General features: G+C 46.3%; 8 protein-coding genes across 10 annotated transcripts; 6 read left to right on the top strand and 2 right to left on the bottom strand.

The window, feature by feature from the left end:
- The first annotated feature begins 2,213 nt into the window (after positions 1-2,213).
- Positions 2,214-10,403, top strand: EloC (transcription elongation factor elongin C). Its single transcript, XM_089551634.1, has 3 exons — positions 2,214-2,364; positions 4,444-4,663; positions 10,176-10,403. The coding sequence occupies exons 1-3, from the start codon at positions 2,241-2,243 to the stop codon at positions 10,315-10,317; spliced, it is 486 nt and encodes a 161-aa protein (XP_089407760.1). The 5' UTR covers positions 2,214-2,240; the 3' UTR covers positions 10,318-10,403.
- A 4,209-nt stretch (positions 10,404-14,612) lies between these two features.
- Positions 14,613-23,739, bottom strand: LOC149334954 (ribonuclease H1-like). The gene is made up of 9 exons (XM_089551633.1): positions 23,368-23,739; positions 22,489-22,613; positions 20,896-20,958; positions 20,746-20,799; positions 19,357-19,468; positions 19,235-19,289; positions 18,243-18,327; positions 15,585-15,709; positions 14,613-14,752 (listed from the first exon to the last, which is right to left on the bottom strand). The coding sequence occupies exons 1-9, from the start codon at positions 23,472-23,474 to the stop codon at positions 14,660-14,662; spliced, it is 819 nt and encodes a 272-aa protein (XP_089407759.1). The 5' UTR covers positions 23,475-23,739; the 3' UTR covers positions 14,613-14,659.
- A 2,763-nt stretch (positions 23,740-26,502) lies between these two features.
- On the top strand, positions 26,503-32,600 carry Gp93 (heat shock protein 90 Gp93). The gene is made up of 7 exons (XM_089551632.1): positions 26,503-26,699; positions 26,961-27,066; positions 27,164-27,305; positions 27,379-27,495; positions 29,035-30,873; positions 30,977-31,090; positions 32,436-32,600. Exons 1-7 carry the CDS (start codon positions 26,654-26,656, stop codon positions 32,457-32,459), a joined length of 2,388 nt encoding a protein of 795 aa, XP_089407758.1. The 5' UTR covers positions 26,503-26,653; the 3' UTR covers positions 32,460-32,600.
- Positions 32,601-32,848: 248 nt separating this feature from the next.
- On the top strand, positions 32,849-55,288 carry LOC149334952 (copine-8-like). 2 transcript variants are annotated; one of them, XM_089551630.1, is made up of 14 exons: positions 32,849-33,097; positions 35,573-35,660; positions 36,271-36,374; positions 36,441-36,480; positions 38,163-38,239; positions 39,747-39,778; positions 39,844-39,872; positions 40,871-41,121; positions 41,186-41,261; positions 41,882-41,935; positions 41,997-42,058; positions 44,256-44,612; positions 45,566-45,726; positions 47,970-55,288. In XM_089551630.1, exons 1-14 carry the CDS (start codon positions 33,018-33,020, stop codon positions 48,206-48,208), a joined length of 1,650 nt encoding a protein of 549 aa, XP_089407756.1. In that variant the 5' UTR covers positions 32,849-33,017; the 3' UTR covers positions 48,209-55,288. The 2 variants fall into 2 exon arrangements, with proteins under 2 accessions (XP_089407756.1, XP_089407754.1); XM_089551628.1 differs by having other exon boundaries at positions 41,174-41,261.
- A 1,226-nt stretch (positions 55,289-56,514) lies between these two features.
- LOC149334951 (copine-8-like) lies at positions 56,515-78,237 on the top strand. The gene is made up of 14 exons (XM_089551631.1): positions 56,515-56,815; positions 58,809-58,896; positions 59,464-59,567; positions 59,650-59,689; positions 59,840-59,916; positions 61,441-61,472; positions 61,538-61,566; positions 62,327-62,577; positions 62,639-62,714; positions 65,633-65,686; positions 65,829-65,890; positions 66,035-66,391; positions 68,156-68,316; positions 71,698-78,237. The coding sequence occupies exons 1-14, from the start codon at positions 56,736-56,738 to the stop codon at positions 71,934-71,936; spliced, it is 1,650 nt and encodes a 549-aa protein (XP_089407757.1). The 5' UTR covers positions 56,515-56,735; the 3' UTR covers positions 71,937-78,237.
- A 1,313-nt stretch (positions 78,238-79,550) lies between these two features.
- Positions 79,551-95,251, top strand: LOC149334950 (copine-8-like). Of its 2 annotated transcripts, none has more exons than XM_089551625.1 (14): positions 79,551-79,813; positions 81,634-81,721; positions 81,812-81,915; positions 81,987-82,026; positions 82,089-82,165; positions 82,935-82,966; positions 83,049-83,077; positions 83,558-83,808; positions 83,886-83,961; positions 85,472-85,525; positions 85,594-85,655; positions 86,536-86,892; positions 89,418-89,578; positions 93,381-95,251. In XM_089551625.1, the coding sequence occupies exons 1-14, from the start codon at positions 79,734-79,736 to the stop codon at positions 93,608-93,610; spliced, it is 1,641 nt and encodes a 546-aa protein (XP_089407751.1). In that variant the 5' UTR covers positions 79,551-79,733; the 3' UTR covers positions 93,611-95,251. The 2 variants fall into 2 exon arrangements, with proteins under 2 accessions (XP_089407751.1, XP_089407750.1); XM_089551624.1 differs by having other exon boundaries at positions 83,874-83,961.
- Nufip (nuclear FMR1 interacting protein 1) lies at positions 94,883-96,703 on the bottom strand. Its single transcript, XM_089551626.1, has one exon. The coding sequence runs from the start codon at positions 96,466-96,468 to the stop codon at positions 95,284-95,286; it is 1,185 nt and encodes a 394-aa protein (XP_089407752.1). The 5' UTR covers positions 96,469-96,703; the 3' UTR covers positions 94,883-95,283.
- Positions 96,704-97,081: 378 nt separating this feature from the next.
- LOC149334948 (adiponectin receptor protein-like) lies at positions 97,082-102,049 on the top strand. The gene is made up of 2 exons (XM_089551627.1): positions 97,082-98,546; positions 101,896-102,049. The coding sequence occupies exons 1-2, from the start codon at positions 97,524-97,526 to the stop codon at positions 102,010-102,012; spliced, it is 1,140 nt and encodes a 379-aa protein (XP_089407753.1). The 5' UTR covers positions 97,082-97,523; the 3' UTR covers positions 102,013-102,049.
- Positions 102,050-104,662: the final 2,613 nt, after the last annotated feature.

Below are 104,662 nucleotides of genomic sequence, written 5' to 3'. Positions count from 1 at the left end.
GCCCTCTACGTTCGACCGCTTCCGACTAAGATGAACAAGGAGGGCCATAATGGCCGGCGCCAGGCGCGGGCGAATGCCCTGCACTGCCACTATGGCTCAAAAAAACACGTCTTTTACGTCGACATTGCAGGACCCTACCGCTCCAGGGGGGAATGGTACACGGCTGCAGTCATACACGAGGGAAAACAGGTGGACGGCCTCTCGTTCAGAGCACCCAACTCAACGCATGCGGAGGAGGTGGCGATCGCCCTCGCAGCCTCCCATCCCGACTCTAAATTCATTCTAACAGACTCTCGCGGAGCCTGTCGTAACTTTGAGTTCGGTTGGATCACTCCACTCGCTCAAGAAATCTTACACCGCAGTACTCGCGACGGCGATCCAACTCATCGCTCAATCATATGGGTCCCCGGCCACCAAGGCATGCCAGGTAACGAAGCCGCCCATGAGGCAGCCCGCGCACTCACTCACCGGGCACCAGGCGTCCCTTGGGAGGAGCTTAACCCAGATCACAGCCCTCTCCTTTCTTTTAAAGAAATTACTGAGCACTATCGTGCCGAACACCGGCGATACCCAGTTCCTATGAATGGACTGGGTAAAGCTGGCGAACGAATTCTCCTCAGGCTCTTTACAAACACCCTGCTGTGCCCGGCGGTTCTCAAGCACTTTAATCCTTCTTTTGACGGCCGCTGCTCATTCTGTGGGGAGGTGGCCGACACCTTCCACATGGTTTGGGCATGCAGAAAAAATCCTTCTCTCCCCCCAATCACCCCTTCCCCTACCCGAGAGGACTGGGAGGCGGCCCTGCTCAGCTGCCAGGAACTATCGGCCCAACAGGCCCTGGTTCGGCGGACTTGTGTTGCGGTCTCGACCAACGGGATCCCGGAATGAGGGACTCCGCCTAGTATTGTAAGGGGGAGACCCATTAGGGGCCTCTCCCCGAGCACCTCTCTGTAAATTACTAAATAAATGCTCTTCATCATCATCTTCGAAAGGAATCCATCTTTCTAAATTTTAAGTAGTCGCTTCCGCGTTACCGCTCGAAGGTTTGGCACGGGTAAAGTGAGCTAGCACGGGGCTGTCCAGCTCTCGTCATGGTGATTAGGTCGTGTTCGAGTCGTGCTAGGTTAGGTTTATCTTTCCGCTTCATCTAATCAGTTGTTGCTGGGCATGCGCGTTTGGTTCCTCGAGCTCGGGAATTCGCTTCATATTTTTCATTTGTAAGTTAGCGCTGGTCCTGTCTCTCTCGTCCCTGTCTTTTTTCGCGCTACGCCTCCCTTAAACGTGCTTTACCAACTGGCTCAGAACACCACTCTGCTCTTTCTTGAATGTCTCTACAAATTTTGGTCGTTGGTTCCAGTGCAGTGCACAGTGTTGCGGCCAGTGTGGGGATAGTCCAAGTGCCTCACGGCTGTTTCATTTGTACATGTTGAGAGTAAAGGCAATTTCCTTCACAGCCCACTGTTTTAAAGATGGCGGCGCCCATTGGTATTCGGAGAGAAGATAAACTTTATTGCAGTGGATTTTCGCTGTCGAGGGTGAATGCATTAGTTATTTCAAATGTCCAATGCTGGCTGAGAGCTCCTGCGCATGGAGTACTGGCAGAATCTCGTGGCGAAGTAGCCAGAGATTTCAGCGTAGTGGTTTAGGGCTGCTGCTCGGAAATGTGGGCTTTGAACCCTCATTCGAAATGGGAAGAATGCGCACGGCCTGAGGTAGTTCACATATCCGTGAACACCAGCTACTAAATGATATTCGTTTCATTACACTTGGGTGACTGAGGGGCAGGTGAAAAATGTCAGTAGTGCGCATACAAAAAAAAAAAAAGGTTGGTCCTGCGTCGTCGTTTTAAAGGTGAGTTTCAAAAAGGCTTTCGTACAGGCCGCCGACTGGTGGACAGTTTGTGCTCGCATAGTGGAAATCAACGTTCTTAGTTTCAGCGTGGCCTCCGCGATCGAAGCGCGCTTTTGCGCGCCGCCGGAGCAGATCGCGGCGGCCACGGGGTCTCGAGGGGGGAGCGCGACGGCCGTGCATGCCACAGCTACAGTGAACTAGAAGTCAATACTTCTAGTTCACTGTACCACAGCCCACGGCCGGACTCGAGGGGGGGCGCGCGCGCCCCCCTCTAGACCGGCCGTGCACAGCCCTGGCCACGGTTTCAGTTTCCCGCTTGGTGGCGTGTCTATCGTGGACGTCGCTGGAACTAACGGCGCTGCAGTCGCGGCTCCAAAAAATGTCACGTGATGACCTCTTCTTTGACGTCGGCGATCGCCGCCAGGGGCACGAGCTTCGCCTGCCGTCCATACCTGCCTGGCACACCAGCGCAGCGCCCCAGACCCCCCTCGACAGAAGGCTGCTGCTGTCTGCGTAAGTACCGACGTGATTCTTTTGTCTGGTGCGCCGTATTTAATCTGTAAGTTATCATTTTATGTGTAGTTTGTTGCACAGAATAAACACTGCTCTCGCATATGACAAGCGGTATATTCTGTCCCGGTAAGTAATAGAGCAGATACCGAAGCATATAGGACTAACTTAGCGACTGTCGTCGTTTTGCATTCGATTCTGTCGTTTTCTTTGGAAAGGCGCGGTCCGTGACAAAAGGCGTTTTGAGAGCTACGGAAAAGAAGTCGAGGCTTAGCCTGGGACAAGCCGAATTAGGCGGTACTATTGCTTCACGCGAAGCCATTGGTACCACCCGAGGTAAAGGCGCATTGGCTTACCGCAGGTCTTGCGTCAAAACAACGCATTTTCACGCGTTCTTGCCCGGTAAAGAACATTTGTGTGTGACGTTTTATCTACCAGAGATGCTGTAGCAATACTGTCGAAATGCCTGCTTCTGCGACAGTGACATGGCATTGTGCAGGGCTTTTGCTTGCTCGTATACCGTCGTATACTACGCCTGCGGCGATGTCATGCGCTGGTTACTCAATGTAACGAAAGAAAGTATAGTCATGCTATTGCGCTGACCTTTGCGCTGGCTTCCTTTTTTTCTTGCGTACCTCAGCTTGCGCCATGTCCACCAAAGAAAGCGGTAAGCAGTCGGTACGGACACTGTGTCTACCTGCGCAGCCTTTTCCACTATTCGAGGCTATCTCTACTCCTCTAGGCGCTTCTTCTGTGCAATTCACGATGCCAGCAGTACCTCGGAGCAGTATTGTTAATTTTAGCGTCCGAAATTCTTCCGTGCGCCGGGAAACGGAGTGAGGGGCGTACGAACTTAACCGACTAATGACAGAACTGCAGATGTGCGGCATAAACGGTGGTACAGAAGATTGTGCATGCTCTTCTTAGTTGACTTCGTTCCCGCCGAAGGTTTCGGGCGTTGAATTGCCTCACAGCCATACGCTCGACAACTTGGCATGCCGCTGTGTGTGAAAATCAACACCGTTCAAGGTTCATGCATCGCAGGGCATGAAAGATTCTTAAATTCTTAATATGTAATTTATTTGTTAAGCTCGTTCTGTTAAATGTAAGACAGTTGCTTAGATTAACCAAGGGTAATACCGGTGCCACACGGACAGATTTAATGCCATTAAGTGCTTACTGCCTTAAGTTTTAATGGCATTCGTGCGGTGCCGCATGCATAAATTTAATGGCATTAGCCTTACTGCCATTCGCGACCTACTGAGTTCGCCACAACTCATTCGCCCGTGAAATGCGTACTCGTTTACATTCCACACGCAGAAAAGCATGCAGCTTTGTTAGTAGCAACTTCCTAACCAGTAGGAAATGGTTAATTCTTAACTTTCAGTCAGATGAGGCATCTTTACCGCAATTTCGATGCGAAGAGCGCCTTTTTAACCAGCCTTATTGACAGGTACTCTCGACTTGTGTGCTGACATGCGAGTTTATGGCTACTTTTTCGACTTGTAAAGCAGGAACAGCTGTATTATCTGAAAAATCGTTTTTATATTACATTTGGACAACATTTCCCTTATATTGTGCTCATTAGCAATGGTTATATTCAGATGAAACTTTTGACTACCTTGCAAGCGTTATCGTCGCCGTCACTTTCGATAATGGCATTAAATGTGGACGTGTAGCACCAACTCCGAAAATAGTGGCATTAACAAACTTAAGGCCTTAAGCATTTACTGCCATTTCTTGTGAGCGTGTGGCACGGGTATAACCTCGAAAGATGCATTGAAGACTGCGAAGCACAAGTTGCATAGGTGAAAACGGGATTAGTGTTACAGAGTTTCTGTGGGAAAGGTTAAGTGTGAAAGACGAATCACTGGGTTAATTCCACATGCTTGAACTTGCCACAGTGTACAAAACACGAGTGCAGACGGACAGAAAGTACAGTTGTGGTGTCAGTCTGTCGGTTTGTTTTTAGTGCACTGTGGGGAATTACAGTGTGAAAGGCTGCAAACACACTGTGCGTGCCTTGTGGCATTCTGTTGTGTTCCTGTGCACTGATGGCAGTTGCATGGGGTTCATCGTCAGGTGCCGCCATGTCTGAGGATAAGCCCATGGAAGAAGGCACAGTGTACGGCGGCTGCGAGGGGCCGGACGCCATGTACGTCAAGCTGATCTCGTCAGATGGCCACGAGTTCATCATCAAGCGCATGCACGCGCTCACATCGGGCACCATCAAGGCCATGCTGTCGGGGCCAGGACAGTTTGCCGAGAATGAGACCAATGAGGTCAACTTCCGAGAGATACCGTGAGCATTTTGCCATCCTTGTTCTGTGTTTTTTGCGAGTGCGCACAGTGTGTCCACGCTTCAGGAGTAGCTGAGAAGGATTAGCCTCACTTGTCAAGTATTGCGTATAAATAAGGATGTATGAACAGAACACCGACAGCGTTTGTTACGATGATGCTATGCTGATATTGTTACGAGGCTGGGTTATACTATCTGGTGGCTGTGCATTACAGTGCTAACATTGGTTGCATATGTAGTACTCTTGATTGCTCTGTGCGAGGATTGAATGCAGTCATCTGAAATTGCAGGGAGGAATTTAATTGCATTTGACATGCAATGCAAGCTTTTTTTGCTGTTTTTTTACTGGCTGTTGCATTTGGGGTAATTCATTAGTCATGAAGTGTAGTGGAAGAGGATTAGTGCAGTTGTTCTGACAAAAATTAGACTAAATATTTTGATCCAGAGCAGGATTGAACACAAAATGGTCAATTCTCAGCAGTCTTGCAGGCATTGCATGACCAGGATGTTGAAGAGGCATGTTTAAAGGTACTGGAAAATAGCTGTAGGGGCTGTGCAGTGACAGTCATTCACAGAGAGAGTGAAAAAAGCCCATTCCGGAAGGGCATCAGGCAGGGAGACTGCAGGTGGCCAGGGAACTGCAGGGAACTGGACTGGGAAGGGCCAGAGATAAGTTATTTAGTAATCTCGTATTTGCTGAAAGCGTTGCCTTGCTGAGTAACTCTGGACGAATTGTAAAGCATGATGGAGGACCTAGACAAAGCAGGCCGGTAGGACTAATATGAAAAAAACCAAAGATAATGCTCAACAATCTTGAAAAGGAACAATAGCTTGAGGGGCTGTGAAGTATTGCAAGTTGTAAGGGAATACATCCACTCAGTACTGGTAATGACCTAAGATCTGAACTATGGGGGTGAAATAACTAGAACAAGATTGGGGTAGAGTGCATCTTGCAGGTACTCGGGTCACGAATAGTGGTTCACCAGTATCCCTCGAAAGGAAAGTGCATAACAGTTGTATCTTGCTGGCACTCGCCTATTGGACACAAAAGGTAGAGGCTAACGAAAAGGGTTGAACTAGATAGATTGAGGACAGTGCAGCGAGCTGTGGGAAGGAAACTGACTGGTGCAACGTTAAGAGAGAGGAAGAGGCCAGAGTGGGTCAGGGAACAAATGCGAGTTAACCACACTGTAGTAAAAATTGAAAAGAGGAAATGGGCAGGGCATGTAATGCGAAGGGAAGATAACCAATGGTCCTCTGGGACAACATAGTGGATTCTGAGAGGGCATGTGTAGCCAAGGGTGGCAGAAAGTCAGGTGGACAGACGAGGTTAGGAAGTTCGTGCAGATAAGCTAGCCTGAGCTGGCACAGAACCGGGTTGATTGGACACATGGGAGAGGCCTTTTCCTTGCAGTGGACGCAATTAGTATGACGGTTACGCTAAAGTGCATGTGATGATGCTTGGACTTCGTGCAGGCCATTGATGCCTCATGACAGCACTCTTCACTTCACTAATGGCAGTGTTATCACCACTGTCAACCTTCTGGCAGAAACAGTCCAGTGACGTACTAATTATAGCTGTGTGCTTTATCTTTGGGATACATTTAAGCTTGCTTTAGGCCTCTGTCTCCGTTTAACTTTGTTTTTCACAAGAAATACACCAAGAGGTAGGGCTTGATTCTCTAAAGCACCCACATTCGCTAAAAGAAGCACGCAGTTTTTAGTTCGTTAGCATTAGAAGCTCCAATTTGAGCGCCCGCTCGTGTCTGCATAGGTAGGGTTGCGTGCACGGAAGAGCCACCTGCCACAGCTGGTAGGTGGCAAAGTGGTGAGAAGTTAGCAGGTGGCTGCCACAACCCCCCATCTTCCCCCTGAATGTGGTCAAAGAATTCACTATATCAGCTGCAGTCAGAACTACAGATGGAATAGCTGCAATAAGAAGTCTCCTCCCTCCTTCAAGGCACTCCTCTGCAAGTTCGCATAAGGGCCGCCGAAAAAAAAAAACGGTAGCTTTCTGACAAATGAGCAAAGTCCGCCAAGAAGCTTTGCAGCTACACAAAAGTTTCTAATGCTTACACAGTGTAAATGTGTACTGCACAAAGGTTGCTTACACAGTAAAAACGAGTACTGCAATTAAGCAGTCGTTAATCTTTTTTTTATGTACATTAATCAAATGGAATGTGATAATCATACCGTTGTTTTGTGATGTCTAACCACATTTATTAGTTACCTTTTGCAGTGACTGCTTCTTTCCGTGTCCTAGCTACTTTGCTTGAACCTAGTTACTGGCTATTTTGCACATACCAATATATACTAGTGTATTCGAATTCAGAGATGATGTTGGTTCTGAACGAATGAGCATTTTGACTCTTGTAACATCAGCTTCATGATGCATGCATAGTGGGCACTGGCCTCTTGGTATCTGTAAGAGGGTGCTGTAGGTCACATACTTTATTAAGGCGGAAGCCTTTAATGCCTCATCGTTGTAAGCAGGAGTTGTCGACAGAGATGTCACGCTTTTCAATTGGTCGAAATAGTCGTGACGTCACAGTGTGCGAATTTCGAGCAAGGCCAATTGTATTTGGCTAGTAACCATGCAACCAAATAAAGGCATGGTATAGTGATGCTCCAAGTAAGTGGGACTGAGTTTAGTTAGTTAGTGAATTAACCAATTAGCCTAATTAACCTTTCTAGTCAGACCAGAAAGATAAATAAAACAGAGTAGAAAATTCGTCCAGTTGGGGAATCGAACCAGGGCCTTCAGAGTGCGAGGCGAGCATGGTAACCACTCCGCCATGCCAGCTCGATGGTTTGGAAGGAACAAAGGCGCGTCTAGTGAATAGGATGTCTTCCTTCACTCCCATCATCCTCCCTTCCCTTAAACCGAAAAATGTCACAGATACATTTCCTTTCCTCAAAAACCAATTTACCGACGAGCAAGGCCTAGCGCCGAACGGGCGATGGCGTTCTGTGGACTCCCTGGCAGCGTTGCAAGACGCGGTCAGGTTCCACTCTAAGAGGCGAAGCTTAACATTTTAACCACACATCAGTGACACAAGCAGTAACACTGCGCTTATGGCTCTCGCCTCACCGCACTTTAGGCCAACAAAGTGCCGTGCTGATTTTTTTTTTTATATTGGACAAGCACAAAAAGTGACTTGACGAAAGAGGAGATCAAGTGCCGTGCTTGTTTCCTTCCTTGCCTTCATTCTTGTTTAATGCTAGTTGCTCAGAATATGAAACCATGCCAAATTGTCCTATGTGTCACGTTGACTTGTTGAAGACACACGGCACATTTTCCAGCTGCATATTGGCACCGCTGTCATAGTACTCGAGGCACTCTGCATGCTCCATGCTTAGTGCTAGCTTCATCCAGCTCCTACATGGACAGCGAAGCAGCTGCTCTGCTTGTTCAGTGTGGGCCGAGGAATCCGCCTTTTTTTTTTCGCAGCCACAGGGTGCATGTGTGCCACTCCTCCTCTGTCCTCTCATGTGCTCCGCTGGTTGAAACTGTCATTCTGTAGCAGCTGAATGCATGGGAATCTGGGCATAGCCCCCATGCAGTGTGCAGTGCCTGATTGCTCCAGACATTTCATCCATGGATCACTAGCGAGTGTCTGGCTTTGTTTTTGTTTTAGCAACGCTGGCCATATTTGTATAGCCCCCTTGTCTTCGCATTGTCATCAGCATCACTCTGTTGAAGGCCAACCTAGGCAGCCGAATTCAAATTGGAGGCCTTAGCCTAGACCAGGATGCAGAGTATATCCTTCCCCTCAGCCACAGATCCACTCAATGATTCGTGGGCTACTAAAGCTGTGTGTTTGCTCAGTGGCAGTGGCAAATGAGCTCAATGGCAGTCATTTGCAGTGCCAGCATTGCGTTAATCCTTCCGCAAACAAGCTAGCGTTGATCACTCGTTGTACCTCGAGCAGCTGTAATTTTTAAGGCCTTACTTGCTCCATGAAGCTAAAATCTGCGCACTTGCGTGCGTGCGTGTGGTGGCACTCAATGGTGCCCATAAAAGATTGCGTCCACATGCAACCTCGCAGGTAGTGGTTAAATTAATGATTGGTCGCGCGAGGTTGCTCGGGAAGAGCAACCTGGATTGCACAAATTCCACTGGTAGGTAGCGCCTGCCATCCCAGGGTAGTGGCGCACCACTTAACCGCTGCACGACTGCACCAGGAGTGGTACGAGGACTCCCAGGGATCTAGAATGTTCAGTAAAGAAAGACCAATTCTCCATATATGGATATTAACCCATTAGCTATTGTGTCATATCCTTCAGGCGTATCAGCGCACAGATCAAAAAGGATGCGGCGCTGGCTACGTAGAGCCATGCAGAGGTAGAATTCCGAGCTGCGTGGCATCGGGTTACATCACCTAGCGACAGCCGGGCTTACACCTTCTCGCATGAAAGCAGTCTTACTTCAGTGTCTATGCCGATATTTAAAAAAAAAATTTAACTTTACTGCAGCATGCATTTTTCAACCCGCTCTGTGTGTATTGTAGAAATTTTCATGGTTCCAGAGGGCTCCACATGTGAAAAAAAGTGGCACCGAGGGGCCTCGGGTTTCCATGCCACAATGGTGAATTTTTCTTGTGGCATACGAGCTGCGTTCTAGTTAAATACGTGCGTTAATTTGCCCTTGTGGGGCTCCTTGGTCTGCAGCCACAGGAATGCGAGGGCTAAACATGTTAACAAGTAACAAGGGGGTAAATGCCCTGTTTTGTGGGAAACGTGTGCCCCCTGTTGCCTTTTCCAGTGCCACTGACTTCGGTTCGATAAGAAATAAGCTGTGGCCTATATTTCACGTCAGAACTAAGCCAGGTACACCTTGATGGAAAGGTCGGGGCTTTGAAAAGATTTCTTGGCTAGGGTCCTCAACAAAATTGGAAACAGAAGGGCAGTTGTAATTGAATTATGGAGAACTGTGACACTTCAGAGCACCTACTATAGGCTACAGTGTTTATTGGGTTTGTGGCCATTCACTCTGCAGTTGCACTTTTAATGTTAATATTCATACATCATGTTCCCGCATTAAATGTTTTCGAGGTTAACCTGTTGCACTGGAACTTTTAGTGTCTTTAGTGTTTTTGGTTTTCTTGCGACTTTCCATTCCTGCGCAAACTGACTTCGAAGCAGTTCTGTGCTGTCAGCTCAGGCGATGTCTCTAACATTACCGGCATGTTGATGCCCAATCCCTCCTTTGCTGAACAAAATTCCAACACTTGTATTAGGTCGTCTAAGGCATTTTGCTAACACAGTTATTTCCAGCCACTGTTGCAGCCATTCATCACACTTACAGAAGATTTTTCTAGTAATGCTTGTCACATAATTGCTATGTCTAGTGGAGGATTGTTGTGCCTGGCCATGAACAGTGATCAGGTTTGCTGTTCCTGCGTTTTAGAATAGTTTTATGCCCCTTTTATTTGGCATTCCCTTTTGGTATGTGGGGTGTGTGGTTCTGCGTGAAGTGCTTGGCATGAGGCTGTTGCACCTTGTGACGCCGCAGGTCTCACGTGCTCCAGAAGGTGTGCCAGTACTTCACTTACAAGGTGCGCTACACCAACAGCTCCACCGAGATCCCAGAGTTCCCCATCGCGCCAGAGATTGCCCTCGAGCTGCTCATGGCAGCAAACTTCCTCGACTGCTGACGCCTCCTCTTCTGTTGCCTTTATTCTGTCTTCATTTCACTTAATTTTTTTCTTCCCCCGAGAATAAAGTTTGTCTTGCTGCGTTGCCTGTGATATATTTCCTGTGTAGCAAAATAGCAAATATTTTGTACATCCTGCTTCACTGGATAGTTTAGTGCGAAACTTCGTGCTTATATAAAGAGTCACCGACTCTCACAAGCGTTCAGGAATATCAGAATTCACTGCTGAGGAAATGTTGAGCACATATAAGTAGGTACACACCAGTTGAAAGGACAATAACCAAAGCTGATGTGTTAATCATTGGATGCACCAACTCAAGCACTCATCATTGTGTGTTTAGCTAAGTTTGAATAAAATTATGTGCACCCCATAACCAAAGATTGTGCCCTCCTTTGTTTTCAAAGGTATTGGTTTGCTTACTGTGCTATGTTTCTGTGTGCTGTAGCCCTGGCTGTTACAGCTACTTTAGATCAGTCAAGTAAACTATTGCCAGTTAAAGTTGCGATGGTGCAGTTGCACTCTGATATCTGTGCTGCTGATCTCAAACCTTGTAATGCTTAATTCGTGAGACTCCACATTATAATTGAGTGTTTTGGGTGACAACTAGTGCGTTACTCATGCAGCAAGATGACAAGATAAGTGCATGTGTACGTTAAATCGGGTCTCATTGTTGGTGTCCTTTTGTTCTTCAAATTCCTCAGGCAATTCCTTACTAGAAATATGCGTGAGCTGAAGCAAATTTTAAAGGTGCAGAGTGTTTGGCTTGTGCTCTTTGGGAACAATACAGATGAACTTCAGTGCATGGTGCTGGCACCTTTGAACTTTTTATGCCAGTCATTTTCTAATGCATCTTTGGCATAGCGAAGGAGCTGGCTGATCTTCTATTGCAGCTATAAGCCTGTTTACATGAACTCCATAGTGTCGAGTTTGCTTGTCAGGTAAAAAACCAGCTGTCGGGTCGAGTAAAATAAGCGGCAGATCGAGTTAACTCGCTTGACCCGCCTTTCTAAAAACCTCAACGCTAGGCGCCACTGTGATACTTACGTGCTTGAACCGAATCCATGTAGACTCAAAGCGGGGCGAATCGGAAGAGACACCTAGCCGACGCTGTCTCTACCCAGCCCTGTTGGGTTCATGTAAACAGGGCTTATGCAAAACTACAAAACTGTTGGCTAGGCAACTGCTTTGGTGCTCATTGCATAAGGAATCAAACTACTGCAACATTTGTAGCTTAAACTTAGCACATCTTGCCTTTGCAGCTTCTGGACTAGTATTCCTGTATATGCTGTATATATTCCTGTATATATGCAGAGAGGTGATCACATTATTTTCGCGACGTCAAGTGTTAACACTCCGCAGAGAAGCTGACTTCACAGGCAGTGCCGAGCGAACCCTTGTCAGCTCGACGCCTCATGTGAGCCCGTGCTGTGGGCTACATTTCGTACATTTACCATGCACACCTGTGGCGTCACGTTTGGTGTTCTGCACTGGTAGTGACTGACGCAGTCGTCAGCTATGTCTGGGTGCAGTGCGCCAAACTGCAGAACCGCACTGGAAACTGCAAAGCGTTCTATGCAGTGCCATGTGGAAAGTCTGCAGCTGAAGTGGATTTCGAGAATGGACTGCAATAAGCGCATCCTAAAAGGAACTCTGTTATAGCTCTCGGCTGCTGACCTGAAAGACTCGGGTTCGATCCCAGCTGCGGCGGTCGAATTTCGATGGAGGCGAAATTCTAGAGATCCCTGTACTGCGCACTGTCGGTGCACGTTGAAAGAACCCCAGGTGGTCGAAATTTTCAGAGCCCTTCACTACGGTGTCCCTCGTAGCCTGAGTCACTTTGGGACGTTAAATCCCCCTAAACTATTTGTTTGCCTATGCTATAAAGTATTGTTCTTAGTAAAAATGCCCTTAAAAACCCTCTGACAGGGATTATGCGAGAGATTTGATGATAGGACAGGCAAAAGTTGCATGTAAACAAGTTTTGCAAATCTTGATGCCACGAATAATTTGAGCTAGAAGACAGCAAATCAGCCTATAAACTTTGAATGCAAAGTGGAACGTTAAATTATTTTTTCCAAACAATAAGGATGAGGCAGGCAGAAAAACCTACCACAGTGGACATGCCTGTGGTGCCATCGGTTTCTAGGCAATCGTAACGAAGTATGGCAGCCCAACACACATGAAATGCCAGTAAGTGTCTACGCAAGTTAACTTTGCATGTATCATGTTACTTGGACATGACTCTTCTGCTGGCCGATGTTTGAGCATAAACTTCGTGATAAACCTTGGGAGTACAAAACAGCTGGTTTTTATGCTGGGCACTTCCTTGTGTATTACTGGAATGCTAAATGAACAAGCGAATTTTTCACTGCTGTGCACTTGTGTAGCAAGTTAATTTGGGCTGGCCAAAACCTCGTGGTACGCAATTCATGCCGCTGTGAAGATAGACAACTGCTCTGGTATTACTCGCATAACAGATCTTGAAGTCTTGTACAAAAAATGTCAAACCACCATTCAACTGAAACATTGGCTTGTATGCAAGCTGCTGCCTGAGCTTCGAAGATTCGCTGCCACTGGTAGTTTTAGACCTGTTTGCTTTGCTCACACTACAGTTATAAAAGGCAGTAGTTTTCAAACATTGTGCTTGATGTAATGGTTAAACGTTCAAATAAAAGGTAGAACCACGTATAGTATTAAGGTGGTAACTGCGTGTCCAAATATTGTTGCCACATTTTGAGTGATACCTGCATGCAGCAAGGCGTGCAAGTGACCGGAACTCTTCTCCTTGTTACAGGTGTGAAGCAGTAACTACAGTGGATAACTTCTATTAGAAGTTGCCATCTTACGGTAACTTCTATTAGAAGTTACCGTAGACCTTTTGCCAGTAACAAAACTGTTCGAAACAGTCTTCCATGACAGACTTCACGGTAGTGAGCCACATTCACGAATGATGCATGTGAGCACATTAGTGCCTACACAGCACCTCTCTCCTTACCATGGTGCAAGTGCAATGTGGGGAAACAGCTTTCAGGCGATTGTGAAGCCACCAACTTGCGCTCCTGCAAGCTCAGGCCCTCGCTGCAAGATTACAGCTGCAGTCTGACAAGCGCTAATTCTTTGCCACGTGGACTCTACAACCACCTTGTAGCCAACTGCCCTGGTGACCTCCACAGTCGGGTAGGTGGTGGCTGCCTGGACAGTACATATGCATAGCAGTACTATTCATACGCTGCACTCTATGGCACTGAGAGCAGCCACACCACTGATGGATTGAGTGACTGCCATACCACAGTGAACTAGCTCCAGCCACAACTTACCTGCTTGAACTAGTTGCCCTGCCCTGGGTTTTTTTTTTTTTTAATGAGATAGCATCATAGTTGTCATCGCAGCAAAACCCTGCCTATGTCTGGTATCTTCGTTCGCTGATTGATCAAAAGATGTTGCATGACCTTACAGCATCGCAACCTGCTCACTAGTTTGCGAACAACCTAGCCAGCATTAGCATTCGCATCAGGAACAACCTGGGGGACTTCTGGCATCACGAAATTCGCCAATTGGTCAAGAGAGGTACAACATCTCCAGGTTTAACAAAGAACATAAAAAAAAAATCAAATCAAAAACAAGAAAAAAATGATATAGGCGAATGTTGACGCCGTCGCAGCATAGCGGATGCCTGCTGCTGCAGCTAGCAATCCAAATATGGTGCTTGACAGACTGACAATTCCAAGAGAGTGTCCCTAGAGTTTTTGTTTTCTCACTCTCATTTACTGCTAGCTTCTGTTGCTTTTAAGTGCCAGGGTAAACCATATGCAGGTCAGCCGTCTAATACTGGGCCTCCAATGCACATTTGTAGCAGCTGTGCAGAAAAAATGGACATGCAGCCTACCATACTGCTCAGGAATGGTTTGGTTTATGGTGGTTTTAACGTCCCAGAGCGACTCAGGCTATGAGGGGCGCCGTAGTGGAGGGCTCCGGAAATTTAGACCGCCTGGGGCTCTTTAACGTGCACTGACATCGCACAGTACATGGGCGTCTAGAATTTCTCCTCCATCGAAATTTGACCGCCGCGGCCAGGATCGAACCTGCGTCTTTCGGGTCAGCAGCCAAGCACCATAACCACTGAGCCACCTCGGTGGCTCTGCTCAGAATTGCCGATGAAACAAGTGGGGCTAGGTGGTGAATTGTCTTGTTCTGTGTATCAGTGCATTTTTTACGACTACTACCCCGCAGCGAAGTTGTCTTAAGGAAAGCACATACTTTGCCACTGCCTGTTATGCATGAATCAGGAGTGCCACTAGAAAGGAAAATCGTTTTTAATGTAGGAAAGGGAAAATGGCTGTGGTCATCCCGGTGGCAGGGGCAGGTCCAGCGCAGCCACAGCCAGACGGTCGGCCTGTTCATTGCCTGGCACACCGCTGTGGCCTCGAACATGCACCTGCGCAGTCAAGCACCACTGCAATGCTAGTACAATAACTTGACAATGACTGGATGTATCATTCCTCTTTTCTACAATAGTGGCGCCCTCTGGGGTGTGCCCGAAAATTCATCTCCTAGACAGATAACCGGTTCAAAACAAGCAGTGTGCCTGCTGCTGTCGCCATACATCATTTGTGCCAACATGGATTACGCATGTGCGGTACAAGCTGGCAGTTGGTTTTCACCAGTCAAGTTCGGGACAGGGCAGAGCAGGAGAATGGCTCAGTGATCCAAAAGTAACAGAAAAGGCAAAAATTCAACAGTTCAAAACTATAGGTAGTAGAACAGTGTTTTTTTTCTTCCCCACAGAAATGCACGAAAAAATGGGATTTTGCATACTTCAAGTAGGACTGCCCCACCACCTGCCACCACATTCTAGAGTGGAGTAAAAATAAAAAAGCAAAGTCCAGTATTGTTGAGAGAGCATGCAAGTTTGAAATGCTACGCATTGTTAACTTGGAGCCAGCTGATGCTGGGCAAAAAAATTTGGCAATGTGGTTTCCAACGTGGTGTTCATGCTCCTGCAGTAGCTTTTCCGGCTGAGTCTTTCGGCTGTTCAACCAACCAATGTTCCAGTGTCCTTCTCCATACACCGCTGGTTTGACTATGTTATTTCGAACCTCCTTCAATATGACTATGATGGTCACATGGTGAGGAAACTTTAAAGCTGGGTAGTGAAGTTCTCCCTGGTTTCATTCACTGCTCCTCAACTCATGAAATGGAGCAGGTTAGTCAGCCAGACAAGTGAGTTGAATGCACGTGGCAGGCAGGAAGGGATCAGCTGCACTGACCCACTTGACACGGAGTCCCTCTGCTGCCTTGAGCAGATCCAAGAAATCCTCCTTGTTCTTGACAGCCTGACCGTCGGACAACTTCCAGCCCTTCTTGATCCAGCCGTCCATCCACTTGGTCACACCTGGTGGACAAGAGAGGGTGTAGTCACTATCAAACATAGAGTTTCTTACTATTACCTAGAGGGAAAGCTGGCAGCCCATCTATGGGAGTTTGCATGGCGACCCCTCGAGACCACTTCAGCCACCATGGGCGCTCAAAGCATCATGGGGCGGTGAGCTACTTGTTGCGGAACTGCAACTTTTGGCCAAAAAATAATAGAAAAATAAAGCTGTTTGATAACTACAAACGTCCTAACATTCAATATCTTGTCTAATGATTGCAACCAACGAGCAGAAAAGCGTTTAAGTGCAAAGTTTGCCCAAAATAGGAGACGACTCACTCTCCTATTGGCCAAGTATTGAATATTATTAAAAGTAATATTTCGTAACTAACAGGCGCATTTTTAAAAGTAAATATGTTTTCAAAAAAAATGTTGTTGCTTAGATACTTTAAGAAGTTTTTTAATGGCATTTTGAAACAGTGAAACCTTTTATTGGCATCGTGTGTCTATGCGTTTTTACTACTATGGTTTTTGTACACTGCGTTTGCGCGAAGGTCGTCTGCGTACACACGAACAGCGTTTTCGGAATGAAACAACTTAGTAGTGCCACTCCGTGTTCCCGAAAAACTACGACTGTTCCGCAACAAGTAGCTCACCGCCCCATGATGCTTTGAGCGTCCATGGTGGCTGAAGGGCAGCGCCGCCAGCTTTCCCTCTAGGTAATAGTAAGAAACTCTATGCTGTCAAACAAGACCACGTTCAGCAAGGGGGTCAGCATCCATCCACCCAAGTGCAGGCCGTAATAAGTAATCGCTCCTTTATTACAAATTTACTACGTGGGAAGGGATAAACTCCTTTTCCGCCACCCTTATGAGGGGGCACTGCTTTTGAGGGGGGGGGGGGGGGGGGGTTCGCAAGTGCAGTGTGCAGTGGCTGTCAGTACCGTGGTACTGCAAGTCCAGGATATCCAATGTCGCGGCATGGCTCCTCAGGTTGCGTGTGCCGCCACAGGAGGTACTCTCGTTTGCTCGGTTATGCCAGCGGCAGACGTGATTCAACCCATGAATGGGCATTTAACAGCTGCGCTGTAAAATCGGATGCCAGGAAGAAAGCTATTGCCGTTTTCACCTCGGCTCTATGACAGTCGATATGAGCAGAGGATGGCTTTTGGAAAGTACAACCGACCACATCCCTGGTTCCGGGGCACTATCTACGAGTGCGAGAGGCGCGAACAGGTGCCAACTGCCTGGCTGCTAGCTTTTCTCACTGCTATACATTCTGTGGCGCTGTTGGTGACTGATAGATAACGCGTGAACCGTGCCACTAACACTTGCCGCACCAACACTAGTTGCCCGTGTAGTGAGGCACACCCTTCTGCCAGCAATCCAGTGGGCAAGCTTGGCGCTTCTCGTTTGATATATCCGTTTTATGGCAAACCGCGTTTGATACATAAAGTAAGAATTGCATGCGTTTGTTGAAAATAATTAGAGAACAGTTAAATGTGGCTAATAATTCGTAATATACAAATACGTTACAAAAAGGTTTGACTGTAGTCTTAAAGGTGCACTGAATAGGAATCTGAACTTGTTTTTTTGCCACGGGAACTCGATCTACACGTTCCAAGCTTTCTTAGAAATGGAGATTTACTGCCCTGTGTGGCCGATTTCCCCAATTAAATAGAATTAACGTCCTGCTCCCGCCTTTTTTTTTTAATTCTGCCTTGTACGGTGGGCGGAGTCGACCAACGCGGGGAGCGCCTTTCACCGAGTCCCGTGGCGGCTTGCCGCTCTGCCATCGGCGGAGTAATACGTAGTAGTCCGTAGTAGCAAATAGTCTGCGCGTATTTTTATTTCTTCGGGCTTATTTTGCGGCTATATTATTTGCGAATGAAACTATTTATTCATGGAAACCTAAAAAATAAAATGAAGCGAAAGCAAAGCCTCCACGGAGCTGGCTGCAAGGCACTCCACACGTTGGTCGACTCCGCCCACCGTACGAGGCAGAATTAAAAAAAAAAGGCGGGAGCCGTACGTTAATTCGTTTTAATTGGGGAAATCGGCCACACAGGGCAATAAGTCACTGTTTCTAAGAATGCTAGGAACGTGTGGATCGAGTTCCCGCGGCAAAAAGACATGTTCAGAATCCTCTTCAGTGCACCTATAATACTCCATCTTGGAGGATTCCCTTAAACTCACTGGGCTAAGGCCATATACGAATTTGACAGTTCTTTTTGCTTCACAGAGCAGGTAGATTCTTTGTTTTGTACAGCTGTCACTAGTGCGAACTTGACTGACGGTGCAACATTATGGTTAGCCTTTCTTCGTCTATTTACTGCAGAGACACTATGGAGTTTCTTAGGTGGCCTCAGCAGAAAATTCCAGGCAGTTTTGAACCTTTACTTTGATCCAGCGACGGATGCCTTGAATTCGTTTGCCCAAGGCTATCGCCACGGTTAAATTCTCTCTAAGCATAATGGGATCACAGTTTTTGCGGACTGATTTCATACTTCATGGGAGTAAATTGGCCAGGCCTGTCACCGTGTCCCCAAACTTACTGTTGATAAGAAAGGAACTGTCCGTGTAGATGGTCACATTGCGCGCGCCAACACTGCGGGCTTGCTGCAAGGCACGGACTGCAGCCTGGAAAAACCAAGAGTTCAGCATCAACCCTTGTAGTAATCACAGGCCACACTTGAATGGCCTTCGAACTCTTAGGACAAGGTTTCTCTACGAGACCTTATGAGATGTGTTTCGCTATCTTGTAAATGAATAAATGAAATTACTGAGGAAAGAAAGGCACGCAGCCGCTGGATGGGGAAAGAGAGAAACAAACTCCGTTCTTGAGCTTCTGCTAGCTCCAGGCCTTGCGTTACTCATGTTACCAAATAGCACTTGGAGGCTCACGGATGTTTCGTCCAGGTCCTTGTTTACTCCAAAAAACAAACACTACTGTTATCATCTGTAGCATGTCATCTACACTTGGGCAGGTTTGCAAGCATGTACAGCCCATGCAGGTCGGTCTCTGACAATGCCTCTCAGATTGCATGCAGATGACTATGCAATTTGAATGACCATGCACTAGCAGCATTTAATGCTCTCAGATTGCATGCAGATGACCATGCACCAGCAGCATTTAATGCCACCAAGTGATGGCCGCATAAAGCATGTTATCTGCCTAGTCTCTGACAACAGGATTCACTTCCAGCCTAACAGGACACTGAGGACAACTCCATCCAATTTTTGTTCCTGGTAAAGATCAATTCTATGGCTTTTCCACCGTCATTCAGTCCTAAACGGTGACCACAGAGTCCTTTTCAGTGTAGATGTCACAAACTTGAATCGTGTCACCAGTAAGCATCTCTTTCACTTCCAGACAAACAGCCAGAAAGGATCATAGCATTCGATTTTCACTGAGAACAAAAACTGAATGCAGTTGTCCCAGGTGTGCTCACAATTTGAAGCCTTTTCGTTAACCCTCCATGTTTCAGCTCCAAATTGACACGTGAATCCAATCTGTCTGAAAGAGGAGTGGTGTGTGGTGACGTACGTGAATTTCTGCACGGTTGTTTGTTTGCCGGCCTGGCAGTCTCTCACTGACGTTCCTGCACACAGAGCACAGCGGGGGCCCCTTAGAGCGTGCAGAGCCCGACCTCTGAGGCGACGCCTTACATTGGATGGTTGGGTCCCCAGTAGACTCCTATGCCTGCCTTCGGAGTCCCATTGATGCCGCCATTGTGGGTGCAGGCACCGTCCGTGTACACGTGCAGCATGTCACTTGGCTCTGAAAGAAGTTCAAATCTGTTCAAATGGGCTGCAGAGATGGAAGGTAACTCAACAGAAGGTTGAAGAAAAGGCACTCACTGGTGGCATGCGGTTGCCTTTCTTCCTACCTTGTGCTGAATTAATTTCTATATAGGAAATTGTTATGCTACTAGTTTCCCACTTTGATCAGACACCACCATTCAAGACGAAAAAAATTGCCGACGATCACGTTACTCCCTAATGTGAAATTTGAGCGCAGCTCATCAGCTGTTTCAGCTTTTCGATAGATTGAGGCAAAGAATTCGAGCAAGACATGTATGCACAATTACGGACAACTTGCTTTTTTTTTTTCACACGTACTCCTTCTTCAAGAAACACTCCACTAACAGTTCTTGATTGTCATGAAAGAAGCTTTGTGGTCGGAGAAATAGATGGATATATACTCGACTTGCTGCACCAATGCCTGGTTCTCAAAGACGAGGTTTGCGCAAGTATTTCTCGAGGTTGTCACAGCTGTGGGAGCCGTTACAAGCGGGAGGAACAGGATGTTCTCCCACATAAGTGGTAAGAAATTCCCACTTGTCTTTATGTCTACATTAAAGTCCCCACCCACCCTGGCAGGTGGTAGCCTTTCTGGCACAAGGTCCCACATCTGTCACTGCCACCACATAGCTTAAAGCACGATTGAGGTGTCCACTGTTCCAAGAGGGCAGTTATGCACCTTCCCTCTGGTACAGGTGTCCACCGAAATATGTGAGACAGATACTGGGCATTCCCTTTCCTCAAAAACCAATTTACAAATTTTACCCTCTGCTTTCCAATGGTTTCGCAGCTGTGGGCCACAGATACTGCACATTTCCTTTCCTCAAAAAAATACCGAAGACACTGTGGAAATTCTAAAGTGTGCTTGGAGAAAGCCTTATGGTCAACCCTCTGCTTCCCGGAACCGCTGCAGAATCACAGGGCCGCTTCGGAGCTATGCATCTCACCCACTCGACTGCAACGCAAAGGATCAGTGGTGCAGCTGCCACCGCCGACGAGCGCGTTCTACCGCTACTGTGTGACATCACGGTTGCTATGCACAGCTGCGGCCCCCACCGGTTGCTAAGGAGGGGAGGAGGTTGTGCTTTTACTTTCTCCTTTCCAATCTCCGGCTCCATTGCTTTCCCAGCTTAAAGGGTGTCCACTGCTGGTTACAAGGGACAATAGCCACACCTAAGAGCTGCACTCTAAAAGAAACATTCCCATACACTTTCCTTGGCTTCAGGGACTACTGGCTTCTTCACGTATGCTCACCATCGGGGTCTGGGCAGAAGCGCTGGGCTCTCAGATCTTCGGCAGGGTCATAGCCTGCAAAGAAAAAAATAAATAATAAAAATGGAAACGACCTTCGGCTGATGTGCGCACACGCAGAGCCAAATGGTGGGGACATGGAGTAGGACTCACCATGCTTGCGCTTGCGTCCCTGTAGTGATTTTCCCACCGAGTGGCAGCTCACCCCACAGCCGCCTGCGCAGAGAACGTGGGGATACAGCATGGGCAACGATTCTACTCACCTGCATTTCGCAGTGCAACAAGTCATCTACCACTCAGTCATAAGAATGTCTCATTTTCAGACCAATGATGCTCTACGCCACAACTGAAAATTCACTTCATTAGATTCCTGGTCTTTTTTTCCTGCAGATCTTTAAAAAAGCCAGCAATTAAAAAAAAAAAAAGAAAATTTCGGTTCTTAAAATTCCCTGAAAGCCCCTGAAGATTCTCTTTTTACCGAATTTTATTCCCAAACCGTACTCCTTAGACAGGCAGAGCAGAACAATGGGTCTAAGAATTAATATACAGAAAACCTGTGGTGGACGAAGCACTCTTAAGAAACACCCATATACGGTGGCCCCTATTTCCCATCTAGGCAATTTTGAGAAACTGCCATGACTGCCTGGTTGGCTGCAATTTTAGTAATTCATTGTACATGATGGAATACATTTCGATCAGCTATATCTTTAAACACAGCCAGTACATGCAATGCAGAGGTCAGATAACAGATGATCTGTTAAGATGAATTGCAAGGAAGAAAAATATGGCAGATCACTGATTATGCGTGATAATGCAATAGCATGCACAGACAGACACTCGTATGTGCTTTTCTTCTGTCCATGTTCACACGGTTGGCAGGCGGTTGGGGTGAGAAGGATTTGGCAAGTGACACGGAACATGACCTGATGAAATCCTGTCTCAACAAATCAGTGAATTTTATGACAGACCACAATGTTGGATTTTTCCATGATAAGGCTTCTAATCCAGCGAAGGGGTGAGGACGATGGCAGGTGTAGAGGGTGGGGGTGGGAGGTGGCAGGTGACACATCAGGTGACCTGATGAAATCCTGTCTCGACAAATCAGCAATTTTTATGACACACCACAATGCCAAGTTTTTTTTCCTGAATTTCATAACAGACCTCTGGGCTGGCTTTTTTTTTTATGATGGAGCTTCTCATGCTAGCACATTAATAATCTGACTGACTACGATGACGACCTCAAGAATAGGCAAGACAGCAGAGAAACAGATGTGACATTTGTGATGACATCTATGTGCATGAGCTAGATACATTTTATGCCACTGATGCACAAAAAAAGGTTACTTCCCACCAAGAAAGAAACACGAGTGCATTTTTTGACTGTGTCCTCAAGCACTTGAGAAAGCCATAACTGCTGCTGCAAATAAGGTCACAATACTCATGTACTCCCAGAGCATGGTGACGATGTCACTAAAAAAAAAAAAGAGCAATGAATCTATGTGGACTGGGAGGCGCACTATGGCTGGCACACATATAAACCTGTTTCTCAACACCTGCAGTAGCAACCACTGTGAAGACTCATTGCTGGCAATGAACAAGGTAGTAAACATTATGCATTCACTTCTATCATGTCCCAGAAGACAAGTGCGAATGTGTCCACCTCGTTTGCATCACTTTTTCATGTGCGCTCACACACCTCTACGCTTGGAAGTGGCATCATGGGACCTAGAATCTGCTGCTCCTTACCTGAACCGCTCAGGGTCACCTCTCCATTTGGGTCATTGTTGACGAAAGCCCAGGCTTCTTGCTCGGTGCTGAATTTTTTGTAGACCGGTCGGGGGAAGCCCTTGACCTGGCTCTCACATTCTGGCCTGCAGGCACCAGGGGGCAAACAGCAGAGAGATTAGTGCATCTGCACATATGAGAGAGAGTGACTCAAGGTCTAGCTGTGTCAACAGCGAAAAGAAGCTGTTCACCACTAGATGAATGCGCCCACATTGAAGAAACATGTATGAGGTGGGTTAGGGGTATGCCACAAGTGAATGTGTGACACAGGTGTGCTTCTTGTGCGTGGGACGGATAAGCACAGCATACAACTCTGCTAACAGTCCAGTGTATTTAGGGGAATCCCCCAATGTGGAGCAGATTTCAGATAAAGGAATATACTGATTAGCATCCACATTAGCTCAAGAGGAAAACTTTGATTTCTCTGACACTTCGCTGCCGAAGAAAAATTCATCCCGGTCCAGGGCGTGGATACACGAACTGAATTATCCAAAGCACTCCGCCGTGAACAGACCAGAGACCGGATTTCAAACTTTTGGCGGCTCTGTGTTGGAGTGCGCTTCCATATTTATTCAAAGCGTGAGATAGCGTCTGCCGATTTCAGTGACAAAGGGCTTTGGTCGATAACCGATAACACAGAGTGACAATTGAGAACGGTGACAGTGGCGGCCGAGAAACGGACTTTGGATGAGCAAGAAAGCAGCGCTCAATCCGTGAACTTGTCGCGCGTCAACTCGCTAATGTGTCCCAACAATTCGGCGTCGCGTGCTGCAGGTGAGACACGGCGAGAGCGTATCTGCGCAGGGCACTGCCAAAGTTGAGCGTCGAGTCGCAGCTCACCATGTCAAGAAGACGCCTTTCTGACGACCATTGCGGACGGCATAGTAGAATTGCCCTTTCTTCGGCATCAAGTCGAGTGCCAAAGTAAGTAGACGTCTGAAAACCATGCAAATTTTGTGCTACTGAGGTACAGAGCTGCGCCGCCTGCGCCCGTGTGGTATTTGTCAACAAACCAACCAAGCCAAACGAGCGTCGGGGCGCTTCCGTTCACTACACCTTACCGCACGCCCAGCAAGTGATGTATACTGTACTTTGACGAATAAACGAATGAGTATCAAATGACTGAACAGCTAAAGTAAGTGACACTAATGCTGGAATAATTATAAACGCCGTTACAGCATTACGCTGCTCTGGTTATTTTGTCTTCTCGCAGCGAATAAAAGGGTTCTTTGTCTCACGCACAAAAATAAAAATATCGTCTGCACTGGCAGGTTGCGGTAAAGTTTAGTGAACAAGTAGTGATGCTTACAACGATGGTGATGCGGTGCTTGATTTTTAGTTCGCATAAGCTTAAGAGGAGGCATAAAATCTTATAAGTGAATATAAATATAGCCAAGAACTCATTAAAACACGTTGATTGCGTTATACAACAAATCCGTAGAGCGCCAAAATCTGAATTATGACACCAAGAGGAGGCAGACACGGTCAAGCTACGAAGGCATCGGAAAATAGCAGTGGAAAATAGTGTACGTCAGCTATCATTAAATAAAAGGTTTCAAATTTTCAAAAATGGGTCTAAAATACTCCGCACTCTTCGCAAAAGCACTTAAGATATATAATATGAGACCTAGAGAAGGAGTGCACTCATCGGATATGTAAAAAAAAAAATTAAAATGTGTCTGGCATATTCTTTAGTCCTTTGTCTTTGGGCGTACTACTTCACCATGATCCATATATCCTCCTGAGACCCGTGTATGGCAATTTGTCCAATATATTGGACATTAGCTTTTAAGCCAGTACTCCCGCGCCGAAAGATTCATCTTCATAAAACCCACTTGTCCAATACATTGGACAACTGGTAGCGCCATCTGTGCACCTTTTTCGAAATTAAACTGCTCACTTTCCCGCCAAAACACTTTGAAAACGGCGGCGTTCAGCGGCGCGGCGTTCTATGGCACCTGCCGGAGAAGTAAGTGTTGTTTCTGCGATTTTACCTACTTTGAACGAGTAAATTTTGTTGGATATCAAAAAAAATAGAACAGAAAACATGTAGATATCATAATTGTAACTCTACATGATCTAACTTTTCTGTGCTTTCAATCTGATTTCACGTGTCCAATACGTTGGACGCTGGGACTCAGCCCGGTTATTTTGACCGCGCTTTTGAGATTGCTTTCGCAATAACTGTAAACGAATACTGCTGGTATTTAACGGCTGGGGACGAAATAACGTCTTTTTTTTTGTTGTAGGATACATGCCTCGCGTTCCTGATGAGACGGCCGAAGCAGTTTTACAAAAAATTGCACAAGCCAACACATCAGTTCGTTGGTTTAGTTGGTTTATGGAGTTTAACGTCCCAAAGCAACTAAGGCTATGAGAGACGCCGTAGTGAAGGGCTCCGGAAATGTCGACCACCTGGGGTTCTTTAACGTGTACTGACATCGCACAGTACACGGGCCTCTAGAATTTATCCTTTAAAGAAATTCCAGCCGCCGCGGCCGGGATCGAACCCGCGTCTTTTGGGTCAGCAGCCGAGCACCTTAACCACTGAGCCACCGCGGCGGCCTCCAACACATCAGACATTGACCTATCGGACAGCGACGACACTATTGTCGATCCAAAAACAGCGAGAAACCCAAGAAACGTCAAGAAGCAAGAAACGTCAAGGAAAAAAAAAACAAGAAACAGAGAGTGACAGTGAAGTTGAGTGGAGCCCACCATCAAAGCAAGCTCGACGAGGAGAGACCAACAAAAGTGCCTACCACTTCCCATGGCTGTCTGACGCAGCTAACGCTGTGCTCTGCCGGTTTGAGGGGTGCACCAAGAAAACAAAGCTTTTTGCACAAAATGTCGGCAGTTCTGCATAACAAAAGACAGAAGATGCTTCGAAAAGGCACACAGCAAGTGAGCACAGCGAAACTTTTTTATTCAGTTGACGTATATTTTTCTACTTTGACTTTTGTCATAATAAAGTATTTTTTTCGCACAACTTTCACAGCTTTATCTGAAGTATTTTGTGGCACGCCCACTGGGTGGGAAAATACGGCTAGAGTCCTAGTGTCCAATATATTGGACATCGTGCTGAGCTGAAACTATTAGTTCTGTTGAGAAAATATCTCTCACTTTTCACCTTTGTACTCCTACCAGCTTATTTTGAAACCCTAGAAAGTTTTTGTGCACTCAAATTCACTTCGGGTCTCAGGAGGATATATAGCGACTAGCTGGCTCGAATAACGCGCAAATGTTGACGCAGTCGATCGAGTGTCAAGCAGTTGAACGCGTGAGAGTGCACCCTCCACTGCAGCAAGAGATGGAGAAAAGGGCAGTGGTCTTGCAACCGAGATGTCACTAAAAGGAGAAACAAATAAAATAGAAAGCAATGTGATAAGTTCGAGTCAGACACGATGAACTTTCTTTCGCGGCGCCACGAAGAGATAATTCCGTGGGCTTATCTGTTCGTCAACTTGATGGATGCGGTATGCAAGTGCACTCGAGCGCGGTTTTCTACGAAGAAAAAAAAACCTTCGTTATCTGAAGCTTTTAACAGCCTGTACTTTGTTGGTAGTCGTATCTACCTTTGTTCGTGCATAAACACCAAAGAACGTGATTAATAATACAAAGAACGTGATTAAGTTTTGTCGATTTCTGAAGCATACGTTCGTTTTTAACGCAGTTGTAAACTTTATTTTTGTCGCAGTTCTAAGCTTTATTGCGGGTGCCTACCACCCACTGGTAATTTAAATGCAAATGCACCCTATAATGGCAAGGAAAACACGAACATTTTTCAGTAGACGCCACGTCGGACCACCGCATATTTCACATTCACACATGCTTGTCGCGCGTCGACAGAAACCGAACACAGAGGTAGAACCAAAGATTTCCAGTGCCATCGGGATCAGCGGACCAATGGCGGTGGGACAACACAGCTGGTGTCTAGTCCTAACGGGATTGGCCAGCGCGAAGCGCGTGTTGTGCTCCCATTGGCGGAGTACGTAACATTGGAAAGCTCGCCGGCCATTGCTCCTGTCATTCAGTAGCCGGCGTGCGTCGTGAACATTCCCGGTGATCGAGTTCTTGCGGTTGAATTCCGCACTCGTGGCTCTGTGCCGGTGAGGCGAGCATCAGGATGCGAGCTCTACTACTAGGCATCGTTGTTGTGGCCCTCTTTGCGGGTAAGTTTTCTCGCACGAACGTTGTAATTTGTCGTCGTGTCATTACTGCCGCCGAGGGAGCAGTTAGCGTCTCGGCGTGAAGATTTGCCCTCACAGAGTTCGCGAACTCTGTGTTGGGCTTCAAACTGATCCGTAATTTTTTTTTTTTTTCACACTGTGTGAACAAGTAGAAGCGTCTTCTTACCGTGCTGACGTAGCGTTGTTGCTGACGTTCGACTTGCAACTGCCTGGTGGTAACGTTCCGGTCATTTTTCTTCGCAGGGCTTACCTCGGCAGCAGAGGATGCCGAGTCCAGTACACCGAAGGTGGATGATGACCTGGGCGCCACCCGAGAAGGCTCGAGGACTGATGACCAAGTGGTGGAAAGGTGAGAGCAAACGAGCCTCCGGCGTTCTGCTGCCGCCGTCTTTCGCGAAAAATCTCTGCCGTGATTCAGCGGTGGCCTTGCTTTCTGATTTGCGCAGGGAAGAAGAGGCGATAAAGTTGGACGGCTTGAACGTGGCACAGATGAAGGAGATGCGAGAAAAAGCTGAGAAGCACGCCTTCCAGGCGGAGGTCACTCGTATGATGAAGCTGATCATTAACTCCCTCTACAGAAACAAGGAGGTGAGCCGAAGTCGCGCCGCCGCCGTTGTTTTCGACGTCCTAACATTCTTCCCTCCTTCTGTGAACGTTGCAGATCTTCTTGAGGGAGTTGATATCGAACGCCTCCGACGCCTTGGACAAGATCAGGCTTCTGTCGCTCACCAATCCCGACGTGCTGAATTCGAATCCGGAGCTGACGATACGCGTCAAAGTGAGTACCGGTGTTTATGCTAATGCTTTGATGGCGGCTTGCTTCATCCTGTAATTGTGGTCGATTCGAGCTTGCAGTTGCATTCGGAACTGGTTTTCATGCACCTACTCCCGCCGGTATTAGACGACTTTCGTCGCGTCGCTGACGTGTAATAGAACGCGGCGGTTGGGCCAGCACTTTCGTGTGACGGCATCGTAGCAGTGATTAGCACCTGTGGCACAAGATTTCGCTCCTCATTGTTTGACCTATTCAAAGATTGATAGCTGTTGGTCACCTGCTTCCTTTGTCCGCGTTATTTAAATGTTTGTCCGCACGCCGCTGGCACACGAAAAAAACCATCTTTACTTTCATTCCATTTTATTTGCCGATTTTGTTTCTGTTGCTACAAAATACTTTTTTTCTAGTCTGTACATTTTTCCTATGCTGTGACACAAATTGAATTTGTCATATGTCACGGGATCTTTGTTATGTCAACTCTGTAGAGCTTTTGTGTTAGTTTCGTGGCAGAACTGCTGGCCTAGATCTGCTTGTGCTCTTTTAGTCTGAGCACTTTTAAAAGTTCAGGCGAGTCAACCTATTGTCATGTCACTGCTGTGACGTGCATTGGTCAGTCATGTCCTTTCCTGTCCTCTTCACCCTCCCTTTTTGTTGTTAGAGAACCTCACTTTTTGATATTCACATTTCATAAATCTGCATTCATGGATTATTAAACATGCAGTAGTCACCATTTCTCTATTTAATATAGTTTCCTGGAAGCCAGTCTACTGTGCGATGTCAGTGCACATCAAAGAACCCCAGGTGGTCGAAATTTCCAGAGCCCTTCACTATGGCGTCCCTCATAGCCTGAGTCGCTTTGCGACTTTAAACTCCCACAAAACAAACCATTATCGTTTCCATCAGAGCAGAAACTGATGTTTAGATTTATTGCACATACAACGCATGAGCCCATTTAACCACGTTGAGTCGTGGGTGATAAATTGGGTAGTGTTTTTCAGTCTTCAGTTGTCCCTATTAGCTTTACTGTAGGTATTTAATGAATGCAGGTGGGCAAAAATCTGAAATCACTGCCTCATTCGTACTTCACTCCATGTTGAGTGTTGCTAGTTATACATCTAGCTCGTAGTATGTCATAGTACCGGTATCTCGGCAGTGGTTGGTGTTCAATTAGGCATCAGTTTGTACTGGCTAGTGAATTTGAGTGTTGGTGTTGAGTGTACACAATAATAGTAGTACACACGGGAGGCATTGCTTTGTGGCCAGTCCTATTTGCGCAATGTAATTTCAGGAAAAGAAAATGAGGACGCCTTGTGGTTCTCTCAAATTTCTAGCTCAATGGAGGTGGTCACACTTCACTGCGTATCTACACACATCTGCTTACCATTCATTGCCAGGGAACAAGTTTGTTCTGTTAACCAGAATTTTTTCTTGTGGTTATGATAGTAATTTGAGCTCTATACACATGTTCAATATTTTTTAACTTGCCCTTGCTTGGTTTTGCAACAGTTTACCCACAGAAACGCCCTTTGTGTTGTCTTGCAGAGTGACAAGGAGAATGGATTGCTGCACATCACAGACACTGGCATTGGCATGACAAAAACAGACCTGGTCAACAACTTGGGCACTATAGCCAAGTCGGGCACCGCAGAATTCTTGCAGAAAGTTACTGAGACAGTTGATGCACCCAAAGAGCTGAATGACCTCATCGGCCAGTTCGGTGTGGGCTTCTACTCTGCATTCCTGGTTGCTGACAGAGTCATCGTCACCAGCAAGAACAATGAGGATGAGCAGCATGTGTGGGAATCTGACTCCGGTGAGTTCACCGTTGTCAAGGACCCACGGGGCAACACGCTTGGCCGTGGCACCCAGGTCACCCTACAGCTCAAGGAGGAGGCCCGTGACTTCTTGGAGCTGGACACGCTGAAGAAGCTGATTGAGAAGTACTCTCAGTTTATCAACTTCAACATCTACCTGTGGACATCCAAGACTGAGACTGTGGAGGAGCCCGTGGAAGAGGCCAAGCCTGCAGACACTGAGGGCAAGGAAGAGAAGGATGAAGACAAGGTTGAGGAGGAAGAGGATGATGAGCCCAAGACCAAGAAGGTCGAGAAGACCACGTGGGACTGGGAGCTGATCAACAGTGCCAAGCCCATCTGGACGCGCAAGCCGGCAGAAATTGAAGACAGTGAATATGAAGAGTTCTATAAGGCTATCACCAAGGACACCAAGCCACCGCTGGCTAAGACCCACTTTATTGCAGAGGGAGAGCTGACCTTCAAGGCTCTTCTGTACATTCCAACACAGCAACCAACCGAGTCATTCAACCGGTACGGAGGCAAGGTGGACCACATCAAGCTTTACGTGCGACGAGTTTTCATCACCGATGACTTCCAGGACATGATGCCCAGCTACCTGAGCTTTATCCGTGGTGTTGTGGACTCCGACGACCTGCCGCTGAATGTTAGCAGAGAGATGCTGCAACAGCACAAGCTGCTCAAGGTCATCAAGAAGAAGCTGGTGCGCAAGGCCTTGGACATGATGAAGCGCATCCCTGCTGAACAGTACGAGCAGTTCTGGAAGGAGTACTCGACCAACCTGAAGCTGGGCATCATCGAGGACACTACAAACCGAACCCGCCTGGCCAAGCTGGTGCGCTTCCATTCTTCTAACAGCGACAGGCTGACATCTCTTTCGGAGTATGTCTCTCGCATGAAAGACGGTCAGCAGATAATTTACTATATGGCTGGTGCATCCCTCGATGAAGTGAAGCGGTCGCCCTTTGTGGAGCGTCTGTTGAAAAAGGGCTACGAAGTGCTTTTCCTGGTGGAGCCTGTGGATGAGTACTCCATTTCGTCACTGACGGAGTTTGAAGGCAAGAAGTTCCAGAATGTTGCCAAGGAAGGCCTGAAGGTGGATGAAGGAACACGGGCACGGGAGCGGCACGATGCTCTTGTGCGAGAGTTTGAGCCATTGACTAAGTGGTTGGAGGACGACGTGTTCAAGGGTCGCATTCTCAAGGCCATGGTGTCGGAGCGACTTGCTACTTCGCCTTGTGCCCTGGTGGCCAACCAGTTTGGCTGGACGGGCAACATGGAGCGGTTGGCACGAAGCAATGCTCACGCCAAGTCGCACGACACTATGCGCGACTACTACCTGAGCCAGAAGAAGAACATGGAGCTGAACCCAAGGCATCCACTCATCAAGGAGCTGTTGCAGCGAGTCAAGGATGACAAGTCTGATCCACTAGCACGTGAGATGGCTGAGTTGGTGTACGAGACTGCAACCCTTCGGTCGGGCTTCCTGCTTGAGGACACTCTTGCCTTTGCTGAGCGGGTGGAGACCTTGATGAGGAAAACGCTCGGTCTGCCAGAAGACCAAGGGGTGAGTTACCCAATGCTTGGGTTGATTTTGGATGGAGCTGGCTGGAGAAATTTCCTTGTCAGAGAAATGCATGCCTTGTCTAAGCACATGTGGCTTCTTTCAGGTGGATGAGGAACAGGAGGAAGATGTATTTGAGGGCATTCCCATTGACCTCACGAAGAAGGATGAAGGGTCTGAAGGAGCTGAAGAATCGAAGCCAGACGAGGAGGAAGAACCGGTATGAACAGTGTCTAGGGAGAGGTTTCGTGGGTGCCTTATCCTGAGTTGAATTTACTGGTCATTTCGCTCTACTGTGCCTAGTCACTTTTCGATGGCATTCCGGTTTCCCAAGTCTAGCACTACTTTGCTTTTAATGTTTAATATATTTAACATAAATAAGTTAAATATAACCGGATCTTGTGGGATGTGTTCAGTGTTTGAAATTGGAGCAAGGCCTCGGTGGAGTGACATGCAGTTTGGTCGTATGGCCAGTGTAGCAACTGTGCGGCACAGTAACGAGGCCTTTTCATGATATGGAGCCCATCTTGCTTTCACTGTGGATGGTTTGAATATCACTGCACTTTCAAAAGTGCTGTGAAATCTGAATGTGGCTGGCTTACTTTCATATGATGTGCACATCGTAGTTTCCGGCTTCTACACGTGCACATAAAACTGCTAAATGCATGCTGAACTGAATCTATGCTGTACACTCCTGGTCATGTCTATGAGCAATGCAGTTGCTCTTTTTGTGTTTATAATCCTATTATCAAGATCTGCATTGGCCTATTCAGATCTCTTGCATTATTTTGAAATGAGACTTCAAACCCCCATAAAACCAAAACCATTCCTGGATATTCACCTTGCCCCTATTATTGTGTTTAGGCAGTACGAACTGAAGAACACTAGCTGGTTGAAATTTAGTCTAAAGCCTTCCACTACAGCATGCCTCGTAGTCTCTAGCATTATTTCGGCTAGTAAAATTGGTTAACATGAGTTCTTTGGGCTTCGGGGACCAGACAAGGGCTGTAGAATGCTTTGTTTGAGGTGCTAGCTCTCAAGTTTCCTATTGGTTTGTTGAGTTCTTGCACTCATTTTACAAGCGATTGCGCATGGTTTGTCCAGGAACTGCTGGTGAAACTGCTGTGGCCACTGTATTTTTTGCTTGCCTTCTAGCTGCCTGTGTGGTTTTGCTTGTTGATCTTGGAACGTAGCACTCATGCTTTGTGAATGTGTAGTCGTGTTTGTACAGTGTACCTGGGAAACTCCAGGATTATATGCTCGAAACTAGACATCTCGTAGCTGTAGCCACCGTAGCTGTGTTTTGTAAACGGCGGCCATGAAAGTTTAATTTTCACTTGAAGTCTGAACCACTGTGACCTGAGCTTCCTAAATGTTGTCAAACTGCTATCACTTGCAGTGGCATGCAGGCTTGTTTGAACATTTTTTTTTTTTTGAACAAGTATTCGGAAATGCCTTGCACAATATCCTGCAGTGAGGCCGTAGTAAGCATTACCGGCTGTCACAAATAACTTCATGGAGAGCCCGAACCTGAAGTCTTACATGTTGCTTGTTTTATCTTGCAGAGGGATGAGCATGAAGAACTTTGAACAAGGGACATGTTTTTCACATACAGGTCAACACCAATCACCAGTCATGACATCATCACCTCTGTATATTTATGCTGGTTTCTTGCCAGTGTCCTTTTTTTCTGTTCTGTGAAATAAAACCTTTGTTCGTGTTTTCCAAGATTGGTCTCGTGCTGTGTGTTGTATTCACTGCCTGCTGCTAGTGTAGTCTCAGGGCAACATTTAGCTTAGTTCAATCGTAAGCCAGACCTTACTAGGCAGGCAGGCAGACCTTCCTTACAATGCAGGCGGCGCGATTTTTAAGCAAGCTGGAAAGATTGCACAAGCGAAATAGCTGTCTGTCTGGGTCAGGGCGCCAGGGCCACGCGATGTGTCTGGAGGGCGCCAGTAGCGTTCAGCGATGACGTCGTGGTGACGTCTGTGGCGAAGTCGGTCGTCGCACTACAATCGATCTGTTTTTGTGTCGTCGTCGCTCGTATCGTGTCTGTTACCGCGCGTAGTGCGTCCCGGTGATTTCGGGATGTGAAGCGAGTCAACTGCGCAAGCTTGCGGCACTCGGATTCTGGATAGCCGCGCGAAATGGCGAACCCGACCCAGCCGTTCACTCCGGCCGCCGCGTGCGTGCCCGTAACCAAAGTGGAAATCAGCGTGTCCTGTAGGTAGGTGCCACAGTTTCAACGTAGCGTGTTTTCTCTTCTTTTCCGTGGGATATTCCAGTCGTAACTGTGTGTGGATGAAGTATGTGCATTAACCGGAGCTCCACATGTGGTTGCTCCCTGAGAAAACAAAAAAAGTCGGCTGGGCGCAGACACGCCTTCCTGCCAAGCGGTATGATGCAAGTACTAAGTCGATCGTACGGATGATTGTTAGTTTTAGTGGCAAGGTATTTATGTGGAGGTATTTACGCGCCCTCTGCTCGCACACTTGAAGAGATTGGAGCACAAATAACGGCACACTTTTCATGCCAGTTTTTTTTCTTTTTTTTTCTAATGTTTATCCTGCGAGGTGCAACCATTTAATCGCCTCAGTTCGCCGGTAGAAATGCCATGTTCTCTAGTAAGTTTTTGCTGTGTCACAGGCAGTACTTTATGGAGCCAGTTCGGCGAAAATCGGCACATTGCTTAAAAGAGGTCATTTAAGAAAGGCTGCTCTGATGTGGTACCTGCGTAGAAAAACACTTTCATATTCTAAACGGCATTAATCCTTCAGTGTCGTCTGCATTTCCTTTGGTGTTTTTTCCATTGTTATCATCCATGGCAGCCTTCATTTAAAAACCCCCATCATAAATGTTTTCCATGGTTTATTTTGTCCGTTTATAGTTTATTTTGCTTCTCACCAATAAAGTTTTTCTGAAATTCGCCTGCAGTAATGCACTTTGACCAGGCGGCTTTGACCATTGTAGGTATGGGAATAATGTTAGCTACTCCCCAAAAAATTCAAAATGTTCAAACTGAAGTGAGCAGACACCCATTGCTAATGGATCCGAATTATAATGGATGATGTCAGTAGTTTGCGAAAAACGGCGTGCTCTCAGTAATTTATCCCTTTTTCGCGGTCTTATTGCACACACTGGAATATTTGAGTCAATATTCATAACATGTTATTTAGCCACACTCCTCATTTTATCAAGCTCATTGTTTCAGTTCTAGTGTGGAAGCGGGTAACCCAACTGACATACTTGCTAGGCCTGTACAGATGTTGATAAGAGCACATTGGTCTCTCATATTCGTTGTGACATGAGTGAGCAGCACGTAACATAGCAGTGTTGGGTGTTGCTCCTTTTAGGTGTTCATTTTGTATGCTTCATATCATATAGGCAGTGTAGAGAAGAATGAGTAAATAGGGACAAGAGTTAACAAATATAGCACAGTGCAGGTGAAAAAAAATGGTTACAGCAATTCTGAACAAACCCCTTCCAGGTTGCTACGTATACACGGTCACTGTTTACTCAGTTGTATATGTAGTGAAGTCATAGCTTTTTCTGAGAGATATGCTACATGCCTTGACGTGATTTCATTTAAGGTTCATTTCATTCAGCGTTCTTCATGTCACAGTGTATCATAATAGCTAATTAATGCACGCAGCAAATGATAATTTTCTATACAGTGAGCTTGGCAGTTGTGTCCATTGCATGGACACAGATTTTTTCACCTGTAATACAAGGGATTTCCATAATCCGTTGAGGGCTTATTTAACCAATCCTAGGAATTTCATTGTTGCAGACAATTTTGAACCATTTGATTCATTGCGTTCAACTTTGTACATGCCTGTAGGAATCAACATCCCGTGGTTGCAGCGCGACAGATGGGACACAAAGTCGCACTGTAACCATGGGGTACAGAAATCAACTTGCCTAACAACTCGTCTTATAGAATTAATTAACAGTTGCTGTTCTGAAATGCAACCCTAACTAGTTGCCTTTCTTTGGGCCAGAAAATTTTTTTGACAGCAACTGCAAGTGACAGTTGAAAAAGATGGTGTTGTCTGTTATTGCGGCAGCGGATATGGGAGGGTGGTTCCACTCGAATGCTAGTAATTTTGGCATTCAATGCTTTGAGGTGCAAATTTCCCTAGTTGCCCTTTGTATTGGCAGTGACTTTTCAACGAGAGAGGATGGCTGTGCAGAAAAGACTTAATAGGAGTTTGGCTAGGATAATGAATAAGCAAAGATAAGGTATTTACAATGGAAGGGTAGAAGTGGGAAATTAAAAGCATGCTGGGTGACTGTGGCATTCAGCTCCTTATCCCATGTTCATGGGGTTGAATCCTGCCTTGGTAGCCACCACATTTTGATGGAGGAAAACGGCAGAAATGCCCATGTGCTTTGCAGTCAGTGCATGAAACCCTACGCGATTGAAGCTAATCCTGAACCCTCCACTACAGCATCGCTCACAGTCCGCATGCAGCTGTGGGATGTTAAATCGCTCACACTAAGTGTGGAACGCCACTTGGTTGCTTGCTTTTGCAAGAGTGAACGGTGGTGGTGTTGCCATCTTTCATACTTTAGGAATTTGGTTATTTTTGCTTTCATGTCCAAAATCAACTCAGTGAAGCAACTAAGTGCGAAACCAGTGCAAAACTCTGGGCAAGTCTCGCAGACATACGCTTAAATCTCTCACTTTTATGTTTTTCAGGCAGCTCAAGCAGAAAGATGTCCTCTCCAAATCGGACCCAATGTGTGTGCTGTTCATGCGAGCTTGTGAGACTGACAACTGGTGGGAGGCAAGTTCGCCAAGTTCAACCCCAGTTTTGGGGTGTCATTGCCGTGTGCCAAGATAATCATCATCATCCATGTCCACTGTATTCCCACTGTATCCTGCCACTTTATCCCCAGAAACTTCTTAGTCTCCTGTGCCACTTGACTCACTTTTCCCCGTGCTACACTTGCCTTCTCTTGGAATCCACACCGTCACCCTAAGGGCCATCGTTTATCTTGCCTTCGCATTATATGCCCTGCCCACACCAATTTCTTCTTTTTGGTTTCAGCTAGGATATTGTTAGCTTTCACTTGTTTACCGACTTACTCTGCTCTCTTCCTCTCTCTTTAACGTTGCACCAGTCATTTTCCTTTCCACTTGCTGCCTGGTCTTGAATTGTTCAAGCCTTTCATTAGCCTGTAGGTTATTAGAAGAAACAAGCTTGTAATACAAGATTCTTTTTCAGTCCAACCTGTTTTGCTTTCTGTGATTGGCTCAAGTGCTGATTGGCTCGACCACTGCTGTGCCTCTGTTATTGCTGAAATAATCAGCATGCAGGCATAGCGAGTGGTAAGAACGGAAAATAAGTGAATAGAAAGAGTGGTGCTAAAATACCGGCCGTGGTCTTCTTCCAGGTGGGGCGCACAGAAACTATGCAGGACTGTCTTGACCCAGACTTTGTCACCAAGTTTCTGGTGGACTACTTCTTTGAGGAGCGCCAACAGCTCATCTTTAAACTGTAAGGCAATAGTTGCTCACCCTTTTTAGAAGATCATGAGACTTGGGTTTGTTCTCTGTGGTGCAGGTATGACGTTGACAGCAAAAGCACGAACCTTCAAGATCATGTGAGTGCTCATGCAGGAACTGACCTGCATATTCAGACTTATCTTAATCTATGGCTAGTGAAAAGATTTGACTATGATGCGAGAATTCTGTGGGGAAAAGAAATTTTTACTATTCTTATCACTCTGTAGAATTCTTGTTTTGTGCACAGTCATGAGCAATTTGAATTAAGCAAGGCTGTATATTTGCATAGCATTCTGTCTTTCTTGAAGGAAGGTGGCAGGTTGTGTTTAAGGGGGGACACTGGTCTTGAAAAAAAAAAATTTTATTAATGAAGTCACAGTTACGAAATCTTCAGGGCATGTGTATTTTTTTGTGCTGATTCTAAATATGTCATTTAATTTCATATAAAACAATTCCTTGAGCACTTATGCAATTTTTATGCTAGTATTTTGCGGAGAGTTTTGAAGAAAATTTGCTGCGGGAAACTCGCTGAAATGTATGCCATTGGGTTCTCTTGACACCAAGGAATACAATAAGGGTAAAATTGTCTTCCTGCCTATCATAGAACTTAAGTTATAGAGTTTTGAAGGTGTCGCTTCAGAAATGAGAAGGAAAATGTGTATTTCTGTGTGTGAAGTGGCAGCTTCAGTACCCTATGACTCAAGTTCTATGATAGCCAGGATGATAATTTTACCCTTATTGTATTCCTTGGTGTCAAGAGAACCCAATGGCATACATTTCAGCGAGTTTCCTGCAGCAAATTTTCTTCAAAACTCTCCGCAAAATACTAGCATAAAAAGTGCATAAGTGCTCAAGGAATTGTTTTAGATGAAATTAAATGACATATCTAGAATCAGCGCACAAAAATACATGTGCCCTGAAAATTTCATAACTATGACTAAATTAATAAAATTTTCTTTTCAAGACCAGTGTCCCCCCTTAAGACAATTTCAAAGTCTATAAGGAACTTAATTAGCGAACACACTTTGTTATATTGAAAAGTTTATAACATGCGCTGCTTATTTTATTGGGTATTGTTTGTTAAGTGTACAGCATGCAAAGGAATATTGACAGACTGAACAGCTAAAATCTGTCTGTAATGATCTGACAGGTAGTTAACTGTGTGTGACATGTTGTGATCTGCTAGGAAGAAAAAATATTGTTTCACTGAGAGTGCAGGGTAGTTATTTATTGTCACTTTTAACACTAACAGTTATATTTCTTCATCGCAGTCTAATTGCTAGCATTCAAAGCTAATATGCCAACAGGTTCCTTGGCCTATCAACTGCCACAGCAGTGATAATCATTTGGTCATACTTTATTTGCTTCTGTATTCTGAATGGTCATGTGCTGTAGCTTCAAAGGATTGGCCATTGCCTTCTTCAAGGGAAATATTTTTAATATGTGATCGGAGTATGCTGGTTCACTGGTATGTGGGTGCTGAATCGAGATTTGTGTATGGGTCTGGATTGGCAAACTGCATGTTGTGGTTTGGAATTTTGAGTATTTCAAAAGTTACATCACAATTCTACTACAGTCAAGCTTAGTGCTTATGTGAGTGAGATTTGGCATTAACTTATGATCAGGGCAATCTTTGATGTGGGGAAAAATGATTGCTAAGAAAAACACTTCTTTGCAATTTGCAAAACAAAGACAACATTTGGTATATTAGAAGGCTTGTTTTGTTTTTGTAATGATCGTATAGAATGAAATATCTGTTTGTGCTGGCACTTTACTGCAGGATTTCCTTGGCCAGTTGAGTTGTACGCTGGGAGAGCTGGTATCCTACCAGGGAAGACAGGTCAAGCACCAGCTGACGTGAGTATATGGCCAGATTCATGTTCCGCGACTGTTCAGGGTCGGTATATTATAATGGCTCTGAAACTGATTCCATTCCCTTTTTGAATTTCCCACCCTTCATCACTGTCTGAAGCGACACCATGCTCTCACTATCTCTGTGCTTTAGCCAATAATGAAGGGCAGACGCAGGGCATTGTGCCACTTCTGCCATTGACAGAGTGCGAGAAATTAAATATGGAGTGGGACCAGTTTCAGAATCGTTGTATTATCCCGGCCAAGATGTCTGCTTCTCGACACATGTCTGCTACTTTTCACCAAAGCTGCAGAATAGTTGTTACAGTGTTGTTGGTTGTCCCTCAGAGAGAGGAGATGAAACCAAGTGCGGGTGATGTCAGGGTTTACTGCAATGCACCCTACCAGTGAATGTGTGAGGGTGTGACAAAATATATACGCAAGTTAGTACAGATGCACCGGGAACTCCAACGCTGCACTTGGCGACAACAAAAGCATCTGTAACTGTGTCACTCCACCAATAGTGCAGCCACAGGAGCCACCTGACATGTTCTTGATGCAGGGTTGCTTCACTTCGTCACTGGTGTAGCTGGCGCCATCTATGAAAGCTTCTTTTAACCGGTAGTGCCTAACAATTCATTGCAATCAAGCACACTGGTGTTACTGTGGCTCTCTAATGTTGCATGTGGTTTTGGTTCAGCGTACCTCCTGCGGGATGGCACTTCACTGTGCGCGCAACCAAAGCCCTGACTGTGTGCTGCGTGCCTGCAAGGAGTTCTAGCAACATGTTGAGGTTGTTACTGGCAGTACTACCCATCCATTGCATATCTGGCAATTGCGATGCTATACAAGCAGTGTAGGACAGGGTTAATTGGAGAGATATGGGAGAGGCCTTTGCCCTGCAGTGGGCGTAGTCAGGCTGATGATGGGGATGACAGACAGCGTAAGCATATGTCATATAGATAATGTTACCATTTGTGTGTCAGTCCTGTGTTCCAAAGGTACTTTTCACCACATCTGTGACTGGTATTTATGGACGCAAATTTGCTCTTTCTTTTTCAGACAGGGAGCTCTTAGTGGAGAGTGTCATTATTATTATTATCATGCCTAATTAAAAATTAAAAAAACAAGCTACGAATAATATGCCAGGATGTAAAAGCATTGTCTAATGTTTGGATTCTGCTTGAAAATGGTTTATGGGTGTTTAACGTCTCAAAAAGACTCAGGCTATGAGGGACGCCGTAGTGAAGGGCTCCAGAAATTTCGACCCCCTGGGGTTCTTTAACGTGCACTGACATCGCACAGTACACGGGCCTCTAGAATTTCACCTCCATCGAAATTCGACCGCCACGGCCGTCTGATTCTGCTCGCGATTCTGCCTTAAAACTTTATGTTGTTTATGGCTAGGGCTGTTAAGTTGCCATGAATCAGTTGCCAATGATATTGATTAGATATGCTTAGGGGCATCTAGGCTACCTGTAACTGTAATGTGAAATGCTTGTTGTGCTTGCAGGGGACACCCAGGCAACTGCGGCACCATCTTGTGTGAGTCTCTTTGAGGAGGGCCTGTTGTGATGGCCACCACACTATTCACGTGCACTTCCTTTCAGTGACTGTGGAGGAGGTGATTGACTGCAAGGTAAGCTCCCACACAGCTGATGCATGATGTGCATCACTGATCGGCATTGATCTCTGATCTATTCAGGCGGAGTTGGGGGTATATTATGCAGGTAGCCAGTGAGGAATCAGGCCAAGCATTTATTCGAGAAATTATTTTATAACGACGGCTACTAAGGGCGCATTTCGCAGTTCTGTGGCATTGGCATAACTCAAAGGAATGCAAGTAGTAAAAAAGTGGTAGAGTGAAACAGGTACACTGCACTACTCTGTTTGGTCAGCAAGAAGTGAAGTCGCTGCAAATTGCCATGCTGAATGGTTTAAACACAGTGATGTCGTGCCACTCTATTAGAGAATATTTTATTGGCTGCTGCAAACAGCTGTCGCTGAATCTTGCATTACACTGTGGTAACCATCCTGTGAGTTTTTTATTCATCATACCCTCTGAGCGAAAGGCATTAGACTGGTGAGTTTGCCACATTAGCGGAGTAGCATGAAGCAAAATGCAGTGATTATTGATGCAGTGAAAAATTGGATTGCCGTGACATGTACACAGTTAGCTAGGTCATCATTAAATTTTTTCTTTTTTTGGTAGGCGGTGTTGTATTTTTAATTTGTCTTCATTCTTATCCGTACAACTTAAATGTCCAGTGGCTTTTTAAAGAGAAAAGAGGAATTTATACAGCAGACAAATACCTGCATGGAGCAGTTACCCCTGCATACACAGCTAGTTGCCTACGTTATAAATAATACTGTGCTATTTTTATCAAGGGATAGCAATACAGTGAGGATAATAAAACTCAATTCAAATGTGCTCTCATGAGTAAATCGAGGAAGAAGCCTTACTTATGGTGCTGGATACGGTTGTGTGAATCCAGCACTTCATCATAAGCTAGTTGTGGTCGGTGTTTGAGCCCAAATAGGCCTGTAGTTTGAGCAGGAGGATTTCTTACAACCCACATTGATAAATCCAAAAAAAGCGGCATTGTAAATTCTAATGACACAATCTGTCTCGCACAGCGGGTGATCGACATGCAGTGGCAGGGCAAGAAGCTTGAGAAGAAGGACTGGTTTGGCAAGTCTGACCCCTTCCTGGAGTTCTACCGCATCAGCGAGGACAACAGCTACACGGCGGTCTTCCGCACGGAGGTGGTCAAAAGGAGCCTCAACCCGACGTGGCGTCCCTTTACCATCCAGATGCGGCAGCTGAGCGGCGGTGACGATGACCGCACCATCCGTGTGGCCTGCTACGACTGGGACCTCGATGGAGGGTGAGTGACTGCTACAAGTGACAGCGCGATGCTAAGCCCATCATACATGCAGCACGTCTTGCAGCCACGACCTCATTGGGGAATGCTACACCAACGTCCGCTCCCTCTCCCAGGGACCTGGTCCAGCAAACGAGTATCAGGTACGGCACTGGTGCATAATCATAGTTACGTTTAGGTTTATTGGGGTTTAACGTCTCAAAGCGACTGAGGCTATGAGGGACGCCGTAGTGAAGGGCTCCGGAAATTTCGACCACCTGGGGTTCTTTAACGTGCACTGACATCGCACAGCACACGGGCCTCTAGAATTTCGCCTTCAAGAAATTCAACCGCCGCGACCGGGATCGAACCCGCGTCTTTTGGGTCAGCAGCCGAGCGCCGTAACCACTGAGCCACCGCGGCGGGGCTAATCATAGTTACGTGTTACGTGTGGCATCATTTAAATTCTGCTGCTTTTTTAAATGGCGATATGATTTCCTGCTATGTTATGACCACGCTTGCGGTGATTACTGTTACTGCGAATGCTCGCGCTGAATGATGAATATCACTGAGAGTACTTTAAGAAAGGATTGCCTTGTTGTAGCATTGCAGTATTTTGACAGCGTGCGTAATGATACCGGGCGTTGTCCATAAGGCAGAAATGTACCACGACGGGATGAGGTGGAATGCAATGTAAACTTGCAGCTGTGTTCCTTTCAGCTGGCGATGTGCTGTGTTTGTTGTGATGGATGATGCCTCTTACCGGGGCATTTTTGTATCGCAGCTGATCAACAAGAAGAAGCAGGCCAAGAAGAAGAGCTATAAAAACTCTGGTGTGGTGAGTAGTCCGTCGTGCATGACGGACTTCGGCTGTACTGATACCCTTCTCACATTCGCAGGTGAAGCTGGTTTCTTTTATAGTCCGGGAACAGGTCAGCTTCCTGGACTACATTCGTGGCGGGTGAGTTGGACTTGGTGTTGAATTTTGATCACAATTAAGGTTTTTGTGAAGCTAGGTGACTCGGAAATGTTAACGATGGCGTGAGCTGTAGCTATGAGGGTGAGACTGAAATGGGTCGGTCAGGAGGGGCGTTGGTTTCAACATTTGCCTCTAAGCACTGTGCTACTCTGCTCTGCTCTGTGCTACTCTGCTCTGCTCTGGGCTCTGCTTCTACTGGGAAAGTGGTGTTTTGTAGAGGAAAGATCCATTACACAATCCATTGTTTCCTTACACTTGTATCACCATTATTATTGACTTTGGATTGGTCAGTGATAAAGCACAACATGTGCATTAAGTTCTATTTTTTTTTTCTTAATAGGAAATAGCATCAGAAACTGTCACAGTGCTGCCATTCATTTTCATTTTCTAATCAAATTTTGGAAATGTTCCAAGAAATGTACATGTTTCGAAAAAACAATTCTCATCAACTTCATGTCCCTCAGCGTATGTCATGTAACATTTTGGAAATTGTTGCAGTTAATGTTGAAGTAAAGCTTGATAGAGTAGCTTGAAATAACACTGTGAAGCTCATTGCATTTCTGCAGTAGTAGCCACCATAGCTTTGTTAATGGGAGACTGAGGACACCGCCATTCAGTTATTTTTCCCAGTAAATATTGGTGCTAAGTCTCTTTCTGGCAGTGTTGATGTTGGAAGCAGAAGTTGCATTGATGGCTTTGGATTTTAAAATGAAACGTTTTTTTCTCGCCACTTGAATCAAACTCTTGGCATCTAGACTGAACAGGACTCTGGGACCACTGTTCAAAAGTAAATGGCAGTGTATCCAAGCCAAGCCTCAAGGCTCTGTGCACAAAAAAACTATCTTGATGTCTCCATAGTTGATGTCTCCATAGTGCTTGCAAAACAGTCAGTGGTGGCAATACCTCTACTGCATTTTTTTTACCTTTTCTAGCTTACAAAAACATTATTTTCAGTTACATCAGTGTCTTTGCTACTAGAATGCCGTAATGTGTTGACACAGGCCAACTTTAAGTGTCCCCATTGTGGTGCTGCGCCCGACCAGAGTGATGAAAAACACTTGCTGTGGACTTGCCCGGGTACAGCTTCCGTGAGACGACGTTTACTAAGAAAGGTTGGCCTGCGATGGGACGTTGCAGACGACTATACCAAGTGGACTCTAGATAATCGCTATATCACGAACTTTTGCCGCTTTTTAAGCAAGGCTTGTTTGCACTCCTTTTTATAACTCTCTTTCCTTTTTCATTATGCCTGATGGCAAACAGCTCGAATAAAAAAAAAAAAAAAGGGACACTGAGGAGAAATTAAAGTTGGCTTGTATCGGCAGAATACCAGCTCCTGATTACAAAAACGCCACTCATACTGACAACAAAGCTCTTGTAATGCTTAAAAGAGCAAGAACCAAAATACAGCTTTCGCCGCCACAGGCCAAACTCGCAAGTACAAGCGTGATGACGTCATAGGACAAAGCAGTGTTGCTAGAACCAATGGTTCTAGCAACTCTAGGACCCGAGAAGCCACAAATCACTGAGGTGCAGCCAATGCATGCGCAAATCTTCTTGACGTCGCCAGATGGCACCACGTGCCCGGCAGCTACGCGCGCGCCTGAAGCATCGGGACCAATCAGCGCCTGCTCAGCGGCGTTAGGGGGGCTCCCGGTATTCCGCTAGCGGTAACAAGGTACACGGTATGCTAAAGGTGTCTATTTGCGAGAACTTCGTTGACGACTTCGAGAACGAGATCCATCGTAACGCTGGCAAAACGCCAGTGCAAACGTAAGCGAAGCGACTGTAGCGACGGCCGCAATAGCCGATAGATGCCTTCAACGTGCGGCCAGCGGTAGCTTTCGTTTCGGCTGCTGCTAGGCCGCACTGCTGGCCTGCAGAAATCACGGAGTCTGCGTTACGTCATGTGCACGTCATGTTTCATGTCACTTAGTCCTGCGTCGTCATAGGAGAATCCCAAGTTTGAATCAGAGCGGCGGGAAAAACTTTGTCAACTTCGAATCCAAATATCTTAGAAATAAATGCATCTTTCGCTGCCGGCCAAGTGGCAACAAAGCCATGACATGTTGAACTATCGGATTTTGCTGTAAAAAAAATATTAATAGTGCTCTCCTCAGTGTCCCTTTAATCTGTTCCCGGTGTCCCTTCAATGCATGCATGTTTCGGATGGCTGCAGGATGCAGATGCACTTCACGGTGGCCGTGGACTTCACAGCCTCCAACGGCGACCCCCGTGACCCTGCCTCCCTGCACTTCCTGGACCCAATGAGGCCCAATGCTTACGCAATGGCAATCCGGGCTGTGGGCGAGGTGATACAGGACTATGACTCGGACAAGATGTTTCCCGCACTGGGCTTTGGAGCAAGGGTGCCTCCTGATGGCAGCGTCTCGCATGAATTTTTCCTCAATGGAAGTGCGACGGACCCATACTGTGCAGGCATCCAGGGTGTCCTCGAGGCCTACCAGAGGACACTTCAGGCGGTCCAGCTGTATGGCCCAACAAACTTTACGCCAGTCATCAACCATGTCGCAAGGTAATCGCCACTTTCCCCTCCAAGGACATGTCTGAGGGTTGTGTCATCGTCATCATCATCAACCAATGGCCATTTCAGGGCAAAGGTCTCTCCCACATCCCTCCAATGTGAAGTGGCCACAGCAAAGAGCTTAAAGGGACTATGAAATAAATTTATTGAGATTACGTAAAGATAGGCAATTCATCACTCGTCACCCCAGCGCAAGAATTTTTGAGCTAGCATGAATAACAACAAAGTTATAGACGATTAAAAATAACGCTCCTCCTCTCCCCCTTCAATTCGTACACGCGGGGTACCATAAAAAAATAAAGAAAACAGCTCCGGGACTGGGCACTGCCCATGAATACGCCATTGGCTGACGTTCGGTTTACGACTTCCGGTTGTTGCACTCCCGAGGAGCAGCGTGCGTTGGCAGCGTCTATCCGGTCTCTGCGCTTTCTTGGCTCCCGAACTTGCGACAGAAAGAGGCGGCAGAGGTAAATTGAAACCATATGCGCGAAGGCAATGCCTAGCTGGCTCGCGCTTGCCCGAGGGGGTCGCGCGGCGGCTCGAGCAGACGATTTTCACCGCTACTGGAAGTGTGCCCGTGACGTCGTAGCTGCCGCGGCTCGAGCGAATGACAGCTTGTGGTGGCCTGCCGGCGTCATGGGACTAGTGACGTCTGTTTTCCCGATTTTAGTTCCAAAATGGCTCCCTACGAAGACACCAAACGGCCCGCGAATTTTAAAAAACACGATTTTTAAAAATTCATAATAAATTGCCGGCTCAGTTCCGAAGACTCATACTTGGTGTCAATGCTTTTGAGCATCACTTCTAACATTTACAAGCGGCTTTTAATTCTTTGCATGGTCCCTTTAACTAGTCGAAGAATTTGTGACCGCTAAAAATTTGCTGCAAAAAGCAGAAAGAAATAGAGATTTAACTGTGAGTAAAGCTATAACTCTTTCTTCCAGGTTTGCAAATTCGTACCGTGATGGCAGCAGCTACTTTGTGCTGCTCATCATCACTGACGGAGTCATCAGTGACATGGCACAGACGATGGAGGCTATCGTGCAGGCCTCTTCGCTGCCCATGTCCATCATTATTGTAGGTGTGGGCAATGCTGACTTCACAGGTGAGTGGAGGGAGGGGTGGTCACCATGTCAATGTCAGTGGCAGTCAAGGACCCGCAAAAGGTGTTTTTTATGTGTGCATTTAATCCTCTAATGCCTAGTACACTGCGTGTGGTACTGAGTGTAAAAATGGGAATAATTTTCATTTCTGCTCGCAGAACTGCTTGCATTGCTAACATAAATGCAGAAGCGAGCTTTTTCTATATAATTATTAAAGGTGCACTGAAGAGGAATCTGAACTCGTCTTTCTGCCGCGGGAACTCAACCTAGACGTTCACAGCATTCTTAGAAACTTCGATTTATTGCCCTGTGCGGCCGATTTCTCTAATTTAAATCAGATTAACGTCTGGCTCCCGTTTTTTTTTTATTTTTTGTAATTCCCCGCATACGGTGGGAGGGTGGGAGGAGTCAGCCAACACATGGAGTGCCTTTCAGGCAGTCGCGTGGAGACTTTGCTTTCGCTTTTATTTTGTTTCTTTTAGGTTTCCGTGAATAAATGGATCTAGTCAGAGACTACATAGTTGCAAATTAGGCCCACGGAAATAAAAATACGAGTGGAGTCTGCTTTCGCCGATCACTACATATCACTCCGCCGATGGGAGAGCGGTAAGCCGTCACGGGACTGGGTGAAAGGTTGTTCGGCTCCTCCCACCGTCTGCGGGGAATTCAAAAAAAAAAAAGGCAGGAGCCAGGCATTTAATCCGATTTAAAATTAGGGAAATCGGCTGCACAGGTCAAATTCGAAGTTTCTAAGAACACTCAGAACATGCAGATTGAGTTCTGGCAGTAGAAATACAAGTTCAGATTCCTCTTCAATGCACCTTTAAGGTCAGACATATTAAGGTGAAACTTCATTATCACGAAAACAGCACTCAAAAACTCAAGGACCAAAACAAAGCAAGACAATGCTATGAATGCTGATAATGGATCATTACCAACTCACCCAACTTGCTTTACTTCTATGTACAAGGTCAATATGTCGGCTGGAAGATATCCAGGAGGGCTGCTGAGAATTAAAATCATGCAGGACATAACTCCAGGGCTAAACAGCCTAAAATTCTTGTGGCTGTAATGTTGTATAACCAGGCGATGGAGCAGTTTTTAATTTTTATACTGATTTATTGTATGCAGCTGCATGTCTGGCCAGTTTTGTTGTCCTCAGAGATTCCGAAATGATTTAAAACTGACAAAATGTAATTATGCTCTAACCATCTCTTTATTTAATAAACCTTCCAGTTTTTTACATTTCTGCAGTAAAGGGGCATTAGGGATACAACCCATGAAGATCGTAACTTTTATCCAGCATTGTCAATTTTCAGTGCCTGGGAATCTTAGAGTTAAAGATATTAAAGCGGGGACTTGTTAGATGTCCTGCATCCTGCTGTTAAGAGTGCAAATGAGGTTACAGTAGGGACTTACAGTAATGACCATGGTGTCTCATGTTCTCTGATTTTGGTTACAGCTTTGTGACTTCAATAAAGCTTTTTCCTGCTGCATCTGCCGAGAGTTACTCTCATCGTGGTGAACTGTCTTGGCTAGTTTAGCGGGGCTACAGTCTTGCCCAAAGATGTTCACTAATGTTCCTTCTCTGGGGATAACTGTGCAGACAGCACTAAACATCCTGTATGCATTATACTAAAAATGTGTTGAAGCTGGGGAAGCGAGCTGCCGTTTGTGGGAGCCATGAACTATCCCTGTGGCTGCATTGCATCTGATGTGCTGAGAATTATCTTGCCCAGAGTTGGTACATAATCACGACTCTGTCCCTGATTGTGTGATAGTATTTTTGATCCCTGTGAAAATTCTGCAACAGTGTGCCACAGTCTGTCCCAGGAGTTGTCAATCTTTTATGCTTTAGGGATCCCGAGTGGCTTTCAAAAGGGGCTGAGAAACCTCGTTTTTCATGGCAGCCATCCCTTCCTGCCGAACATGCATGCAAAACAGTATGCAGACTCGCAGCGCCTCAAGAAATGTCAAAATTTCATAAATAATGACTGTCCATATAGAGAAACAGTCTGCTGCAAGCGAATTCATTATTGCTGACCCCCCAAAAAAAGCAGGTAAATTAGGGGTTGGTATTAAGGCATGCATGGATTTAGGTGCTCAGGAAACCCGCAAAGCTCTCCGCAGAACTGAGTTTGAGAACACCTCGCCTATCTAATGCCATGCCCGTATTGTGTGCATAGTGACTTTACTGCAAAGGGAGAGAGTCGTGCATTCTTCATGCCTGGTTGGTTGTTTTCAGCCATGGAAACCCTGGATGGCGATGTGAGGCAGTTGAACTCGGGTGGCCGCACAGCTGAGCGGGACATCGTGCAGTTTGTGCCCTTCCGCAAGTTCCTACAGGGTGGAGGCAGCTGGCAAAGCAGCCAGATGCAGCTTGCAAAGGAAGTGCTGGCCGAGATCCCCGGCCAGGTCGTTGCTTACATGTCCAAGCGCAACATCAAGCCTGGGCCAGGCCCGGTGATTCAGGCCCCACATTGAGCTTTCACCAAGGGAGTAAGCGGGGAGTAATCAAAGCAGTAAGGGGAGGGGGGGCAGCTTCAAGAAAGCTTGCATTAAGAGGGTAGAATTCCTGTTCCGGGGACTCTGAATGGGATGAATTATTTTTCTTCAGACAAAAAGTTTCTGTGAAAGCTGTGTAGTTTTCCTTAGCAGCCGAATGGCTATTCTTGAGTGGATGCTAATGAGTAATTACTCCCTTGTTGCAAATTTACCCCACCTTGGGGAACTGCTCCAAACACATTGTACTTGAGTCTTCATGTGCATCTGTGTGTGTACGTAATGTTCATCTTTATCGTGAAGATTTAAAAATTTTCCCAACTCATCCACTGGCTTGTTTGCTGTGAAACTGCACACAGATCTTGCGTATTGTGGTAACTTTTGTCTTGTAGTAAGCTTGACAATGATACTTACCTGGTCCAGCTACGCATGGCACAAACCCATAATCATCTGCGCCGAGATCGAGGAACCAAGAGCCACCAATGCCGAGTTTCCGCAAAGGGCAGTGGTGGCACCATCGAAGGACCCACGCACCTAGCAACACTCGCCTCAGCACCTTTTGCGTTGTGGCCCTTTCCTCTGCAGATTAAGAGATGGCGCTACCGCTACCCGTCGGCAGAAACTTGGCATTGGCAGCCTTCGGTTCCTCGATCTCAGCACAGACGTTTACGGGTTTGCACAATGCGCGGTTGAAGCAAGAAACTACCAGTGTCAAACTTCCTACGCAACAAAAGTTACCGCAACACACAAGCTCTATGCACAGTTTCACCACAAACGAGTGAGTAGTTGGGGAGGGAAAATTTAAAAACTCTTCACGAAAAGATGCACAATACTGTTATGTTTTTATCATGCAAGCCACTGCTGATCATTAGCACAAAGCCAGTATTTCTCGTCATGCTTCTGCGGTCCAGTTTCTGACTCTACTGTGGTTATTGCTTAGCTGAGTAATCTTGGAGTTATTGCGCATTTACAGCACATGGTCAAAGTTAAGTCTTTCGGTTGAGAGCCAGAAAAGAATGTGCCAAATGCAACACACCGAAGAGATGGATCAAAGCATACTTCTCTGCCGGCACCATTTGCTGCTCTGATGGCAAAAAAACTAGATGCATTTAGCTGCATGATTAAGGTACAACTTTGGCAGTTTGAGGGGCACAAAAGGCTCGTAGCCAGTAGTGAATGCTATTGTCTGAATGGAACCTCCATCCATACCTGCTTGTGACCCTTGCTGCAGTCTTTTAGCAATGAGAGCCGTTTCCTTTTCGAGACCGGCAAGACATAGCGCTAACTCACAGGGCATTCTTTTCGGTCATAATGTAGCAGATAAATCTACACTGTACTGTCTCCTTTTGGAATTGTATTCACATTTGTGGACACAACCCGAACACTGCCAAATTCCTCATTTACAAGCTCCAGTGTTCTGTAATTTGGGTGCTGTAAAATTTCCTGAGACCTGGAGAACCATTTGTAGAAACTCACGAAGCCAGGCATGCGAAGTCGACACAGAAAATTGTTTTTAAAATGGACACCTTCGTGCTTTACGGTACTGTTGATATGGCTGAAGTGAGTGTGTGTTTTTGCTTGTTTGTTTTGCCAGCATGGCTGCTTTAAACCGCCTGAAATATGCCAATTTGCTTGCGGTATGGCTTCATCTGATAGGATTCAGTCAAAAGAAGTAAAATTAAGACACTAGTCACAACGAGAGTATATGATGACGCAGCAGAAATCACACGACTAACCGTCCGGAGAAGGTGTGAGTTTTAGCTGTGGATTCTCCTTGTGCTCCTTACAAAAATTGAAAGAGCGCATGAATATATACTACTCACTACACCTGCTATAGGTGCTAGTAAGTCTGTACTATGATGAGCACAGAAGGCAGCAGTCATCTGTGTAGCAGTAATGGGTCTGCACTATTCTCTCATTCGAAGATCATTTTCTTCATGTTCATTCACACTGATTTTTTTCACCGCAAACTTTTCTTACACTTCCACTGCCTATGGCTTTGTCATGTGGGGCTCCTTTGACACAATGCCAATCATTTCCACTGGAGGACTTGCATTTTTACTGTTAGGCTGGATTTATAACATACCGTATACTGCCGTGCGTAAGTCGACTTTTTTTTTATGCGAAGCATACTACTTTAGCTACCACTTCAGCCCTTCACTGTGGTTGTGCGCCTCCAAATCACGTGATACATGACGTCACACCACGTGACACGATGACGTCACGACAGTGGAGAAACGGGGGCCCACCTCGCGCCGTCGCTGTGGTTGTGCGCCTCCAAATCACGTGATACATGACGTCATACCACGTGACACGATGACGTCATGGCAGTGGAGAAATGGGGGCCCACCTCGCGCCGTCGCTGTGGTTGTGCGCCTCCAAATTACGCGACACAATGATGCTTCGCATTCTCCAGGCTTAACCAAGTTAAGCCTCAGCCATTTTTTAAATGTGTTCCCAAAGTTGTGGGTGGACTTATAATCGGAGTCGACATATATGCGGAGTCTTAAAGTCGGCCTATATGCGGGGTCAAAAGTAATTTCGACCAAGTCGCGGATAATATCACGTCCCATGCGCTCGTAATTCCATAATAGTTGTCAGGCACGGTGTGAAAGTGGATCTGCTTAAAAAAACGAATTTAATTGAGATATGCACCAAAAGTTTGTTCTAATACGATAGCAACTTGTTATTGACAAACCAGCGGCAGCAGTGGCTCTTAAGATGATGATTGCGTCCTCACAAGCGACGACGAGTCAGAGATGTCTCGTGAACAAATAAATGTTTCTTTATGACTCGGCCTTCTGAAAAACTTTTTGGGCAAGCTAGGACCGCAGGGTGTGGCAGCGTCGACCTAAATTCGGAGTATAGCTTTTTTTTGCCCAAAGGGGGCTACGAGTTGGGGGATCGACTTGTAACCGGAGTCGACTTATAATCGGCAATATACGGTAGGTGAAAAACGCTGATGTGGCTAAGCTTGAAGAGGGTGCTGAGCTGCATAGTGTAAGTCCATGAGGTAAATTTAGATTGCTCGCTGTGTGTTGCATCCCTCCCTTAACCTTTACATTTTTTCTACCTTATATTTCTGAAATCTCATTTTAGCACATTTTTCTCATTCGTCACAATTAAGGTCTTTGAGATTTCATTTTTCTGGAGAGAGGGGAAAATCTGATTCTCCAGTATCTCTGCAAGCCAGTCTGTTTGGCTTTTTGATTGCCAGTTTTTACTACTTAATGCTGCAGTCTATGTGATTGCATTTTAAACTGCCATCACTGTTGGAAGATAGTGAGGTCTAACGTACGGTGCTTTGTGGTTTACTCACTGCCCCTTGTTCTAGACATCCTTTACACTTTCATGGTATTGCTCGTGCTACATGAAATTAGCATGCCAATGGCCAGCATGGAAGTCAAGGACCTGTCAATGATTAACACTAAAGCAAGCATCAGTTAAGCTGCGCTTTCTTGTTGCTTGTGCCAGAGAAGTGCTTGGTAAGCACCTAAAACTCCGTTTTTGATGTAACAAACTGCCCTGAGGCTTGAATCTATCCATCTTGCTTTAAGCTGGAAAAAATTTATTCACCTATTTGTTTCTGCACTTTGTCTGATGAACTTTTTATTCGTGCTAATTCTGTGAGCCAAAAATGGAAGCTTGTGTCTTAGTGAAAATTGTTTCGATGAGTCATTCCGCTAGTAATATATTTTGTGTAACTTGACTTGTAGAAAAATGACACATGTGTGGCTCTGCACTTAACGGCAAAACGGCTGTACTGTCATCCTCGTAGTCATATGAGCAGTTGACCCTGCAAAATGGCACTCAAGGGGCGTTCGCGACACTGTCGAGTAAAGAAAAAAAAATAGTAACAACCGCTTCCATGCAAGAAAACACACCCCCACAAGTTGGCTTGCACATAACATCGCTCAGTTGTGTGGGGAAGCTGTCTTGTGGGGGTGTGCTCTTTTGCGGGGAAGCTATCTTGCCGATGCGAAGAAGGCAGGGCACTCGCGCTCCTGTCTGCGTGCAGTGCAGAGATTGCCTTCAACTCATTTCATGCATAGTGCAATCAGTGCTCTATTTGCAATTATGCTCTCTCTGAAAGGCTAGTTTAGTTATTGTTTTCATACAACATATGCATGGGCACACCGAGCATACTCGCATATCTTTTTTAGCCGCACTTCTGTTAAGATGAACAAATTTTCTGGGCCATCCACATTTGTCTTTAAGGGAGTCTACTGTATTTTGAGATGTGTGCGAGTAGAAGGTTTCGCGAAAGTCTCGTCCATTGCATTGTTGTAAAATGCTCGTTGTTACCACCCTGCCATACGTAAATCTGCGAGTCTGACTGGTCGCTAAGTATCTGCTTTCACGAAAATGAATCGGGGCCAAAAGTCAAGGCCCGAAAGAAACGAAGGGACAGTAACAGGAGCACACTCACTTGTCTTGTATTGTTTCCTGTGCCTGGCTCATGTTTCCAGTTCGTTTGTGAAACCTAGCTTTTCTGTGTACACCTTGTTGTCGCACTTGTTTGTGCTTGTAGTTTGTTGTGTGGTGCAAAAATAGCTGGCCCACCCATACTCTTTCAGCTTACCGGTGATCGGCCATTTGGCATTGGTTAAAAATTTCTTTCGTTATTATTATTTCTTATAGGCTAAATCTTGGCATGCTTGAAGTGGCCTGGGTAGTTTCTTCAGATTTTAAACATTTGCATGGAAACAGAATTTAAAACAGCATTTAAAAGCTGTTTTGGAATAGAAGAGGTTAGCCCAAGGTGGTGAATAAACTGGTAGCTTTTTCTTTGGGAAAAAAAAGGCTACTATTGAACCTCGTTAATTTAATCATGTCTGTTCTGAGATGCCGTCAGCCAGCCATGTTTCAATATCTCGGGCCAATTTATGGGATTGAAATTTGCTGTTTCTGGACGTTTGTCATGCCACTTTGTGGTTATGAAAAAAACTGCTCAGAACTCCTCAAAGAATGTAATTACCCATCAGCACTTTATGCAAGAGGTCGTAAGTGGTGCGGGGATGTGGAAACCGGCTGGTGGAATGCAAGTGTTCTATGTTGGAGTGCAGTTATAATCTTGGCACAAAGGTTTGAATGCTGGCTCATTATCCTGACAAATTCTACAACCGTTTTGATAAATATATGGAGTTGTTAAATAGAAGTGGCAGTTTTTAAGCTGGTACTTTTATGTTGTGTTTAAGTTTCGCATATTTTATATTGTGATTGCATTTGCGCATTTGTTTATATGCTCAGATGTTTATACGTTAGATGCACTATTTTTCCTATGCGTTAGTGATCTGAAGTGTGTGTCACGTCGTCTGTCATTAAGTGACCCCATTTTTCTACAGTGTTTTACGTTGACTCTGTTTAAACAATTTTTTCAACTCTTTGGTGACATTTTTGGGTTTAGAAGGGTGGAAAGTATGGATAGGTGTCATGGCTTCATCATTACATGGCCTGAATCAGACAGAAAGCTTGCGTGAAAGTTGACTTTATCCTGTTCTTTTACTTGTCCATTGTTTTGCCGTGCAACAATGCTGCATTTACTTGCACACTGTCTCATTATGGACTGCCTGCTTGTCCTCTGGTGGGCCTCAGCACTGCCATTGTAGTTCTTGTAGTGCAATGCCTTTTCATTGCCTTCTTGTAATTGTTTGCACAGTTTTCTTTGAGTGCATTGGAAGGTTCACTGTAACAAGATTCTGTGGTGTGAAAACCTTCGACGTTTCTCACACCATTTTGTGAAACTTGACAGCACTGCCTTTTGTAGTCTTCTTTGTGTAATCATTTAAACCTTTCCTTAGCATGTCTATTCAAACCTATCAATTTGATCGACGGCGCGAAACAGCCCATTCAATTCAACATGCTTGCAGCCAATTCTAGGTGTGTAACGCCATCCTGTATATAACTGGTAAACTAAATACTATACTCCAGTTTCAGATTTAGTTTTCATATGTTCTGCTGGAGAGCTTATTTTTTGGATAGCTTCAGGTGATGGCTTGCAGGACAACTCTCACTGTTACTTTTTTGCCTTGGGTGGGTGCAAAGCGTATAGGTGGTGATATTACGTGTGGGTGACCTAGTGTGCATGCAAGTAAGGCTAATGTGCTTGGAAAAAACTGGGATCAGTCCCTGAATGGGGGCAAAAGTACAGAAGTGCAGCGTGGCTTTTTAGGGTATTTTTGCTGCTATAGCAGGGCAGAGTAGTTTTCATAGTACAGATTGAGGTGCAGTAGCTTCCAGTGCCTTGTGCAAGGTGCCCGTTTAGTTGAGTGGTTAGTTTCATCCATGGGTTGCATTTAAGTGTGAATCTTCAATTCAAGATTAAAATCTATTAGGCATGTGAACAGTAGGAAGGGTAGTACTGTGCAAGTTGGCATCGATATGCAGTTATAGAGTTTTTTGCACTTGGCAGCCTGTGCTGTCAATATGATAACCAGGAAGCCATGCTTCCTGGTTATCATATATGAGACAGCAGCTGGACGCCAAAGCCTCTGAGCCACTGCGGTGGGCACATTTATATCCTGCTCTTAGTTACACGCTTGGCAGGTTGCAGCAAAGTTACTGACAGGGCGTACATAAGGAAAACGTGAGGGGGGGGCTGCCAGCATAGCTCAAGTGAGAAATTTCTGTCGAAAAACTTTTTCAAAGTCGAAGGAATCCCTTGTGAAACTATAGAACCCCCACCCACAATTGTACTGCCCCTTCTGGTGTTGCCCCACAAGTCTGTTTCTGGTTACTAACTGCCATTAAATAAACTTCCAAGTCTGTTGCTTTATTATTTTGTTAGAACTTTAGTTTTTCTGTTTACCTATGCCAGCAGTGTTCTTGTAGCTGAAGCTTTCCATACAATCTGTAGTATGCTATGCTCACCTGTTCATGTAGATGTATTCGTGTAGGGCAGCTCAAATTCAGTTTTTTGGTACTGGCCTTTGCACTCGCCTTATCCTTCAGCCAGGTCTTTCTCTATTGTCTACCTTCTGCTTGAACTTGTGTGAAAATTTGTATTTTGGCATATTGCTGAATGCATTGCAGTGAATAAAATACACAAGCATTGATGTCTAACACTGTGTCCTGATATTATTGGAGGCAGACAAGTGCCTGTAATGCTGTTGTGGACGGCGATGTCACTTTTTCCTTTTGGACAGTGACTTGCCTGCCAAGTGATTGAGAAGCAACCGAAAGGTCATCATAAGCCAGTGTGACTGTGGGGAGCAAAACAAATATTCGACATGCTGAATCCTTTATTCTTTGTTCCTGTATGTTTTGCACAGTATAATTGAGGCTAAGAGCATGAAACAGTAGTATGTTCTTAACTGAGGAAGGCTTTCGTTGAGTGTAAGTCAAGTTCATCACCAAAAGGTTTTGATAAAATTTCTTATTGCCAAAGAAATTCTCACTGGCAGCATGTAGGGTGTCAATGTAGTTGCTCACTGAACTATTACTTCTCCATCCCATGCACTATTGAGGATTTTGCTTATAAATCAGGCCACTGTTGAGAAATTTAAGTGGTATGGTGTGGAATGCATGTGAGTTAAATTAGTGGAGTAACATTTGTGGCCACTAAATAAGTATATGCTTTCATTTATTTTAACTTCTGGAGTTATTTAAGTAATTAGTTGAGGGGAAGTTTTGAATTCTATAGCTGCAATTTCAAATGCACACTTTCAAATAATGCAAAATAATTAGGGGGGGGGGGGCATAGAGAGAGAGCTAGAGAGGGTATAATTGATTGGTTTTGAGGAAAGGAAATGGCACAGTAACTCTCACATATCTCGCTGGACACCTGAACCGCGCCCGTAAGGGAGGGGATAAAGGAGGGAAGGAATTAAGAGGTGCCTTAGTGGAGGGCTTATGGTTTCGCCTCCATCGAAGCATGGCTGCTGCGGTAGGTCGGGTGCCGGGTATTCCTTCAAACTGCTTTTGAGGAAACGGAAGGCAGAGTCTCGCTTCTCGGTGGACACCTCAGCCGCTCTATGAGCGAGAGGAGGAAGGTACGAGTTAAAGGATAAAGAGGCGCCGTATTGGAGGCGGTGGGCGGCTTCGGGTATAATTTCGACCGCCTGGGCACTGACCACAGCGCACGGGCGCCTTTTGCCTCCATATCGAAACTAATCGAACTGCTGCCACCGCGAGTTCGCGGTGGGCACCTCAATCAAATAGCTTTGACCTGAACCGCGCCGAGAAGAGGTGAAGGAGGGGGAAAAGATCGGCGGTAGTGGAGGCATTGTAAAATTTGTAATTTTACAAGGTGGTTACAAACAATCTGCACTTCGCGCTCAGGCGACAGGTGGCAGCAGAGGTGACAACATGACGTTTTATGTGTTTGCGTCACGTTCTGCAGAGGCAAAAGCAATGCGAAAGTAGCGATGTCGGGCGCGCTATCGATTTGTTTGTGCGCACCAGTGCCGAATGCCGACTGAGCTGCAAGGCTGTGTATTGTGGTTACGTAGTGTACTCGCCAAAGCAGCTCATCAGATTCCAGTGACACATTCCAAGGCGCCGATACGAAATGGCGAACCCGGCGCAACCGTTCACCCCGGCTGTTGCGTGCGCGCCAGTAACGAAAGTCGAGATCAGCGTATCCTGTAGGTGGGTATGCTGTAGTTATGCTGCTCCGTGCTAACATGCGTGGCACACCGTGCGAGCCTCCTTGCCAGAAAAGTAAATTGGAGAAGCTCTGGAAGTGCCTTTCGTCGATTATGTGTTGTCTGTGGTCGGAGCTCCACAGGTGATTGCTCGCTTCGCGCCTAGGGGGCAGGGCACAGGCAGGCACGCCTTCTTCCGTCGTTCGTCATCGTCTATGCGTTGTGCTTAAAATACGGCTCGTCAAGCTCTCTCCTGCGACATCTGTTTACGGCAAGTGGAGGCCACATGCATGCGGCCTCCACGTGTTTGAGGTTTCATGTGTGTGTGTCCTTTGAAACTTCGTGCGGTTCTTGAAACGACAGCACGAATTCTGGCTGGCTGGTGTTTGTGCAAGTTCTTGTCGATGTGCGACCCAGAAAATGTCAAGTCTTCTAAATAATGAACTTTCATTATCGCAGATGTAACTTACATCTTAGTATTCCACTTGATCAAGCTATAAATATATTGGTTGATACATATTACACACCGCATAGTGCAGTTCTGATGTGCAGTGAGTCTTTCTCTGCATCCTCTCTGCTGTACCCTCGCAAAAAAAAAAAAAAAAAAAAGTTAATTTTGGACACCAGGCACGCTTAACATGATAAAGGTAACACAAGTATTTTGTTGCCAAGACATGAGTTTCGTTGGAGGTCTTAAATGACACTGGTCATTTTGCCTCCAAGTAGTCAATGCCAAAAGCATTTTCAGTGCTTACAATTAAGTGAGGTGAGCAATAATTCCTCTTGCCACTTATGGGGTAATGTTGAGTCCAAAGGTATGCAGACAACGTCTCAAGCTATGAGGCAGTGCTTTTTTTTGCCTTTTTTATTGAGCATGCTCTGGGCTGAACGCATTTACATCCATGATGGCATTCCAGTGCACAGTGTTATGGCTTTTATGACAAAACAACATTTTTGCTCAAAATAACAAAATAGCACCTTGTTCTAGCTGTCACTATATTTTGGCTGCCTTTTGCACACTGAGGCGAATGACCGCATTTCTCAGAATGGAAGAAGATAAGGTGTATCTAACGATTACAGACAGTAGAATACCTCCTGCTGCTCTGATTCACCTTTGTGGAGCTTCGGGACAGTGTGGAAGAGATATCCTTTGTACCTTCCCACTTTCTAAAATTAATGATGGTGGTGATGGATTTTTTTGGCGCAAGGCCATTTGCAGCCAAAGAATGCAGAACACAGGGTTTATGAAGCTGCTCAGATTTTTTCAGGACACAGAACTGTACTTCAAATGGTGACAGTGGCAGCGGATGACTCGTGCGGGTGCGTGTGTGTATGATGACAAAAGTATGAAATCTGGTGACAGAAGTCATGGAACTGCATCACAAACGCTTGTTGAATGCATTGCTAGGGTGGAGCAATTGCTGGCAGATTTATTAGTGCAAGGCTAATATCTCACTTGTAGGTAATAACAAGCTCAACAAACAGCATAGAAATTGGCATTGAATGAATTTAGCCGACCTTTAGGTACTGACCTTTCCCATCCACATTCACCGATGTGCAATACTCCTCTCAGCTTTCAGAAATAATAATTTATTCCCTGATTCACCTGTAGGCATGTGAGATATCTTGAACTGATTGACATATGTGGTTCATGGGCAGAGATAGCAGACACAGACGGTGGCCCTGACAATCCCTAGTTTGCTTACTGATTTGCAAAGAACAATGTAAAATATTTTATTGGAAGGCTCAGGTTTTCTTGAGAAAACAGGATAAAATTAACATTTGTAATGATTTGGTGCTGCTCCCAAAGTTTCACATTTGTTTAGTGCTGTTTTCTGAGCACTTTTTCCTTTGGCCCTGGTTTGCTTAAGATGTGTGCAGGCAGAAGTGTCAGATTTTTTTGGGGGGCAAGAATTTTCTTCTCGGAACTTGAGTAGGGCATTCTGGGCAAATATGGTCATTACTCAGCACTTTTTTTGCTGATTTCTGTCTTGCAGGCAGCTCAAGCAGAAAGATGTTTTCTCGAAGTCAGACCCCATGTGTGTCTTGTTTATGCGAGCCTGCGACACTGACAGCTGGTGGGAGGTGAGTCAATTATAGGCCCGCAGTTTTCTTTCACCGTTAGGGAACCTGTTCCCAGCCTCTCCCTTTCCTCCTGTTGGAACTCATCAGCATCCCTCAAGAAAATATACAACATTTGTACCTTGCCAGTGGCCACCTGTGGGGCAGAAACTTGGAGGCCGACAAGAAGGGCTGAACCTAAATTCAGGACAGGACAGTGAGTTATGGAAAAGATTATGATGGGTGTAACATTAAAGACACAGAAAGAAGAGTGTGTCAAGGAACAAACATGAGTTAATGGTATCCTAGTTGAAATCAAGAAGAAGACATAGGCATGGGTAGAGCATGCAAGTTGAACGCAAGGTAATTGATTGGTGTTAAAGATAACAGAATAGATTCTAAGAGAAGGGAAACACAGCAGAGGGTAGCAGAAAGTCAGGTGGGCAGATGAGATAAGAAATTTTATGATAACATGGTCGCAGTTGGCACAGGTCAGGGTTACTTTAAGGGAAATGGGAGAGGCCTTTGTACTGCTGTGTGCACAGTTAGGCTGGCGATGATGGTGAACCACTTGGCTCCTGCTCCTTCCAGGTGGGGCGCACAGAAATGCTGCGTGACTGCCACGACCCAGACTTTGTCACCAAGTTTCTGGTGGACTACTACTTCGAGGAGCGCCAGCAGCTCATCTTCAAAGTGTAAAAAGTTTAAGTCTTTCTACTTTATTTGCTTCCTGGGTAGGAAGTTACCCAACTCATTTTATCTTTCCCCATGGTACAGGTATGATGTTGACAGCCAGAGCATAAAACTCCAAGATCATGTGAGTCCTTGTTGGGCAACTAGGCAGGACACTCAACTTTCCCAGATCTGCAGCCAGTAAACAAACTATGAGACTCTTTTGCTTCCTCCTATGCAAAGGAGAGACAACGGTGCACTAATGCAACTATACTGATCCTTGCATGTACTGCAGGATTTTCTTGGCCAGGTGAACTGCACGTTGGGAGAGTTGGTTGCCTACCAGGGAAGGCAGGTCAAGCTGCAGCTGACGTGAGTGCTCCTGCTTGGCCTAGTGCTTGGATACCAAAAGTATGCTAGGGACACTGAGAAAACCATTCCATTCAACTTTTGCTTTTTGGCTATGTTCATGTTTTTCCGGCAGCAAAAGACTCATTTGTTGCTAAGAAAATTGGTGTAAAAATTTTTCCTCTATCTGATTCAAGCTCGTAACATCAAAACTTTTGTGTATCCTCTTCTGATATCACAACCTGCTGAGAGCAAAACCAAAGCTCTTCATGAAAAATGGTGTTATAAGAGATTGTTTGAAGCACAGTGGGGCATACATTCCTCATTTCTTAGCAAATGCCCTTGCACATTGCTAACAGTGAAAAACAGAACCTGAAAGTTTTGCGTCTCAACTCTTGTACTTTGATTGACATTACATGTATTTTGGGAGGATAGCGTTGTTCAAGGTGTTGTGCACAAATATGGACCTGTTGAAGCAGTTTCACTCGTCCATGGAAATGTGCGTTGTCTTTTCTGATTGTCCTTGTAGTTGCACTGTTTTTAACTTTTTCAACACATCAGGTGTAGGGCGGAGTAAGTAAGCATTTATTTGCTACTTCTTTTCCTTCAGATCAACATGTTGATTTTGGATCAGGAACAGGGGTATGATTTGCTAATGGACTAGTCTGGCTATTTTTTTTTACAGCATCAGCCTAGACTGCCTCTCCACTCCCTTCTAGATCTCGTGGTCATCTTTTGCAAGTTATGAGCCCATCACACAGGAAGGTCATTTGGCCCATTAATTGTCAGTGGGTTGCTTGTCCCTTTAAAACTCCTTGCACATGCAAGTGGCAACATATGCAATAACCCCCTTAACTACCAATTCTGAAACTTATGCTACACTGTCCATCTGTTCTTGTGACCATGCCTTTTGCTCTTGCAATTTCACTGCTGTGTTTATGACATGTTACGTTGGTTACACTATGTTTATGTTGCAATACTTGCAACGCAAGCATGACTGCATCACATAGAATGCCTTGTAGTACGCCTTATGGACTAGAGTCTGTGAAACAGCATGATGCACCTGCTACAATCTTATCACTGTCACTTCGCTGTACAGTCTTCGTCAAAAGTATAGAGCCCAAGGGGTCTACTTCAGAGCCGTGCAACGGGGCTCCTCATCCATACTCAGGGACCCTAACCTCAAGAAGGCGGGAAAAACTTAAGTCCTTAACCTTCCCAAAATGTGCTAAACAGCCCCGCTACATGGCTTGGAAGCAAATAAATCCCTTGGGCTGTATATATTTGACAAAGACTGTACGTATTTATGAACTTTAACACCAGTTTGCTTTGTGATACATTGGCAGTTTGCAGAGATGGAGCAGTTCAAGGTTTTAGTGTACGCCTATAAGTTTGGTATAAAGTTAATTCAAGTGGTTTGAATTATCAAGAATAGAGCGAGAATAATGCAGTCAATGCATTTGGAAATGTAACGATTTCTGAATTGCCTTCTCATTAATCATGTGAACTGCCTGTTCCTGTTAAACTCTGCTTCGCTTGTGATTGCAGGGGACTCCCGGGGAACTGCGGCACCATCCTATGTGAGTCTCCTCAGGGAAGGCCTTGTGTTCGTGGCCATCGCACAGCTCATATGTCTTGCTTTCAGTGACCGTCGAGGAGGTGCTCGACTGCAAAGTAAGCCCCTGCAGAGATGATTGATAATGTGTGCTGGGTTGGTGGAGTGCTGAATGAAGGGTGCTGTCTCACTGGGGGTATAGCTACAGGAGACATGGAGGTGTGCTTTGTGATGCTTCAGCTTCAGTCATTTTCAAAATGTTGTTTGTGTACATGATGTGTTTTAACCCCTTCAACTGCAAATCACTATCCAGTGGGAGAAAATTTTACAAATTTTCAGATATTTGTAAAAAATGTGCCTTCATTACACCGAAAAAAAAATAAAAAAATTCCACCATCCCTGATAATTAAGTGTGCGATTTTTTACAGGTTCTCATATGTTTACATTGTTACTCTAACTACACACTGTTCTTGGGGTCTCAGGGGTCTCAAATTCTTATATAAACAATTCAATTTATTTAAAGCATTTTAAATAAATAAGAACACACTCCACTGAGTCACGTTGGTGTTTACGTGAAACATGGAGGCATCCATCTTAAAACTAGTTTTCTGCATTCATTTCACATGCCGGGCTTGCGATGGCTCTACCTAGCTTGTCGCAAGTGTTTAAAATGTAAGCTCCTCTTATTTGTGGCACATTGCTGTAAACAGCTTATTTTTTGCAAGCTCAGTTGCAAGCTCGGCACAGCAAGAACCACTGAAATGTGTGGTTGGCATTGCAGATTGTCTTCTGTAAAGGCACAGTGGAATAGTAATATCTTGTGGTTATTGCTGAATATGAGTTGTTGGTTAAATTCTGTGGTGGTTTTGTCTTCCGCAGCGGGTGATCGACATACAGTGGCAAGGCAGAAAGCTGGACCGAAAGGACTGGTTTGGCAAGTCAGACCCTTTCCTGGAGTTCTATCGGGTCAGCGAGGACAACAGCTACACGGCGGTGTTCCGCACGGAGGTGGTCAAACGGAGCCTTAACCCGACCTGGCGTCCCTTCACAATCCAGATGCGGCAGCTGAGTGGCGGAGATGACGACCGCACCGTCCGCGTGGCCTGCTACGACTGGGACCGGGATGGAAGGTGAGTGGCTGCTGCCGAGATGCCTCATGTGCTGCACTGCATTCTGGGTTTGTTCTTTCAGTCATGACCTCATTGGGGAGTTCCACACCAACGTGCGCACCCTGTCCCAGGGACCAGGCCCAGTAAACGAGTATGAGGTATGTTGCACACAACCATTTATTTCTAACTTCAACCTGTAACTTGTAAAAATTAAGGTAAATTTCAAGACAGAGAGTATGAGGCTCGTAAACTGTCGTTAACAATAATTTGTGAAAATAAGTCAATTTCGAGGTAAACATATAGTGTGAGGTACATGATGCATAACCGTCATTACACAGTACAAGGTATGCTATGAGGTGTATAAACCGTCATTAACTGAAGCGTGTAAAAATAGGTATGCTTCGAGACAAACTGAGCTTCAGAGTGCTGAATGTTTCACTTCCGTGATCATGCATTTCTATATTGTGTAAAAATGTGTTCGGTGTCAGTAGCTGGGTAGGTGTAATTGGAAAATAGATATACCGTATTTTCCGGTGTATAGGACGCACCCTTGTATAAGACGCACCCCCCATATATGCAGGCTGTCATTGAAAAAGTTAGTATATAAGACGCACCCGTGTATAAGACGCATCCCAATTTACCCAGTTAGGCTAGTGAGGCTTAATTAAACATGCTTGTGCGACCATTGCAAAATGCACCTTACCTGTGAGAAGTTCTTAAGCACCTCTAAGTGATCGAAAAAGGCAACACTCACGCCATACCCGCCCACGTTTTAGCAAAAAAAGAAAAAAAGAGCGAAGGAACTCTCCTTATGTCCATAAGAACATTTTATATTAACTTAAAACCTTTGAAGAAGATCTTGATCTTAAGATGTGCTATCAAAAAGCACGCCCATTTCTGGAGGCGACCCAGCTGAAACATTTTCTTCGCACTACGTACACGGAGCAAACAAAGTTGCAAAGGGTGACTGAAAGAAACGCCGGCTTGTCTTGACAATGGCGAGAAACGCGATTGTCGCCATCTTTTGGCATTTCACATTACTTTTGCTTGGGGCCTGCGAAACGGTCGCGGGTTTATGATTCCGGAAGTCGTCATCCCCACCCTTTAATAATAAAGTTGCTCTCGGTGGTCCCCGTATTGAAGTATTAACCGTGTTAAAACCGCGTCATTGGTAGTGATGTTTTTTTCGGTGAAAAAGCTTGAACATGGACCTGAGTAATTTCTGAACTCGCAAAAAAAAAACAGAAAAAGTCGCATGTAAAACGCACCCTTGTATAGGACGCACCAGCAAGATTTTTGAAAAAAAGCCGCGTCTTATATACCGGAAAATACGGTAGTCGATCTCGAATGTATCTAACCCAGATATATTTAAATATTGCTTATATCGAACAGTTAGAAGTGCCCTTGAAAATTTCAAGCAAAAGTATAGCACTATTGTTCACATTTAGGTTTGGTTTTGGTTTATGGGTTTTAACGTCCCAAAGTGACTGAGGCTGTGAGGGACGCCGTAGTGAAGGGCTCCGGAAATTTAGACCACCTGGGGTTCCTTAACATGCACTGACATCGCACAGCACATGGGCCTCTGGAATTTCGCCTTCATTATTGAACTGCTGTTAAGTGGAATGTTCGATATATCCAACCGCGAGCCTGCAATCACTTCTTGCGTATTGAGCCTGTTAGGTAGCACGTTCTCAGACATCTGCTGGTGGTGCTAGCCACGTGAATGCGTTGTAAAACCCCGTGAGAAAGGGAAAGTAGGGTGCGGTTGTGAAGGGCCTTTGGTGCGGCATACTTTCAACACAACACCGCTGTCATGCGGGGAAGCCGGCGTTCAATGCAGTCTTCTTGCGATGAAGCCAGCCTAGCTGACCGATGGTTTGCGGCAACTCTCGCATGGCCTGCTTCGCTCACTAGGCTGCTGCAGGCAGTTTGGAAATCAACTGCATGTTAATTTTCATGTAATACTATTAATATTATTTTGTTTATAGTGTACTGGTGACACAGTCCACTGCACATGTACAGGGTCCGTCAAAAGTTCCAAGGCCACAGGGTTTGCTTTTGAGCAGCATAGTCGGGCTGTTGAGATACCCTCGAAGCTCAAAATATCTGTAGCGGATAGAAGAAGGATCGTTCTACCGTCTGAGAACCTCGATAGCTCTATCGGAATCTTAAGTGCCAGGATATACCGATGAAAAGCGGACCATGTGGCCTGGGAACTTTTGACGGACCCTGTACAATGAGAAGCGAGCTAGGACCAGCGACACCTGCTCGGCCCCTGTTGCTGCACTTCCTGCCGCGGCACCCATGTCACTGCAGGAAGCGGTGCCATTTTCGCGTGTGCAATATGTTTAAGCTGCTGGATGTTACAGTTAAGCTTATCTATTGCCATGTTTTTTGCATCGAATTATTGATATACTGAAATTATTCCCGATCCACTTTGAGCTAGACAAATCCAGGACCGACCATCTGTGAACTGGGCTATGTTGAATGAAGTGAAGCTTGTCGATTTAATTGCTTTTTCCGCCTGCTGAAACAGACGGAATGAGCAACTTTGCACTGTTTCCTATGGTACCTGTTCTACCTCCTCCTGACAAATGGTGTCTCCATTTAGCTCGCTTGGCTTGATCTCTTGGTGCTGATGCCTAGTACATTTTTTTACAAAGCAGACTATGCCTTGTGGGGAATTTTTTCACTGTTTTTGGGCAGAAATGTAGTGGTGAGGTACTCTTCACTATCATGGTGTACCCTCTCATAACTTCGGTAATGGCAAGATTTATAGCAGTGTAGGAGCCAGGCTGCCAACATGCAAAGCAGCACAGGATTTTTGTTGCAGCCATAAATAGCAGTGCACAGCAAATCATTGTGCTGAGGAACTGGAACTCATATTCCTTCCAACTAATAGATTCCTCCGACATGGCCGGAGACTCACTCGACTGATTTTGATTAAGGGCGTGGCACTCAACATCTTTAGTCAGTTTTTCTCTATGCCTTTTAAAACTGTTAGCTATGTCGAAGTAGTGAAAATTTGCAACCTGTAGAAAATTTGCTGTCATACAGGCATAATCCTCTATTGCAGCTTATCAACAAGAAGAAGCAGGCCAAGAAGAAGAGGTACAAAAACTCTGGCAAGGTGAGACTCTGTCCGCTACTGCTTTGCGGGGGAGCTAACCACAGGGAACTAGTGCGTTGCGGGAAAGCGAACGCAGGGGACGAAGGCGTCCCCACAACCCGGAGCCTGCCATGCACTAACACCCTTCACACATTACTCACAGGTGAAGCTGGTGTCTTTCAGGATTCGGGAACAGGCCACTTTTCTCGACTACATTCGTGGTGGGTGAGTTGCCCTTGTTTGTGTACTGAGACCGCGATTAACAGTGCGTGCATGCTGATAGGGCCATAGGATCTACTCACAACAAAAATTGGATGAAGTTGTTATGTGGGTCCCTTTAATATGCACATGTTTGGGCCGTGGCTGCAGGATGCAGATGCACTTCACGGTGGCCGTGGACTTTACGGCCTCCAACGGGGACCCCCGGGACCCCGCCTCCCTGCACTTCCTGGACCCAATGCAACCCAATGCTTACGCAGCGGCCATCCGTGCAGTCGGAGAGGTGGTGCAGGAATACGACTCGGACAAGATGTTTCCTGCATTGGGTTTTGGAGCAAGGCTGCCACCCGATGGCCGTGTGTCGCACGAGTTCTTCCTGAATGGAAGTACGACGGACCCGTACTGTGCGGGCATCCAGGGTGTCCTGGAGGCCTACCAGAGGACCCTCCAGTCGGTCCAGCTGTATGGCCCCACCAACTTTTCGCCAGTCATCAACCATGTGGCAAAGTGAGCCATAGTTTTTTCTTGTAAGAAATGGTTTTGAAAAAGGTGCAGTATTTGCATCTGTACTGGCAGAATAGGTGCATTAATTACTGACGCAATTACCGACACAAGTGAAATGTCACCTGTTGGTGGTAAATGTACCTATCCTGGCAATAGAGTTTTTCTTTAAAAAAAAAAATTCGCAGGTCTTTCTGTACATTTCTGTGACATATGGTGACATATGAGCCAGGCATTTGGGCAGAAGTGGTGAAATGACAGGAGATGTGTTTCAGAAGTCTCGGGATTGTTTATATGACCTTGCATGATTGACAAAGCTTAAAGGTTGGGATTTTTCCGAGGGTGCAAAAAAAAAAAGCACAGTTTCATCCTTATCTGGCTCACAGACATGGAGCAGTGGCTAGAATGGCAAGTTGGGCTAGTTGGTGGATGTTCATCGTTTAAAACGGTTACTGCGCTAACAAGAAAGGACAACAGAAGAAGGCAGGACAAAGAAGAATAACACAGCTGTTGTTCCTGTTTGTTAGCGCAGTACCCATTTTACAAGATGAGCAATGGCTAGTTAGAAATCACACCACCTACAATGGCTTAGCGGTCTAATGTTGCCTTCACTGTGTCGAGGTTCACTGTGTTGAGGTACTTAGACAAAGTCCCCCATGCTAAGCTTGGTAAGTTTAAACTTACTCTGATTTTTATCAGTTTTCTCTGCAGTCTTGAAGCAGAAAATCAGAAGCTCATGTAATAGAAGCATAGACTAAGAAAGGCAGGCTCTAGACGAGGGGTTCTCAAAGTGGGTTCATGGAACCGTTGGGTTCCTTAGAGTGCTTTTTAGGTTGTCCAAGCACCAAAATCCATACATGCCTCTACCCTTGTCTGTCCATTCACAGACTTCAATTAATTTTTTGTAGGAGTATAGACACATAATTTTAGCTGCTTGTTCTCTTCACGGTAGAATACATGGATCACCACATGATATTTGCCCACTGCCACTAAACAATTTGTAACTGAGTTCCTTCTTTCATGCTGTTCTGGTTTCGGTTTCACCTACTAAGCGATGGCTGTGACATCAAAAGGTGGGTTTAAGTCATGTGAGATGTGAAAAAAACTGCAGTAAAATTACTGATTTACATTTGCTTTCATTTCAGCTCTTGAAGCAGGCTGGGTTTTGCGTTGTAGTGTATTAAAACTGCATGTGGATGGTTATATTGCAGTTTTATTTAAGTCTCACAAGACCTAAAGCCGCTTCTGACGTCACAACCGTTGTTCGGTTGTTGAAACTGCAACAGCATCAAGAAGAAATTTGGTTATAAATTATTTAGCTGTTCAGGGGAATAACACTGGGTGATCCATATTTACTAATATTCATTGCAATATTACAAAGGAAACACACACAAGCAAAAATTTGATGTTTTTAGCCCTTTAACTTTCACAGACTTTCACAGGCTTAAAACTGTTTTCCCATGCAGCCATTCATCATTCATCGAATTTGGGAATTTTTTTGTGTGTGCTCTTTTCTGCATGTATGTCAGGTGAGAAGGGATGGAAGCAAAGACATGCAAGGTTCCTCAGCACAGTTCGGAAGTCGCTGTGGTTTCGTGAAGCTAAAAATATTGAGAACCATTGCTGTAGGCTGTTGCGTAATTGATGGTGTGAACTTGTCCCTTGTCAGGCACAGGCATGAAATGACTGAGACCAGGAGCTTAAATGCTGCAAGATACAAAAACGAGTGAGAATTTAAGCATGAATCACATTCCGCATTTTTCCCTCCAGGTTTGCAAGCACATACCGTGACGGCAGCAGCTACTTTGTACTGCTCATCATCACGGATGGTGTCATCAGCGACATGCCGCAGACAATGGAGGCCATCGTGCAGGCCTCCATCCTGCCCATGTCCATCATCATCGTAGGTGTGGGCAATGCAGACTTCTCAGGTGAGGGATGCAAGTGCTAATGTTAGAGCCTCACTCTTTGTATGACAAAGTTGGGCACAATGAATCTGTTGTGCGTGCTCTCAGTCAGTGTAATGGACATGAGAGCAACCAAAGAGTGTAGGCTTTGTCCATAAGTATTCAAGCAGTGCATTCCTCTTCACGCTAAACTGTTCCTTGCACCTGATTCCCTGATTTCATTGACTTAACTTCCCTCCACTTACCTTAGAAGTGTTTCTTATCATCCATCTCATTTAAAGGGGGCTGCTTTCAAATCTTGAAAAGTGGCCAAAAAAAAAGTATATTTTTATATATGTTATCGTATCCACTTGTATGCCTCGTTTTTTATGCTGTCATAAAGTTCCATTGATAAAAATCCACTGGGAAGTACTCTGACGAAATTTGCATGAACTGCATTGCCACTGCACATTGGGGAAGCACTTGAAAAAAATCGGCGTTTTTCTCTGTTCCAATTTTCTAACTTGATGTTCACCTTGTGGAGCAGGTTTCTTCACGACAAGTGTGTGCAGGCATGCCACTTCCAAAATCTCCCTCTCTAGTCTGGGCGTTCCCCTATCAATGACAGTGGCTTAGCAACCTTCGCATTCCCTGCAATGTCATGGAAGATTGCTGCTGTTAATAGGTTTCAAAGGCAGTGCTGTCTGAACTTGTCATTGAGACATTGGCCCATCTCGCAGACATAAACTCAGCCGCACCTCAGAGGGAACTGGTAAACCACATCTGTGGCATGGGGATGACTCGTGCTTGGTCATGCAGGTGGTCCTGCGCTGACCGTTGCTGACTGCGCTGACTGTTAGATGCCACTTGGCGTATCTCTGGACTTTGATTCTGACTGTGTGAGACTTGAGGTGTGGCTTGTTCTTGGTCTGTGTGCCAGCTAGGATGTCGCACGATGTATAACTTAAGGGCAGCTCTGGGGGCTTTTCGAGGTTAGCATATTCTAATGAAACTTGTACTTTAGGTTTATCTCTCATTCCTGATGAAAGTTTGGCATCAAACGACATTTCATTCTTATGCAAATCAGTTTTAAAATTTGCCATTTCTGTGACCTGAATGCAAATTATTTCTGCGGGTAACATTGCATTTTCGACATCACAAACATTCCCCGCACATTAATATCTGCTCCCGCATTCTATGGAAGCCGTTCTCAGTAACTACTTCAGCCATTCACTGTGCGTACAAGCATTTTTCTTCTAGTCTTTGTGATGGCATGGCTGTGTCATGTGAAGCATCGTCCATAGCCACAGACTGAGTTTCGGTTTGCTTTTTTGGCTGTTTCAAAGTGGTCCCCCTCGGTATTTTGAAAAACAGATTGTTGTGGCGGAAGAGGCGGCTCTGAAACGCCTTCTGAGGAGAGTAGATAAACTTGCTGAATCACTACATTCTGTCGTCATGAACATGTTAGCCAAATAGTGCACTTCTGCATGCAGCAAAGAACCCACAATCACGTGCGAAAGTTGGCGAGTGCTTTCCGGTGGCCTTTTCTTGCTCGCGCCATTCTACATTGCACACACCTGTGTAATTATGTTCAGAGGTGGCTATTGGCTGGGATTCTTTCAGAGGTGTCACGCAACTAATATGACCGCGGCCAGTAAGCAGTATTGCTGTGGTGGGTGGTCAGAAAGCAGTGCCCCCCCCCGCACTGGGGAATTCCTGCACGGGTCGGCGGTGGAGCTGACGGAAGAGTGCCGATCTTTGAGTGTGAAAAAAGTGGCGAGAGGAGAGGGAAAGACGTGAAGACACTGGAATTCAAATTTTGACTTGAGATAACTCAGCTTCTACAAAACGTATTAAAAAAATTCTTGCTGGAGGATATTCGTGCACCTTTTGTTGTGCACCTTTATAGTGCACCTTTATTGAGAGCCCTTTTCAGAGCTCTTTTAAAAAACCTCCTGAGTTGCCCTTTAAAGAGTTCTGTGTTTTCTCTAGGGCTGTGTTCTGGGCTAAATGCCGTGAAAGAAACCATTTCTCTGCACATGTGTGAGTGTAGGTGCCCTGTAATAACTCTTTTTGTCATTCATTTTGTGTGTTCCAGCTAAGCTTTTTAGCTAGGGTTGAATTCTTTACTTTTATCAGAATCGTTTCTCTCTGGTTTGTAAACAGCTGTACTTCATGCAGAAGACTTTCTTTGCTAGAGTGAAACCTTGTTGTAATGAATAGGAAAAAAATTGTAAAATAATTCGATGTAGCTTAAATTCGTAATGTAAAATTTAGCCAAAAGCTCACGCTGGAGGAACGAAATTTAGTCAACAAAAGAACTGAAGAGACCTTCTCCATAGTTCATGCACCGTTTCAAAGCCGCTCGCGGCGATTTCAGAAACCACAAAAAGAAACAAGCGGCAGTTGCCAGTTCAGGTGGCTTTCCCGCACAGCACTGCAGCACACAGTGGTGGCAGGTAAAATGCTAGCTAGGGTGGTTCCCTCGCATTACAGCGGTGTCCGATAAAATATCGGATGCCACGACGAAAGCTGTCGCCGTTTTCACCACCTCCGCTCGATGACAGTCGTCGTGAGCAGAGGATGGCTGCTGGAAAGCTACAACAACCAACCATGTCGTTGGTTCCGGGGCACTATCGACGGGACTGAGAGGCGCAAACGGGGGCCGACCGCCTGGCTACCAGCTGTTCTCGCTGATATGTTTTCTGTGGTGCTGTTGCCAATTGCGAGATAACGCGTGAACCGTAGTAGCGTTAACGCTCGCCACACTACCACCAGTCATCTGTGTAGCGAGGCAAAGCCTGCCGCCTGCCATTCGAGCAGGCACAGTTTGGCGCTCGGCAGTTCGATATATATCCGTTTTACGGCAAACCTCGTTCGATATATAGAGTAAGAAATGCATGTGTTTATTAAAGGTACCTGGGAACAGTTTGATATAATCAGTAATTAGTAATAGTTGTACTGATGCATGGCTGTACTTTAATGGGGAAAAACAGCTATTGTCACATGCAGTAGACACCTATTACAAGACTCGCAGAGTGATTTGGATGTAATGTAGTGGGATATAGAGTAAGGTAGTGAATAGGTAGAGGGTTAGGTAGCCGGCCGTGGTGTAGTGATGTGTCACGTATTGCTAACGTGCACTTCACATCAAGCCTGAGATAATCTGGCCTGGGCACTGCCCTCAATGGGTTGTAGCCATGGTCTCGCCCTGTGGCTTCTCTCGGTGCGGTATGCCAGGAATGTGCTGCTGCTGTTGCTTCTGCTTGCCTCTGTCAAATTTTACACTGCTCTTTGTTAGTTTCTATCTTTCACTGCACTTTTCTTACAATGTTCTTGCTGGAACATTGCTGCACTGTTTCTGTGACATTACCTTTTGTCTCTGTATCTTTTCACTGCAACATCTTTGTATCTGTTTTGTTCCAGCCATGGAAACCCTGGACGGTGACGTGAGGCAGTTGAGCTCGGGTGGCCGCACAGCCGAGCGCGACATCGTGCAGTTTGTGCCCTTCCGCAAGTTCCTGCAGGGCGCAGGTACCTGGCAGAGTAGGCAGGTGCAGCTTGCCAAAGAGGTGCTGGCTGAGATCCCCGGCCAAGTCGTTGCGTATATGTCCAAGCACAACATCAAGCCTGGGCCTATCCCTGTCACTATAGGCCCACCTTGAACATGCATCTGCATGCATGCCCAGTTTATGAATGTGTTGTATGACCAACTGCAGACTGCTTAACACTGATGTGCGTTTATTCCGACCTGTTGACCGCTTTCTCGCTCCATTGCCAGGATCCTCTGAACTGCTTTGCTTTTATAACAAGAAGCAAGAGACCCGAGAATTCAGCGTGTAAGTTTATAATCGGGAAAAACACTGTGCTCTAAATAGACAAGCAGGATGCAGTAGTAATTCACAATAGTAGTTGAGACCATGGTTCCTCATGACTCATGCCAATTACAGTGATTAATCGATAGAGCCCTTAAGATGTGGCGCGTCAAATAGACAGGCAAGGAACAGCTTGTGTTCAATACTGCTCACTGGAGGGGGTCATTAGTCAGCGCGTAGCTGTGTGTCAACACCTTCTGTGGTGTGTCTTCTTGATGTGTTGTTTCTTTTTCACTGTTTTTGTACTCTTTACTGTTTTAAGCTACTATGTTTATTGACCAATGCCATGGTAATGCAGTGCTTTGCTTGATGCAGTGCAAAATTTTTTCACTCGGTCATGTTACACTTATGTTTTGGTGCTCAATTCTTTTGTCGAAATGCTTGGCAGCAAAAGTGTCCTTGCCACTTCCGTTGGCTGGGACACAGTGCATAGTCAGTCATGCATTTTGGAACACAGTGCAGTCCACGTTAGGGCCCCAACCATGAGACATCCTTTTGTAGATATAGATATACGTAGATACTATTTACAGCTGAACCCACAGGTCAAGCACTGTGTGTTGCACTACGTACCAAGGTGCATTCATACCAATGCGCTTCGTTAAAAGTCATGCACGAACGGCTACCGATATATACTGTTCATGTCTTGTGTCCTTTTTGTTGGTGTAACAGATTGTGGAGTTTTACTTTGTAGCTTGTTTTACTGTCTGGCCACAACCAAAACATTGCACAATTTTGCATCTCTGAAGAGAGGAAATCATCTCATTCACTGACGTCTGCTACCTGGCCTGTTTGTTGGCCTTCTCACTGCCATTTCTTCTTGAACATTACAGGTCGTGAAACTTTTTAAAGTATAATTAATGTTGAAATTCTTTATGCTAGCAGGTACGGCCTTTACCGTCATTCTTTTCATGTGATGAGCCTGTTTTGCTCATTGCATATTGGGTTTATTCCAAGCATGTGTAGACTTGCATTGCAGCTTTCTTTACTGACAGGCCACAACCAGCGCATTACAAAACAAAGCAGAAAAAACAAAGTGTGTACAAACCAAAACAAATAAAATGCAAAAACGACAAACATTCAGTTAAACAAATGCAAAATTCTATCCACTGCAGTGATAGTTCCTCTTATAAATTTACTTGGCAAGTACTTCGACCTTGAATGTTTTGACGCCACAACGTGTTGCAAGAAACAAACAGTTTACACTGCTTTTGATGTGCGGTCAGTTTTACATCCATGGTTACATTCATGGTTTATTTTTAAGTGACCGGTGTCATTTACAGTGAAAACTCAGACAGCATTATAAACACAGGGATGCGCATGTCCCTTAGCGCTGAAGTACCAACTCGCACTTCATTAATCAGCACCGTCTACATCTCCTCAGTTTTAATTTTGCTGACTTTCAGAAATGTTGTATTTCCAGCTTTTTTTTTCGCGCTGAAATTACTTTATCAGTGCATTACACTAGTTATTTTTACCACGCTGATGGCTGGCTTTTACCACTGTGAAACTGATGGTTCTTTGTTGATGTTATTTATTAGGCTTTGTTGTCGTGCTTAGAAGAAATTTATAGCCATTTTGAAAGGGAACAACGGGCCTAATTCAAAGTACAGCATCTGCTAACATTCCTTCATGCCATTTTGGCTCAGGTTCTTGAAAAGGTTGGCCATTTGCTCTCTTATATTCACAAGTAGACAACACATACTGAGGCTTACCTGTTTAATGTGGAGTTACTGAGTAGTTGTTTTAAGTTATAAAGATTTGTGGGCCTGCAGAAGTTCGTAGTATCTCTGAGTGCGAACTGTTTGGGTATCAGAATGGAGTCGCTAGACCTGAGGGATGAATTGTTGGGGCACTTCTAGAAATTTTTACTCTCCTTTGGAATGGAAGTTTTTAAAAGACAGCAGAAAGTTGAGCTAGAACAAAGTGTTGATGAGCTAGAACAAAGTGTTAGTGCTAGTCCTTTGAAACCTAATTCTCACAACATGCAAGCAAAGGTGGGGAAACAGTGACGTGCCATGTCATGTATTAAAGCCATGTTTGCTAATTCATAAAAGGCTGGCAGACAAGTAAAATGAAGAACCTGAATGCTGTAATGTCGTCAAGAGTAATATTGTGGCTGCTTTATCAACACTCTGGTGCTGTTGAGCAAGCAGATTTGTTGAAGCTGCATGTAAATTATCTTTTATATTGCTTTTAAGTTACCGTAAAAACTCGTGTTAGGGCCACACTTTCTTTTTATATTCAGGTGCGAATTTTTAAGGTGCGGCCCATACACAAATTTAAAGAATGCGTATAGCCGTACCGTATGCATAGCTTGCATATTAGTTGTTATTTTTGCCACTGCAATTGAACCAGACACTAGCTTGTTTACATGCATATACAATGAAACCTGGTTATAGCAAACAAGTAAAAAATCGTAAAAAAACAGTTCACTGTAGCCGAAATTCGTAATATAAAATTTCGTCAGAAACGTGCTCAAAAGCGGCGCAATTTAGTCATAGAAGGGACAGCGATTCTGGCGATCCTTACTAGAGAAGCGGATAGATGTTTTCCCAGGTTTTGGTGGCGTTTCGAAGACGCTCGCGGCTATTCCGAAGACCGCAAAAAACCGAGCGCCAGTTAGGCTGGTTCCTTCGCACAGCACCGCAAGCGTAGGTTAAATGCTGGTTACTGTGGCTTCTCCGCATTGCAGCCGTGTCGCATGGGAAGCGGTACGTCAGAGCGAAAGCTGTCACCGTTTTGACCACCTCCGCGACAGCGCCGACATGAGCGCAGGATTGTTACTGCAAGCTCACAACCAGCGGTTCTGCTTCCGTGGCGCTGTCGAGGGATGCCAGAGGCGGGAACGCGTGCTGATCTCCGGACTGCTACCCTACACGCCGCTGTTGGCGAGTGCGAGATAAAAGTGCAAACCTTGGCGCGAACGCGTGTCGCATCACCTCCAGTCATCTGTACTGTGCGGCGAAGCCTGCCGCCTGGCGTCCGTATGGGCACAGTTTGGCGCTGGGGAGTTCGACACCCGTTTCATGGCCAGCCGCGTTCGATATATAAAGTATAAATTGTATGAATTTCTCAAACATATTTACGAAGAGTACAATATAGCCAATAGTTCGTAATATCCATGTTCGTTAATATATATATGTCGCTGAACCTGCATAGTATGTTCCGCCGCCGCGGTGGCTCAGTGGCTATGGTGCTCGGCTGCTGACCCAAAGGACGCGGGTTCGATCCCGGCCGCGGCGGCTGGAATTTCTTTGGAGGAGAAATTCTAGAGGCCCGTGTACTGTGCGATGTCAGTGCACGTTAAAGAACCCCAGGTGGTCGAAATTTCCGGAGCCCTCCACTACGGCGTCTCTCATAGCCTTAGTCGCTTTGGGACGTTAAACCCCATAAACCAAACCAAACTAAACCAAACCATAGTATGTTCCATGGGTACCTATGACATGATAATACCTGTGGAGGCATGTCCTAATGTCACATCATTGAAATGCCTGTCTTTTAATTGCACAACACTTTATTTGGCAATATGCAAGGTTTTGTTTAGAAGCATCTGAGAAATTTTAATATCTACACAACATCTCGCTTACAGTATGCTTGGAGAATGTTGCAGTGTGCTTCTGGAACTGGTGGAAACGATGGGTTTGGTGTATGAGCCCCCGAATGGAGTACTTTGAAGGGGAGTGCATAGTCATTGCTTTTCAGGACAGGAAAACATTGAATACTTTCTCACATATTTTCTACTGCTTGTATTCTTTCCTGTACGTTTCTTGTATACTTTCTCAAATACTTGCACAGATTTTCTTTCTTGTACACATTGTCTTACTGTGAGGCGTCCTGATGCCTGGAAAACCTCATCACTGCATTCTGAGTTGCTGTGGAATATTTTGTCCTGTGCATTGACTTCGACGAGCTGGTTAATGCTACTTCATTTTATTTCTAAATATGACTTCGCATGAATTGATATAAGAAGAAGTCATTAGTGGATAAGGTACATGAAAATGTTTTGCAAGACTTGTAGCTTCATTTTCACTTTGGCAGGACTCTCTTTTTTGATTTTAGGAAATTAGTCGAGAAAAAGGCTGCATTTGGGTAATGACATTGCATTTGGACTTTTCTGTAGAGTGATGGGGAAAATTGCATATTAGTTTCCTGCATCTACACCTTCTATGTATCAGTGGCTACTGGTCTGCTATCGTCACTTGTGAACCGTACTTGAGCACAGCAAGCACATTCTCATTAAACAGGGTTGTGAGTGACATGTAACTGACTATAATGTGATATGATAGTGTGAGTTCTCTACCAGGCCTAATCTAGTGCTCACACCAATCCTGCCTCTTTGGCCTGGTGAAAGAAACTGCAAAGCTATGTACCATAGAAGTGGTACTTTGTGTTGCTTGGATTCAGCTTTAAGTAGTACTGCAGGGAACTGTGTGCACTGGAGGTATATAATAATTGTTTTCAATGATTTATTATTTCACTGATTCCTACAGGGATGAAAATTTACATTTTTGACTATCGTTGTTAACCTTAGTGACTGAAATTTTTTGCCTCTGCATCTCAGTAGCTTTGCTGTTTTCTAATTCACTTCAGCACAGCTTCATTGTGTAAGTTTTACAAGATTTTATACTTGGAAATGCTAAACTTGACAGCACTGCCTTTTGTACTCATATTGCATGAACACAAAGGTGCACAAATGACTGTTTTTCTCATGCATCACGTTTAAAAAATGCTACTATGACATGTATATGCAGGCTGGCTACTTTCATAAAAATATGCATAATAGTAATTTCTGTGCCAGAGATTATCATGTTACATTAGAAAATGGGTGGTTGTGAAATGCTCAATTCTTTTATGAGCCAGATAACAAACATATGCAGGGAGTCACTCTTTCTCTGAATGCACATTTTAAACTCCTGCATGTCAGAAATGTTTACTTGGTGTGAGTTAGCGTTTCACAGGTAATTTTCTGAAATTTTTTATAATGCGACAGGTAAAGATCTGATATTTTTAATGCTGTCTGACAAGCTGCATACATTGGTATGCTACTTCTTACTGATACATGATGCAAAGAAGAGGATTTGTTGCAGCTGGGAAGATTTTGGAATTCATTTATATAGATAGTTTCAGTTCTTGCTAGAATGAATTCATACCTTGAGAATAAAATACCACTTGCCTTGACAGTGGTAGAGGCAACTTTACGAAAGAGTCATTCCAGATGTCCTGGAACTCTTTAATATCTCGTTAGGTGATACTATAGGTCATTTTGTCAGTTTTTTTTAATGCGTTCATTTCAGTGTTGTGAGAAACCTCGCTCAAGCAGTTTTTCTTTGATGTAGGAAGTCTTGTCTGAAATGCCTAGCAAGTGCAATGACAAGCTGTAGCTGACGCTAGCTCACTTCAGTCCGGCATATTAATTCACTCAGTACTTAAGAATGTTGGAAAAAATAATAGTGATAGAATCTTTATTTCAAGACAGGGTCAGAATATTTATGTAGCAGCAATGGCATCTCTCGCATTCTATTTTGTTATTTGTTTCGCTTGGCTCTCTAATACACTCTGCCTGTGTTCATATTTTTTTTGTTATCAACCACTGCTCTTTCTTGGGGCAAACTTTTCTTTAAGGTAAAGCTTTATGCATCACATTTCATCCTGTGAAATGTGCTTGGCATGTTGCAGAAAGCTGATCTGTTGACTGTTGCCCAATGGAATCCTTTACCCGTGCTTTCCTGTTTGAGCAATTGCAGTGGCATGCCTGTTTCTTGTGCCAATAATGTTTAATGTTCTCAGCCAAAGTTTTCTGCAGAGTTTGTACCTTGTGACATCAACACACATCTGCCCACTGTTTGGTACGTCCTTCTGTGTACCGCTTTACACCTGCGTCCATCAGCATCTTTGTGCTGACAGCAGTGATTGAGAGAGGCAGTTCAGATTTAGCATATGTGGTGTCTTTTTAGTCTCCTTTTGGCTTCTCTCAAGCTGCTTTTTTTATTGTTCACCATCTGTGCTAGAACTTTTGTGAAGATTTTTGTACCTTGTGGCGTATTGCACAGCACATTGAAACAAATAAAGCACACAAATGTTTTACCTTCGACATTGTGGTGCTGTTATTTATTAGTGGGAGCCAGTTGAAAAGCTGCCATTTAGTTGATTGGCTGGTAAAATGAGTTAAGATAACCACTCCTTCATTCTGTACCTTAGGTAAGCATGTTCATTGTTGCTGTGCTGACTTGGTAGTGTAAAACCTTTGACTGCTAAAGTAGTGACCGAAACACTCACCAGTGTCTGTTCATAGACATCATATAATGGATGTCTTGCCTAGGTCATATAATGAATGTTATTTTCTTGTTTTAATTTCCCATTTTGACTTATTCATAAACCATAATCAGAAATCATCACAGTCCCCTTCCTTAACCTTCGTTTTTTTCCAGACGATAGTTTCTTGCATTACGAACCTGTAATCAACTTATCCATTTTGCAGCTTTGATTGTTCACATGATGGTTTCATTATGATGATGATAATGAAACCACCATGCGAACAATGAAAGCTGGTGTTGCTGCTGAACCATGTATAGTGCTGCACTAACAGCATTCCGAAGTTCCAGGTTTGTACAGGGTGACCACTTCTAGCTTCTCTCTAGGCTTCAGGTGAACCATGTATAAACAATGCACTTTCACGGATTTCAGAGTTTGTATTTCAGTTTGATTATAATATGTGTAATGTGCTCTCACTGCCAACCTTATTACTGACTAACCTGAGGATAAACCACGTGTCCACCCTGAGTGGCCTGATGGGCTCTTAGGCAAATAAAAATTTACTCTCGCCGAAGGTGAAGGATTTCGGAAAAATTCGCTATTATTGATATGTGTACGTGGCGTAGGAGGAGTGATTTCGAACTTAGGTGGGAGTAGGGGCTGGTGGACATTGCTTTTAGTGAGCTAGAAACTGCATGCATATACAGCTCTGCAGGGTCGCCTGGAGGCTTACTTCACCGCACTGTCATAATCCTCATCACAGGCTAGCGCAGTCGTTGGCCTTATCTTTTTTTTTTTTTAATTTGAAAGTGACTTAAATGCGCTGCCGCAAAGTCAGCAGTAACGAGTGGAATGTGTTTTGCTTTCCCATCTCTCAGCGCTTAAGCCAGAGCTATACATTTCGTGGAGAGTACGCCAGAAATAGAACTGCTGTCATCAGCTGCCGCGGCGCGGTGCAGTTGAAGAGCCCCACAAGAATTTTCTTTTTCAGTTGAGCGCCAGGGTCGGGCTCGCGCCACAGTGAGTGAGATAGACGTAGACCGGTCCGAGAGGAACAGGTGTGCCGCAACATAATTAACGGAGGGGAGATACCTCGCGCAGCTCGGGCGCGCGGATGCGATGAGGATGCAGCGCGGTCAGCGTCACCCGCCAGGCGGCGCCAGCTGACCGTGCGCTGTTTGCGCTTGGTTTGCGCAGGGGGATTTTTCTGGATGGGGTCGCGTTCGTGTTGACGGCAGCGAGGGCCGCGAGGCCGACGACCATGGTGACATAGAAGCGAACTTCGTCGGCGCCAGCAGGCTCAATTCCGTGCCGGTTCGAGAGAGCAGCCGCCGAATGGCGAAGGCAGCGCAGCCGTTCGCCCCGGCGGTTGCCTGCGCGCCGGTCACCAAAGTGGAGATCAGCGTCTCGTGCAGGTGGGTGCGGCGCGCTCGCGGCGCAGTGCCACCAGCGTAGGCGTGTCCACCGCGCTGTTTCCCTCGTGTGCGGGCACCTTTTGGCCGCGTAACGTGCGACCCGTGTCCAACAAGTCGATGCCGCGATTAATCCGGACGCTGCGCGCCCCGGTCGATTGCGCGCCGCCATCTCCGTCATTGATCGCACGGAGCTCCACAGATGATCGCTCTCGCTTGTGGATGGGGGCAGGGCGCAGGCGCGCCTTTCGGCCCGCCGACGGCGTGACACTTGGTCTTCGCGGCTACGGAATTAGGAGCCACTGCTTTCGATGGCCCGATCGTGGAACTGCGGTTTCGCGCGAAATGGACGCACTCGGCATGCATTAGTGTGCTCGTGAGCAATGCGAAACCTGATAGCCGAGGTGAAACATCGGAAGTGTTGCGATTGTATACATTGCATACGTGAGCTCGCGCACATCATTACCGTGGTTGCCGTCGTCCTCTGCAAGCTAGCTCGGCAGGAAATGGTACTCGATCGCTTCATGAGGGCGGCTACAACGCGCGTGGCATGTATACAGTGAGGTCATGCGTGACTGCTCATTACAGCGCGACCATCGAAGACTCATTTGTTTGCTCATTATAGTTAATGCCCGGACCTCTGCACATGTTGCCTTCTAAGGGCTTAAATGCTGAATAAAACAGTGTAGCCGGCAAAACATGGAAAGTCAGCTGGCGCCTCTTGCTTTTTGCATAAGAGCTGTTTGTTTGCAACAGAGAGCAAATCGTGGTAGCATTGACTTTTAGGTAATTGTTGATTAGGTGATAGCAAAGTTCGTTGTCAGATACACTAGAACTGCCATATGCATTTCATAGCCTTATTAGTGAGTGTTTCTTCATACTCCTGGCCATGGGCGTCCGGAAGGGGGGGCAAGGGGGGGCGGTTGCCCCCCCTTGGAATTACGGATATTATTTATGCCCTACCAGAAAACAACTACAAACCTACCGCCTCCCTCATCCCCAGACATCGGGTGCACCCCCCTGGAAAAAGTTCTGCGGACGCCCTTGCTCCTGGCCAGTACTGCTGGCCACACACTGTTTAAAAAGATCTTAAATGTGTATAGTATATGTGTACAACGCATTTTAGCGTGAGGAAAATCAGTTCTTATTAAGACAAAGTTTTAAGAAAAGGAAAGGCAAGGTAACTGCTCCCCTCTGAGTGGACACCTGAGTGCACATACTGTGAGGGAAGGGGTAAAAAGGAGAGAACATGCAAGGGTGGAAGAGGGGGCTAGTTGGTAGTTCATCTTGGGGAAAAACACAGGGCACTCCTAAGACAAAGACGAAGAAAGACAAGATGATACAGCCTGTATCATCTTGTCTTTCTTCATGCTTGTCTTAGGAGTGCGCTGTGTTTTTCCCCCAAGTAGAGAACATGCAGGTACAGACCCCGTCAAAAGTATACAGTCCAAGGGGTTTGCTTCTAAGCTCTTTAGCATGGTTCTCTAGCACATCTAGCAGTCCAAAGCTTGGGAGGATCGAGGAAGCAATGCCATTCCTCTTTCCAGAGGTTACGGTCGCTGAGGATACATAACGGGGCATGCCGCAGGCCTCACTAGCTAAACCCTTGGGCCGTATACTTCTGAGTATACTTCTGACGGGGGGCGTACTTTCCATGCACTGTCTAGAGCATGCTTGGGTGAACCCAACCCATGCAGTTGTGCTTAGAGAAAAATTGATATTCATAGTATACCTTTGTTGAAAGAATAAAACTGAGCAAATATATCATATGCACCAAGAGTGCCATGGATGTCTTTTGAATTCACATTATCTTTTCATTGCAGGCAGCTCAAAGACAAAGACTTCTTTTCCAAGTCTGATCCTATGTGTGTTTTGTTTATGCGAGAATGTGACTCTGACAATTGGCGTGAGGTAAGTTGTTTCAGCAGTAGCGTCAGGCTCTCCTATTTATTTGTGCCAAATGCTCATTTTCCTATTTCTATTTCTTTTCTTTTTTTACAGCTTGGACGCACAGAGACAGTAGACAATTGCCTCAATCCCGATTTTGTGACCAAGTTTCTAGTGGACTACTACTTTGAGGAGCGACAACAGCTTTTGTTCAAAGTGTAAGATCCTGTTGCAGGGAAACTGTGCTGTAGAAGAAAAAAGCTGGTACTGACTTTTTTTCTAATTGCAGTTACGACATAGATAGCCCCAGCATAGACCTTCAAAATCATGTAAGTGCTTGCATGGGTGTCCATATTGAACAGCAGTGCAGTGAGTGTGCTTGCATTTCCAGGATTTTCTTGGCCAAGCCAGCTGTACATTGGGCGAGTTGGTTGCCTATCAAGGCACTCAAGTCAAGTACCAGCTGTCGTAAGTGCTGCAGTATATATTATATATTGTGTAATACATATTATGATATATACATTATAATATAATATATATTATATTACATATATATTATACACCTACATTATATGTCACTTGTGGTTTGATTCATTGCAGCACCTAGTCTGTGTCAAATGATTGAATTTAATGGAGAGTATTCCTTTGATGGTTGGTGCCATTCCCGATGTTTTTCCTCAGTCAGGCATAGAATGAGTCAGACTGTGTGCTTAGCTCTCACTGCTGTCTGCACTTGCCACCAACTTCAGATTGCCTGGAAAAAGCTGAAAGTGTCTAAGCAGGGCATAAGAAAGCAAGCTGTACAGTCACGACCATAGTAACATGAAGCACACTTGGGTGATCATACTCTTCTCACACTCTACATAATGGAAATTAAGAGGTACTTCATTCTTCTTGGAAATGCCTCTGGTGTGTTCGCGTGTGGGCTGAAGAAATCTTGTTACTTTGTCTTCGCTTGAGGAAAGTTCAAACGTCAAAGTGTGCTCCTTGTTATTTTTGCTACACTGGTACATTTGCTGGCGGGTTTTGAGATTTTAAATACATTCTTCTTCATGAAGAAATTCCGTATAGAGTTGCTAGAAGTGTGAAACCAATCTGTTGTTGTTTAGCCTGTAGCATTACTGCAAGTAACAGTGCATGCAGATAGTACTAATTTCAAAGGTGCAAGCTTCATGCTACTTTGTTTCAAGAGAGCTGCCACGATTTAGACAAGTTCGAACGCTCCGTCGTTTTCCAGGGGACTCCCAGGCAACTGTGGCACCATTTTGTGTAAGTCCTCCTGCCCGTACTTCTCCAGAATTGGCATTCCACAGAACGAATCTCACGGCACAGCTTCTGTCCTGTTTTTCAGTGACTGTTGAGGAGGTGCTCGACTGCAAGGTGAGGCCTGGAACATCTGTTTAGCATGCAGTTCTTTTAAAGCCTAATATGATTTTGAATAGTGTGAAGAGTCATCGGAGACGACCAAGCATGAAGATGGTATGGTGCATTATGTGGGATTTAAGGTCCTAAAGCTGCGCATGGGCTATGAGAGACATCATGGAGGGCTCTGGATCAGTTTCAACACCTGGGGGTCTTTAATGTGCACTAGCATTGCACAGCCGTGGGCATTTTTGCATTTTGCCAATAGAAATGTGGCCGCTGCAGCCAGGATTCAATCCTGGTTGCTTGTGCTCAGCGGCCAAACGCCATGGCCACTAAGCCATCATGGTGGGGTTGTGCATGAAGAGTGATGCTTACTAACAACTTATTAACACAGCTTGCCATTTAGTAATAACCACAAGCATGCCGCCAAGCATGAGAAGTGACTCGACAGGTTGTTTTGTGAAGTACCGCTAAAGGTGCTCTTTGCTTTTTCAGCGGGTCATCGACATGCAATGGTACGCTCAGAAACTGGACAAAAAGGACTGGTTTGGCAAATCGGACCCGTTCCTGGAGTTCTATCGCATCAGCGAGGACAACAGCTATACGGCGGTGTTCCGCACCGAGGTGGTCAAGAAGAGCCTGAACCCGACGTGGCGTCCCTTCGCCATCCAGATGCGGCAGCTGAGCGGCGGCGACGAGGACCGCACCATCCGTGTCGTCTGCTACGACTGGGACTTTGATGGAGGGTGAGTGGCCGCCGCGCCTAGGTAGTCTGAGGTTGAGCCTTCCTCCACGCTGCGTTGCATACCAGCGTGTCTCGCAGCCACGATCTGATTGGAGAGTTCTACACCAACGTGCGCACCCTGGCCGAGGGCCCCGGTCCGGCCAACGAGTACGAGGTGAGCGGTGACGCGGCCGCCAGCGTGCGATTCTGTCTCCCACAAGGTACACGCGTTCCGTCCGTAGCTGTAGCAGTTCACCACTTGCATTTGTGCACACTAACCCGAAGTAGAGTCACTGGAAATTTTTTCAGAGTTCCACGGAGTCCCACGCATTCAGTTTGGAATGAATATGTCTGCTGCTGTCTGGCGTTCCCTGTGTAACAATAATCTTTGTTTCATCTTTGCTCACCTGTGTTTCTGCCTTTGCAACATCATTGCTCCAAGTGATAAATTAATACTATGCATAATTGGCACAGTCAACTTCGGCAATATTGTTGGCTAATACTCAGAAGAAATGGGAAAAAAACAAATCACAAAAGATCACTGTGATTCGTGCAGCAGAGTATGTGTTAGCGTTAGTGTTCTCCCCCTGACAGTGGCGTGTGCCGTGATCCAGCTCATCAGTCACTGTGTGACTGATCAGTCACCCAACCGCCTTCCTATTGGCCCGCTCAAATCCAGTAACACGGTGTGCCACGCCATACCCCCTCACCACTCTCCCCATCCTTCAAATCTGATAGGGGACCCCGGTTTCCTCCCACCGCCCGTCCCCCCTCACTGACAAGCACTTTCTCCACTTTCCCCTCGCCTTTTCCCTCTCGCCATTTTCCTCTCTCCACCCTATCCCCTGAGGGAAACTGAGACTTTACATGCGAACGCCACACACTTTTTTAAATAATGGCCATTCCAGTGCTAATGCATTTAAAAAGTTTCACAGCTCGTTTCAGCAACATCTTGCGCATCTATGCTGGCCCTAGGGCACAGCCTGAAAGCTTTGGAAACATACCACTATTTGTGAGTTAGCTGCAAAAGATGGTACCCTCTGTACTGGCAATATAGTGTTGCGACAGGTGCGGAATTCCCATATCCACAGCCGCAAAGGAAGAAGGAATGCAGTACTCTGAAAACTTTTCTTTGAGTGACTCTAGCCCGATGCACTTGTCTCACATTGCACTGCTTGAAGCAACTGAGGAGTACTAACAATACTAATGATACTAACCCAGCATGAAGCCCGAGCGATTTGCAGTGGCTGCTACTAACAATTTAGCCCGCTGGCCTTGAGTGCTCATAACTTCCTTTACTACGTATGTTTCCTTTTCCAGAAGGGGAAGAAACCAAGACGTCATGTTTTATTCCATTCATAGGACAGCCTTCTGGATGTGTTACAGGAGCTTGTTAGAAGGGCGAGATTTGGAGGTTTTTAATTAAACCTTGCTATGATGAAATGAAGGTTTGGGCTGAAAGCATACACTAAGTTAGGGCAGTGCAAAAACGTAAGCCGCTGTCTCTTACCTTGCTGGAAGCTGAAGATAGTTGCATAGTTATGTGCCACTCTGACACTTGGTTTGCTGTGTGGAGTGTGCTCTGTGGGGGCACATGCGAACCTCTGCTCTTGCGGGCCCTTGAGGAGACGGAATCGTACATGGTGGACGCAGAGGTGCTTTCGCCTGACGTCTCTCCCTTGCAGCTCATCAACAAGAAGAAGCAGGCCAAGAAGAAGAAGTACAAAAATTCTGGTGTGGTGAGTGGCTTGTAGCGTGGTAGGAACTGCGAGCTACACCCTAATCGTCCACCTTCCACGTACCGTAGGTGAAGCTGATGTCCTTTGGAATCCGCGAAGAAGCCACCTTCCTCGACTACATTCGTGGCGGGTGAGTGGCCCCTGCATAGGAGGCTGTCGAGCGACATTGGCTGAAGTCAGTAAATGAGCTTCCAGTGCATGATGTGCAAGGTTTCTGCAGAAGAATCTGTATGTGAATTAGGTGCTTCATAGCTCAAAGATATTGGCAACCAACAAGAAACTGGTCATGTTTGTTGTCTGCTCATCTCTGTGTGTCGTTACTGTTGTTCTTAGCAAAAATTGATTCCGTGGCTTTCTGACTGTTTTTTTCAGCAGCAGAGGATGCATTTACTACCAAGAAAATTTGGTTTTAAGCTATTCCTGCCACGTAATTCTAACTGGTGATGCCAAGGCTGAAACAAACTCTGTGATCACCGCTATAGAAGTGAATGGTGACGTAACCTAGGGATCCACATGAAAATTAAAAAAAAAATGAATAAAGAATAGTCTTGACGTATTGCAGTTTGCTGGTAGAAATGGCGTGTGCTTAACAATATGTACAGCCCCCGTCAAAAGTGTACAGCCCAAGGGGTTTACTTCTAAGCTGTCTAGCGGTGCTCCCTAGCACATCAAGCAGCCCAACCTTGGGAGCATTGATTACGCAAAGCCATTCCTCTTTCAAAAGATTACAGTCGCCGAGGATGCATAAGGAGGTATGCTGCAGGCCTCACAAGCAAACCCCTTAGGCTGTGTACTTTTTACGGGGGGTGTACATTTCAGTTTCTGTCCTTTTCTAGCTTATACATATTATTTTCAGTGAAATTAGTGTTATTGTCGTCTATTGGTTCAAACCAACTCCGATTTGTCGTCAATTCCCGTTTAAGGCCATGAAATAGAATTATTTCTGCTGCTATAGCCATTAGGCAGGAACTGAACGACTGTCCAGGTCTACAACTTCCCGTCTGCATCAGTTTGCAGATGCACTTCACGGTGGCCGTAGACTTCACGGCGTCGAACGGAGACCCCCGCGACCCTGCGTCCCTGCACTTTCTGGATTCGTCTCAACCGAATGCGTACATGATGGCCATCCAGGCAGTGGGCGAGGTGGTGCAGGACTACGACTACGACAAGATGTTTCCCGCACTGGGGTTCGGGGCACGACTGCCCCCCGATGGCACAGTGTCACACGAGTTCTTCCTCAACGGCCATCCGACGGACCCATACTGTGTGGGTATTGAGGGCGTCCTGGAGGCCTACCGGAGGACCCTGCGGTCCGTGCAGCTGTACGGGCCCACGAACTTTGCACCGGTCATCAACCACGTGGCAAAGTGAGCCCCAGTCTGCCTTCTATTTGAATGAGGAACTCTCTGGACATTTAAGTCATGCTGGACCATAACCTTCTAGTGCCTTCCCGGCATATCATGAGTGATACAGACTGTAAAAATGTGAATAATTTTCAGTTTTACCCGAAGATGTGTATCAATTCCTCAGAATATTGCAGAAATTGCCTTTTGAACATATTTGTCAAAGCAAGGTCAAAGTGCCAATGGAAGGTCATTCATTGCAGAAGCTAGCCCTTGCAGCAAAACAGCGTAAAATCTCTATGGTCATACTGTTCGTTGCATTGGTAGGTGATTGAAGAGTGCGGAATTTTGCTGTTGATTAATGATGTGCACTTGATCCTTTCGTGCACCATGTTTTCATCTTGAATACGTGGATCACCATGTGATCCCTTCTCACTCGCTTAGTTCTCAATTTTATCATTCTTAGTTGCATAGAAACTATCAATTCACTGATTTCATTAATGAAGTTGTCATAATTTGCCTAATAAATGTGCCAGTTTTATACATTTCTGCAGTATAGGAGCCACTAATGACAAAATACTGAAAGTTACTAACTTTTATCCAAATTTTTCATTCCTTGCCTAACTTTTATCCAAATTTTTCATTCCTTGGCTGTTACGGAGTTCCCTGGAAAACACCTTCTGACCCTTTGTCATGTTTCATTCAATCCCTCACACTATATTTTTTGTAGTGCTTTTTTGCTTGGGACAACTTCTGCAGTGTAAGTGAAAACACAATGACTCAATACACCACATTTCTTGCTTGAGTGCAGTGGAGAATGTGTTCACAACTGCATTGCTGGGAAAAGGTAAATAATGGTGTTTCAGGATTGTGGATGATTGAACTAGCAATACATGCAATGCGCAGAGGGTGCAACATTTGTCCTACCCCCCCATGAGCATGATACTGCATCTCTTAACAATAAGGTCTTTCGGTAGACCCATTTTCTTAGAACAAGTTTGCTTAGGAGCAGCAAGACTACAATAGCATCTTAATACAATGGCGTCTTGCCATGCTCACTAATTCCTTGCCCTGTCTCTTGTATATTTAACTCATGTTGCATGGTTCTTGATTTAATATGTACATTCTCGACTGATTGTGTGCTCTACATGTCCAACATTAATTCATGCTCGGCTTTTTGCAAAAAAATATTTACAATAATAAAGCCAGGCCACTAAACACTACAGTTAGCACAATGCCATTGTTGTCAGAGATACAGAAACAACCAACACGAGTTGCCTAGAAAGTGCATGAATGCTTCTACAGCTTCTCCGAAAACCATGAAATTCATTTACAGAGTCATTAATATTGCTGCAACAAATAAATATTTCAGTTTGAACCTTTAAGGTTAAACTTGTGGGCTGATTACTTGCAAGGCTGCAAAATTATTGACAGTAACTGGGGTACCTCAGCACCTTGGCATGAGATGACTCAATCGCTTGACCGCGATCAAGTTTGTCATGTAGCAGTGGTACAACTTGTTTGATTTCGACTGTATCGATAATCTCAAAGCATCTTGACACAGTAGGCATTTGAAAGTGCCCTTTTGACAGGGCATTGGAGACCGTACTGAAGTAAAAGCACAGAGCAGACAATGCCCCTTTGAGTGCTAGGACGCAGGTATTGAGCACATGCAGAGCTGGTGAGCACAGTGCGTTGTTGAAGGGACATAAGAAATGAAGTTGGCCTGTACCAATAGATTACTGTGTTGTAATGACAAAGATTCTACTCTCACTGTAAATCACTGCAAGTGAAGCTTTTACGAGTTGGAGAAGGCCAAAAAATGAAGTACAAGTGCCGCTGCCACTGGCCGTGGTGGTTTTATTTTTAAATCCTATTTTCCAAGTTACAAATTCGTCTTTTGATGCTGAAAAAAAACCCACAAAAATAGCCACAAAGAGCAATTGAATTGATGTGTACTGAGGTCAGAAATGGGATCGAGTTATTACTGCTTCTGGGCCATGTTGGTAAAATCCTTTACAGCGAGTGTCACCAGTCATTGTTGCAGTTGCTTTTTATTTGGTTTATTCAACTCCAATTATGCAGCTGTCAGGGACACTTAAGCTAGGATGCCCATTTTCGAACTTTTCAACTACTGTGTAGTTGCCCCCCCCCCCCCCCCCCCCCCCTGCAGCCTGCACCTCATGCAGAAAGCAGAGCAACTTGAGAAGTGTTCTAGCCAGGTGTGAAGCTTGGTGTGATGCGTGCTTTGCTGTGCCTAGCTGGCATCAGTGGTGACGCTGTGGGGTTCCTGAGAGTTCATCATGCAGTGTCTACTTGTCAGAGAAGTTATTCAAGAGCTGCTTGGTTAGAATTACAAGACAGTGGACACAGTTAATGAAGACAGACCGGAGCAGTATGTGCGTAACTGTTCCTTTCTGTTTTTATTAACTGTGTCTCGTAACTCTAAGCGCTGCAGCTCATGGTTAATTAATTGTGTTCCAACTAGCCCATTCGCAGGCACTTTGTCGAAATGGGGCTGAGGTGCTGTTGCTCATGTTGTGATGCAGGTTTGCGAGGACGTACCGTGACGGCACGAGCTACTTCGTGCTGCTCATCATCACGGACGGGGTCATCAGCGACATGCCGCAGACTCTGGAAGCCATTGTGCAGGCCTCCACCCTGCCCATGTCTATCATCATCGTTGGTGTGGGGAACGCAGACTTCTCAGGTGAGCCTCCTTGCACCAGAGCTCCCTGGGCGCCAGTGGCAGCGGAAGGCTGAGAAAACTGGCGAAAAGTGTCACTCTTTCTCCCCACTGGGGAAAGGAAGAAATTGCTGTAAAACATTGTCGATTCTAAAACGGATGATCCAAACTGGCTAATCTTGAAAACATAAACGTTGAATGAGGTAAAAAGCACTTATTTACAATTTCACTTCATAAAAATGTCAATTAGCATTTTTTAACACATGGTTCAAAGCCTCTTGCTACCACGGAAGAAACTTCACAACCTATCCGGTCCGTCGACAGCAATGGTGAAAGTTGCCGAAATCTTTTCCACATTATTTTTTTTGGATGGTTTGCCCCCTTGCATCTATTACCTGCCGGGAAGACACCGCAGCCGCTGACTGTTGTAGCGTTCTTACTTGTCATGCTGCGTTCTTCAGGCGGGGCGCGCTCAAATGGAAACACATTGTTGTAGTTCTCGGATGCCTGTCCCCCTTGCCCTTATGTAAGGGGGACGAGCACATGATGAAAAGCCACTGCGTTTCTCATCATGTTGCATTCCCGTAGGAATGGGCCACTCGCATGTTAGCACATTGTGTCTTTGTTTGTGCCCTTCAACCCTTTGTACCAAGGCAGTGCAGGGAAGCCACTGCGGTGACGACTAGAAGTTTTGGAAAATTTTCAGTATAGCAGCTGGGAATCATGGTAGCTGGCACTGTATTAACCGGGAGCAAAAAATAGTGGGGCATTTTTAATGCCTGCGATTTTGAGCATGTGAACCGGGACTGTATTGACGAGCTTTTATTGTACTGATTTGCATCCACCCAGTCACAGCTGCAAAGGAAAGGCGTACAACTTTCACAGAAGTAAAAGCTGGACTAACACCGTTCCCACTTCAGGTTGTTAATCAGTTCATTCTCGCTCTCTCATCTGCAAGCAGTCCTGACTAGCTCAGTAGGTAAAGTTAACTAATGCCTAGGCAGGCAGCGATCCTGGGATTGAACCCCAAACCAGGATGAATTTTTCTTCAGCTACGAAGCTTGTGAAAGACACATGTGCTTTCCTTTGCAGTCATATGGCTTTGCTTGAGTGGGTGCTAATAGTGATTTATTACTCCCTTATTTACTCCATCTTGCTCCACCTTGGAAGATTCCCCCAAAGATTGGACTAATCCCCACTGCGAGTTGGAGCACATATGGCCTGGTGTTGGGCGAAGAAATTCGGCCACAGTTTGTGCAAATTCACTGCACACTTTTGAGAGTTCCTGCATTTACGTTCCTGACGCATGTTTCTACTTGACCAACGGCTAGTTCAGTGCCTCCTGTGTCAAATGGAATGTTCTCCGACATTTACCTCTGTGTTTGTTTATAGTGGCTCAAAACAGTATGTAGCTTCGTTATTAAATTTGAAAAAAGTCAACATTTTGGCAAGAGTCGGTATTGTTAAAGGTGCACTGAAGAGGAATCTGAACTTGTCTTTTTGCCGCGGGAACTCAATCTACACGTTCCGAGCGTTCTTAGAAACTGCGATTTACTGCCCTGTGTGGCAAATTTCCCCAATTAAATCGAATTAACGTCCGGCTCCCGCTTTTTTTTTTTTTTAATTCTGCCTCGTACGGTGGGCGGAGTCGACCAACGCGTGGAGCGCCTTTCACCCAGTCCCGTGGCGGCTTGCTGCTCTGCCATCAGCGGAGTAATACGTAGTAGTCCGTAGTAGCAAATAGTCCGCGCGTATTTTTATTTCTTCGGGCTTATTTTGCGGCTATATTATCTGCGAATGAAACTATTTATTCATGGAAACCTAAAAAACAAAATAAAGCGAAAGCAAAGCCTCCACGGGACTGGGTGAAAGGCGCTCCACGCGTTGGTCGACTCCGCCCATCGTACGAGGCAGAATTAAAAAAAAAAAGGCGGGAGCCGGACGTTAATTCGTTTTAATTGGGGAAATCGGCCACACAGGGCAATAAGTCACTGTTTCTAAGAATGCTAGGAACATGTGGATCGAGTTCCCGTGGCAAAAAGACATGTTCAGAATCCTCTTCAGTGCACCTTTAAGGAACCCTGCAGATGACTTAAAGGATTTAGAGAATGTGCTTTTATGACTGAAAAACCAACTCTCCCACTGGCTGCAGTGGCCTAGTGGCTTTGGCATTCGACTGTCGATTTCAGGGTTGCAAATTTTATTCCGACTTTGGTGAATCTATTTCATGGAGGCGAAATATGGAGCCACCCTTGTGTTGTGCGATATAGGACACCTTTGTGTTTTGTTTTAGCTCTGGTACAGCTCTTGTGAGCATTTCTTTGTTTTGCAAATGTAAGTGCTTTGACATGCCTAAAACGCACCGATTTGTTTACGCGACGACTTCTCACAACAGGAATGAGTAGAACGATGTACATTTGAGAACCTGAAAGCACTGTTGTCACCATGTGGGCATATGGGAAATTGTACAAGCAATCATCAGGAAGGGTGCGAATTTTTTCTGTGCAGTCAGCCTTCTGCTTAGTGAAATCAGATAACTGGAAAATTTTCTCCCCATTGGATGATTAGTGCCTGAAGGAGAATACTGATGTGGGCATATGAGAAATTGTACAAGTAGTCATCACAGGAAGGGTGCAAATTTTTTCTGTGCAGTCAGCCTTCTGCTTAGTGAAATCAGATAACTGGAAAATTTTCTCCCCATTGGATGATTAGTGCCTGAAGGAGAATACTGATGTGGGCATATGAGAAATTGTACAAGTAGTCATCACAGGAAGGGTGCAAATTTTTTCTGTGCAGTCAGCCTTCTGCTTAGTGAAATCAGATAACTGGAAAATTTTCTCCCCATTGGATGATTAGTGCCTGAAGGAGAATACTGATGTGGGCATATGAGAAATTGTACAAGTAGTCATCACAGGAAGGGTGCAAATTTTTTCTGTGCAGTCAGCCTTCTGCTTAGTGAAATCAGATAACTGGAAAATTTTCTCCCCATTGGATGATTAGTGCCTGAAGGAGAATACTGATGTGGGCATATGAGAAATTGTACAAGTAGTCATCACAGGAAGGGTGCAAATTTTTTCTGTGCAGTCAGCCTTCTGCTTAGTGAAATCAGATAACTGGAAAATTTTCTCCCCATTGGATGATTAGTGCCTGAAGGAGAATACTGATGTGGGCATATGAGAAATTGTACAAGTAGTCATCACAGGAAGGGTGCAAATTTTTTCTGTGCAGTCAGCCTTCTGCTTAGTGAAATCAGATAACTGGAAAATTTTCTCCCCATTGGATGATTAGTGCCTGAAGGAGAATACTGATGTGGGCATATGAGAAATTGTACAAGTAGTCATCACAGGAAGGGTGCAAATTTTTTCTGTGCAGTCAGCCTTCTGCTTAGTGAAATCAGATAACTGGAAAATTTTCTCCCCATTGGATGATTAGTGCCTGAAGGAGAATACTGATGTGGGCATATGAAAAATTGTACAAGTAGTCATCACAGGAAGGGTGCAAATTTTTTCTGTGCAGTCAGCCTTCTGCTTAGTGAAATCAGATAACTGGAAAATTTTCTCCCCATTGGATGATTAGTGCCTGAAGGAGAATACTGATGTGGGCATATGAGAAATTGTACAAGTAGTCATCACAGGAAGGGTGCAAATTTTTTCTGTGCAGTCAGCCTTCTGCTTAGTGAAATCAGATAACTGGAAAATTTTCTCCCCGTTGGATGATTAGTGCCTGAAGGAGAATACTGCGCATAACAGTATATGCGCCATCATAGTGCTAAACCCTGTTGCCACCACAAATGACTGACTGGCCTTTTTGCCCATTGTTGCCGCAGCCATGGAAACCCTGGACGGGGACGTGGTGCGAGTGAGCTCGCGGGGCCGCGCAGCTGAGCGGGACATCGTACAGTTTGTGCCCTTCCGCAAGTTCCTACAGGGCGGACCCTGGCAGAGCAACCAGATGCGGCTCGCCCGGGAAGTGCTGGCCGAGATTCCCGACCAGGTCACCAGCTACATGCTCAAGAACCACGTCAAGCCCGGACCGGGCCCCCAAGGCGCGTCCTGAGCGTGCGTGCGCTGTGCCAAAAAAAGCGCTGTAGACAAGTAGCCAGCAGTCTTTCACGTAGAGCTGGTCCACTCTCAAAGACTAGAGCAGCAGAGGCTGCAAAAGGCCAGTTGGGCTGAAAACCTCACTGCTGTGACTGCGCGTACACACTTTGTTGGCACTTGCGTCCGGCTCAAGGACAAAGGTACGAGCCCACAAGCCGCACACTCTTAGGTGTGTTCCAGTTTATTCCTGGTGAAATAAGCAGTGTGCGGTGTCACTGCTACGCCCCACCAGCAGGCACGGTGAAGCAGTTGTGTGGGTGCTGTCAAATTTCCAGTTTTATAACTGCCAAACATGCTTAAAAAAGACTTTGCAACTGGCTTTGGTAAGCAGCGCATGGCGTTTCTAAATACCAGTTACACTCATGCTCTGCGGATGATGCTTTTTGAAATATATAAACTTTGTTTCTGACACCATTGGTATGGGCTATTGGCTGGGTCCGAGTCAGAAATGGAATGAGCCTTAGTAGCCGCCATTTGCTTCGCCACTGACTTAACTGCTTTGCAGGGGAATTGGATTGCACCCTCTGTTTCGGGCTCTTTCGGACCGCAGAGTCATGCGAAGACAACGTACCTGCACGGTCTAGCTAACCAGAGTGAACAGTTAAAAGCACAAGTGAATTAAACGCAGAGTTGCATGCACTTTTGACTTTGACGGCAGTCTGGGAGAGCTCGAACGGGTGTCTAGCTCTGGCCAGTTTTCTCCATGCTTAAGAACGCACTTGCTGGAGGGCACTGACCAAAGCCTGGGCTTGCACACTTGTGCCTTTGCCTTCAGCCACGGGCAAGTTGCAGCAGGTTACAGTTATGTTGAACATGCTCAGCAAGTCGAACAACGGGGGCAGTAGAAGCATGCCGCTCCCGCTTTCGCCGTCTACCCCAGTGACAGACCGATTAGACTAGAAAAAAAAATCCAAGAAGGAACTTGGCTGCCATTGCGTGCCAACATTTAGAAGGTGAACTCAGGGTACGCATCAGGTCACAAAATTCTTTCATGGCAATAAGTATCCCTTCCCCTTTAGTGACAAAGTGACGTGATTTGTGTAGAAACTGCATGGTGACTTCACCTGTCTGGCTCGTTAGACATTTCTACTAGACACATCTACTGTAACTGTAGTTGCGGCTACTGCACTGGGGCAGACCTTTTTTTTTTTTCATATGCAAAAGCTAGCACTCTCAACTCCCTGTGTGGCAAAGCCAATCACGTGTGATATTTTCTGTGTCGGCTGCATGCCAGTGGGGCACTCACGAACAACGAACAAAACTCCCACACACAGTAGCTGCCCGCTCATTTGCTCAGAGACCCGGCGTGGTCGTCGGTGTGGAATCAACACACACACGCACACACACACTCCCCCTTGCCAAAAAAAAAAACGAAATGCCGCGCTCCCTCAATTTGACCTGCCATCACCCCTGCCTGGCGGCGGGTCTGTGTTGTTGTTGGCCTTGTGTTCCTCCATGCTGTTTTAACGTATGGGGCTTTCTACTGACTATGTTGGAAGCTTTGCGGTTATTTTTCTATTGGGCGACCGATCCACTGAGGGCACTGAACACGAATAAAGGAACCCACAAGTGTTTTCTTGTTTGGCAAAAAAGGAAATGTTGCACTGTCTTTACTGTGTGGTCATTATATTACGTGCTGGAGGGGCAGCCCGGGTCGTCTTTGGGGCTCGCCTGGCCGAAGAAGTCATTGTCCACAACATAGTGCACGCACTGCAGAATCAAATTCCGTTCGTGACGCACCTGGGGCGCCAACAGTCGTTCCAGGAGGGTCAGTCGTCTCTGCGGCGGCCGGTAAGTCTGAGGTGCTCGCGGCTGCGGTGGAGCCGCTCTAGCCGGCACAGAAGTTCTCACCTGCGTCGTTTTGACTGCCGCGCGCTTAGGTGGTGGCACGTACGACTCGTCTGGCGCCGCTGGCGTCGCCGGCGTCTCTGGTTTCGGGTCTTCCTGGGGCGCTTCGTCGTCGTCGCTGCCGCTGTTGTAGCAGGCCATGAGAGACGCCAACGCGCCGCTTACCAGAGGCGGAGACTGCGACGCTGTCTTTGTCGCCTTGCTCTCGCCGTCGGACTCGGAATCTGTGATTTGGTCCTGCTCGCTCGGAGTCTGCATGCCAACCGGCGCTTCCTTGCATGGTGGAGGCTCCTCGACCGCTGACTGCTGTGGAGGTGGTTGCGTCTGCTGCGGCGGCGTCGGCCGTTCATGAGGCGACGCGCGTCGACGCTGCCCGCGCTGTCGCCGCTTGTTGTTGCGCCGTGGGCGTCGTCGGTTGTCGTCGCGGATCACTTCGCGGCGAGCCTGCCGCTCGGCCTCGGCCGCCTTTTTGGCCTCGATATTGCGCAGCGTGGGGTACCGCAGACGCCGTTGCCGACGCCACTCTTCGACGTCGTCGACGGTCCCAACGGCGGCACTGCGGCGGATGAGCGGGTTGTCGTGCTGCAGCTTCTCGTGGAGAGCGACCAAAGCGGGGTCGGCGGCGAACGTGCACCCGTCCCTCGGGCACGCAACGTGACCGCCGAGGTGGCTCGACAGTTCTGCCTGGCCCGCGAAGCTCTGCTCGCAAGAGTCGCAATAAAAGTCCGACTCTCCCGAGAACGGACGCTTGCCTCCTCGTTGTAGCTGCTGCTGCGCGCCGCGATGCTGGCCGCGAACTTCTGCTGCACCTCTCGCGCGATGCTGATGTGCGGGGATGTGGAAGCGGGTGTTGCTGGCGTTGCCCAACGAGCAGGGACCCGGCGGAGCTTGGTAGCACGGTGGCTCTTCTTTCACCGGAGCCGCACGGAATGGGTTGTCCAGGACGAATTTCTCAACAGCAGCCATTGTGAAGCGAACACACTTTACGATTGTTGCTGTGAACGAGCACCGCGCTCTAACCGGAGCACATGTTTTTCGCAGTCACGCTTGCCGTAAACACGTGCACATACCACAACCGGAGCTGCCGGAGCGGTTATGCGGGTTATTCAGTACGGCTAGTAGGGCATGCTAGCTCTAAACAAGCTTCTAGAAAGAAACTCTGCTGTCGTTGGGTGTCGCTATTTGCGATTGTGATGCTATGCCAGGGCGCAGCCATCATCATGCACTGTAGAAAGGGCGGAAAGCTTGTTTCCTTGATCTCAAAACCTCGTTTGCTCCTCACCCATACACAAAACACAAACAAATTCCTAATATTTTTATAGTTTAAAACAACTTTAATAACAACGAAAACAGTAGGCTTGATCATCATCATTATTTAATGTGATGGTAAACGACCATAGAGGAAAAAAATATAGCAATCACTTTTATTTGACTTTTTGAATACTACTTTGGCACTAAAGCTTATTTTTGATTTATTAAAAAAGATTTATTAGCAAGTCGTATTACTTGAAAGGAGTAAAATCGACGTGAATTAATATTTGTTTGAGGATATCGTTGATATCTGTCGCCAGGAGACGCAGCAGTCGCTGCTTCCATTGGCTTTATATTGTGTCGGAGTCGCGCAGGGCGGCAGGGGTTACGTTATTATTCCAGGAAATTCCTGTTTTATGTAAGTGCTGTGCACAGCCTAAGGGCACTCTTGAGAAAATTGTTCGCCCGAAGGAGACGGGTTTCTCCTCGGGGTGTAACTGACGTCAATATTTGAACCCGCGCGGCTGGCAAGTCGTGTACTGCTCGTGTCGGCGGTGGTCGGAGGTGTATTGGTTTCGCTCAAAATTGTGCGTGCGTGTGTTCCGTGTGCGTAAAGTCACAAGATCGGAGGTCGCACGGTCGCGACACGTCAGGATCGTCCCTCGCGTCCCATGACAAAGGAATCGTCGTGACCGGTGACGGAAGGGGAGCGGGTGACCTTGGTGGCGTTGCTCCTGTGATCAGCTGCTGCTAACCGCCGCTCGACAGCGATGATGGAGGTGCGCGAACGGCGCGGCGCTTCGACCTCGGCCGCCGTCGCGGGCGGCGGCGGAGTGGTGGTCGTCCGACGCGGCACCGCGGTCGCCGCGGCCGAGCTCGAGGGCTTTCTGGACGACGCGTGCCTGGATGAAGACGAGACTTCGCTGGCGCCGCCGGGCACACCCGAGGAGGAGCGCGTAGACGAGTTGTCTCTGCCGGCGCGAGCCGCCGAGCAGGCCGAGCACCTCGTGCGCAAGGTGCTCGAAGAGGCCGAGCAGGCCGAGCAGCTCGTACGCAAGGTGTGGGAGGAGGCGTGGAAGGTGTGCCACTTCAGCTCGCTGCCGCAATGGCTTCAGGACAACGACTTTCTGCACCGGGGCCACCGGCCGCCCCTGCCGTCGTTCTCGGCCTGCTTCCGTTCCATCTTCCGCATCCACACCGAGACGGGGAACATCTGGACCCACCTGCTGGGCTGTCTGGCCTTCGTCGGAATGGCCGCGTACTTCCTGACGCGACCCTCGGCCGAGATCCAGTGGCAGGAGAAGGTGGTGTTCGCCAGCTTCTTCGCGGGCGCCATAATGTGCATGGGCATGTCGTTCACATTCCACACGGTGAGCTGCCACTCGGAGAAGGTGGGCAAGCTGTTCAGCAAGCTGGACTACTGCGGCATAGCCCTGCTTATCATCGGCTCGTTCGTACCGTGGCTCTACTACGGCTTCTACTGCGACACGCAGCCCAAGCTCATCTACCTGACCGTGGTGATCGTGCTCGGCGTGGCGGCCGTGGTCGTCTCGCTGTGGGACAAGTTCGGCGAGCCGCGCTACCGGCCGCTGCGCGCGGGAGTCTTCATGGGCTTCGGCCTGAGCGGCGTGGTGCCCGCGCTGCACTACCTCATCGCCGAGGGCTTCCTCAGCGCAGTCTACGAGGCTTCCTTCGGCTGGCTGTGCCTCATGGGCGCGCTGTACATCGCCGGCGCCCTCTTCTATGCTCTGCGCGTGCCCGAGCGCTGGTTCCCGGGCAAGTGCGACATCTTGGTGAGTACACGTCTTGTACTACAGTTGGAGCAGCATGAAAGGGAACATGCAAGCCTGTGGCGATACGGGCCGACCGCGCGCTCGCGGCTGTTCTAAATGTTGGACGGCACTCCCCGCCTCGCTTTCGTGCCGTTTGCTTTGGAAGCAGCGAGATAGCTATGCCCTACGAAGTGATCATTTGGTGGGTATACCGCTTTTGAAATTACAGCCACTGTACTTAAAATTGTTATTGCTCCCAAAATTGGGAGGGAGACCCCATTGTACTTGCGATGGGGTGCTCCGAATGTTTAGGACTGCTTCCGAAGCGCGCAGGCATGCGATTCATCGCCGCGAGCCCGTGTGTTCTCATTCATAGTGCTTTTGGTCCGAGTAGTCAGTTTCGGCACTGTCGAAGCACAAACCTGTCACAAACTGGTCCATTAGCCCATTCGTATTGGTCGGTATGTCTGCCAGTCCATGTGTGTCCATTTTGTTACTGTTTTTGAACATTCGTGGGTCGCTGATTCCGGCATTCTTCAGCGACACTTGCGTTACAGCGAATGCAGCTGCCCAGCGTCATTGAAAAAGACACGCTGGACAGGCGCTTACTAGCAACGAAGACGTTTACTGCGATGGTCGATATAAAACTTATCGAAAGATACAAAGCCAAGATAAACCAATAAGCAGTGTCGTCAGGCAGTGGCATGCCCGCGGGTGAAAGGAACGTGCACGTGGTTGTCTTTCCAAGCCACACATAGGAAAGCACGCATGCAAAGAAATACTGATAGCTCTGTTGAGAATATCGCTTGTAACGATCGAAGGCGACGCTATTACTCAGAAGCCATGCCCGGATACCAGTGGAACGAAAAGGTGTTAAAAATGAGCCGTCGCTTGTTAGTTGTTTGACAGAGCACGGCCGGACTCGAGGGGGGCGCGCGCTCGCGCGCCCCCCTCTAGACCGGCCGTGGACAGAGCGAACGTAAGGGGGTAGTTTAAACCCCATGTAGCGAATTTCCGACGCAACGCGCAGATCCCCGTTTCTCTCACAGCGGGAAATCTTTCGCTTTTAATATTCTCCTGTTTAACTAAATTGTGTTTTGTGCATGCGGAGTTCTCCTGCTCTATTACTTCTAGAGTGGTCGTTGTAACTCGGCAGTGCGGGAGAGTGGCGAGACTACATCGTACGGCAAGTGCCTAAAAACAGGCGTGTAGCACATCCACCCTTTCAACTTCTCTTTATTGACGCATCCTTGCTTTCATAGTAGGCGTCGCATTGCGCCACATGCGACCCCACTGCTACGCGCACTCATTGGTTCACGGCTCAACAGTTGCGACAAACACCTCGCCTGTACACGGCAAACAGTAGCTTTTGTATATTAACTGTTTGCTCCGCGAAAAGTGGCCGATGATTAAACGCCGCCCAAACAGACCGCAGGAAGGCAGCGGCGCTCGTGTCGTGTTGGCCTGCTGTCGTCCCTTGACCTTTTTCTTCCCCCCCCCCCCCCCCCCCCCCCCCCCGCTGTGTTTTTTCGTCGCCAGCTATATCTGTTTCCGCTTTGTTTGTGGGTGCTAGAACGTGGGAGTAGAGTATCGCAGTAGCCGCGGACGGCGCTTGAACACGAGTAGGATGTTCACAAGGGTTTGAGTGCTACGCGAACGCAATCTCTGCGCGTGTCACGGTACACCTTCTCAAACGAATGACGCCATCCGATTGTGGAAGCGTTGGGCGCCAGCCATCGCGTTGGCTCGTCAGCTTATCTTGCGCCTGAAAGCGGCCTGGTTTAGTTGGGGTTGGCTCAAATTGCTCGCATTTCACTCCGATCCCGTACGTGACATGCAAATCATGTTCGCGTTTTTTTTTTTTTCATGAATGCACGACACACACGCGCGGGACAACTTCGCATATCTTAGCGCATATAGACATAGTGTTTAAAATAGCATGCGGTACCAACAGTCCTCTTTCGCAACTAAGCTGACCGCGTCAAGTATTGTTCTGTCGACAGTATAGGGGTGAAGGTGAAAATAGGCAGTCGGCCGGGCGCGCCTTGTTGGACGTGTAGTTCTACGTTGACCCTTGAGGTCTGCAAGCACACCGTTTCGGATGCTGTGTTTGCTCCGTACTCGCACCAAATCCGGCCTCGTGGCGAGCTTTTTCGTGATTATTCTCGTCGTGAACGGAGAGCCGAGTGCTGCGTCAGCGAAAACCTTGACGCCTAATGTCCCCTTTACTCTGTGGTTGAAGACAGAGGCGCAGCCGACAGAGGAAAAAAAATATAAAATCGTGCCCGCAATTACCACCAAAAGTTTCATAACGACACATTTCTGTAACATTCAGGCACTTTTCTGTCATGCTGCAGTATTTTTCTGCAGTCCTGTCACTATACTATAAGGGGCACCACAGTATTGCTGGAAATTCTGTTGCTATTACAAGAATTTGTCGCTTCTACAGGTTCATGAACGAAAAGTACAAAAAAGAAAATGTGTTGTGACGATAGAATATTCACCCGCCGCTGTGGCCCAGTGGTTAAGGCGCTCGTCTACCGAGGCGGAGTATCCGGGTTCGAACCCGACCGCGGCGGCCGCGTTTCGATGGAGGCGGAACGCAAAAGGCGCCCGTGTGCTGTGCGATGTCAGGGCCCATCAGAGATCCCCAGGTGGTCCAAATTATTCCGGAGACCTCCGCTACGGCACCCTTTTCTCTCTTCTTGCACTCCTACTTTCCTCCCTTCCCTTACGGCGCGGTTCAGGTGTCCACCGCGATATGTGAGACAGATACTGCGCCATTTCCTTTCCTCAAAAACCAATTGACCAGTTGAAGATATTTTGTTTTTCGAAAAGTCTACCAGGCGTTAGTGTAATTAAAGGCCTGTGTTTGTGCCTTTACATAACCGTTGTGCTAGTTAATGCGATTGTTTCCAATGCATAGTGTAGCAAAAAATGCCATCTCGAAGCAGAATAAAGTGCGCCTGTTAGTAGTGCATGTACTGCGTATGCTTTTCTCCTAGTGTCTTACGCCCACCGTGCTCGGCTCGGTGTATCATGAATAATTGTTTTGAATTCTCTCTTGCGCGCCAGCCCTACCGCATTGTCGTTGGGAGCGTTCCAGGACAGTGACGGAAGGAATCCTGCCCGCGCCGTATTGCGCTGGCGCCAATGTGCAGCTTTTGTCAAAAGTATGCAGGCCAGCATGTTTTTCTGGGCCATGCTGCAGTAGGCGGTAGTAGGGAGCTCCACTGTGCGACCCAGTAGCGAACGCGGTGGCCCGCATATTTTTGACAGAAGACGCACATTAATCTTGCTGATGTCTCCTTGCTAGTTTGAAGGTATACGAGTGTGCCCTGAGAGAGTTGTGGTGTGATTCTGTTCGCAGTTCCACAGCCATCAGATCTTCCACATTCTGGTGATCGCGGCCGCCTTTGTCCACTACCACGGCATCACCGAGATGGCCATGAAGAGGCTGACCATGGGCGAGTGCCACGACGACTGAGCGAAAGAGGGAATAAAATAGGCTTTTGTAAGGACCACACATTTCAGTGTTTACAGACGTGCGGCCCTGCGTCCCGTCGTCCTGAGCCGTCCGTCGCTGTGTCTGATAGCACTGGATCTAGCCAGTGACACAATGGGTCATCAATCAAGCTGCATGACAGAGTCATCACTGAAACAGCGCAATAAGCGGGGCAGACGGGAAACAAAGCAGATGGGACAGGCGCTCTCAGTCCCATCTGCCTCCCGTTATTGCGCTGTTTATGAAACGAGTGTTCACTTGGCAGCCCGATAAGTTTTGCATATATATAAATTCTAATTTTGTGAGAAGTGTTCTCATTTTGATAGGTGTCACCTTAAAAAATATAACAAGCGACATGCGCTGAAGCCACACGTTGCGTTAAGTTGTACGTCGGAGGCACAGTGGTGCTGTCCGAATGTTGAACCGCCCTCTTGCCGCACTGCCCGATCATTCCTGCGGTGATGCACGCCAGATTTGCACCTGCTTTTTCGTCCACTTCTGCGGATCCTCACTTCAGTGCCTACATGTATCCTGGACCATGCTCACCCGTGTTACGACCACCACAGGCTGTGTGTTCAGAAACGTACGCTCGTGTAGTGTACAGACGCTGAGCACGCTCGTCTAAAGCACACCAGTGGTTCCCTGCGGAGCGAAGAAAGCGGATTTGTAACATATACGCACTAGGTTTTACGGGCAGTGCTGGCGCTCGAGAGCAGCCGAGTAGGCACGCACACGACCAAAGCACTTTTAGCGTGTCCCTCACGGAGTAGCTCACCTATGTACAGTCGCGGGTGAAAAAGATTAGCACACATGACGGAACACCAGAGTGCCGGAATGACAACACGTGGCGCTGCGGGTGGCGAAGAGGCTGATAACGAGAGTGCCTGGCCGTTCACATTCTACAGTATTAGGGGGGTTCAGCGGACTGCCACGGACAGCAAAATTACTGGCTAAAAGCAGCGCTATCATCTATTGTTCCCGCGAGTTCATTTTGACAAACCATCGCGGACATAAAAACAGTAATAAAAAGAAGCCGTCTTTGCTCATGATAACCGAGCCGAAATAAGTGCCGCAAGCACAGTCACATAGGGTCGGCACTTCAACGCTCGGGCGGCGAGTGCTTGATAAAGCTTACTTCCTGCCGTCCCCCCCCCCCCCCCCCCCCCTAGGCTTCAAAAATGGAAACGGCCCGACAGGCTGGTCTGCGTACCGCAGCGCCGCGTGGTGAGATATACGGATCCTGATCGCTAATGATCTGTGCTAATATTTTTTGCTCGCGACTGTACAGCCTTTGTCAAAAATTTGGAGCCAAGGGGGTTTGCTTCTGAGCCTCACTGTGTGGTTCGTGATGCAACTTCAGCGCTCCAAATTTCCTCTGGGTAAGATTTCTGGTTCTGCCTCCTTCAATGGGTAGGACTTCCCAGAATGCTTCAGGAGTCCCACTGCAGGGCTAAGAAGTAAACCCCCTGGGCTTTAAACTTTTGACAAAGACTGTACACTGCCTAGATGGCCGCGTAGGTGGGAGAATGTGTTATTCCAGTGGTCATAGATAGGAAACTTTATTGGCGTAGAATTTCTCCATCGAGGGTGGCCCTCTTAATCTAAGAGACCAGCTCGGGCTTTGTCCTTCACCTTGTCCTCTTACTTGCGGACCAGCAGAAGCTGGTTGCCGGCTAACAACAACAAGGGGTGGAGTGCTGCTCTTGTGGGATGGCGGATGGGCTGGCTGGGTGCTGCTCTCACCTTCCCACACCGTGTGGTAGAGGGTCGGGAGGCCTGCCTGTTTCGGTGGAGAGACTTCCGTGTCTGTTTTTAGGGAGAGAAGATGTTCGACATTGCTCCCGACACAACGCTGCTTCCGCTCTCTCTGTCTCTCGAGAGTGTCAATCGAAGCCCCTGCCTTCTCTCAAAGCTATCTTCTTGTTCCGGGTTCGGCCCTGAACAGAGAGATAGCTTTGATAGAACATAGGGGCTCTATGGGTAATCAGTGGGGATGCGTTTCTACAGTGGTAGCTCCTGTAGCTTTTCCAGTGTGTTCTTCATTTTGCTCACAGCGCAACAAGAATGGAACACGAGACGAAAGACTAACACAAACGAGCGCTGTTCTTGTTGCGCTGTGAGCAAAATGATGAATACTTACCAACTCGCCCAATTTTTTTACAGTAAGCGCAGCTTATGATGTACGCTTTGCTCCAATGACCTGTGACTTAACTGATCTTCGCCCTAGTTGCGTAAAACCAGGTGCTCCTTGTAGAGGGAAAGGGGTGGGGGGCTGCAGGAATATTTTTTTTTTTTTTTTTTCACAGTATCGAGTGGTTTAGATTATGGGATCCACGAATCCTACACTGCCGGAGTACCGCTTTGTGACGTCGTGGAGTACGCGTAGATCGTAGGTGACCTACCTAATAAAGCTGGAGCCGGCTTCAAGCCTCTGACGATGGCTCAGAATCCTCTGCGCTGGGGTGCCTTTGGAAAGGTGCAGTTCACGGCACGAAAATGGCGCAGACTGAAGAATTCGTTATCGCCGCAAGCTTCACCCGGAACGCATGACGCAAAGTATACGGTTCGCGCGAAGCGCCCACAATTCAGCGCGGCTGTCACTCCTTGGCACGGATGGTTGGCGACAAAAGAG

Source organism: Amblyomma mixtum, chromosome 7 (assembly GCF_055824585.1).
Source record: "Amblyomma mixtum isolate Tamu chromosome 7, ASM5582458v1, whole genome shotgun sequence".
NCBI classification, from domain to species: Eukaryota; Metazoa; Arthropoda; class Arachnida; order Ixodida; family Ixodidae; genus Amblyomma; species Amblyomma mixtum.
The sequence above is the reverse complement of the archived record's forward strand: the minus strand, read 5'-3'. Positions and strand labels throughout refer to the sequence as shown.

What these genes read in the sequence shown, in the direction of transcription:
- EloC (XM_089551634.1), top strand. Translation starts at nt 2,241, where the DNA reads ATGACCTCTTCTTTGACGTCGGCGATCGCCGCCAGGGGCACGAGCTTC. An exon ending in AGAAGGCTGCTGCTGTCTGC is followed by an intron (nt 2,365 to 4,443) that starts GTAAGTACCGAC and finishes GTTCATCGTCAG; the next exon opens with GTGCCGCCATGTCTGAGGAT. An exon ending in GTCAACTTCCGAGAGATACC is followed by an intron (nt 4,664 to 10,175) that starts GTGAGCATTTTG and finishes GTGACGCCGCAG; the next exon opens with GTCTCACGTGCTCCAGAAGG.
- LOC149334948 (XM_089551627.1), top strand. Translation starts at nt 97,524, where the DNA reads ATGATGGAGGTGCGCGAACGGCGCGGCGCTTCGACCTCGGCCGCCGTC. An exon ending in CGGGCAAGTGCGACATCTTG is followed by an intron (nt 98,547 to 101,895) that starts GTGAGTACACGT and finishes TTCTGTTCGCAG; the next exon opens with TTCCACAGCCATCAGATCTT.
- LOC149334954 (XM_089551633.1), bottom strand. Translation starts at nt 23,474, where the DNA reads ATGGTTTTCAGACGTCTACTTACTTTGGCACTCGACTTGATGCCGAAG. An exon ending in CAGTTCCTTTCTTATCAACA is followed by an intron (nt 15,710 to 18,242) that starts GTAAGTTTGGGG and finishes CTTGTCCACCAG; the next exon opens with GTGTGACCAAGTGGATGGAC. An exon ending in AGGGACTCCGTGTCAAGTGG is followed by an intron (nt 14,753 to 15,584) that starts GTCAGTGCAGCT and finishes TTGACTGCGCAG; the next exon opens with GTGCATGTTCGAGGCCACAG.
- LOC149334952 (XM_089551628.1), top strand. Translation starts at nt 33,018, where the DNA reads ATGGCGAACCCGACCCAGCCGTTCACTCCGGCCGCCGCGTGCGTGCCC. An exon ending in CAACTGCGGCACCATCTTGT is followed by an intron (nt 39,779 to 39,843) that starts GTGAGTCTCTTT and finishes ACTTCCTTTCAG; the next exon opens with TGACTGTGGAGGAGGTGATT. An exon ending in GTCATCAACCATGTCGCAAG is followed by an intron (nt 44,613 to 45,565) that starts GTAATCGCCACT and finishes TCTTTCTTCCAG; the next exon opens with GTTTGCAAATTCGTACCGTG.
- Gp93 (XM_089551632.1), top strand. Translation starts at nt 26,654, where the DNA reads ATGCGAGCTCTACTACTAGGCATCGTTGTTGTGGCCCTCTTTGCGG. An exon ending in TGTTGTGGCCCTCTTTGCGG is followed by an intron (nt 26,700 to 26,960) that starts GTAAGTTTTCTC and finishes TTTTCTTCGCAG; the next exon opens with GGCTTACCTCGGCAGCAGAG. An exon ending in CCCTCTACAGAAACAAGGAG is followed by an intron (nt 27,306 to 27,378) that starts GTGAGCCGAAGT and finishes TGAACGTTGCAG; the next exon opens with ATCTTCTTGAGGGAGTTGAT.
- Nufip (XM_089551626.1), bottom strand. Translation starts at nt 96,468, where the DNA reads ATGGCTGCTGTTGAGAAATTCGTCCTGGACAACCCATTCCGTGCGGCT.
- LOC149334950 (XM_089551624.1), top strand. Translation starts at nt 79,734, where the DNA reads ATGGCGAAGGCAGCGCAGCCGTTCGCCCCGGCGGTTGCCTGCGCGCCG. An exon ending in GAGATCAGCGTCTCGTGCAG is followed by an intron (nt 79,814 to 81,633) that starts GTGGGTGCGGCG and finishes TTTTCATTGCAG; the next exon opens with GCAGCTCAAAGACAAAGACT. An exon ending in GGGGAACGCAGACTTCTCAG is followed by an intron (nt 89,579 to 93,380) that starts GTGAGCCTCCTT and finishes TTGTTGCCGCAG; the next exon opens with CCATGGAAACCCTGGACGGG.
- LOC149334951 (XM_089551631.1), top strand. Translation starts at nt 56,736, where the DNA reads ATGGCGAACCCGGCGCAACCGTTCACCCCGGCTGTTGCGTGCGCGCCA. An exon ending in CAGGTCAAGCTGCAGCTGAC is followed by an intron (nt 59,917 to 61,440) that starts GTGAGTGCTCCT and finishes TTGTGATTGCAG; the next exon opens with GGGACTCCCGGGGAACTGCG. An exon ending in GCCCAGTAAACGAGTATGAG is followed by an intron (nt 62,715 to 65,632) that starts GTATGTTGCACA and finishes CCTCTATTGCAG; the next exon opens with CTTATCAACAAGAAGAAGCA.